Source organism: Macrosteles quadrilineatus, unplaced genomic scaffold (assembly GCF_028750875.1).
Source record: "Macrosteles quadrilineatus isolate MER2022 unplaced genomic scaffold, UCM_ALF_1.0 Scaffold_2__2_contigs__length_208266976, whole genome shotgun sequence".
NCBI classification, from domain to species: Eukaryota; Metazoa; Arthropoda; class Insecta; order Hemiptera; family Cicadellidae; genus Macrosteles; species Macrosteles quadrilineatus.
The window spans coordinates 189,413,930-189,522,896 of record NW_026542595.1 but is presented as its reverse complement, the minus strand read 5'-3'; the positions used below and the strand labels follow the sequence as shown (position 1 = coordinate 189,522,896).

Below are 108,967 nucleotides of genomic sequence, written 5' to 3'. Positions count from 1 at the left end.
AAAACTAATATTGCATTTAAAATAATCAAAACTTAGTGGATTATGTATCTAAAACTAAACACCATTCAAACTAAGTATTGGCTAGTTACCAGTAACACGCTGACTTGCTCTGTCTTTGATCTGAACCAGTCCAAAGTAGAAGGATATCATGGCTCTCATCACCTAATAAGAAGTACAAAGGCAGTTTAAAAATCGCAAAAATATATTTCAATCCTTAAGGCCGATATGTTGACCATTGAGAGTAAAATGACCTAATAACTTTGAATTACAACTGTCAAATTAACACTACAACCAAACCAAACAACTAAACCAAAATGGATTATGGCTAGCCTGAAATGTGGTGCTGCCTGGGAGTCAAATGTATTACTTCTTTGGGGGTTTTTGTTGATTAGTATTGTTTTGTTAGTGTTTGTAAACCAGGACTGATCAATGGCTTAGTAGTGTAAGGTGTTTTATCCCCAGCCAGCAAACAACACCTCAGATGACTCAGTGACATTGACAAGCCTGGCATTTGGGTTTCTTGTATTTTCTAAGTATATACATCAATGTATGGTATTCACCATGCTCAAATCGCCTTTTGTTGATGTCATGTATCCACTCCCTATTTTTGGGATCGATGTCTTCAGCTACAGCAAACAATAGCAACATTTATTCCTTATCATCTGATTTAATAGTAGTCCTGAAAATTTTAGTATTGTATTCGTTACTAGTCCTGAAAATAAAGGTGTTTACCGGATGAGTGTGGTTGTTCCCAGGATTACTATACGAGTCCGGTAACACATTTTGGACGAGTGACGTACGATATTTTACGCCATACTACTAAATCCGTACAGATCCTTATACTAAGAGAGGTTATTTTTGTTTATAAACTAACCATTCTCATTCATTGCCAAATACAGTATTTAATCAGCTTGTTGGTGTCTGGAAAAACTCATTACCGTACAGCAGTACGTGATGAAACCCCATTTGATTAAGCAGACGGCAAACAGCTGTTTTCTGGACTAAATCCTTGCATGGGAAGTTTGTCAAAACAGTGTAGTGTGGCGTAACATAGCTAACAATACACCACTCTTGTTGACTGCACACTCATAAATGAGGACGAAAAATTACTATAAACTGCTGGCACCGCTCATAGTTAAAAGCTAGGGCATACTCTAGGTGTAAGAGCTTCATTTCAGCTCTATTCTAGACTTGTCTACTTCACTATTGTCTATTTCAGTATCAAAAAACAATAATTGGTTTAAGAATATAAAGCAAATATTTTCCATTTGAATTTTAGCATGTTAACACGTAGTAAATGCTTTTGCTCACCCATATGAAGTTGTGAAGTGACATATTGAAGTAGCGAGAGTTGAAGGCTGCGAAACACATTGGACGCTTGGCTGCTTCACAGATAACTGCAAGAGATGACTTAACCCGTCGACTGCAAGTGTACCAAGGTGCGTGGAACACATCTTCGAATGTGCGCACACTCTACAAGACCAAAAGGTAGTTTTAGCCATCCTAATGGCATTTTTTCAACCAGAACTTATTTCTCTTTTTTCAGAATCAAACTCCCCTATTATTTACCTCGGCAGGTTTATTTAGATAGATAAGGTAAACTAATGTTAAGAAATGTTTCATTGCGTTTTTAAGTTTTTTCGTATCTAAGGAAGTGTAATCTTTGAAATAGTTATATTTTAGGTAAGTCCAAACGTTGGTCAGGTTAGGTAGCATCTTTAAAATAGCCGGTCTTTTTGTACTCGTACTTTATGGCAACCAATTACATCAGTCATATAGCCTGAGTAATACATTGACTATAAATCTCTATTGTTAGAGAATCTTATAAGTAGGAGTGTAACAAGTAAAAACTTATTTTCGTTATACTACAATTAATTAGTAATATCTTCCAAATACACCAAAAACTATACTATACCTCAAAAGTTAGGTAGGACCCTGCTATGGAGAGAATAAACAAATTGAAAATAATTCCAGCAAAGTACAACCCGAGGAGGATTTCTTCTACTAAGCCATAGTAGTGATGGTTCTGAAATTGAACAACATTTTTCCATTAGACAGTGAAAACAAAAGTAGATAAAATCCAAAAATGCTATTTATGAGCCATTTACCTTTATGCTTGGATTTTTTGATTACAATTTAAAGATTATGAATATTAGCTCAAGCTGCAATCTTACTAAAACAAATTTAATAGAAAATCTACTACAAACTAATCTGTTTATTTTCATGAATAATTAATACATATTTTTAGAGCTGAATTTTGATAAAGGAATAGAACGCAAAACTATGTTTTACACATATTTTTTTATTTATTAGTTGGGACATTTAAGTTTGAATTGTGACAAGTTTAAGCCAAAGTTACCTGAGTAATTGAGAATACGCCGCTGATGAGCACAAAAAACATCACAAGAAAGTAGCTTATCAATAAAGGACTGTAGATATCCACAAACTCCTGGCATAATCTGCAAACATACATGTACAGGGTAAATAAATAATCAAGACCCCCATCTAATGTGTTTCTAAGTAAGTAAATATACAGTGATGTCTCTTTGGTGGTCGTGCAATTACACCTCTTTTTGAAGTGTTTACAAAAACTTGAAGAATGGTGAAAGCCAGAGCCTGCTATCTCTTTTATAATTTTCAAAATTATAAAATAAAACTTCCTGCTAAGATTGCACGGCCACCAAAAGGATATCTCTGTATATTTACTTAGAAAAGTATTAGTTTATGGAGAGGTCTTGACTTTTTATCCCCCCTGTATAACATATGTTCATTAACAATGTGTGTCTATTTTAATTGGTATTATTTTATTATTTAAAAAGTTTAGAATATTCTGGTATTTTGGGTTTATTTTACACCCATTTTATCAGAATCATCTTTTAAGTTGGAGACAAAGCTTGATGAAACTTAATTGAAATATGTACCAAAAAATAGGTCCTATGGTGGTCAGAAGCAAACAGGTTAAAACTGTATTGTCAAAAGTGTACCATGCGAATGCCATCATGTGACATGGTACATGCCATCGTGTGACATGGTACATGCCATCGTGTGACATGGTACATGCCATCGTGTGACATGGTACATGCCATCATGTGACATGGTACATGCCATCATGTGACATGGTACTGTCCCTCAGCGAGAGAGCAGATAGTGTTGTGCTCAACAGGAGAGTTTGACTTTGTGTGACAAGTCAAAGACTCTCGGCATTGTTCTTGATAGCGATCTCCGATATATTGATTATATCATGAGTTCTTGTGATTGTAGAACAGACCAAAAACAATTGCTTCAGTTGGAATACCCATGGTAGTGAGAGGTACTGAGCTTATTAACCAAGAATTACTACAATAGTGATAAGAAATTTCACCATCTAAGCTGAACTGTATGCCTAAAGCAACACTGAACAAAAATTAAATTTCTAAATATCATTTTTTCTACCGGTACTCACTTTATTAGTTGTACGTGCATTTGAACCCAATTCTTAACTTCCTCTTCTGCACTCTTCTTTAAATGCCAAGCTCCAGTTTTCAAACAATTTTGTTTTTGATACAGAGGCTGTAAAAGCTGTAGTCTGGAGGGATGTCCCAATTGTTGCTTAGTCTCAAGAGAGTGAGCGAATTTTGTCTTAAGATGACGGAAACAAAGCGTTTGCAGAATCATCATTGTCATCAGATAGTAGTGGTTGGCTTGCTGTATCACTGTCATCAAAGCTGTGGAGACTATTTGGAAAATGAGAGTTGGCCAGAAACTTGCATTGTTTATTTCCCAAGGTAGGACATAAATCAAAGTGCTACCTTCAGTGGTCAGGTTGACCAGCTTTATGTACGATAGTCCTTTGACAAGTCCCTCAACCACCAGCAGAACGTACACACTTGTCATGTAATTGTGAATAAACCGATCCACAAGCCTAGCGTACTTGTTTACTTCATTTACAAACTCACTCGACAAAGGATCTTCCAAGATCATTTCCACAAAGGTTGCCATCTCATCATAATTCTTTGATATTTTACCCTCATAAGCAGAGTAGAAAACAATAAGCAAAATATTGTTGACCATAATGACAATGACACAAAAAACACCAGATCCATCGTCTTTGCTCAGTCGAAATATTAGAGTTATCGCTAGACATACGATCTGGAAAAAGAACATAGCAAATAATGTGCTTAAATAGATATTAGTGATGATTTTTGAAAAGTTTGTTAGTTTGACGTGGCCAATCGCATGAAGCCCAGCAAAGTGACTCAGTTTCAAAATGGATTTAAAAATTGTCTCTGAAACAAACATTTTGAACTATAACCTATCAAAGTATTGTCCGCACCATACAAAGTATAAAGACAAATTGAGGACAACATGTATACTTATTATAATGAAGGGTTACAACTTCTTTTTTTACTAATGAGCAGATCATTAGTAGGAAATTACATCACATATGATGACTTGTAAATGTTTGCAATCAGCAATAATGACTATTCTCAATGGTAGTTGGTGACATTAATAATCCTGTATGCACATTCCTTACTAGGGCAATTTTAATGAGATTTTATAAATTAGTCGTGAAGTGAAACAATTAAGATACCTATGAAAAAATGTCGTAAAATAAACTGTTCATTCGTTTGAATAAAGTATGTTGATTTGACAATTGACTTGTCGAAATAAATTAATTTATTTAACCGATGTAATTAAATGTGTGGAGTAAAAAATAAAATACACATCTGAGCTCTGTGCTTTAACAGAGTAAATTTAATTATATGATTTCAAGAATATTTTTCGCTCTCAGTTTTTCATAACTCAAATCTGTTTGATTTCAAACATAAATGCAAAGAAACTTTTATAACTATAGATAATTATCTTACTTCCTTTTTCAAGACCTTTTTGCAAGTGTATTAGAAATAAATAACAAATCCATTTGTAGTCTTCATTCAATTGTATTACCGGTACATGTGCACAATTTTAAACTTGTTAGTAAACTAAATTGTATTCATTTTTATGGTATAGCCTCTGGATCACTGATTTTTACAACCAAAGGTTTAAATTACCTGTATCCGTCAAGCGATCCTCGATTGTAGTTGTTTGACTACCTATTGTTGTAAATTATATTGTACTACAACACTACAACAAACAAGTACTTTAGAGTCCGCTGTCAAACTTTAAGTTATTTAATTTGATTTAAACACATGTATAATTTTTTTCGAAATTCCGAATTGGTGTCTTGACTCATATACAACAAAATACAGCAAATATTGCAGTTTTTTTCATTCAACTAAATGGTATTTATTATAGAGTGGTTAGAGCAGTCGGGACTTCAGTCTAAGAGGTCCCAGGTTCAAATCCAGCCAAATCGCCAATAGATTTTTAATCCAAGTGATATTGCCGCAACCCCTTGGTCTAGCCTGAAGAAATGTAAAAAACAATCCCAGTCTCGTTTGGGCCTAGTGTCCTACCTAGGACAAAAAAAAAATCTTTTTCCAGTTCATTTGTACCTGTTCATCTGTACTTCTTGTAAATTATAATTTTTCTACAGATTGTCCTGGACGTAAAGTTTTAGAGGTTATAATTATAGCAGCAATAAGACTGGTTAAGGAATTTATAATTCTCAAGAATGGGAGAAAATTACAGTTGATTACAGTTTACCCAGGCAGGTAGTTTTTAATACAATCGTTCCAGGTACTTCTTAACAAAACGGTCAGTTATCGTTTCTTGAAGAATAAATTGTATAAAATTATTCTAATCTCCATCAAAAACTTTTCAGTCGAGTGAGTCTTTCTGACAAGAGAAATCAGAATGCAGTCTGAGTCTATATTTCAGTCCATTTCAACTGTAACCAAATTCTCTGGAATCATGTGTATAAGTATAAACCGTGTTTCCAACACCATCTATACTCTAGGAAACATGTATTTGATAGCATCAATCATCATTTTCACCTTGAATTCAATCATGATTTCTTCTGTATTTTGGCAGTTCAACCAAGGAGGAGGCTCTAGCTGTACAGTAAGTGTCATGGATATTTACGGCAGCATTCTTGCTGCATACTACATCCTCAGAGGGGAGGAAATTTTCAAAAACTTTCAGGACTTCTTGGATATTAAAAATGTCTTCTCTCAGGACACACAAGAAGATTTGCTCTTGTACGACAAAGTGTTTGAGAAACAGATCCGAAAAATAAATCGTTTCATCAAGTACTACTTCTACATCGTTATCATGTTGACACCGATCAATTCTCTACAGAAGATAGTGGCTTATGAGTCTGAATTCTTGAAACCGTATTTGTCAAAAAACAATCTCGTGCTCTACCCAGTATATTACTTCAATGTAGCGAGTAGCCCCACCATTTTCTGGACCACACTGTCCTTCGAAACAATGGTGCTTCAAATGATGATAGTTCTACACACTGTCAATGATCTTTACATCCTAAACGTTACGTTATCACTGATTCTCTCATTCAGATACCTTAGACTGAAACTGAAAGCTATAATGGAATCTGATCCTCAGAAATCAACATTACAACTGGAGAAAAATGTCCCAATAGCATTGCCAGCTGAAAACTCTCAGAGCCGAAAAAGTTTCAAAACAGTTGAGGAGCAAGTAAAAATTTGGATTGGGCATCATAATCATGTTTTAAGGTAAACCCATTGTGCTGTAAAATTGAAATACAATAAATCTCAATAAAAATTACACGAAATTGAACTATTTACTACCTTATATTCAAATCTAACTTGGTTGGCCTAAAAAACAGCTGATTTAAAACAGCTGTTATGATTTACTGATCACAACTATGCTAAAACAGTACTAACAAATTTGATTTATTTTCCTATCCAGGCTGAGCCGAGAATTTACAGAACTCTATACTCCAGTGTTGGTGGCATTCTTTCTCTTTATTTTCACAATCGGTTCCATGGGGATGTTTTACATTACCAAGGTAAAATTTTAAACATTTCGTTTTTGTTATGCATGGATTTAAATTTAAGAGAATATCTAATTAATGTATTTTTGTAATTTAGGGACAAGCAGAAGTCTTCAGTGTGACAGAAAAGATCATGATCAACGGTTACTTTGTGGGAGATGTGTTCCTCTTTATGCTAATTTGTATGGCAGGCACGTACTTACAGGCTGAGGTAAGTAAACACCTACGTACTATGAGAATTTAGTGACATCCATAGAAGATCAAATAAAATAAACTAATTATATTTTACATTTTTGCACGTTTTTTTTTCGTACATTCATACATTTTCATTACATTGTACTAGTACTACTAGTAGAAACCTTTTGATTATAGTTGTGTGTGAAACAGTAAGCCTTATAATTGCTAACCAACAGCTGATCCAGTCGGAAATTCAGTCAATAGTGTGACTGTGTAGTGCCGACACTCATTTCAAAATTTATCAGGACAGTTTATTATTGTTCTGCAGCTTTCTTGATGCACACACACCTTAGCCCATGTGGACCCAGGTTAAATGAGACCTAAAATCGTTTTTAAAGATATTATTTTAAGTCCAGGCCTGCTGCACAAATTATAAAAAAAAATTACGTTTTGAAAAAGTTTGAATGGTTAAAACGGTTTTTACATTGGATTGGTTCTGCTTTCAAAATCTGGATATGATACGTCAGCTTGATTCAGCATTCATCGCTTATTGGGTCTGATGATTGGAGTGTCCAGTCGAAATTGATCAACACTTACCATCTTTTTTGTATATTTACCGTCTTGTGAGTAACAGTATAAGCGTAAATATATGTTTTAAGTGTTATAAGACGTTTCTTTTATTTACTTTCCGTAAATTTAATAACACGTACAATGATGTTCAAGAAGTTATTTAGCTTGATTTAGTACTTACTTTTTAAAGCATACCGATGTTTCACTTTAAAACAATTAATTTATTAATAATGACTAAACAAAAAATAAAAACTTACTCAATTATTATGGTCACTTAGCCAGTATTTTGATTTGCTCTTCAAAAAACCTCTTACTTATTCCCTGTAAATTTATTCCTTCCTTTGTCCACTGTTTTGGTTTTCCTGACCTTTTCTAGTATTTGGTGTTTGTGTTATGTTTTCCAATCTTTATTCCTGCCTAGGTGCCAAGCCTCATTCAGGGATGCTTTACGAGGTTTTCCACAATTAACTTGAATTTTGAATTAATAACTTATAGTAAGCTGTCATTTATCTTGTGTTCGTCCATAAATTGTGTTTGCCTTTTCTCACGGTGGTTTTTGATGGTTTTTGTTTTCTTGAATGGTCTTGTCCTAATGTTAATCTTTTCCAATTTTCTACTGTTCTTCAAAGATTTTTTTCATTTTTGTTCATTCAATGAGTCATAGAAAAAGTCAGTGAGACAGATGAATACTTACCTCGACAATTAGAGTAGCAAACAAAGTTTGAAGACTTTACTCAGACAATTAGGGTAGAAAACAAAGTTTTTACCCAGCAAAATACAAAACCAGGCGATCAAACCAACCAAGTAGAAGCACTAAATTATGAATAATCAGAAGTAAGGTCAAGTCGGTGCTCTCTGTATAGCTGCCAGACTTCAACTTTGTAGACCTAAGATCTGATTTCCAGACACAGTCAGAGATGAAGAATTACGTAGGCGAGCCAAAATGGACTGTGTTGAAATCTTAATAAGAAAGAAGGATGAGTTACAAAAATATTAGCCAGTAAACTTTGAACTGGAACCCAAAAGAAATAGGATAATAGGAATGCTAAAACCGATAGTAAAAAAGAACTTCAGGAAGAGGGCAAAATCAGGCGAGAAATAAAGCTGATGAACCAAAATCAATGAAGATTATTTGTTACCCCTCTAGTACCAAAGGAAATGAGTCAAGTAATCCGGTAATTTTTGTTTTCTCAATCACTAATGTTTCTGACGCTTCTACACCAAAGATTATATTGCAGATTTAATTGTACTTACTTTATCCAACCTCTAATACTGTTCAGAGCTTGTTGACTTGTCAAGATGCATTCCACGCACCATGGTACTCTCACGATCGCTCCGTCAAGACAGCCCTGGTGACCATCAGCTGTGTATGTCGTCGGCCGGTTAGACTCACACCTAAACAGAGCTACACAGCAGAACTGTCACTTCACACCTTCGTGTGGGTAGGTGAAGGACTCACTTTAGATAGCTTTGACTATGGATACACCTAAATGTTTCATTCCTATGTTAAGTTGTAGCCAGTTAGAAAAAACTGTGTTATAAAGGATCAAATCGTAAAAGAAATCACAAGAATGGGAACAGAAGTAGATTGGATGAAAGGTCGAGATGGAATGAGAGGGTTGTTTGCGAGACCAAAAACATCACGAGGTTTGAGTGACTTAAAATTGAGGTTTTGTTTTGATTTCAAAACATTACATCTTCATGAATAACAGGTATTGTTAAAAGTTAACTTTAAAGGAACACATTTCTAATGTTGTAATATTTTCAGGTGGTGAATTCAATGGCATCATTTTACATAGCATTCTCAAGAATACAAGAGATCTATAACAAGAATATTTCATCTCAATAAAGTAGATGTCTTTAATGTAGTAAATGTGAATTACAACATTGTAGTAAAAACTGTTTACACTGTCAAATGACTGTTAATTTACTTTGTAATATCCCTATAAAAGATATATTCCCTATATTTTACCCTTAAAAAATATTTTAATATTTATTTTGTTTCAATGAAAAATGTAAAGGTACAGATATGGATTTTAACGTTTACATAATCAGTTGGGTATTTCTATACATATAAGAATAAATACCCCCGCTGCAGCAAACCTGCCGACTAAGTGAATTTCCATTTGTCTGAATTACAATTTTAATTAAATCTATTTTAAAAATATTAGGTTTAATGAGTACCTAGGTTTTCTGCTACAAGGAAACTAACATTTTTTTTAACTTTCTCCCTTACCAATAACAATACAAAAACACTTTGATATACTAAATTATTTGTTTTTTAAGCTCTTTAAAACGGTTTAGAGAGGAATTGGGAAATTTTGTGTTTTGAGGGTCAAAAATGGGAAAAACCATTTTTTTACCCTATAAAACCTTCTGTAAAACCCCGTTCCCATGGTCCGATCATGCTGGTTCGCGATCTCATTTAAGTTTATCTCGCCTTGCACTTTTAAACAAAATTTCATCAAGATTGGACAAAAAATACTCAAGTTATTGCTTAAAAATACTAAGTTAGTTCACGGACGTATATATTACAAAAAATATATATCTACATGTATAAATTTGAACGAATGGTGTTTTTGGCCTCTAAGGACATCAAAATAAAAAAGTAAATCAGTCCCGGGTCTAGGTCTTACCGTGCCAACTACGGTAATAGCTACTTCCCTATACGGCCTATGACATATGACTTATTATTGACCTATAAGGAAATTTGCTAAAAAGAACAATCTTATTTTGTAATGGATTCAAGTTTGTTATTGGAGTGGCTTTATGAGATTAAAGGTTATCCGTAGAGCAAACAAAACAAGAGCATTTGGTGGAATAAAAGAAAGGAATATAAAGTTCCAAAAACTGTAGTTTAGCTTACATTGTATTTCCAAAATATCACTTTATATCACAAAAGTTGCTAAGTTACTACTAACAAAATTTACAATGCAGAATCAGTCTTACAGTTACAACAGTTGTACTCATAAATTACTATATTTCAAAGACAAGTCTTAGGTTTTCAGTCTGAAATGTTTCTTTTAACATTTACTACTATTCCTAGACACAAACACTTTACATTACAAATGGTCAAGAACTAGCAGATAACTAAGCTAATAAACACACACAAAATATTAAATAGTAACAAAACTACACTACTAACAAATTAATTGTCCTGAATTCAGGGCAGCTATCACAACTCTTGTACGACTCAGTTGGAAAACAAGTCAAGATATTTCCATATCAAATACAAAACCAAGGTAAAATCACTACAGGAACTTGTTTCAATATCTTACACAGTTAAAAACAAAGGAAATTTTTTACCAGAAATACAAAACCCAAATTTAATTACTACTTCCTAGAAATATGTTTCAAAATTCGACCAAACCTGGTTACAAAACAAGGAAGCATAAAATGACTACTTTCCAGGCACTTGTTTCAACATTGATTAAGATTCAACATAAAATACAAATTATTGACTACTTTCTAGGCACTCGTTTCAAAATTGTTGTAACAATTGCGAAAAAGCGGAAGGACATTCAACATAAAATACAAACTATTGACTACTTTCTAGGAACCCGTTTCAAAGCTTGATCAAATTCGCAACTAAGATTCTGGCCTAGATACGGATCACCTTGTATAAAAGCCCTGACAACTCTGACATAGGCTAGAGACTGGATGAGTATGTATGGCTGCAAGTTAACTTTAGAAGCTAGAGGTAAAGCAACGCTTGTCACAATCTTCGCATCTGTCTGCATAGACATCTGTGGCTGAAACCCGAGTAGTGGCCCTGGAAACAAACAAAATAAGCACACTTCATTTATTTATAACAAATGTTAAAAAAGAATACAGGAATTGTAACGTTTTGTATTAGATTCGTAGACTTTAGTGTTAATCTATTAGTCTCAATTAGCTAACCAAAACAGGCCGTGGCAAGGTCAGATCGGCAGAAAGACCTTAAGAAGTAACACTATTCAAAAGTGCAGGTACCTCAATACTGACACAAATCTTCTCAATAGGCATACAGCAAAAGGGGTTATCTCAATGTACCACTACGGTATATAGTGGAGTGATACCGCCAGGAAATGGCATTCCATTTCACAGTACTCAGAATCACAGAAGGTTAGATAATCGAGAATCCTCTGTACATCAAACATAACTTACAGTAGGTGAAGGCATATAAAATGGATTATGTGATGTGCAGTATTAAGCCTTTTTGAAACACCACCCAGTGTGTGGAAGCCAGTCTTTCAGCACATTCATATCACTAAACTTTATTTTTTTTATATTTAAATCATACAAAATTATTTTAAAATCACACCTACATTATTAAGGAACTCTTTATTCATGGTAGTTCTACAGAACAAGAAAAAAGGAGTTAGACAGATTTAAGCAATAAAGAAGTTCGAATTCAGCACATTCCATAGACAAATCGGTACTTTGGTATTATACCGACCAAAGCTAATAATTATAACCTAACCTAACCTAAGGGTGGACTATGTTTCAGGTTAGGTTAGGTTAGGAAGATTTTGTTAACCTAATTAAAATGTTATTTTGAATTTGATTTATCGTTGTGGTCGGTATAATACCAAAGTATCCTTACAAATAGGATTTTATAGAGGTACCTTGAAGCTGATACAGATTGAGAGTGGAGTGATTCTGTAGAGCCATCAGCCAGGTCTGTCCAGGCACTGACAACCACTGGAGCTGAGCGACTCTCAGGGCTGGCAACTTGTCAAACAATCGGCCGCCTTGGCGATACACCTGTTGTGAACAGCATTAGAATCAGACCTTATATAATAAATGGTTTCACATTGCTAAATAGTTACACCCAATCTAATGTTGAATATCCACACATCTTTACTTCTAGTATAGACAGATTAAATTAAGTTAACCATACCAGACAGACAATAAGTGTGATACCTTGATATAATCAGCATGCCTGGGTACTTCAGCAGGCTCGGTGGAGGCCATAGCTACAAACTGACTGGCTGGGTCAGCAGATATGCTGATCACTTGTCCACTACAGTTGCTGAACTCATACACACCAGACAGCCACTGGTAATGTACAGCACCTGCCCATGCCTTGGGTACATCTGTGAACAGAAATTACTGTCATCAATACTAACACTAACCTAGGACATTAGATAAGGAGGAGAGACAAAGCAATGGTATAACCATCAAGGAAACTCTGGAAGGAAGATCCTTTGTACACCATAAGAAGAGGAGAGAAGATCAAGTTGTCAAAGTCATGAGAATATAGACAGCTGACAGCTGATGAAGATGCACAAAATAGAAGAAACTGAGGCTGTTGGTGGGTATGATAATTGGATCCAAGTAACATAACATAACATATGCAACATTTTTGAGGGCTAAACAATTTATAAAACTAGATTTATTACTACATAAAGGTGATTGACAGATTTAATTACCTGCTGTGATATTCCAACGATGGGGAGACGAGGTAAAATATGCTTTTCCTTCTGTATTATCAAAATGCATCTCGTACTTGAACATTCCAACAGAGTTGGCAATGTAAAGTGTGTTTCCTTCTCCCTGGAAGAGATCTCCGGAGAAGAAGTTGACATTGGTAACATGCTGAAACAAGTGTTATGTAAAGAAAATACTACATAAGTCATTGTAATAAAGAATTGTTATTAATTAATTCTTTTATTTGGATAAACATCTTGTTTATTTAATAGCATCCATACATTAAGTACATATATTTAAATTGTGTAGGTAGTACAAATTCAAGAAAATCAAACAAGTGAAATGTTTATTAAATTCCATGTTGATGGCCCCTGGATTACTATAAATTAGCATAATATTGTGGTATATTATAATCAAACGTTTATTGGTAACTTTATAAATCCTTGCTCATTCCAAGGATTTAGCCCATTCAAAACAAAACTTCACAAAGTTACAACACTCACCTTAAAGTGATCTCTCATAAAGATCCAAAGGTTTAGCCCAGGGTGGTTACAGTCCGCAGAGATTTCAGAAGACTCAGTCAGGACGTAAGTTATTTGTTCATAGTTCAAGATGATAAAGCTTTTCAGCGAATGGCCAAACATTTCTCTGTTGAGAGTCACAAATGTACCGGTGTTTCTGTTCCACTTGTATATGGTTGTAGTGCAACTCTTCTCACTGACAGCGAGGTAATCCTCATCTCCACTCTAGAATTCAAGGACTAGAACAGTTTTAAAAACTTCTTGCCATTCATGTGACCTCAAAACTTAGATCTACTGGAGTTATAGTGCTACAAAAACCTCAAAATCACTTCTATTCTAAAAACATGGGAGGCAAATAGCAGGTCCTAAATGTTTACAAAAACATGTAAGCATAGTGATAAATTAAAAATGTATCAGCATTAAAATGTATTCCAAGGTAAAAACCATCGGCTATGGAACAAAAACAGACAAAAGAAAACAATATGAAATGATATCAAATAAAACATCCACATCATTTGGGTTTATTGCTAGCCTAGTGGATACCATCTCAGAGACAAACTGGTTTGATTTTGAGCATGCCACCACAGAGAAGTAAGGCACAAAGCAAACATGCTTAAGGGACTGTGCGGTTTCAGCTACAGTACGGTTTGCGGGAAATATACTTGTGACGAGCAGGGAAGAGCCCGAGCGGTGAGCACTGTGCAGTTGTGGCCTTTGACACAGGCCACAGGGTCTTTCTCCCCTGTTAGCGTTAGTACACGATGTCGAGGGGGTGGTGTTGGACTTGCCCTAGATACCAGCGACTAGTGCTAGACACCACTTAAGTGTACCAATGAATGTTCCCTCTGTACCTTACTGCTCTATGATGCAATTGACGTAGACACTAACAAAATAATGGATGAAATTAAATTGAAAATATCCATATTTAAATGCAATAGTAAGAGTAACAGTACTAACTGTGCAGCCATACCTACCTTAAAGTGAGTGACTAGGGAAGGGCCAGAGGGCACTGAGAAGGTCTGAGTGGTGTCCAGATAAAGAAGCTTGCAATGCTGACCCCTGGCAGAGGCTAGCTGAGCATTAGCCTCATCACAGGCCCCAGTGAGGTTACTCTAACAATATAGTAACTTGATTAATAAACTCTGGCTCCGTATAAAACCAATGTATTCAGTTAATATACTGGGTAGGATTAAGTTTAATTTGTTCTGGAATTGGGTTTCTATTGATAAAAAAGAATTAATCATGATCCGAAAACTAAGGATTTTTTTATATTAATATATAAAATGGAATATTAAGGATGGTTCTTTTGACAGGATTTTTGGGTATGCCAACTGATCGCTCCCAGTATCTGCTGATCGCTCACAACATCTGACAATCGCTCCTAAGCTCTATGAAACAATGGTAGGGAAATATTAATCCTGTCCTGAACTGAAATTTCAGTCTTGAAAATCTTTAATTAATTTATATCTTCCAGGCTACATTACCCTTGATTTCTACTATTTTTTAAATTAATGTCTAAAATTTAGGTACCGGTAAAGGATAACGTTTGAGAGAGTTTTAAGTCCAATTCTTGGACCACGTAACTGGGTAAATGTCAAGAGAACAACGGATGTCTTACCTTCATCTCAGCATGAATGTCCAGTAGGCTAGAAGTGATGTTGTCAGTAAGTTGTTGCAAGTCTACATCAGCCAGTCTGCCTCTACCTGATACTGGACCCTTTAGTTCTACAGGTCCTTGTACACTCCACACACCCGAGATGTTCTGCTGCCTGTTGATCATAAATGTGCAAAACAGGCATCAACAGCACATTAAAAATATATAATATATATTATCAGAGAGAATAGAAACAAAGTGCAACCTGGAGGAATGTGATTTGTAAGACTATCAACGTTAGAGGATAGGAGTTCTGAAGAGGAATGGTTTCAGATAGCTTAAGACAACAGTTAAAATCAAGCCTATGACGATCTAGATATGTGCAGCGAGATAATTCTTAAGAAAATGGTGTTGATAGTGATATAAGAAAGGAAACCGAGAGGAAGACCTAGGTTGAAGGTGGATACATGAGGTGGAGGTGTGGAGAAGAGAGGAGTAAGATGGCAGATATTGAAAGCAAAGGAATTGTAGAAGGACTAGGCCCAGGAGTAACTGGAGTGGAAGCATGAGAACATCTGTGCATTTATAATAGGTACGTTGAAAAAGTTGAATTACTACTACTTAAATCTCTTCTTAACTTTTTGATATTTCTTTTGGGGACAGTAATGAGATGGATATTCCGTAAATAAATTTTAAAGTAATCCTACTATTTTCCTACCACACAATTCTAATTTCTACGATTGTCTTGAGATTTCTACTAATAAGCTAGAGACAGTGGACCAAGGATTTATATTTTGCACATATAGATGATGTCCTTTCCCTAAACATAGTATTCATACCTTCCACTTTTCAAAACTCCATTTTGTGTCCAGGAGGTCAGGTTTATTCCAGAAATAATTTCTGATGAACTAACATTCCCTTGGACCTCCATGCAATCAAACTCATATTTTCCTGTAAAAAACAAAACAACATTTTTGAATATAGGTGAAATATTTAACTCATAAAACATTACTGGTATACGTTACAGTTTATTCTTACTACAGTAAATCATAACTCAACGCACACATGTCTACAAAAACCTACCACTACATAGTTTTAGCTTTTGGAGACAAACAGTGTGTCCTTGTCAAAAGATAATTCAGTGTTTATGCTTCAGTGTACTTACCGCTACGGTTCACGGTACCCCAGATGTTACCTTACCTCAAATCCCCAAACATCACTCATAAGGGTTTTGTAATTTAAAAAATTTATCATTATGTGAAAAAAAACTCTCCTAATACTATTTGAATAAAACCAATATAAACAAATAATTGCATTTACAATTTATTTATTTACTTTTGCTGGATATTCCAAGCCTTAAGACTACATTACTAACTGAACAGCGAGACAAAAACTGTTGCTCACCATAAAGTGTTTGATCGGAGGTTAGAGTAATTGCATCTCTGAGTTGATGTTCATCTACCAGAGCCTCCGTCTCTACATCTCCCTCCACTATTAGGTCTCCTACTATCAGATCTGACTGTACCACTTGGTCCCCTGATGTCTGTCAAACAAACTTAATCACTACTTAAGGAACTTGTAATACCAGGGTGATAATAAGAAGTTGCATTATACTGTAACTATATTAGCGCTGGTTGACATTAGTAGAGTGAAGGGATTACGTTACATGGTGAAGTCGGTGTAGGTGGCGGGCAACTGAGAGCGAAGAGAAGGATCATACCGAATAGGTGGGGGATTGGACGCTATCGGTGATTGGTCTAATGCTCAACCAACGGTATTAGCTTATTTAACTGAATTATCCGTTGTATCACTTTTGCCAATACAAATATAAAATGTTATAAATTAAATTAATATGCATATATTACACTTTTAAACTTTTTTTGTCAGATAAGTCAATCTAAAAAGACAGCTTATTGTAACTAAAGAATCTAGAATTTCACATCAAGTATCACAGTAAGGGTGGAAATGGAAATAGTTTTCAGGCAATATCACACTCTGCAAGTGTGTCAATTAAATATGTTCTTTAACAAAAATTGTTGCAGTTAGTTAGGATATAAAGGGGCTGTAACCAAAAGTTAATACTATGACATAATATTTTTACACAATCTTCAACAATGTACAAACCAGCATTACCTTAAGAGTGTTCCGTTCCACTTCCACTAGATATTTCCCATTGACCTTGTCCATGACCTCCAATTCTCCCAGGACTGTGACAGACCGAGCTCTGAGGTAGGGCAGATTAGACGCAGAGTGGAGGTGGATCACATCATGTTCTAGACTCAACCCTCCATACATCTCTACTGACATGTTACCTGCGCTGACTGCTGTCTCCAACACTATCTCTCCTGGCAGAGGGTGTGAAAATTACAATCTACATGGATCTCTCACAATTGAGAAATATTAAGTGGTTCATGTATATCAAGTAGTTTTGAGATTCACATAAGTTTTAATTTTATGAGAAGGATTGGACTTTCAATACTAACAATAACAATTAGATCTGCAAACCTCACTTTATTAGACTTAATAAAATTACATTACCTAGTTTGTAAATGTTGTGCTCTTTATTTCTTGTTAAACAAAATCTCAAAAATTCCAGTCTCAGGGGTGACAGTCATGCATATTACACTAGATATGAGTACATGATTCATACAGATTTAGATAGAGTAACCAAGACTCAAAAAAGCTTCCTAGCCTGAAGTATAAGACTTTTTAAGTGTCCTTAACTGGAAATCCAAGGAAAATTTTAAGATGACCCATCAAACCACGCTTCTCACTAAATAAATAAATAAATAAATAAATATTTCTTTATTGTCACATAACATTTTTTTACATAGCATAGCTAAAAAACAGGTGACATTGTCAAATTATGTAATAATAACATTAAATAGTAAATATAAATATGAATAGCTAGAATTAAAGATTAATCTAATAATTACAAACCATCCAAAATGTCTTAGAATAGAAATAAAATTACAATAAAAGGGGATTAAGTGGAAAGTTAAAGATTAAAATAATTACAGAATCGAGCTGTCCATTAAAAATTCATTAATGCTGTAATAAGTTTTACCTAGTAAAAAGTTGGCAAGGCTGCTTTTAAAAGAATTAGTATTTATTAATATTTTTAATTTTGGGTCTAATTTATTAAACAATTTTTTCCCCATGTAGGAAGGTGTTTTTTCAACAAGTTTGAGATTGTGTCTAGGATACTGAAAATTATTTTTGAATCTCGTATTATACGAATGCTCAAAGTTTCCGCTGCAAAATTGAGGGTAGTTGGATTGTACAGTTAGCAAGGTTTTATAAATAATCAAATTTGGAACCGTCATTATATTTAACTGTTTATAAATTGGTTTACATGAAGCTTTCCATGGTGAAAAAGTTATGATTCGCAAAAACCTTTTTTGGACTTTGAAAATTCTATTTATATCTGTTGAGTAGCCCCAAAATTCAATACCATATTGAAGTATGGAGTAAAAATAAGCGTAATACATCATCACTGAAGTTTTTAAGTCTATTGTATCCCTTAAACATAAAATTTGGAAACAAGCTGAGTTGAGTTTGCCCAAAACATATTCAACACACCTATCCCACGCCAAATGCTTGTCAATGTACAGGCCTAAAAATTTAACATTTTCATCAATTGAAAGCTGTGTGAAAGCATTTACATTTTGTCTATTCTGGGGTGTAAAAAATCTAACCAATTGAGTTTTATCTTGATTCATTTTCAATCCATTTTTATCAAACCAGTTCCCTAGCTCATCAAGACACTCAGTAACTTTGACAACTAATTCCTCATAATTTTTTGATTTGACAACTGCAGTAGTGTCATCTGCGTATAGAATAAGACTATTGGAAACATTTTTAGGTAAATCATTTATGTATATAAGAAACAGAAGTGGCCCCAGAATGGATCCTTGAGGCACCCCGACTTTAATTTCCTCCCAATTAGATTTTATTTCTTGTTTATTTTTAGTTATTTTTGTCCTTTGGAAGCGAGCATTTAAGTAGGATCCAAGCCAAGATATCGATTTAGTAGAAAATTTATATAATGCTAATTTCTTCAGAAGAAGATTGTGGTTAACACAATCAAATGCCTTGGACAAGTCACAGAACACACCCATTGTGCTCTGCGACCCATCCAAGGCCCATGTCACCTCATCGATGAACTCAGCTAAAGCATTCGTTGTGCCAAGGCCTTTTCGAAAACCGAACTGTTTTTCTGAAAATATATTAAAAGCTTCCATAAAATTTGTGATTTGGTTACAAGCAATCTTTTCAAACACCTTGGAGAATGTAGGCAGGAGTGAAATTGGTCTGTAATTGTCTGGGTTATGTTTTTCTCCCTTTTTAAAAAGAGGTTTAAGCTCTGCAAATTTTAAATGATTTGGGAAAATATTGGTTTGAAAAGATTGGTTTATGATTATTGAAAGAGGTTCAGCTATAGAATTGGAAACAGTTTTTATAATGTCAAGAGGAATTTCATCCCAGCCTGCTGATCTTTTATTACTGAAAGATTTAATAACTTTAATTACATCTGTCTTATTTATTGTTTGAAAATCAAACTTTTGATATTGAGAATCTGCAATCGAATTTTGTGTAAGCCTTAATGCCTCACATTCAGAAGGAGATAACCCGATTTCTTTTGAGATATTAACAAATTTTGTATTGAAAAATTCTGCAATATCGTTAGCATTGCTGAGTGTTTTATTGTTTACCTTAATGTCAGGGAAATCATAATCTGCCTTAACCAGACCCAGTTCAGATTTGATTACGGACCAAGCAGCCTTACTCTTGTTTTCAGATTCTCTAATGAATTTAGCACTACACAATTTTTTTGATCTATTACATATTTGCTTGAAAATGACCTTATACTTTTTAACATAATTAATAAAATCAACATCATTAGATGTTTTAGCTAGTTGACTCAACTCTCGTTTCCTTAAGCTAGATATTCTAATACCTTTAGTAACCCATGGCTTTTTTTTATGTCGAACTTTGTTATTGTAAAACTTGAGAGGGAAAGCCTCCTCAAATATGTTTTGAAAATTTTGGAAAAAATTTACACAGTTTTCATCAAAGCAGTTTTTGGCATTTACATTCCATGTGGTCACTCTCAATTTACCTACAAACTTGTTAATATTGTTTTTAGAGAATAGCCGTTTTTTACTTTTGAATTTTTTGTTTTGTTTGTTATCGTTATCAGAAATACTACAAATATTTATAAATATTGCCCTATGGTCAGAAAGACCTAACTCCATATTCATTGTTAAAACTGAGTTTTGTGACTTCATTTTATGTGTTAAGACATTGTCAATGCAAGACTTAGTAGATTTGGTGATTCTTGTGGGAGAAGTAAAGTTGAGTATGAAACCGTACTGTTTTAACAAGGACATAAAGTCTAACCTTTGTTTGGGAAGGCTACAATCTTCTAACACATCTACATTAAAATCGCCTGCTATAAATATATTTTTGGTTTTTGAAGATTTACACAACATTTTAAGTAAACTTTCCATCTTATATAAAAAAGATTTGAAATTTTCAAAATATGGAGTCCTATAAATTGAGATTACTACCACTTCAATATTACTTCTCTGAGATAGCAGACAAAACTCTAAAGGAAACCCGAACAAATTTCCCACACAGAATACCACCTTGTTTAAGTCAAATACTGTATACAGTATGCATTTGAACGGTCCGTTTAAACAAGTTTTTGAAGACATCGGTTTAACCGGAAAACCCATTATCCGGACTGGCCTCAGTCCCGAGAAGCCCGGATAAGAGGGAGTCTACTGTACTTAACAAACTATCCCTACTATAGTCGAATAGATTACAGAATGGGACTGGCCTTTGAAGAGGTAGGGGATGCGACGTTGCCACGTCGTTTCAGAGCTGAGCCTTATCCAAAATTTAAAAAGATGGAAGTGACTGATGCAACAATACTTTTACCTTGTTCAGGAGGATTTTTTATGCCAATGTGGACTCATCGGTATTCTGAACAATAGGTTTTCATAATCTGACTTTTGAGCATGCGTATATCTCTAGTTTAAGTTAGACCTAGTCAACTGCAACATTAACATTGTAAGTTGTGTAAAGACAATAAACATTTCTAAATTCAGAGAGTGAAACTCACTTTCCAAAGACTGTGACTCGTTGATGTAGATGGCGTCAGTCCTCCACTGTGAGATATCGACACTGTTGACAGTATCGGTTGACATTTGGTAGTCCACAGACAGTGTGCCGAGTGTCAGCGAGTCAGAGAAGGTGACATCCCTGTCAACCTGCTCCACGTCAACTGCACTCACAGCGTCCAACAGAAAATTGTCCCAGTTCTCTCCGTTCAACTGATCTACATCTCTTAGACTTTCCATGTGCACCTGGAAAAACCATTACAAGATCAAGCATGGACTATTTGGAAAAACATTGTGAAATTGTTCATCTCAGAACTAATAAAAGGTAGATCCCGACTATTCTCGGTCATCCACTATAGAGTGTCATTTGACCCAGTGGACAATCGAGATCCATGGAATTGTGAACAATTCCTGTGTTACAATTGTATACCCTAGTAGGTACAAGACAGCTTTTGCCACCCTGGTCTGTACTTGGAAGATACACCAGGCTTTAGGCACATACATTTTTTCAAATGTGTGAAATAGGAAATAGGCACCTAAATGTATTTTTGATTGTTCTAGCATGCTACTACCATATAGGTCTTTAACTCCTCGGACCTGCATAGTGCATACCCATCTACCTAACCTTACATCTTAACAGGCAGTGCAAAAACAAAAACGGAGACTTGAAGCTGTTTGGATGAGTATCACTTTATCTTCTATTTTTATTATTTTTCAATGACAGCGACAGTAGTAGTGTTTTAACTTTAAACGGTTTTTATACAGTTTGTGGTGGTGGTTAAAAGCAGAAAAATACTGGTTTTTAATATAAAGCAAACATATACTTTCATTAGACCTGATATTGAAGAAGCATGTTTATTGTTTTCAATATATTTACAACAGTTTTTCTTTATTGCCTGTTTACTTTATGTTATCTGACCTTTTTGCTTATTCAACCTTACTGATGCTAATTTAGGTCAGATAATCAAAACTTTACTGTATCAGAAATTGACACATTCAACCTTCCACCTCCCCTTAAGTTAAAAGATAATGCTAGCTTTAAATTTTGTTACAAATTCCATACAAAAAGCCATAAACTATTTCAAATTAAGAAAACTTTCTATTCTATTGTCATTGACTTTAGACCACCATAGTAGTATCCACGAATACTTGAAAAGAACCGGTATGGATCATAAACCTAAACAAATGACATTTTTGGCCCGAAAATAAACAGTATTTAGCATTGCGTAAATGGAACTGGCAAAACATCTGTTAATGCCATTATATTAGTATAGGATTAGGGCCAACATCGTCATTTGTTTGTTTATAATTATAATCCATACCGGGTTTTATTATAGTATTTGTGGTAGTATCTATTCTCGCTCTATACATATTCATAAATTAAATACAAAAAACAACCCTATAAAAAACAATCGTTGACACAGATACACAAAACAAATTTTAAATACAAAACATTTCTTTAAAACTAAAAACTAGGGATGGACGGGTCCCGAAATTTCGGGAATTTTTCGGGAAAAAAATATTCCCGATTATCGGGACGGGATTACATTTGACTCGGGAATTTTTCGGGACGGGATTTGGTCCGATCGTCGGCGATTTTTCCGCTTCGCGAGTGCCGATAACGCCGTTATTGCGAGCGATAGGTCCGCGAACGCAAGAGACGAAGTCGTTTCGACGATAACGCCGTGACCGCGATTATTGGACCGACGATCGCACCGTGACCGCGAGTCATAACGACGATCGGGCTGTGACCGCGGAGTCATACCGACAGTCACGCCGTGACCACGGAGTCATAACGACGATCGCACCGTGACCGCGAAGTCCTACCGACGATCGCGCTGTGACCACGAGTCAAACCGACGATCACGCCGTGACCGCGAGTCATACCGACGATCGCGCCGTGACCGTGGAGTCCTACTGACGATCGCGCCTTGACCGCGAGTCATACCGACGATCGCGCCGTGACCGCGAGTCATACCGACGATCGCGCCGTGACCGCGGAGTCCTACCGACGATCGCGCCGTGACCGCGGAGTCCTACCGTAGATCGCGCCTTGACCGCGAGTCATACCGACGATCGCGCCGTGACCGCGAGTCATACCGACGATCGCGCTGTGACCGCGAGTCATACCGACGATCGCGCTGTGACCACGAGTCATACCGACGATCACGCCGTGACCGCGAGTCATACCGACGATCGCGCCGTGACCGCGGAGTCCTACCGACGATGGCGCCTTGACCGCGAGTCATACTGACGATCGCGCCGTGACCGCGGAGTCCTACCGACGATCGCACCGTTACCGCGGAGTCCTACCGACGATCGCGCCTTGACCGCGAGTCATACCGACGATCGCGCTGTGACCACGAGTCATACCGACGATCACGCCGTGACCGCGAGTCCTACCGACGATCGCGCCTTGACCGCGGAGTCCTACCGACGATCGCGCCGTGACCGCGGAGTCCTACCGACGATGGCGCCTTGACCGCGAGTCATACCGACGATCGCGCCGTGACCGCGGAGTCCAACCGACGATCGCGCCGTTGCCGCAGAGTCCTACCGACGATCGCGCCTTGACCGCGGAGTCCTACCGACGATCGCACCGTTACCGCGGAGTCCTACCGACGATCGCGCCTTGACCGCGAGTCATACCGACGATCGCGCTGTGACCACGAGTCATACCGACGATCACGCCGTGACCGCGAGTCATACCGACGATCGCGCCGTGACCGTGGAGTCCTACCGACGATCGCGCCTTGACCGCGGAGTCCTACCGACGATCGCGCCGTGACCGCGGAGTCCTACCGACGATGGCGCCTTGACCGCGAGTCATACCGACGATCGCGCCGTGACCGCGGAGTCCAACCGACGATCGCGCCGTTGCCGCAGAGTCCTACCGACGATCGCGCCTTGACCGCGAGTCATACCGACGATCGCGCCGTGACCGTGGAGTCCTACCGACGATCGCGCCTTGACCGCGGAGTCCTACCGACGATCGCGCCGTGACCGCGAGTCATGACGACGATCGCGCCGTGACCGTGAGTCATACAGACGATCACCCCGTGACCCGCGAGTCACAAGTTTCTATAGGTACCTGTAAATTGTTACCCATTTTTTGGTTTTTATAGATCAGTGCCACAAATGGTAAAAATTGATTTCGTATGTCTTTTTTGGTAACTGCAATACAGTACAGTTCGTGCGTTTCCTGGTGAAGCCTGGAGGGTGGGTGGTTAGAGTGGCTCTAAACCGGTTTTGTATGGGCTTCAACCCTACCCCCAGGCTTCATCAGGAAACGCACGAACTCTACTTTCTTTTTATGAACAGAAAAAAATCCCGTCCCGTCCCGTCCCGAAAATCGGGAAGGAAATAAAAATCCCGTCCCGTCCCGTCCCGAACTAAAAATTCAATCCCGTCCATCCCTACTAAAAACATTTATTTAAAGCTGTCTCATTTTTAACAGTCTCAACCAACCTTAATGTAAAAATAGCTCAAACAGACAAAAGCCTGCACATGCAAAATTAGAAAAGATGTCAATGTTTTCCTTCAACATAACCTTCTCATTGCTTATATTCCTCAACAGAAACAGAATGAGTCTCGATAAATTCCAAAATTGTTACTTGTTTGTAGTTTGTACTGAGGAAACTGATATTTCAACTTATTTGATAAAGTCAACACATATCTTAAGAATCAAACATGTTTTCAAACACACTTACGTTTCCGACAAATTTCTTTAGACCTGCGACATGTTGGGGACTGTCAGTTCTAACGACAGTCTTTAAGAAAGTTGGAAAGTTGACACCCTTTATCTTGCCTGAAGTTCTTAAATGTTCAACCTCCACCGATTCCTTGAACTCAGCATTTCCTACAAGAATAGTAAGATATGCCAATTATTTCTTCATACCTCTCTTAGCAATTTGTGTCAATATAAAGAATCTTACCTACTCTTACTCCCAGGATAATATAAACCCAAGAAGATATTCCTCCTTACCAAGTAACTGCATTTTCAACCCTATTCTTCATCATTAGCCCTCATCATTTTTATGTCTTTGGCTATTTCATCTTCCCACCTCTTCTTTGAGCATCCAGTGGTCTTCTTTCATCAGGGTTTTCTTTTGTATTTGTTTTATCATAGCATTAGAAAATCTTAAAGCCTAAGACATACAATTCTCATTCCGATTTCAATTACTTATAAATAAAAAAGATTCCAGAGTAGTGATAAAACAAACCTTTACATGTAATGGTGTTTTCAGAAACTGAACATCGGTGACCAAACTCTGTTATATTTTGGTTATTCAGCTGTCCAAGAATTGTAGAGTCCTCTTCAATCCTAACATCTCCCCCAATGACCAAATCTCCTGAAAAATATAATAAAGGTGAACAATAAGTATCTTTATCTTATCTAGAGGCGGACTAAGGTTCTTAACTTTTTGCATACAGTTACAATTAGTTGATGTCGAGAGAGAGTTTTTAGGTTCAGGAGTCTGATGAATGTTTATCCACCAATCAGCTGCCCAAACAGATGACTCCATCATGGCAAATCATTTAATGTTGTCCTGCTGTCCTCATTAAAACCTCACAGTTGGATCTGATGCACTTTACTACACAATGGGTTGTTGTCATACTTGAACAATCCAACATAGAGCACCACAGCTTCAGCTTAGGGCGTAAGGATTGTTGTTGCATATAGGCTTATCTGAATGAGATGAGTTAAAGAGATTTTAAGGAGCTTCCCAACTCAAATCTTTGTAGGTTAAAAATATTGTCATTGACAGTAAAATATTCTAGTTTATGTGTAGGCCTATAGTGGGAAATTGAGATTATTTTGCTAAGATGGACTCTTTCTGGTTGTAGTAGGCTTGCTAACTAAAGAAATTCTTAAATAGGCCTATAATAATATCTTACAATATTAGTTAGTAGATTGGAGTCATTGTTTTTTGATCGCCGCAATACTCAAAATGTCATGTTTTGAACATTTTTCAGACCATTTTATTGTCAACAGCTAAATATAATACAAATTAGTTACATGAAACATTTTACCTGATATCTTTTGTGCTGTAGTCTTTGTAAGAACATTTTCAAATTTATGGTCATTAATTGTTTCAACTTCAAGGTCTTCAGAGATATTCATAACTTGTGTAAACTTTTTGTTCCCTGAAAACAAAATTGATTGTTTTTTTAAGTAAAATTGGGCACTATAGTATAGAAGTCAGAGGTATTTAGAGCAATTCAAAACATCAAACCCTTTTTAGCTTATTCCTGCATAGAGAATAAGTTATTTATTTGTATGGAATGTCAAAAATCATTGTTCAGAAAGCTACTTTAAAATCTTTTTTTTTACTTTTATGTTGATGGTTAAAGTAATAAAACAATAAACTAAATTATTCAAAACTTTTTCCTGCCATAGTTTGTAATGAAACGACAAATTTGTTATCCACGTTTGAGTTTTTTTATATCTTGGTGTAAAGTATTATGATGAATTATTTTTGTTTATTAATTAAATGCCAATTTCATTAAAAGCTAGGAACACTAAATAGGTTGAACAGGCATCTAATATAAAATTACAACATTACAATCTCCCGCATTTATTTTATTTGCATTTACTAAAGGACTACAACTGTGTCCGTCAACTGTTTGGCCAATATATGCAATTCAAATGTATTTTATTCAAATATTCTTTGATAATTCCATAAAATGTCTTGAATATCTATTTAACTAGTAGATTTTGTGTTGTTTTAACACAGAAAACGTTTAATTCAGTTACCTGTGAAAGTAACAGAGTCGTTGTGTTTATAAACCACATCATCAATGCGTAGCCAATCTTCACACACCATGTCATTGCACATTCCTTGGCCTTCCAGGATTTTAAATTCGACTCCATCCTGGAAATCGTAATTTCAGAGTTAATAAACAATTTATCTTCTTTAAATTGGGGTTGATTTAATTTAACTTTTAGTTATTTTGCTTTCACATCTGCCCCTTTAGATAACCAGGTTAAACTATTTTACATGGCAAGTTGTTGTCAAAAACATTTGCAGTGAAATCACTTTATCTTTATACCTTTTAATTTACAAATAACCTGAGTGTTTCACCAAAATACCTTTATAAAAATTGCTAATAACACATTCCTATGATATTCAAACTTATTTCCAATTTACTATGATAGAATTACACATTATAATTTTGGTATGGATTGGGTTAAACATCCAATATTTGAATATTTCACTTAGTTCTAGTGAACAAAATCTCACCTTGAAAATGAGAGGACCTTCGATTTCATTATTATCCTCGAGCCACACAGCGTTTGCGGCTACCTCTGATAGATTGAAGCCGTTAACACCTTCATCTGTTATAATGTCTCCATTCACATGCAGCTCTACGAAAAAAATAGAGACTTAGATATCAGTTGCCATCAGACTGTCTAAGAATGGTGATATCTAAGAAAAGGCTGGGTTTGGACTGTTCTCATGAAAATATGTTAAAAGCATACAAAGTTTTAAGCAAATTTCTTGTATGAAAATGGTCATATAGAAATCAAAGTCACCCATTAGTAGTCTCAAACTCGACGGATCAATATTGATTGAAACATGTTAGCATTTTGTACAAAAAACTTGAAAAATTTTGCAGACTAAACAAAAAAGATAAAAATAAATGTTGAAAAAACATTGGTTCCAGTTCAAAAGCTTATCATGACCAGCATGTTTTCCTTATTTGATAGTTTTATACAACAACTGAGTGCCTAGATATGTGTGGGATTCAGTTACACAAAACTTTGAAATAAGTACTGTTAAGGTTGACTAACAAACATATTTTGTTTGAATTTTAATTAGATATAAATATACATTCAATCATATTCAATAAGATTTTAAAACTAATCAATAGGAAAAAGTACTACTGCAGAATTTTACTGTCATAACCAGTACAACAATATACATGAATGATTGTTAAATAACTCCTGTAACTCTTACCTGAAAAGTGCAATCCATCCACAATTTCCGACTCAACATCCTCGGTAAGCAAAGGATTTCCCATAAGACTGAGATTTTCAGCTCGAAAGTCAGCAGTAACTTTGGCTTCTGCTATTACAACATTTCCTGTAATATTCTGTTCTCTTGATAAGCTCAGCCGTCTTTCATTAAAATCATCTAAGCTTACTCCACAAACCTGAAAGATGGAAAATAGAAATTGAATAGGTACATGCTAAATCACACATAGTACATGAATTAGGGGTGTGCGAATATTCAAATAGTTGAACAAATACTTTAGTATTCGATTCCGGTTCGATCTTAATGAGTATATTCGAACATTTGAATAGTAAATAAACCTAGATACCTAGTAATAATCTGTAACTTCAATCAAATAAATCATGGTATTTTGTTGTTTTATTTCATCCCAACATTTCATGCATCTGTATTATAAATCACTACGGTTGCATTTATTGAAAATATTATGAAGTATTCAATTCAAAATCAGAAAAAATCTATTTGCACACCCCTAACATGAATGGGGTACAAAATGTAGCATTCAGTAACTTACTAATACTAATTATTTGGTATGGTATAGAACATAATTCAAGTAATTCAGTGTTGCTATTCAATAGTTATGGAATAAAGCCGACTGGCGGAGTGTAACGTTCCTATTCAAAACCCACCAACCAGTAAGAGCAAGTGTATCCAAATCAATTAAATCAAATACATTTATTGTTGTACACATTTTACAATCGTCACAAAATACATAACACTGTTAATAATACAGCAAATGAATACTTACATCTAATCAATCAAAATAATAAGATCTACAATAAAAATAAAAAAAAACACGACCAAAACAATTATCTCGCTTACTGGGTCGAGAAAATCCCCTTGTGTCAAATATTACACTCGGAATAGAATGAAAAAATTCATGGCAGATAAATTGGGATTTTTAATTATACAAAAGCGTTCCGCTTTTCATCATGTTTTAAAAGTTGTTAAGTTTAAACATTGCTATTATATTTTTCCATCCCTTGAATAAAAAAAGACGTCAGAGCCGACAATTTTGTTTTATCCTGCAACCCGTTTTAATTCCGCTCATGGTCTAAAATCCCTGTTTTCGGGATAATAATCCCTTCGTGATAGTAAACTAAATGGAATCTAAATATAGACGTGAAAGAAACAAAACCTTTTAGTTAATTTTCATTCACATAATGTGCGGGATATGAATATTTTTGAGATTTTTTTGGGTCGGAAACTTAATATACAAATATATTAAGGAAATTGACAGGAAAACAGGCTTACCTTTAAATAAGTCCATAGACACATAAAATATACAACACAAAAGTAGAAACTTTCTTCAACCAGAAGAAGTGAAAAAGTGGTCAGTGACCACAACAATTTATACTTTTATGTTTTACATTTGATGTGTCTCTATGGACTTATTTATAGGTAAGCCTTCTTTCCTGTCAATTTCCTTAATAATTCCTGGCAAATGCACTATCTTTTTATCAGATAAACTTAAAATATACAAATATAATTACATAAGGAAATTGATTGTGCATGTCACCATGACTCTAAGACACGATCTAAAGTGAAAATCTAAAATGTTACCATAATCTTTCGTTTTAGATCTAAACTAAAATGTTAACATAACATTGTGGGAGATGGTGATGACATTGCCACAGCTACAAACTGTTGTTATGATATCAAATGGTTCTTAGTTAATAGTGTTTTCTTAATATGGCAGCATACATTTTCTCACTTATACTTTACCTTTCCACCAACAACAATGTTCTCAGTAACCATCAGCTGCTCGACACTACCACTTTTTATCATGGCAACACCATCATCTCCAGTGAAGACAAAATCAGACACTGGGACTTGGTTGATGGTTTCTAATACATTGATGGTATCAGCTGCTGTTATAAAACCCTCAGATTTGTCTTTCTCAAGGTCAGATAAGGTCTTTCCGTTCCATAGACCAGTCAAAGTGAGGTTGTCAACTGTTATGTCTCCTTGTAATGTTGTAGGGCCTGTAAAATAGCAAGAAGCAAAGCAATCATTCAATACCAATAACCAATAAATTCATTCTTTAATTGCTTATACTCTTTACTGACCATTTATACTAAAATATTTGTATTTTTGTAGCCTGAGTTATGAAGTAATCAAAGTTAAGAATAATTGTATGGATTGAATATCCATTTCCAATCCATGCAATTATTCTTCAAGTACATAGTTGATGTATTTGAAGTAAAATTGCATGAACTGAAGTTACGTAATCCTCACCAACTACAGTATCTGTCTCCACTTCTTCCTATCCTGAGTGTCTTCTTCATTGGCTTCCATTGGTCTTCCTCTTTACACTTCTTCATAAAATGTCCAGAGAGTCTTATTCTATCAGAGTTTCCCTTCCTTTCTCAAATAAATATCGATAATACCTCAAATTATGTGACTTAAGAAACCTCCCATTACTTAAAATGTAACAACTCAAAAGGATATGTTTTATAAATCTTGAAAATTAAAAATTCCAAAACTACTTCTCTCCTATGCCCTTGAAGTAGTTTTGGTCAGGAAAAATGTTAATAGAGCGTTTAGATTTTGTAAATTTTACACAAAATACCAACCTGTAAGCACCTGCTTGGTATCTTTTGTGAACAGGTGTGACAACACGACACCACCGACAGTGCCTTCCACCTCTGCGTTGTTGGTAACATTGACAGCACCAGTGAAAGTCTTAGCCCCCTCTATCACAATAGGGTTGGCATCACTGAGCACCACGTCAGCTGCTTGTACACCCCACTCACTCTCCACCACTGTTACACTTCCGGTCACTTCTAGTTCTGACACAATCAGAGTGGAGCCTGACGCCAGTTCATCTAAAATCTGGAAAAATTTGTTGATAATAAAAGTAGAAACTTTTGGAACATTTTAAACCTAAGGAGAATCATAATAACACCCAGGTTATCAAAGAAACAAAAGGCGTTCACTTCAAAGGACTGGGCTAGCCCTTCTATGTTTGTAGTCCTGGGTCACAGTACTGTCCAATCTTGGTCTTTGAATGATGTTGAATTGGAAAAAATAGTAACTTACGTTTCGGATGTGTTACAGCAATCAATTTCTCAGCAGACCACAATTCAACTGAATTGAGTTGTAGTCTGCCCCATACATGGATTGATGAAACGACAAGGTTATCTAACAAAAAAAGATTCAACAGAAGAAAAAATGTTCAAGCACACACTATAACTATTTGCACTATGTCACAAAATGGTTCAAGAACTATTTTAAAATGAACAATAAGGTAGAACTTTAGTTCTAAGGAAAGCGATGCTAGTCTGATAATCTCAAATAGAAAATTACCCATGTGCAACTGTAGGAGCAAGTGCTATTTCAGTTGTCACAGCCACAACAAATCTATAATACAATTTTTGTCCTTGTAACAAAACATGTAAAATTTAACCATAGACAAAACTAGTACGGTAAAATATTTTATCTACCAACCTATTAAGCCTTGAAGGCTGATACGTTGGCTATCAAGAGATACTAACACGTCAACTTACAACATATAACTTAATTTTTACCATTTGACAGGTGAAATGGAGAATGGTTGAAATGGATTAAATTAAAGTATTTTACCTTTTCTTCGTCAGAAGCAGATGGTGCAGGAGCTCCTACAATGGGAGAAGACCTGGAGGGGTCAGAGGCTCTAGACTGAGACAGAGACTGGAACCTGTCAGACCATACTGCAGGGTCTGATGTCACCCTCTGGAATATCAACCAATGTCAGATATAATATTGAGTCAAGACGATCTACGAGTTAGCAAACATTGGCACTTGATTTCCAGCATATAGTCTTTAGCTTAATCCTATCCTTTGAGTACTATTGATAGGGATGGACGAGTTACGAAACTTCAGGAAATATGAATTCCCTATCATCGGGTGGATTTAGATTTAATCCAGGTTTTTTTGGGACGTGATTTGTTCCAACTATTGGCAATTAAGAGTGATGACGATGATGTTTCCATGACCACGGGAGATATTCTTAATTTAGTAGGAATGGCGGATGACGATGATGTTGCCTCCACAATGACATTAAGGATTTATTTTTAAGATAGCAGGCTTATCCAAAATGGAAAAGAGTAGACGAAAGCATAAGTAACACACAGTAAAAGTGTTACGTTAGGTTAGACACAAAATTTTGAATATTCCAATGACACTAACAGCATTTAGGCTACAACCAAGGTTTGTGTTGGGAAGAGAGATGTCTTCAGATCCAATCGTGGCAAGGATGTTGTTGTTGACAGTGTTGCTAGTATTTACACATTTTACCGTTTGAAGACATATCTTTTCCGTTTTTCTGAACTTAAAACTTACTGCAGTTCAAAATTCTATATGTTAAATTGACAGTGAAATATCCTAAAAGTTTGTTGAGATTTTTGTGTCGTAGTCGACTCTTTCCGATTTAGAAGAGCCTGCTATTCTAACAAAAATCCTGAAAAGGATGTGATAGTTTGAAAATAATAAGGATAAAATAAAATCCAACGGCCACTTACCCCTTTAACATCAACAGTTCCGTTTATATGTTGATATTTATCCTTGTAGACAACATTATCCGTGAGTGTTTTCCAGTCTACTCCATTGATTTTGACTACCGTTAGGTTTTTGCCCGCTAGGGTTTTGCTCCACACATGATCACTTATACTGTCAGCTGGACCTTTGTCAATATTGTTGTTCAAATCCCCATTTCTCACTTCTTCTTCATCCAGGTACACCATTGGAAAGACTAAAAACATAATTTATCCAAGTTTTTTATCCAATTTTTCCACAAATAAATCAATTTAGGCTAGGCCTACTTTGATTTTAAGAAATCAAAAGGAGGGCAAAATATATTAAAGTAGGAGTACCAAAACTGGTAAATCAATTTAGGAAATAAAATTTGATAACATTAAGTTAAAACTTTACCCAAGCACTTGGCTGTTTACCTGTGCATTTTTCTTGTCCTTTACACAACTCCTCTGACAGATCAACTCCGTTAACTTTTCCCCCCTCTTCTAACTCCACCTCCCCTCTCACAGTCAGTGGCTTGCTTAGTGTAACATTGCCTCTTATCACCACAGGTCCGTCGGCGAACTTGAGGTCCTCTCTGGTCAAGTTGTTTATTCTATTGATGAAAATATCTTCTGTCTTGAGTGATTCCACAATCACCTGATGCTGTATTGGACTCGGTTTGTCTTTCCTGCATAAGAAAATTAAATACTGTAATGGTTTTTGAGAAAAAATAGAAAATTTGACTGCGTTTTTTAATCATTGACTCTTGAACTTATTTGATAGCTTAACTACTTGACTACTTGAGGGCTTATTTGATAGCTTGACACACTTATCTTTCATTCATATTTGGGTTGAATAACCTCTAGTTGCATCCCCATAAAGTGATATGACAATCCAGGAAAATCCAAAGCTAACGTGTAGTAGATTTAAGCTTGACTGCAAGGCCGCAGCAAAAGTTAGGTAGGTACAGCTTTAAACTGTTTTATGGTTACCTTGAGCTACATATAGTTGTAATTGAAGGTATGGTTATATTCCTTGCTTCAGACAATAAATCACCATTTACGGACCTAAATTGTTAAAGTACTTACTTACTTTAATACTTTACTACTTTAATACTTTATTATGAAGTAAATGAAATAATGTAAATTTATCTAGTGATTATATATAGGTTTACCTGAACGTATTGTGTAGTAGTTGATCCATATGTTCGCCATTGAGATGAGTAATGGTAAGATTGTTGATACTCAACTTCCCCTTGAAGTTCACCTTTCCCTTGAAACCACTAAGACCCCAAGCTTGATTCTCTCTTTCTTCTACAGCTTGGATCACTTCACTTCCCTATTGGGTCACGACATAATAATGAGTTGTTAGATCATAATATTTAACTTACCCGAGAAAATTCAAGTCCAATATCAGTCAGTATTATGTTGTGTGATATTTTACAGTATAGGCCTACTTAAGCCATTCACTTACACTTTCATTTTCTAAGGATTTATATGCACTTTATTACTGAATTTCGTTAATCCAAAACAGGATTCAATACCGATTAGTTTGGTTTGGAAGGACCCTATTTAAAACGGCAAATTAATTTGTATAACAAATTATCAACTAAGCATGAATTTATATTTTACCTCAGTGATTAAGTTTTTCACAGAGTTCTCCAGTGTTCCCAATTGTAGCAGTCCCTCAGTTTCTGTTGTCTCTTGGGACATTTCGGTCTCATTTTGTGGTTTGATCATTGAGTTATACTTTACACTTGGACTCTCCAGTCTGCCCACAGTCCATTTTCCAGTTATCACGTTGACTCCTTTCTTTTTCACAACAAAATGCAAGGTTTCCTCAACCTCCTCAATCTTTGATTTTATTTGTCGCCATTCATGCTGTAGAAAATATTAAACATTCGTTAAGTTTAGAAGAGTCAGACTAATATTTTCACTACTAAAATTTATTAATCCATACCAACTATTGTCCTTTGCCAGCTTTACCACACAGGATAGCTAAACTCCACAACCCAGGTGAATCAGCAAACTTTGGCTTAGTAAACGCTTGGTAAATTAGAATTGGTACAAACGACTGTTCTCATGGGAAAGATTCGAGACCAGCTTGTCTAAATACAATGCTCTCCTATATTTAAGTCAAATACTATATACAGTATGCATTTAAACGGTCCGTTTTAACGAGTTATTGGGGACGTCGGGTTAACCGGAAAAACTGTTATCTGGACTGGCTTAGTTCCCGAGGAGTCCGGATAAGAGGGTGTCTACTGTAGTGTCTCAGACTTAGATGCGGAAGGGACGGATTTAAATCCCGGCAAAACAAAGGGCACAACTACAAAAAAAACGTAAAAACTTTATCCTCACGTTGAACCCCTTGTAAAATGCCACTGGCGTAGAAAAAAATTAGAACACTGTGAACCAACTCTTCAGGCGGTAGCAGTGACGGGACGCCGACGGCAACGTTAGTTGAGTAGTGTACTTTGTGTAGGTTAACTGTTGCTTGTTGGGCAGGTATAATGCAGTAGTGTTGGGTGCAAGTTCTTAAACACTTATAAAATAAGTTCGCTGGTTCAAAATATTGATCTGATTTTGGACAATTTCTGTTACAAATTCTTTACATGTTCTAGTGAAATCCAAACAGTCAGGTTATTGGGTGCTGAATTTTTGGGACTTTATGTAGATTAGATGGTAATACCTGAATTTTATTCATCTTGTTGACCGTTGCTCTCAATTTATCCATGATGGGATTGTTGCTGATCAGCGATGTCCCTACAGCCACAAGATTAGAGAAGTTTTCAACGCGAGGTATCAGAAGACAGTTCTGCCGCTGAAATGGAACTGAAACAGCTCCAGACCAATCTCCTTCCAGACACCCGTCACCTGTGGTTTACAATGAAACAAATATTCAAACTGAACAAACATATTAAAGGAAGAAATAATGTATACACAATCAATTCACCCAAGAAAAGAGTTCCAGAATTTGACAACACAAACACAATTCACTACAACATTTTATATTTTGCCCCTACATGGAGGCTTCTTCAGAAAGACATTTCCTACTACTTAGATTTTGGTGACGGGAAAAGACGTTCATGATTTTTCCGAGACTGTGGAAGATGTTCGTTCTCAATTTTACGTTAACTTACTTGCGATGAAATTGGAAGATGAATCACGATTTTGCCATGACCGTAAAAGATGTACAAGATTTCACTGTGGCCGCACTAGATTTTTCTGTGCTCGCAGAAGATGTTCTCGAATTTGCTTGAGTGCGGTTTCTAATCATGTTTTCCTATAGTTACCGGTTTTTCTCTGTCTGTGGCCACCCAGCACGATTTCCTAAACTAAATCCTTCTGGGACAAAATATCCAATGAATAATGCTGTGAATTTTGTGTGTTGTCAACCACCTGAAATTCTTTTCTAGGATAAATTAGGGATAATGTATTCCTACGCCAAGCACTCTTTCTCCTAAAAACTAACCTCAAATTTATTTGGCTAAGTACAGTTTTGTTCAAGAGGTTGGCAGCCTCTTTAAACCTTGTTTTTACCTACACACATGGGCCTCATAGGCCTGAGTATGGAACAAATAAATCAAGGACTTCATATAACACAACATGGATCTTATAAAGGAGTTGAGCTACTTCAGTAAAATAATTTAAATTTACAATAACCTACTATTTTGTTAATAATTGTGTTTGTGTGTTTAGTGCTGCTGGCAATTTTATGATATCTTTATCCAAGCAGCATTTCTCATGTTTGAAGCCTTGCACTGTAACCACACTGCTGCCTAGAAAATTAATATACTAGAATTGAAATTTCAAAATAATATCTTTTTTACATGAAAAATATTAACTGGAAAGAATTGAAAAGTTGAACCTAAACTATGCTCAAAACAAAGACGTATGAAGCACGATTAAAAAAATAATGTCAATATGATAATTACAGTTAGGTATCGAGACAGTGTTGAATCCCCTGTTAGCGCCTGCCCAGACGTAAGCTGTGGTTATGTTGGCAGACTTGCTCAAGAGTAAAACATCACTGCGGTACGAAGACACCGGCAAAACCAGCCATTCACTCACAAAACCTAGGCATGATTATTGATATTGATTATACCTCTTATCAGAACTGATTAAATGGAAATAGCAAAGATGGCACAAAGACAAAACATAATACAAATTAACAGTTTCATGGACTATACAAGGCTAATTATTTATTTATACACATTCCTTAAATTAATACAATATTGGTAGGAACAATACATTGCAGGTTTTCAAAGTAAAAAAATGACTGTAAACAATAAATATATCTAATCTGATAAAGGACGTAGATTTTTTAAGAGAAATTGAAAAAGACACCCCACATTGACTTATGGAAAAATCATATTGATCCATAAAACGAGTCTAAAACGTTATTTAAGGTCCTGCTAACAGTTTCCACCTTGAGTAATTCTTGAGTAAAAATAGTTTCATGACGTTTTACCTTTGAAAATATCCACACTGATTCCCTAAGTAGCAAATAGCATTAACTTATAATATTTTGAATTTACAGCTACCACAGAATGTAAACAATATAAATAATGTAAACCTCTATTTGAAAGCATGAAGTTGAAAAGATACCATCAGGGAGGCTTGGTTTTTTAAGACCATTGTAATGAGCTACAGTAAGATTTTTCATATTCTCAAATCCATCCTCGATGTGTAATAATTACAGTAAACTCCCTCTTATCCGGTGTACCCAAAACTCGTTAAAACGGACCGTTTGTTTAAATGCATACTGTATACAGTATTTGACTTAAATTTAGGAGAGCATTGTATTTAGACACGTGATCACTGGTCTCAAATTTTTCCCACGAAAACAGTTTCAGTATCGCCCACTTCCTGCCGATCTAGTCCAGTTAAACCGACTGTGCTAATGAAAATTGTCTGGTTAAAGAAATGTAATTTCCGCCGAGAGTAATCCGGTTAAACCGATGTCCAGTTAAAAGGTGTCCGGATAAGAGGGAGTCTACTGGGAGAAGAAAAGTTAAAAGAGTTTTTTGGAGTCTAAAACCAGTTTGTTCAGCGGGTAGCTGGTATTGAAAACAAGAAGGATTTAATTTTAGGTTAACCTGCAACTGCTTAAAAAATAAAATTTAACTCCATAATTCATTTTGTTTGGTTCTAAATAATCTGATCACTTCTCTAAGCAATGGAAATCTCACCAGGCATCAATTCCGAGATGAACTCTCCCCTTTCGGTTATCCTGATCACATGGGGTGTCTCTCCATTGATTGCTAAGTATGTCTGTAGTGCAACATTGAAACATACCACCTGCAGAAGAGGGTAGTATTACAAAGTTAATAGGCATCATAATGGAAAACATAAATATCCAGTAAACATTTTAGACATTTAGATACTGTGGGCCAGTGACTTGATTATTAGCCAAAATAGTTGCAAGAAAATTAGTATATAAGTATTCAGTATTTTATAACAAGAAACCAACAGCTGCAGGTATTAAGTTTTTTTACCATCTACCAAAAGAAATATTTGATATAAAAAAACATTAGGTCTTTAAAAAAAAAAACTTAAATTGTTACTAATTGATAAGAGCATTTTACTCATTTGAAGAGTTTTACAACATGTAATTACATTAATTAAATTTTCCTGTTTTATTTAGTTAACCAAGTATTTTTAATTAGTAATAAGCTGTTTTGACGCCATTCTGTATTTATGCATATATTTCATGTAGGTATATAATGTATAAATCTTGAATAAAGCTTTTCTGATTCTGATTCTGATTATATATCACTGTAGTGTTTAAGTAATCTTAGAGTCACAGCTCATATTCTAGAGGTGTAGCTCATATTCTCCATTAACATATAGGGCTGTTCTTATCTCAAAAATCTTTTTGGGCTCCACTCCAGTGACTCTGGAGTTTCCCATGTTTACCTTATGGGTATTCATGTTTAAAAAGCTGTTTCAACTTAACAAATATGTTGGGTTCGATGATGTGCAATAGCATTAAAAAGTTACATGGGTTTACTAAATATAACAGCACTATATTTTTTTGGTTTTACATTGACATGCCTTAGTAAACAAGCATTTTCTCTTACACGTCATATTTCAAATTTTATATTTTTTTGTAAAAGAGGTGCAAGGAATACCTACTCAGGCTTGTCTGTGCTGCACATTCCCGATCACAGGTAGACTGTGTATAATAAATCATTTGTCGTAACCGCATGCCACCAATGGAACTCCATACCTTATCCTATTAAATCCATAGTAAACCGAGGCCGACTGATGGTGGCGCTGAAGGAATATTATGTTAACCGGATGTCCGTGGCTTGGCGGGATAGCATGCATTAGGTCTTTGGGTACAGCATATGATGTACAGTATGTGCGTTTGACTATGTATGTTAGGGAAAAGAAATTCATATTATGATATTTATTTTATGCTAAGTTATTTGTTTATTATACACTTTGTTGTATTTACTTTTGTTAATTTTATGTTATTGTTAGTTTTAAGAAAGGACCATGATGTCCGCCTCAATAAAGAAGAGTGTTCATTTCATCATATCACTGTAGCAAAGCACAGTTATAGCGGCTAGTTACACTGTAATGTTTAGTGTTTGGTAATTTATGATAATGTATCCATTTCCCTCAGGGTGAATTTGAAGTAGAGGTATGCGACAGCCAAACTGAGCCTAGCCTACAAACTCAAGGATCTAGCACTAGGTGAAAAAATTGTTGAGCTTGAGCGGTTAGCTTATGATTGCAATCATTATGGTAACCCAATGAAACCCAATGAACCCAATGAACCCAATGAACCCAATGAAACCCAATGAATGGTGTTGGTAAATAAATAGTAAGCTGCACTACTCCTGCTCTCAGGCCACCTTCACCGAAAGTGTGACAAAAGCGTAGAGACTAGAGATCCATGCAGGTTCTAAGACTTGACAAACTATATGGTATGCAGGGTGCCAAAACTACAAGCACAGTCAATTACAAGAGCCCATTGCATTAAGGAAGATCTTTATCTTCCCAGGGTAGAAAGGCCACATAGGCAACAAATGGGTTATTCTACAACCGCTACGGAATGTGAATTTTTCCATCACGAAACCTTTGCAGACACGCTCTACGATCACAAAAGTATAAGTTCAGCTGGAATTAGCGATAGAAAATCAAGTATCCAAATTTTTTAATGTAGGGATGTGGTGGGGTCTCCATTGATTTGTATAGGCCTAGTTGGGGTTCTACTGTACTTAATCGTCTGCAGGGAGGGTCAAATAACACAGAAGGTCGGATAAGTAAAGTTAGAATAATCGAGACTCATCAGTTACTTAATCAAATTTTATGTAAGCCAAAAACTAAACTCTGCACTAACCTGTGATACTCTCAGAAGAGACAGCTCAGTGTGTAGCTGGTAGTGTCCGGACACCAGACGATACACAGCAACATGATGACTTAGTGGCAGAACTAGGAAGTGTTGACGACCCACCCTACATACAGTGACCGATCTACAGTCTCCTGACACTGAGAAACTCTGCACTAACCTGTTGTAGACAGATTTCAAAATAATAGGCAACAGTGAAATAAAACAATGTTACCTAATAATACGGTACAATATGACTAACCCTTTGAACCCCATCAAGTAACACTAGGTGTAAAATGCAGTTGTTGGCTTGTAATATCCTGCGGAGCGAGCATACAATACTATTCCAAAGTCATAACCATTACCAATTGAGATGGGAACGCCCCTAGGTGTGTATTTTAACCCAAATATGAGTGAAGGTTGATTGTAGAATGATGTGTGATGATCTATGTAGCTTTGTTACAAAATGTTACATACATCTGGTTCACATAAATGGGATGTCTACTAACAGTATCCAAAGTCAAAGATATACAGTATTTGGTTCACTTAAATGCAAATGATTATTCATTTTGTTGTAAATTAGGCTCAACAGAATTGATCCGATTGTTTTCCCTTTTGGTCTGTTTTTAATGTGCTAGTTAAGATGATTTGTTGGTAAAAATACAGTAATTTTGTTTAAATTTTTAATGACGACCAATTTACCCGTAAGGCATGTTAAATTTATGAAAGTTTAAATTCACGTAGGAAAAAAGCCCTGTAGTCCGATTTGTACCATTTAAGATTCATACCTTTCCTTCCCATAGTTGATTATTATGCTTGAGCTCAATGTCGAGAGGACATTCAGGAGGAGTATTTGTAAAACAAAAGCAAGAGTGTAGTAAAAGAGCTTTGCTCGCTCCGCTCAATTACCCAACCTTCACGACTTTTGATGGCAGTAGACAAAAAATAGACATCACATCAGTTACGTAGCCAGTTTCAGAATGAAGATTAGGGTAAAGTGGTTGAATTGAGCCATGGACAGCGTGCAATCACTGATGTCCATAACTGATTTCTGTTGCGTAAGCACACTTTTTAACGAGGAAAAAATATGTGCAAATTTAAGTAAAAGAGAAAGCCAAATTTTTACAGCCAGCACTCTGTGAAAAGTTTACTCAATTATGTTCTATTTTGGTAAGAAGAGTTTACAGTTAGATCATATAAATGGACTGGCTACTTCATAATCAGAAAGTATATGGTACAACTTAACAATAACAGCTAAAAGTATCTGACATTAACTGCAACTTGAGTCAACTTGAGCAAGTTTTTTGCCACTACTTTTGCTTGATATTTTTGCTGTCCAGTGGTGATAGTACACTAGAAGTATGATGAATGGCCAAGCAGGTTAACGTGTTGTTTTACTTGCCAAAAGACAGCATCGTAGATTCAGGGTTAGGCCGCGTACGTCTGGCAAAGCTTGATGGATGCAAGTAGACAAGATAGGTACGTATTCTTTACCAGATACACTTAGTTAGTTTTAAGTTAGTCAAACAAGTACAGAATTCATATACAACATGAATATACAATGGAAAATTACGTATATAGGCAAAATAGTTAATATTCTTAGACATTTCTCATCATATTTCACTTACCTAAAGTCTAATTTGCCACTACCCGTTACAAACAGGATCTCAAACACATCAATGGAGGCAGGAGAACCTTTATCAATCACTATCAGCTGATTTTTTCCATGCATGCTAACAGCTGATATACAGCTTACTGTTTTATAGCGGGACCATTGTGTTACATATTCCTGTAAAAGAATTTAAATGTTAATGCAAAGAAGTAATTTTAACTCTTTGAAACCGAACAGACTGAAAAATGTTATAACTAAAAGTCTTGTTATGGTTTTAGCCTACTTTTATGGGCCAGGCGTTTTTTAATAGTGTAAAATGTGACATTGCTTTTCTAATTTAAATTAGGGTATGTACAGTGTCACATCAAAATTGCATCATGTACACAGGTAAACTAAAGTTGACATGGTAATAAATAGCGCACAGCAGTAATTTTCACTAAAAAGTCACTTTGGAGTTACTTAGACTATTCCTTTGTATCTGTAATTTTTATGCGCTCCTTTAATGATAGCTGAGCACAGGAGTCCAAATCCTATGATTTTTTATTAAGCATTCTGACATTGTCCTTGCTCACACCCTGATACAAATTTGGTATTTTTGGGAAACTAAAACGTGAAAACTGCTAAAATAGGCTGATTTTCTTAAATTAAAAAAGATCCTATCACTGCAACACTTGATATAAATGTTACCAATTTTGCATCCATGATCCGGTAGAATAAAATACCAGCCGTAGATGTGTCTAATGCCACTACAACTACCACTTCCGGCTGGGAAGATTCTGGGTTCCATCTTGTGAATAGTGATGTACTTGTCACATTGGCTGTAAAACCTACAAAAAATCACAAAAAGGTTAATAATGTCAATTCTTAATTTAAAGTTCAACATTATTGAGTTGTTGTTTTTTTTTTTGTTATTTTTGCATTGTGATGGAAAATGTCCGCAATAAACCTTTGAACAACAAATGTCGATTGTTGTCAGATAGACGAACTGCAGTATATTTTACAAAAGATCTATTGGAGGATTTTTTACGTTCAGAGAACAAATGCTGTGAAAGCTTATAGATTACGGACTGCGTTAGAGTCGGCTGACATAATTCCAACGCTTCTAGTAGACATCTAAATATATTATTAACATGGACTGATTTAAGTGTCCAAAGCTTTTATTTTAACGTCCGTCCACTCCACCCTCTACTCAAGCTGTTTCACTTTACAATTTAGATTTTATTTTAATTTCCTCCATTTACATCCTAGGACTATAGGCTCTAGCGTGGACCTGTTTGACACATTACTTCATGTTAGAACTAGAGAGTTACGGCACTATCACGTGTTAAAGCAATTAGTGATTGGCAGGATTTGAACTTGGAACCTTGGAGACCGAAGCCCTGCAATATACAACTAGACCAGCTCACTCATCTAACAGGACAGGACAGTAGGGTGGCATCAATTTAATGCCAGCAACAGCTGCTTTGGCGTCTTTCCTCAGTCACAAAACCCACAATTCCTCCTAACCCCTGGATACCTACCACCCATACCAGGAGGAAATACAACTCGTGTTTTACAAATACAACTATTTAACCTTTTGCTAAGTAGATAGACCTTCTTACTTAAGGAATGCTGTTGAAATTGAAGTGATCTGTTGGCAGACAGTTGAGTTGGCGCTGTTACCAACGTGATCGAGGAATGTTTCCGGCCCAGGAGATGAACCTGGCCACGGTTTGTCTTAGCCTGCCAACCAATAACAGCTTCTCCAGCAGCAAGCAATGGGTCTTGTCTCATCCACTCAACTGACAGCTCTGGAAAAATTACAATAATAACCAAATTCAACCATACTCTTCTGGATACATCACATTTAGAAATAGTACTCCTGACAAAAAGTATTATTTGTATCTGAGTTTTTTTAATATAGTAGTGCATTAGGTGTAGACAGGTTATAAATCTTAAATCTGTGATACAATAAAGTTGTTGAGCTCAAATTAAATTAATTTGTTCAGTGTGATTGCGAGATTGCTGGCTGCGGCCGGTGGCGGGAACAGCTAATGTGCTGCGTGGTTGAGTCCGCAAAAACGTTTAAATTTAGTTTCATCCAAATGAGAGGCATATTATAGCATATGGGGTATATGGGGTTTGAAGATCCCAACAGTTAGCAGCACTAAACAAAACTGCTAGCAGGCCCTCAGTATTGCCAAATGGAGGAAAAAAGCAGGGGCAAAAACCCCGTATACACCATGAAAAAATATCGCAAAAAAGCTGTCAAGCACAATTTTGAGGTGAGGTTCCTTCCACAATGCTTCACTACAATAGTTATTATCATTATTCTATTCCGTTCCACTAAATCCTAGCCAAAACCCCAAACTACACTAAATTTGGAACAGTCCCCTCCATTGATAAAATAGCCGAATCTGAAAACTAATCTTAGATTGAAGTATAAAACTGGCACAATAAGTGGCAATCGGACACAATGTTCCTCGTGTGAGGCTGTGTTCACACTGAAGCAAGGTTGTTGGCTATAGGTCGTCCAGTGGTCAAAAACTCAACCAAAAATATGTAATGTGCAGACTTCTATATGTTTACCCCACGCTGTAAATAAAACATGTGATTGGAATTTCTTCCATTTGTTTTGATTGGTATCTGTTTATATTTTGTTGTTATGTTGTCACCAGCATGGTAACCCATAAGGCCCATGTTAATTTTTTTTTTAGATGAAATTTACTTTTTTGTTCTTATTTTTAAGCCTATTTTAATTTATAAAGGGATTCTGCATATATAAGGGAAAATATCTTTCTAACAGTATGCTTAGATTTTCCCTGTGATGGACACGAGCTGAGAAAAAAAGGTTTTTTAGAAACATGCTTACCTATTATTAATATATGCCTATTAATATATAGATATATTCCAGACTGCCAAAGATATAATGCTAAATATTCAGAAGGAAAGAATTCTTGTAAAAACTATTGTATAAAGATGTAATGTATAAAAATAACTTTGTTTTGTGATAATTACAGTATTTTAAAGAAGACAAATATTTACAATAGTTTTAATAGGTATACATTTACGATTTTAAAACTGTTAGCATTTAAACGTTGTCTCTGATACTGTATAGCCTAATTTTTGTAATGTAGGCTATCAAACCTTGACTTTGTCTATTGCATGATTGTAATGCTGAAGGACAATAAAAACATTCTGATTCTGTAATTTAGTATTACAGTACTTTAAAAATAATGAGGTGTAAACATATTTTCTTATAACCTAAAAAACTTGCCATAGAAGAGAAGTTAGTGAAATATTATCTTAACTTGATTATAAATCAACTAAAAAGTTAGCAATTTATGGAAATTTAGCTACTGATATATACTTACTTTCCCTATTTCCAACTCCAGAGTTAAAGACATACGAGTGGTAAAAAGGGTCTTTGTTCACCAACAAGTCCTGGGTAATCTTATCGAGCTCTCTCCTTAATTCAATCTAAAAAAATAATATTAAATTGAGGCTGATGTGAATAGTTCTTTTAAATTGGAACATTTGCTGGCATTAATATTTACTGCCTTTTATTGGTAACCTAAAAAATTTCACCTAAATGACGTCAAAAGACAATTTAATCACAGCAATATCAGAAACTAGGGTTGTTTAGTAAAACACCAAGTTATGTTTGGTCACAGAAAACATATTACTATAACCACAGAAAACATACTACTATAACCCAGAATGCCAACCGCATGGTAAAAAGCATTAAATGTTTTGAGAGAGCTTTGCCTGTCAATCGTAGGCAGCGCCACCAGCGTTGCCATGCACTCAGCATAGCAACGCTGGTGGCGCTGCCTACGATTTTTTGTCAGTCCCAGGCCCAGGTCTTACCGTGCTACATAAGGTAAGTTAATAGCTACTTCCCTATAGGGAAATTTGTTAAAAAATTAAAAAAGTATATTTATGGAAGCCATAACTCATAAAATAATTGAGAAAATATGAGTATGCACAACAAGTTAGCACTTTTCTTGCTCTTTAAAATGATAGGGTAAGCGGGGGGAATTGGGTGGGCGGGGTAATTGGGTGGTAAAATCGTTAACAATTTTTATATTTTTTAATTATTGATATTTTAACATTTAAATGACATGTATGGACAGCCAATCTCTTCAAGAATAAGCCATAACCTTTTCAGATTTGTACCTTTAAACATTTAAAGGAGGGAAATAGTTTTAGGGACCCTTGTCATTTCGCGATTCTAAAAGTGGTATGCAAACTTTTTCAATCTTTCATATAAAATGCATTAAAATTTTCATACATGTGAAATTACATTATTTTTCACCATAAAATGAATAAAAATATACCAAAGAACATGCCCAATACTTATTTTCATAATAAAACTACTTCTAATTTATTTATTTTTTTTCAAAAATGTTACCACCCAATTACCCCCTTACGGGAAATTGGGTGGTAAATTTTAAAACTGAGCTAATACTGTTTCCTTGGCTTAATTTAATTAAAAAAGGCAATAATAATAATATTTTGTGAATATAATTCACACTAGAGTTTTTGTTTTGGTATTTCACCACTACCACCCAATTACCCCTATACCAATACCATTAACCCTATACCACTTAATACCCGTGAGTTCACTTCACATTGGACTGAACCCAGAAGACCTAAAAAAGTCACAAAATTGTATTATAGTTACTTAAATAGGCATAAAGACTGCAGTAGCGACTGAGCTGATGTAGTAAACTAGTGCATTAGGCCTACAGTACATTAGTTTATACAGCCTCCCTTGTTTTATATCGTGCGAAGGACTGGAAAATCGTGCCTCATTTTGTAAAGTTTCGAGACCATATTACATAATTTAAACCTTATTAGAGAAACATTTGTCCCTATTTTCCTGTTAATATTATTAATGTACTCTTTATATTATGAATTTAAAAACTGTAGGCCATAATATTTAATTGTGGTTAAAGATTTTTATTTATGTGCGTAGTTTAGGAAAAATATGTTTGTCACCACAAAATTTATGGTAAATTTTGTTTGTTTTTTACTAAGCCTAGTTAAAAATGTTGCTTTTAGTTTCCTTTATAACACCCAATTTCCCAACTTTAATTAGCATTTAGTGTTTATGGATTGTTGACCTACCACCCAATTACCCCCATGGGGGTAATTGGGTGGTAAAACACATTTAAATTTTTTTAATTTTTTGGGGGAATTGCGGGAAAAAAATAAAACATGAAAAAGATAGCTTTTTGTATTATAAAATTAATTAAGTAGGCATTTAACAACAAAAATAGGAAAAGTGGCCTAACCAGATACATTTGTAAAACATACCTCCCAATTCCCCCCGCTTACCCTATATCAAACAATAAAATTGTTTCAGTAGTTAAAATTTTATAAGAGATTTTACAAACCTATATTTTCCTGAAAAAAGCTCAAAAAACTCCAAAAAGTAAAGTAGGTAAAATATAGACCAACTATGAAATGTTAAAAATAATAAAATAATATTCCACATGAAAACTTACCTTATCTCTTTCTTTGAAAGATTTCAGCCCAGTAACCATTTGATCCATGGTTAAGGAAATTAACAATAAGATGTGAAAACGAATAAAATACTCCATGTCTTCTCCTTGAGGTTATAAGTTAATCTGGAAACAGTTACACAGGCTTATAGTAAATTATGTTTATTGCAATTAACAGATATTTAATAGGTAGCATGAATTTAAACATAAATCTACATAAGCTAGATAATATAGACCTCCATAAGTTACATGTGTGTGATGTAGTCTGTTCAAGTTTGTTCAATTTATTTCCATCACTCAGAACTTGTATTCAAATCAAATATGCTTTATTCAAAAAGTAAAGTACAGTTTTGTAGGTACATTGAATGGCGTTAACCTATATTAAATTAATAATTTATAATTAAATGTATTTAAGTTTGTCTTCTGGGATCAAATGAACGAATTTCGGATCCAACCCAAAGATGCAAGTTAATTTAGGTTATAAAAACCTCATATCACATAAGTAATTTGGACGAAATAATAATAAAATAGTTTGATAACTGTTTACGCATAATAAGAATAACCCATTTACCACTCTATGAACGTGGAAATATATTAATAAAATTAGAGCAAGGGATAGGTCAAATAAAATTTTACTAACTTACATTGCAAAGATTTTTACATTAGGTTAGAAACCAACAAGCAGGAAATAGGTACTTAGTTGGTCAAATCATAAATAATACTACGGTACCGTATTTTACAAAATTGTATTCATAACAAAATTTTTAACCCACGTGGAAAACACAGTTCACTATAAAAAGTTCAGTTATAAAATCATTACCGGTACGAGTCTTCACTGTCTTGTAAGTTAATGATAAAATTCCTTTGAGTTTTAAGTTTTATCTTTAACATTAAAATATTTGTCTCCCACATCAATGGTTCATTGAAAAGGTGCCTTAGAAAATATCCTCACAAAAACCAACATTCTCATCCCACCTCTCAACACTCGACGATGGACTATCAATCCTAGCCTACTTTAATTATTAGGATAAATTACTTTCCTGTTAGGGCCTATAAAGAGAACATTCATTAGAACTTTATCAATGATTTTTTTACATATCAATAAATATTTTTTTTACAATCCATATTACTTCTGTTTTAATATATTCAAACACATTTAAATTACAAATTGACAACTGATCTTGTTTAGGCAAAAATAATTTATGGAATAAGAAATGAAACTGTTCTAAACTAACCTAAAATAACTTGCCAAACTTGCTTTAACATTTCAAAATTCTGTTTGATAACAGAAAAGGCATGTGGGGGATAAATTTTACAGCATTAGTTTGGTTAGCTAGGTTAGTTTAGAACACGTTTCATTTCAATATAATATTTTTTTAATTGTTTGTTGATACTGAACAATATTTATTTATCATAGGTGTCAGCTGATATGGTATGTTTCAACCACGATTACTAGAAAAATACCGGCATGGATCATAAACATAAACAAATAAGTTTTTGGCCCGAAAATAAACATTATTTAACATTGCTTAAATGGAACTGCCAAAACATAATGTTCAATGCTATTAGTATAGGATTCGGACCAACAATGTCATTTGTTTATGTTTATGATCCACACCAGTATTTTTCTAGTATTCGTGGTTTCAACTCGTTAGTGGTAGGCCTATATCGGATCAAAAAATAAAATATCAATAAAGGCTATCAAAAAAATTATCAAAAATAAGGAATGTTCCCTTTAACAGGAAAGTGCCCTCATTAGATTCCATGTCTATCCACTGAGAGACTTCTCTATAGCCCAGCGCCCAGCACATAATTTAGTGGCAATACTAATGAATACAACTTTAGCCAATTAACAATTAAACAAATAATAACCCATTAATTTACAAACCAAAAGGAGATGCACACTGTCTTATTGACCGGTAATTCTAAAACACAAGGAGACGCACAGAGTGGAATCAACCAGTGTGGACATGACAAAAAGCTGTCGCAAGACTGAAACGAGGTGGAGAATGGCAAAAAGTTTGTCACAGTGTCCCTGTAATGTGGTGTGTTATGCACAAAAAATAAGTAGGCCTAAATGCTGACAATACCGACATAAAAAAACATTTTTTTTTGCAAAAAGTATAAACCCGGTCAGTTATGCGACCTTTTGCAGATGAAGGGTAATAAGTTATAATATTTTCCCTCTTAGGCCATTTATAAATATTGATAGGCCTATATTGATCTGGGATACCAGGATTGAGTTCCCTCTTTACAAACTTAACGCTAAGCTATCCGTAGGTCAGTCAGCATAGGCCTTGATAATTTCTAATGGGCTATCTTATTAGGCTAGGCCTAGGTACAGTAAAATTATGCTAACTTAATTGGCTACGGTATAGAAAATCAAAAATGTAGGCCTAACAACACATCTAGAAAACCCCATCTTTTCTATTTAGGCCTAGGCTTATTCTCGATTTTTATCTTTTTTTTATAAATACTTCAGCTAAGTTAACGTAACTTAGTTGTAGTCATTCCAAGACAATGTCTGAGTTCAAGATTTAACGTAGAGTCAAAATAGCCTAGAAAGGGTAAAACTCAAAAACATCATTTGTAGGCTATGGATTCGTAACAAACTTTATAAAAGCAGAAAATTGTTCAAGAAAACACATGATAATTACAACATATTATTGAAAACATGAATTTCCTACTCTTAAGGCCTATACTTACTATAGCTCAGTGCATCACTATATGCGGCACTCATCCTACTCATCTCCATTCCATTCATAGCCTACTTTATATGGTCGCCATTTCAATGAACAGTACATACTTATTAACAGATAATGGATTTCAACAACAAAGCAACTCTCCGGGCCTACCTTTATCTCTAGGTTAACTTAAATAATTTTGGCCAAACTTCTACAGCAATAGGCCCTACCTGTAATACTATAAAGACAACTTCAGATTGACATCAGTTATATCACTTCGCAGCTTGCCTTTGAAGAAGAACTTGAAATTACGACTTTATACACTAAAATACTCCTATGACCGGAGTATCAATATCAAAAATCAATCATGAACATGAATTTTATCAGGTTGCTGAAACTTGAAACAAGTTGAAACTTGAAACTGAAAGAAATATTATTCTAAATTTGAAAGAAGGCAGAAGGGAAAGAAGATGAACTAAATTAAGAAGAAGTAAGACAACACCAAAACAGTGTGACCACACCTTTTGCTAGAAAAGAAATACAGCTGGACTGGAGCATAGATGTTAGCATAGATAAAACCATAGATAATAGGAGTACTGACACAGACACCCCACGCATTGTCAATATGTGTTAACAATTTTTCGCCCAAAAACAGACTAGATCCTAGGCGGCGCTAGTCTCGAAACCGACTAAGTGCGGTTGCCATGTCGTAAAACTCAGTCGGTCGACCGGCCAACTCAACTCAGCCGGCTGGGAGAGATTCCCTCGCCTCGCACCCGCAACGTACATATACAGTGCACGAGCACTTCACTCTGCGTCCTAGAGCTTAAATGAAATGAGTTTTATCCTCATAGCTAAATAGCTATATATGTGTTATAAAACACGCGCGGTTGAAAAACTTAAAACTATATCTTATATTCTATAAACACTGTCTTGAGTAGGTTAATTTTATTTTAATAAGACACTGTCACTGATACCTAATATGTATTTTGATTTTTCCCTGTAACACTTATGGTTCATCCCTTCACTGGCTATATCCACTCTTACATACTAAGATTTTATATTTACAAATCGTTTAACGGTATGAATTCCATAATTAATTATTTCACTTTATTTGTTTGATTGAGTAGTTTTTTATCAAATTCACAAATTCAGCACTAAATTGTGGACATATTTTTGTAATTTGTGCTCATTATGGTGGGGCTAGCTTCACGCGGGTAGTCAAATGCCTTAGTAAAGTCAAGATAAACTATTGTTGGTTTACGCTCATCAACAACTATCTCGCTGTGTCTTTCAACTGCTAGTTCAGTATTTTTACCTTTCATGAACCCAAACTACTCCTTTTATGTCTACTCATGTATATACTCCTTTTATCTATGATAAAACTAAGGAGTATATAGGTACGTTTTAGGCAGTGGCTATTCGCACGCCAGACGTGCGCCACTGGCCGCTACCATGCACGTCTGCTCCAAATGACGTCACATTACGTTCCTAATCTAGTAACTGTTATAGCTGAAGAGAAGTAGAGAAGTTGTAGAAAGTTCGAGTGAAATTGTACAAAAAGCTGTTGGGTGTGTTGCTTTTGCTAATAAACCACTGGTCTCCGATTTAAACTCCTCGGCGTTACATCGGAAAAACCCTATTTGAACAAGGTAGCTAGTTTTCCAAAAAAAATAACTAATACTATTCAATCCACCTCAAAAAATAACTTACCTTTCACTGTTTTTCATCAAAATATTGAAAATTTAATAAGTCGCATTGAACCTTTGCAAATTATATTAGATGAAATAAATCCTAGAATCATAATTCTCACCGAACATAATATCAAAGAAGATGAATTAAAATACCTTAAAATTAATAATTATGTTGTAAGTGCTTGTTATAATAGAAAATCTACGGTAAAGGGGGGTGTAATGATTCTCTCCGAGGAGGGTATCTCTGGTAGGCCGGTGGTCTTGCCAACATCTGATACATGTTTGGGTGAAGATAAAATTTTTGAATTCTGTGCTGTTAGTTATAAGTTAAATGGTTGTAAAATTATTGTAGTTGGTCTGTATCGCTCACCCTCATCAGATCCATTTGAATTTTTGAAACGCCTAAATGCATTAATTAACATTTTGATTAAAAGATGTAAATTTATTATAATTGGTGGGGACATAAATATCAATGTTTTGGTGGATTCAAGGGAGCACTTAGAACTTAATAATGTATTAAAGAGTTATGGTATGAAGTATCTTGTAAAATTTCCAACTAGAGTAACTTCTACAACTGCCACTTGTATTGATAATTTTATGTCAAATATTCCCACAAATGTAATAAAAACTGAAGGTTTAATTTCTAGTTTATCTGATCATGATGCACAAATGATTGAAGTAAATTTAGCAAATTCTTTTAGAAATGATAATGAGTATATAACGATGCATAAAAGAAGTTTTACAGAACAAAATATAGCAAAGTTTTCAAACATGTTGTCTGTAGAAAATTGGTTAAATGTATATTGTGCCCCAGTTGAAATTAAGTTTGATGTATTTCTAGATATTTTTTTATATTATTTTAATATATGTTTTCCAAAAGTAAAATGTAGGAAACCCTGTAAAAATAAGAACAAATGGATAAATTATGATTTGTATGAGTTGCAATCAGAGCTAAAAAATTTAACTGAACTAAGCAGGTCATCTCATGATCCTAATTTAGGTAGGAGTGTCAAGGAGAAGAAAAAGGAGTATAAAAAAAAGATTTTTGACAGTAAAGTTAAACATTACGAAAAACAAATTAGAGAATCTTCAAATGTTAGTAAAACTACTTGGAAAATTATTGGAGAAGAAATTAATATTAAAAATAAGCACATTGAAACAAATATAGCACTGAACTCTGGTGGATCAGAAATAAAAGATCCTTGTTTAGTTAGCAATATGTTTAATGATCATTATATTAATCTAGTTGAGACAAATGTAATTCCTAAGTTGAATCAAGTTGCAGCTTCTTCCAACATTTCTTTGCCTAATTATACTGATAAAGTTTTTGTTCCAACTAGTATAGAGCCTCATCAGCTGGAAAAAGTAATCATGTCCTTCAATAATAAGTTTTCAACCGGTTATGATGATATTCCTATAACAATCATAAAACATGCCAGAACCTATCTGTTACTACCGTTGTGTCATTTAATAAATTCATCTTTTATATCAGGTATTTTTCCGGACAAGTTAAAAATTTCTAAAGTAAAACCTCTTTTTAAGGCAGATGACTGTAAAGAAGTTTCAAATTATCGCCCACTGTCATTACTTCCTGTTTTTTCCAAAATTTATGAACGAGTTATGGCTATTCAGTTAACAGAATTTTTAGAGTGTAACAAACTGTTAGACAAAGAACAGCATGGTTTTAGGGCCGGGAAATCAGTAATAACTGCCAGCATTGATTTTATTGAGTCAGCTTTAAATTCTTTGGATAAGGGTAATAAAACAATTGGTATTTTTATGGATCTTAGTAAAGCTTTTGACAGTGTATCACATTCAAGCCTACTTGTAATTCTTCAAAAACTGGGAATAAAAAATAGGGCTTTTTCATGGTTTGACTCTTATTTAAAAAACAGAAAACAGTTTGTTGAAATTAAACATATTAATCATTTCAATCAGTTAATACACCGTAATTCGAATATTAAAGATATTAAGTTCGGAGTCCCTCAAGGCTCTATTCTGGGTCCATTACTTTTTCTATGCTATCTTAAGGGTTTACCTAGCATCACACCTTTTGATAATATCACAATGTATGCAGATGATATAAATTTGCTGATATCACGTAAAACTCTTGATGAAATCGAAGTTTCCGCTTTTAACCAGATTTCAACCTTAGAACAGGCTCTTAACGAAAAATGCTTGCTACTGAATCCTAATAAAACTAAGTTCATCACTTTTACAGCTTGCTCTAGAATTAGACCTGCACCTGAGTTGACAATATTTCTTAATGATCATGTGTTGGAAGAGGTGGATAATTCTAGATTCTTGGGCCTAATAATTGACAAAAACTTAAATTGGAATAATCATGTTTTATCAATTTCTAAAAAGTTAGCTTCTGGTTTATTTGCATTAAGGAAGGTTTCTAAATTTAGCACTTTGGTTACAATGAAAACCCTTTATCATGCCCTTGTACAGTCTCATATCGCTTTTGGTATTGTTTTATATGGTAATACCTCAAATGAAAATTTAGATGAACTTCTTATCCTTCAAAAACAAGCAATAAGAATAATTTTAAAGCTAAATTGGGATGATTCTGTTAAACACCTATTTACTGAATTGGAATTTTTGACTGTATATAGTCTATACATTTTTGAACTTATTTTGTTTATAAAAAAGAATTCTCATAGAATAGAAACGTTAGGACAAAACCATAGTTATAATACTAGAAACAATAGAGTATTTGCTTATACAAGCCACAATCTTAAATTATATGAAAAGAAACCTTCCTATGCAGGTATTAGATTCTATAATGCTCTTCCGGTGGATTTAAAATCCACAGAAGATTTTAATGTTTTTAAGAAAAAACTGAAAAATGTAATGCTATCCAAACCGTTGTACTCTCTAGATGAGTTTTTTTTATTAATGTAATGATATAAACTCATCTCTAGGTCTATTTCATGTATATTGCAGTGAAATCATTAACATCTAATATTTTTGTATAATGTAGTAAGTTAGAAAAATGTTTAAATTGACGCTATTCTATGTACACATGTATGAAAAATGAATAAAGTTATTTTGAATCTTGAATCTTGAATCTTGATTGAGTATAATTTTTTAGTTTCCCCCAAAATCCTCCATTTTGGGTTTGCGAACCAAGTAGTAAATAGACTCAAAAAGTACTTCATAACATGCCTTCTGAGAATTTCAATTGACTACAGTACCATTTTTTACTGGGTTGAGATAGAAATAAACCCCTAGTTTGCGTTGTTGGTTTTCTTTTATTAGGACCTTCATTCGATGGGTCTTACTGTTTGAAAATTTTGAGTTTCCACCGAAATCCCCCATTTTGGGGATGTACACGAAATGGCGGTTTATGCCCAAAAAGTACTTCATAACATGCCATAAATGTGTGCAGAGTTTAGTTTTTATAGTATGGGCCCATGGTGGAAGGAAAAAACACCTTTTTCCTTCCACCATGGTATGGGCCATTAAAAGTCTCCAGACTTTTATACTATACTTGTATACTATACCTTGTATACTATACTATATCTCTGTAATACTTCAGCATACCGTAAATATTAAGAACAGAATCCTCTCAATCCTTATATTTTACCTTGTATGTATTTTCCTTCCACCATGATCATACATAGGAATAATTTTTCACAATTTTCACTTTATACACCTTTGTGATAGGGGAAAAAATTATACATATTTACAAGGCTTTGGTCGGGCTAGGACTTTTCGAGAAACCGTAAACCTATCTTTCCACGACGTGAAATACCTGTGACTGTGGGGATTTCACTTTATTTGAGATGGCTGTTGCTAAACCAGAAGAAATAGAGGTAATTATTATAGTAGTAGTGAGAAATGAACATACACATTTTTATTCTTTAAGGGTGTACCAATTTATTCACCAATAATACAATTTATGTCTATAAAATCACTAATACTAAAAGTGCTAGGCCTATTGTGGAATTGGGACCATGACATATGTCTTCTGCTTTACTTGATAATAGTTTTCTCTCATAAAAATGAAACTATTCTAGTTTAATCCATAGACGAATAAATGGTCTTACTTCCTCTTAGCCTATAACTTGACCACAATTTTTGTCTTGATTTTTGGTCCAGAGACTAGGCCTAGGTCAGGGGCCTCAAAACTTTTCCTTGAGAGCCACATTGTAAATTTTTGGAGGAAAGGCGAGCCAGTCATATTTTAGTACAGAAAGTTTAGTCCCTCCTCCTAAATACTTAAAAAGTCACCTAAGTTACTGTAATTGCAATTGGTAAGTTAAGTTTGTTAGTTCTGATACCTAATTAAGTTAGGCTAAGTATATGATTGGCTGCACTGTTTGTGTCCCACATTTACTAAATCAATTATTTTATTCAATTGTAAATATTCAATCCATATTCCTCCTGTATAAAGTAGTATCTTTAAACGCATTTAAATTACGGTAGGCTTCACTTACATTTGTTGGCACAAACAACCGAATGAAAATATCGAAATCAGAAACTTTTTATTGCCGTAATTTGCAAGGTACATGCATATGACAAAGTCGACAACAAATGAGGTTCAAGTTCAACCAAGAAAATAAAACTAGATACCGGTAAAACATAAATAGTCAAAACATTTGTCTGGGCAGTCATAATAGATCAAAAAATAAAAATGTAGCTATGCAAGCATCGAGCTTATCAGAAACAAGACGGTAAAAGGTCAACAATTGTTCATACAGATCATATGGTCATATGGTCAATACTCAACATGCAAATAAATAAGAGAATTACAGGCATTGAGTAATTGTTGGCATGTCAAAATAACATGCTACTAAAATCTTCCTGAAAATAACTCTCTAGGCTATAAAAGGGCCTTTGTGCAAGCCACTCATGCAAAACATGCTTAAACCTACTCATGCTAACATTACGTGCTGTGCTAGGAAGTTTATTAAACATTGATAGGTATTCCTACATTACTAAACCACTTTTTTGATTTGGATAGTCTCACAAAAGGTAAATCTAGCAGATTACTGTTTCTGGTCACATGCAAGTGCACCGAGCTTCTACACGTGTAACTCTCTAGTTTTGTTTTAACTCGTACCAAGCAGACAAATATATACATATTTACAATAGTCAGTATTTGTTCAGACTGAAACAGAGGCCTGCAATGTGCATCCAAGGGCGCACCACTTACAATCCTCCACTTACAAGATCGATATATCGATTAAGTTATTCGATATATCGTTTGGTCAGTTAGGTAAGGTTAACCTAAATTAATAATTTTTTGACATAACTCTCGCGATTGTTGAGGCATTTGTCATAGCGTGGTACAAGTTTGAGTGTTCTCCTTGTAGAATGTTGCCACTGTGTAGTTAACCATGAGGTAACACGTTCTTTCAGCTCGAACCCGCTGACTGCCAAGAAAAGACTTCAGATTGCAAAATAAATGAAAATCGCTTGGAGCGAGGTTAGGGCTGTACGAAGGATGGTCAAAAACGTCCCAGCCAAAGCCCTGAAGAGGTGTCCTCGTAACATTTGCTGTGTTTGGTCGAGCATTGTCATGAATGAGAACCACTCCTTTTGTGAGCATTCCTCGGCACTTATTCTTCAATTGCGCGGGGCGGTATCCTAAGTGTCTCGCAGTAAAAATATTTATTGATTGTTTGGCCTCGTGCGCGGCAAAAAATGAATAAGCAACATACCTTTTCTGTCCCAGAAAACTGTGCACATGACCTTTTGAGGTCAAGATTTGCTTTGGTTTGATTTTTGCCCAGGACGTATTGTGCCTCCATTCCATTGATTGATGCTTGGTTTCAGGGATATCATAACCAATCAAATTTTCGTCTCCCGTGACTATCTGCAATACAAATGTATTGCCATTCTAGTCATAACGAGTCAAGAAATCAAGTGAACTGCTCATTTGGCGGTATAGTCCTGTTCTGAAAGGGTTTTATGCACCCAAGGTCCGCAAAGTTTACGAAAGTCTTTAAAGTTTTTCAGTAACGATCTCATAAATTGCAATCGTGGAAGAGCATTTATTGTTAACTTAGGCTACGACGGTTTTCTTTAATCTTTTCATTGATTGCACTAATCAGTTCATCGTTTACCACAGATAGACGTCCACTTTGTTCCTCATCATGCAGTGTATCTCGCCCTTCTTTGAACTGTCGAACCCATCTTCTCACCATTGAATCGGAACTCATTAAATTTTCCCCATAAACTTCACAGACTCGGTGAATGTCAATTACTTTTAACGTATTTTGCATTAAGAAAACGAATCACCGATCAAATTTTTTCACAAACGCTGTGATGGGATTTTTAATTAACACAGCCATTACGAACAAGCGCTATGAAGTGTACAACAACAATAGCGAGTTCAAAATGGTGTCATTTCCTTCCGGTTGACACAGAGTAATGTGACTGTGCATGCGCTAAACTGCGATCGCAGCGCTACCACAGATAGTAGAGGATACGGAACTTACTTTCCGAACGTAGGCCTACCTTGTAATAAATTTTGGTCATTAAATTTAAGTTAAAACCCAAATCTCAAATGTAAACATCACTCACTATAGACATACCAAGAACAAAACAACCTGCGCAGAAACGAAAAGATCACGTGGTTCGCGCCGGTAGGTGTGGCGTACCATTCAAACCTGCGCGGCTCGAAACGGCCCTGGGTTCTTTTGTTTCTGGTATTACTATAACAACCATGTGGGAGCTTTTAGTTTAGCAATATTCACTCACACTTGAAGCTAAATGGCACAAAAAATGGCTGATACAGATGTGATCATTAATATTGCCGACTACTAAAATAATAACCCATTTATAATCGCCTTAATGTTTATTTTTGTATAGGCCTACCTAGGTAATAAACAATGTTTATTAATTTGTTTTTTGGATGGATATAACTCATCTGTCTTTTACAAAGAAATTTCTTGGGACGAAGAAGCTATATCCGTTTTCCGCCCTTATTGTAAACGGGGATTGTCAGATATATCTGCCTATAGTCCAGGAAGGATTAATATACAGTATAATGTAAATCAGTACTGTCGTTCTGTTGCAGTTTTGTTTGTTTTGAGTAGCTGTTTGCTCCCCACAAACCTGTCCTCCCTTTAAGTGTTAGTCGCACACCAAACCACCGTTCATGCTTTTAAATGAACCTTAAAATTGTAGTCTTTGATTTTGTTTTCGGACACAAATTATTCATTCTGACAAAAACTGGTTGCATTTTCGGATTCAGCTGAAAGTAGACATAAAAAAATTGTGAAAGTTGGCTATATGAAAACTTAGGGTTGACACCTACAGGGTATGCCGTCAATAGTGATGCACTCGACCTCAGTCTTAGGTATTTTCAGACAAGTGGCGTGAAACTCGCGGCTTCAGTCATTGCAGCACATCTTCAACTGTTAGGATGTTATCGATTTTATCTAAAAACCATAGCTTAAATGCTTGATATCTTAACGTCAAAAGATAGGCCTAACTGAGAAATCAAATAAGTGAAATCTAAAAACTTGCAAACCATTAGGCGACTCCCTACTGTTCTCCCTGGTGCTGACTCTTGACTGATTGAAGTAGAGATTGATTCCAGCACAATAGGCTTGGACCACTTTCCCTCAAAGAGTTTAAATACTTTCTCGTGCAATTTTTTCTGTAAAAACCCACCGGAGTAGAAAAAAAAACAGTGAATCATGTTCAAATTATCTCCATTTGCCTAGGCATTTGTTAGGCTTTTAACGTTGCAATTATATCATTTGCAATTTTTTTAAAAAGATTATCCCCAACACAGGGAGGAATCAGTCAACCTCTTACTCAAACTTAAGTGCATCGTTGCAATAACAAAATGTTCTTTTAACAAGTTACCTGAGGTAGGTTGTATCGTTGTATTCTAGAATCAAGGTGTCAGCTAGGCATAGGATTAGGATCAGGTTCAATGATCTAGGGCCTATGCAACTAACCTTACGCCATTAACTTGTTAGGTTGGACTAGGTATTCTTATTAAAATTCACTAAAATTTCAACCAAAACTTAGTTTTGGTTAAGTATTTGTCTTTGCACAATTTTTTACTTTTTGTAGTAAGTTAGTAGGCTAATGCTTTTTTATAGCCAAATTCAGCCCAACAATGGTATTATTTTCTTATTATTAAGACACACATCATATCACATTAGCTACCTACAAAAATAGTTGTCAACCTTGTGTATTTTGACCTCATTGACCTGGGATACATTCGTCCTATATTTCTCTAATAATAAGCTTTTGTTTTACAGAGCCAGACTGCTGACAAAGCTGAAGCACTAGAAGACATTTCACCAGAACTTCTATACAAACATCCATTAAATCATGTGTGGACCCTATGGTACTTTGAAAACGACAAAAAAAAGTCCTGGGAAGAAAGTCAACGTGAAATTATTAGTTTTGACACAGTTGAAGACTTTTGGAGGTATTAAAAAGTTATATTAACAAATTACAAAGGGCTACAGTTTTATTAACTTCAATGTTTTATGCCTGTATCATTTTCAATACAAAAGCTTTAAAATTAACCTTTGCTATTTACTGTGGTTCTACTGAAGATGGTAGCCTGTAATTTAAACTTGGAACTCGCTTTACACGAAATTGTAAATCCTGTTAGTACTGAGAACAAAATCATCGTCATCAATATCATTATCAATTGAGATGTGAACGCCACCAATGAGCAGGGACAGCTGGGTCTAGTTTCGAAACCATTAAAATGCTTTTCACTTTTCTCAGGGTCGCATGGGTGACCTATTGATTACTAGGCGAGCACTGGTATGTAACATCTGGTATTCGTCAGTAACAAAGCTACACAGATCATGACACTCCAGTCACTCATATTTGGGTTAAAATTTGCACCTAGGTACCTCCCCATCTAAATCGATAATTAATTAATAAGACCAACTGTTTCACTAGTACAACCAGTAACCAGTTACTGTTTCAACCAGTAACCTTCCAAAAAATGTTATGCCTTCCCACTACTGTAACCCACCAGCCGCCACTTTTGTGATATTCTGTGTTAATCTGCTCTGCTTTGTGCTTAGTATTTTATTTTCTATAAGTATTCTTAACAATCTATCTATTGTTACAGTTTGTACAACCACATAAGACTAGCCAGTGAGCTGAGGCAAGGCACAGACTACTCGTTATTTAAGAAAGGGATTCGTCCAATGTGGGAAGACCCTAGAAATGTCAGAGGTGGTCGTTGGTTGATCAACCTGGAGCGTAAACAGAGAGACATTGAATTAGATAACTTCTGGTTAGAAATTGTAAGTTTGACATAATTTTATATTTGTTTACTAATGAGTTAATTACAGATTCATATTGATTCTACAATTCTATTGATTTTCTTCCGGTAACTAGCATCAAATATCTGTTATCCTAATATGTTGTAAATTTAATATTGGTATCACGTACGCTCGGTTGATGATTATTTTACAGTTGGTAGTTTTACTATACTACTCAGTTTCGAAAACTGGAGTGAAGTGAGTGTTCGTTTTCAGTTTCGATAACTGGAGTGGAGTGATTGATTACATTATCTTTGAGTTGACTGTTTTAAGTCATCGGAAATTATGACTGCTATTCGTTTTAAAATAACGCCTCTGTACCTAATACTTTGCAATTGCTCGAATTCGAGCAACAGGTGCACTAGTTAGCTTCTAATTGATTAGCTTTTATGAGAAAATAAAATTATGGCTGTGCAGGTCTAGTTATGTAATGAAGCTGATTTGAAATATATATAGCCTAATTACAATAATTTTGGTAATAAATTGTATCACAATAATATTGTATTAATCACACACATTACCAATATAGGAATAATAATCAGCTTACTGTTGAAATTCAACTTGGTGTATTTTTTTTATAAGAAAGTTCTATTTCCAAGAGTAAATGTGCTGTAGGCCTACCGCATTATGGAAAATGCAGCTTGTTTTCTACAGCTCACTGAGTTGGTTCAGTTATGATACCAACACAATAACGTTGCATATTTTCACTATTATTTGGGCATTTTCTATAAGAAAACTGTGGAATTAAGCATTGATGTATGCAGTTAAGTTTTTCTTTCATGTAATAACTCATATTATTTAATCCGACCTTTTAGGTTATCGAACTTTTAAACCATTTTGGTGAGGGTCAGGTACAGTATGAAGCATAAAGTGAAATTCCAAACACATTATATGGTTTGTTTCAGCTGCTGTGTATGATAGGAGAAGCATTTGACGAGTGGGGTGACGAGATATGTGGTGCTGTTGTCAACATTCGAGGCAAGGCAGACAAGATCGCTCTGTGGACTGCTGATGCTTCAAAAGCCAAGTCCGAAGCAGTAATAGCCATCGGGTAAATATTTGGGGTTTTTACTTAGTCTAGCATCTCTCAGACTTCAGTGAGAAAGGGGCGGTTTTGATTCCCGGGATATCCACAAAACATTACATTGGTTTGGACCACTTTCCCTTAAAAGCTTAATTCTATTCTTTCAAAATGCCAATATTCCAACACTTCTGTGCTACCCGTAATTGAGCATTTCATATTTTATTAACTATGATATTTTATGGGGAAAATAAAAATAGCAATCACCTTTTACAGCATTGGGGGTCTGTACAATTTTTTTAGTGTTGAAATTACCATAACATACTAAATTTAAATCAAAATCGTTCAAGCTGTTTTCCTAAAAATTAAATTCTTCTTTAATTTTATGTATTTTTACTAAAAAATTGCCATTAAAAATCAAAATTTGAAAAAAACACCTGGAGATATAATGGATTACCCACATACCTACTAAATTTCATAAAAATATGGACCACAGGGTAGTCTGTAGTGTGTACACATCCACACACATACACATCACTTCGAAAATCTCTTTTTCGTGTTCAAGCAAGACAACACTAAATAAACAAGCTATAATTCTCCTCTGGCATGACGTCATCATAGGCGACGGCAATGACGTAACGTTTGCCGTTTGTGATCAGCTGCTTGTTTTAATCTTTTCTTGGAAAACAAAAATTTAACTAAAAAAATATCATTACGTAATTGACGTTGGCTATGATGACATCATGCCAGATGAGCATTACGGCCTGTTTATTTAGTGTTGCCTTGGTTCAAAGGGGCTCAAAATGGATATTACCACAGAAAACTCAAACTTTAAAATCTTGACAAAAACAATACTTTGTCCAAAAATGTTGGGTAATGCTTCTTTTAATTTTTTAATTTGCCCATTCACGTTGGATTCAAAGGCATGTACATAGAACCTGTCAAGGAAAAACAGGTCTTTGTTAGACTTGGTCGTCTGTCAACCCTTAAGTCTAACCCAAATTAATTTGCCAAAACATAACAATAACTTGTCTCTTTTGAATTTCAGAAAGAAACTTAAGGACCGATTGAAAATTGGACCCAAGATGCAGATCGGCTATCAGATTCACAAGGACACAATGGAAAAATCTGGCTCCGTCGCAAGAAATACGTACACCGTTTAACGTTATGATATCAAGCTAGTTTGTTTTATTTAAAGACTCAACACTCCCTTTGTTTTATTTTCTGTTGTCTTTTACGTCAAAGTTTTTTATACCTCGGATAGTGTTATTGTGTAGTAAAGTTCTAACAGTGATGTTAAGTTCTCCACTTAAAAAGTAGAGATCAGCGTGCAGTGACCAGAATAAGCTGCTGAGGTATAGAAATGTGCTTATCGTTCAGAAGTTTTATTTTTTTTACTTTACTATTTTTGCAATCTTAAATGTTCTTTAAATTGCTACTTTGTCACTAGGAAAATCTTAGTACTGTTTCTACAATACAAGTTATACTATATACTGGATGTACCAGTTAAAGAAAGACTGAAACTTAAATACAATTGATTCATGTACCAAGAAAATATACTAGTGACTAGAGTAATATTCGAGGGAAGTCGTCATTTTGAAAATTTAAACTGAAAGAACTTGTATGAATTGTGCTGTTAAGATTTATTAGTCATTTGATTCAAATGTTATACTAGTTTTTGTTTAACAGTGTGATTTTTCTTTTTTAAGCTTTAATTAGGAATCTTGAAAATCGTCCTCAGATTATTGTAAATAATGAAATGATAAATTAAAATAATCTTCCAGCGGTTCTAATAAAGGTTTTCTGCAAGACTTATACTAGTTTACTTTATCCTCTATAAGTTTAGTTTATATTATAAGCAATCAACATAATACTATTTACAGGGTATCCAGCATGATTGATGATTGCTCATAATCACAGCCACATTGGTGATCACATCTTGTAATTATAGCAACATCCATAACTATCTCCTGTGATCATGTCAACACCTCTGATTATTTCCCGCGATGATTTCTTGCCATGTTGGAAACATCAACTATCATATCGGTCCCACAAATGCAGCGATGTGATAATTACGACCATGGCAAAGCCCAGCAGCTTCGTTGTAAGCGTCTCATACAATCAATGATTTACATACATTTTCGTCTTTGAATTTTTCCAACCAACCTTTATGAAACTAGTAAGTTGTTAGTGGCATAGCCAGGTTTGGAGCACCCTGAAGCGGAAATTGCTTATCCACCCCCTCTCCCAAACATCACCACACTCATATTATATATAATATAGTATATTTATATCCTTCCGGTTTTGCCATGGATAAAACATACTCTCTTAGTAGATTTCACCCTTATGAAACAGCTGAAGCCAATTTTATTGTTAGTTCTGTCCGGTGCACTCTTAGAGGTTGTGTTTTGTTTATAATTTGTTTCTTGTTATTTTAGTAGTTTACAACCTTGTTTAACCGAATAAAACAATCTTATCATAAACAATAACTCGTCCCCTAGCTGCAATCAACTCGTCGCAAAAACTTTGTCGACACTAGCGACTAGTTTCACAGGATATGAACTAGACACAAAAAACGAGCTTCAAATTTTAAAATGAGATGAGAAGTCTACTTAACTAGTTGTTTTAGTGGTTTTGCGGACGTTTTGTTGTTAAGCACTTATAACGAGCGCAAAAAACCCATCAGTGGCAACAGGACCGCCCTACAGAATCAAGCACTTATAACAACACAACTATGTCAATTTTCAATTAAAAATAAATTAGGTATATAATAGTATAACTAGGCCTAGTAGTTAATATATTTCGGCACTCTATGGTGCCATCTTCAGACTGACTCTAAAGATACGGCATTATGATTGAGTGCCAAATATATTATTACTAGCTGTACCCGTGGGCTTTGCCCCGTTTAACTTCATAAGTGAGCTCGTTCGCATGGCTCAATCACGTCCTGGTTGAAGTTCGTTTGCTACGCTCACTCACCTTTAGGTTGGAGCTTGTTTGCTGCGCTCACTAACCTTCAGGTTAGCTCGTTCGCTACGCTAACTCGCCTCCAGGTTGAAGTTCGTTCGCTACGCTCAACTCACCTTTTGGTTGCAAAATAGTGCTGCACCCTGTTGCTAATCCTTGTAACTTTAATGCTATTGAACATCATAGAACAGAACCAACTTGTTTAATTGAAACAGCTGTTAAGATTCATTAATTCCATTTAAATATGAGTACTCATAAGGTTAACATGGGAAACTCCAGAGCCACTGGGGCGGAGCCCGAGAGTCTGATAGAACTAAATTATACTATATAGTGGTATAGTGGAATAGTGGTATGATATGCAGTGTGTTAAAAAAGTCCTGGAACAGCTTAATATTTTGTTAACCAACATAGATACAGCAATACTTATTTGTATCTAGATATTAATCATGAAAACCAACCTTTAAAGCAATTATCAATATCCTTCTCTTCCAGGGGGACGGCCTACAAGGAGTTGGAAGAAAATCTTTAATGTAAGCATAGGTTGTGATATGCACTTCAAATAAAAGGTCTTTACTAGTAAAAAAATGGAGCCCTGAGTACTTGAAACCACAAGACATTTTGGTGGTGTTACATTATTAATCTTAATCTTTGTCTTTGTATGGTTTGTATGGATATCGTCATCTTCCTTAAAATCATACCTCTTCTCTTATTTCTATTCCGTGTGGGTTTCGGCACCATGTCATTAGATTAATTATTAAATAATTGTACTGAACTCAAGAAAGGTTGTGTATTTCTAATTTAACAAAAACTCAACCAAAATATAAAACAATAACACAAAACATATGTAGTACTACACTGTCAGTAACGAGTGAAAGACTAACAATGATAACAACGGTAAGGGATAAATGCGTCACGACTGGATGGATTCAGTGTCTAGGCTTTCTAGATAATGATAATGATAATTTATTTGCACATAACATACAAATTTGTGAAAATCACATGTACAGGTGCTTCGTCTTGATCTCTTAAAAATTGATTCTCAGTCCTTAATTATTCTAAAACATAAATTGGTTCCTAAGATGTTGATCACAGTCTTAAATTTAGTGCTACAATACAACATGAACATATTCAAACATAACAAGGTATGAAGAAGTGATTACCTGACCCCTTAAGGCCTGATGTGGTTCAGATGAACCTAAATTACTTGCCAAAACAACAACAAAGAATTACTACATGCAGGTACAAGTATCTATATATTAATTTGAAACTGTTTTTCCTTGTCATAGCTGAATTGAGAGAACGGCTGGGCGTAGAAACTCAGTAGAGGTGTCTAAAGAAAGGTCTTGGTCTGTAGATGAGCCATCGAAAGAGAAACATGGTACAGTCCACCACTCTTGGTAATTCAAACTCTTGATAATTCAAAACTTTCGATAATTCAAAATGAAGGCTCAGTCCCTAGAGAATCTCTCAGTATTTCAAATTTTTACCATGCATTTAGATACACTCGGTATTTCAAAGTCCAAATAGAGGGCAGGTAAATTTGTAACACGCAGTAATTCGAAGTTTTGTCGGAAAAACACTCTATAATTCGAAGTAACTCAGTAATTCGAAGTTTCGTCGGTTAACACTCTATAATTCGAAGTTTCGTCGAAAAAACTCTCTATAAATCAAAGTCATGCAGTAATTCGAAGTTTAGTCGGCAAAACACTCTATAATTCGAAGTGATCTCTTCCTGTTATAACAGGAAACTATACTGTACAGTACATCGTTCCCATGGTAGGCTAGTGTTGGACGTTTTGATGTTTGTTTAGTTAGAGCAGTAGTCTGAGTTAGTTCGCTGACTTGTTTTTCTAAGTTGGCAATCCGATCTCTAGATTGCACGACATCTCCTTGAGCACAAACGTAGTTGTCGACAGCTGATAGTGTAGCTATTGGCGAAATATATAGCGCTAAATAACAGATTTCTTTGCAACTACAGTAACTGAAAAATAAGCCGTTGATTGTTTAAAAGTGTACTAAAATACGGTATGATGTTTGATTGTAACGTGCTGTACCTTTGTATGTATTAAACAAATGAACTCTCAGTAATTCGAATGGTTTATTTTTCTCCCGATAAATCAAACTCTTGATAATTCAAAACTCTTGATAATTCAAATTTATATGCTTGGCCCACCAATTTCGAATTATCAAGAGTCTACTGTAATTTGAATTATTGAATTTGTCAAAATGAAGTAAAGTATTTGCAATGGATTTTTCTGATTTTAAAATTGATTTTCCTCTGCATCGTATAATTTTTTACAATATAATGTTCTATTACCAAATCAATGGAAAATCCTAATATCACAGTATCTTTTAAAATGATTTTTTATGGAGTTAACTTATATCTACTGTATGGGTTGGTTTCTGCCTTTTTACCACTTCTTGGAGATTGTACGTAGGTGATATTCTTTGGCATATTGCATCTGTAGACGAAACTTGGGTTGGTGTGATTATTACGGATTACTATGGAAAAGAGCGAGAAATCCTGGACAATTTGATATAGGCTAAAAATAAAACTGAACTGAACACTGTGCTACATTTCTTGAACAATCATTGAAATAACCGATTTGCAAACAATGGAAACATAGAAAAAGTCATAGAACACAACCAAGTAAAAGAAATAGAAATAATGTTTTTTTACCCTAAAAAAAACAAGATCAGCTTTTTGAAAAAAGATAAGATATTTACAAAAGATTGTTGTGTAGATCGTGAGTATTTCCATAATCTTTGAGTCGCCTGTAATGCTTCGCAATTGCTCGAATTCGAGCAACAGGTACACTAGTAATTCAGTAATCCGGAGGCTAAACAACTCTTTGAAATATAAGTTGCGAAATTTTGGCACTTGCCTAAAGTTGTAAAAACATTCTACACTTATAATTCAAAGATTTTAGCAAAAATTATACCCAGTAATTATTGTTTTTGAACACTAAAAAGTATTAATTATTTCCTAAAATATAAATAAAAGGATTCTAACATAGATAAAACTGAGTGATGTTTTTGTATTGTTTATTTACATTAAAATACATTAATACAATTATTTACAGAGGAACAACAGTCTTGTTTTCCAGTCTTGCATACATGGCTTGGTACAAATGAAGAAATATTAGTGACAACTTTACCTTTCCTGGACAAGTAAGTGATATATTTGTTTAAGGCCCAGGATAAATGGATGAGTCGACTAGGCACTTAAGCAACGCTACACGTCAATGGGAGACGTTCGGTTCAACTCTTGTGGGGTTCGCGACTAGATGTCATCCCAAGTGATATGGTCCCTTTGGTGATATGTTGCGGATTGAGAACGGAAAGCGGATATTTTTGTCAATTCTGCGAAATGACTTTGGTATTTGTACAAGAACCATCTGGTTTGTGCTACTATGATGCCCCTTTTTCAAGCTTTAAGGAGTTGCTTTATCATTGTACATGACATACCCCATACATTATAATTTACATGAAATATTTTTATGTGAACACCTCTCTAGGGCAAAAGTCTTGCTCAAATTTACCATAGGTCTACAATATTTTAAAAGATAATCCCTTTCTTAAATTATAAAGACAGCAGCAGATACATTTGCCATGTTTCTTAATATTTCGGTGGGAGATACTTTAGCCCAATTTTCTTATTGTTGTACAAACAAAATATAAACAGTCATAAGTAATTTTTTTTAGTAGCATTGTCTAAAAATAGTAAGAAAATCAAATATTTTGTCTTCGTATCACACATTTTTGCCTGTCTTAAGCCACATGACCCATCTGTGCTGATGGGCTAAGGTCATCTATCCACAAATAGTCTATTCTTAATTACCATCAAGTCAACCTTTTAACTCATTGTCAAAGCCTTAATACAGTACCAAGTACAGTAGACCCCCTTTTAACCACCTTGCATCAACCAATTATCCGCCATTGCTTGTAAAATATTACAGTTTGTTTAAACCTTTTTTGAGAGCAGTTCGGTTTAACCGCTGCATTCTAGGAATCTCGGCATTTCTGCTCCCTTGGCGATGGGAACAATACGCTAAACTCTAAGGATGTTACTAAGAATAAGCTAATTTGTACTGAGCTAATTTGTTCATGATTGTATCATTGATAAGCTAATTTGTATTTATCCTTTCTGTAACTCAAGCCTACAAAATGGTTGCTTGTCTCTTTAATTTTGACAATAAGTTCTGTACAGAATTACAATAAATATGGAAAACATAAATTACTAAAGGGATTATAGAATTGTTATCGACTCTATCTATGAGTATAATTTATTCCACTGAAAGTATTTTACTTTACCGTGTTTTTGAGTTTATTTGTGACTTTTCTATGGTCCAGACTTCAGAATAATGGTTATATAATTCCAAATGAATAGCATTTCATTTTTTTTAGTTTTTAGGGATTACTCGTTTCAACCAAACTTTTGAGTTATCCGACCTAGGTCAGGTCCCGTTATGTTAATGAGGGGGTCTCTAATGTACTGAGGTACAGTATCAGGTATACAGTAGATATAAAGTCAATGACAGTAACAAACAATTCTCTAAGGAAACTTGAGCACAGTGGAATAGCAAAAAAATATAACAAATTTAAATAACAAAACAAGTTGAATAAATATTTTGAAGACATTGAAATTTTGTTAGCTAACTGAGTTACAATGTTCCTTTCTTTTAAACATTGGTAAATGTTACTTGTATCGCTTAAAGAAGTATGAATCTCCACTTCAATAAAATACTTATATCCTTTATTTGCAAGACGAATTAGCTTTATAATACAGTACTTTAAAGTTGCGGCAGTCCCTTTGTAGTAAAGATTCTTACCTAACCATAATATAAAGTGGTATATTGTTAGTCCTATAATTTCCCAATTATGAACTTGTGGATTTTCCACAATTTCGTCATTTTTAAACCAGGATAAAATTACATGAGGAGTTTTCTTAAGACAGTTTAGCAAGAACCATTTTACACCCTTAGACTGAATTGTTTTGATGAGCAATAAAATGTCATAGAAAGTTAGTAGCATACCGTCGAATAAAACAGCAATCGCGAACAATCCACAATATATCAGTACACCACTGATAAAAGTGACATTAAAATTTACAAAAAATTCATGGATGTTGTAAATTACCAAGGTCACAACTAAAAATATAATTACAAACAATGTGATAGATATAACACCTTTTTGAACAATAGGCAAAATAGGCCTAATTGGTGTTTTATCCATTTGGTCTCCACTAGATAGGGAATTTCTTCTTTTCGACATGTTGCCATCAGTTTCACACATCCAACCTGCCAAAAAAAGAGCATTACTTTGAAAATGTTTAATCTGCCGTCAAACTGACTAGGGACAAGTTAGTTGAAGAGGATTCAAACACCCACATAACTATATGGAAAACTAATAAAAATAAGGTGAATTGAGGCTATAATGGTATATACTTGAGTCCCAGGAGTTTTCAATAAATTTATTAGACCTATTTCATCATTTTATAAAAATGAAAATTCAAATTCTTATGAAATAATTCTTAATGAACACACACACAACACAATGAGTACCAGTAAAAATAAACGGTATCAGCAATCTGACACATACTTTCTCCCATAAGCTTGCCAAGAACCTTTATCATGGGTAAGCGGTGGGAGTAACTATGATAATTTTGTAGGAAAAACCACAAAATTAGCAATAAATTTTGAACCGTAATTGTTTCAGTAATGGGGGTTGCATTATTTTGTTTCAAGGACCATAACACATTAATTTAAATCAAAACCGGGTCTTTTTCTAAAATCAGATTTTTAATTTTATGGGAAAATAACATAAAACTTACAATAGCTTTTGAACCGTAATTTTTAAAGTAATGGGATTTGTAAATTTTTTTCAGAATCTAAAGGATTAAATTTTTTATCAAAATTGTTCAGGCCATTTTTTAGAAAATTAGATTTTTTCCGTTATTTTATGGGAAATCCCCATTAAAAATCAAAACTAAAAAAAAACTAAAAAAATAAAACGCCTGGAGAAATTCATTAAATTGGACTACAGGTGTGTTCTGTAGCTCTGTACGCACCCACCCACACACATACATCACTTCGAAAACCACTTTTTTGGGTTCAGGGGGATCCAAAATGGATATATCCATCTAAAACTCAAAACTCGAAATTTTTGATGAAAACAATACTTTCTCCATGTACTATGTATAGGAGGAGAAAGTAAAACTGAGAGCCAGATTTGAGGAGCCAATCACAAATAAATAATCCATACATCCGTCATGGGGTCAGTGTAACATATGTGCTTCATAGTTTTGAGTCGTCAAAGTAATATCATGGTCACATTGGAACACGTCTGAGATCATTAGGTTTAAGCTGCTTATAGACTGTGGAAGTAAATTCTGCACTACTCATACTTACCAAGGAAAGAGCCCCTATGGACAACGTTAACTATGTGATTGTTTAGTGCTACTGACAAGTACCTGCAGCCACCAACTATTCTCTTCTTTCCATATCCATAAGCTGCTTAAACATTAATAAGGAGGCAGGCTCCATTTTGTATTGGATGTGACTGAGCTATATCCCAGAGTGTCAAATTTGTAGGCAAGCCAAATAAAAAAATAAAAAAAAACTTATTACTTTGAATAGTTTGTTAAAATAGTAATGTGGGGAATTTATGTTAATTTGAAAGCAATGTGGACTGTATTATAGTTATTTTGAATTGGTTACACTAACCTTTTGTTATTAAACTGATGCGTAGACTGGGGGCCCCCTTTGATGAATCCTGAAATGCTATAATGTTGATAAGTTCACTTTTTCACACTATATGATGTTAAAAAACACTTCAATTGTCTTTATAATAAGTTATAAGCCAGCGGTAAATATTTATGTTGGTAAAGAGGTTTATGGTATTTGAAAATGTAGGAGAAAAGGCATGTTAAGTCCTCATAGCAACAGGACTTGCCCAAGAGTCCCACTGCTCTACTGAAGGAAGGAGTTGGTCATGTGATACATATCAATGACCAATCAGAGAGCTAGTCTTGAAACCATGGGATTTGAAGATACTGATGCACTCTATGAGGAAAACATTTAACTATTTGAAATGGTATTTAAATGGAGATTGTGGTGAAATCAGTTACATATTATGTACATATTATTAGAGTGCATTAAAATTAAAAATTAATATAAGAATACTTAGAACAAAACAGTGTATATATTTGACATACCGGCCCCCTTGAACCGATCCGGTTCAACAGAAAAACAAGAACCATGCATGATTGAAATATGAGGAATAAAAATAAGGAAGGGGGTTGGTAGCCAGAGTTATGTTAGGTTAGTTTATAGGAAGGCGGGAAACCTTAACTACAGGTCGTGTTAAGGTTTTTGTAGATGTCTTGATTTGAACGACTCTTACAGTGCCATCTTGACCAGGAGAGGCTGAGATGATTCGACCAAGCATCCAAGCGAGAGGTGGAGTATTGTCTTCATGAATGATTACTAAGTCTCCGATCTTGAGGTTTTCTTCTCGAGTAATCCACTTAGATCGTTCTTGGAGGGTCTGCAGATACTCTCTATGCCATCTGTTCCATATGTGTTGAGCAAATGCGTGCACAAGTTTCCACCGTTTCAGGCGATTTACAGAGATATCCGTGAGATGAGGTTCTATTAGAGACGTCAGAGGTCCTCCTGTCAGGAAGTGTCCTGGAGTTAATGCTTCAAGGTCAGATGGGTCTGCAGAGAGTGGTGTAATAGGCCTTGAATTTAACATTGACTCAACACGAGCAATCAGAGTTAGAAACTCTTCATAGGTTAGGATTTGTGTACCTATGACTCTCTTCAAGTGGTATTTGGCACTTTTTATTGCCCGCTCCCACAAGCCTCCTTGGTGTGGAGCTCGAGGTGGTATGAAATGGAAAGTTATTTTGTTGTTCTGGGCAAACCGTTGTGTTTCAGGTTTTATCATTAGGTCTTGGAAGCATTTTTTAAGCGTTGAGGCTGTTCCAATGAAATTGGTGGCACAATCTGAATATAAATCTGATATAGTGCCTCGTCTGGCAGTAAACCTAGTTAAGGAAGCAATGAATGCATCTGCTGAAAGATCTGTGACCATCTCCAAATGTACAGCCTTTGTGGCAAAGCATATAAATAAACAGAGATAGACTTTAATTGGCTGCAGTCGACGTAAGATGTGAACCTTTACTGTAAAAGGTCCAGCATAATCCATAGCGGAAACATTGAAACAACGAGTAGCCGTAACACGTCCAGCAGGTAAGTCGCCCATTAAAGGTGCTGTCATTTTAGGCTTAGCTTTGAAACATCGAATACATTTAAATATTCTGGAGCGTATAACACTTCTCTGAGACAATATCCAGTAGTTTTGCATTAACATTGCTTGAAGGAGTTGTGGTCCTGCATGTAGATATATTTTATGAAAGAAATCAATCAGCAGGTGGACTACAAAATGGTTCTTGGGAAGCAAAATGGGATGTTTTGCACTGTACTTAAGTGGTGAATTTTTCAGTCTTCCACCAACTCGTATGATTCCTTCTTCATCTAAGAAAGGTGCAAGCCGTTGTATTTGGGTAGAACATGTTTTCTTAGCTTGAAGCGATTTGATCTCATTTGCAAAGCATTCCTTTTGCACACACCAACATATGCGAATTGTTGCACTTTCAAATTCCTGTTTGGTTAAATGAGTGGTTATTTTTGCCTTTAGCTTTAGACATTTAATAAAACGAAGAACATAAGCCATAACGTTTACAAGTTTAGACCATGAGGAATATTTACTTAAAAAATGTAGTTTAGAGTCATCGGTTGATGTTATGAGGTTGAATGTCTCTGATTTCAGTTCATTAAGAGATTCTTCAGGATCTGGGGAAAGTTTAGTTTGTGGCCATGTAATTGAGTCCCATTTAAGCCACTTAGGTCCTGACCACCAGAGCTCATGATTCATTAAAGCGGATGGTGTTAGGCCACGAGAGGCGCAATCAGCGGGGTTCTCTGCTGAGGAAACGTGTCTCCATATGCATGAAGGAGTAAGCTCTTGTATCTGAGCTACTCTATTTGCCACAAATAGTTTTAGCTTGTAAGATGGGGTGTGGATCCATGACAGCGCAATCATAGAATCTGACCACGCATTGATAGCTGTAATATGGTATTGTTTATCAAACTTATTGATGCAATAGTGAAGCAACTTGGCAAGTAAATGAGCACCGCATAGTTCAAGCCTAGGTATTGTAGTGCGTTTAAGCGGAGCTACCTTTGATTTTGCAATCAACAAATGAGTTGAAACATTGTGATCAGAATCTTCTAACCTTAAAAAGACACATGAAGCATAGCCTGATTCACTAGCGTCTGAAAAGCCGTGTAATTGTATATTACTGGCGTTTACCATGGGAAGGTAGCGAGGTATTTTTAGATTGTCAATTTCTGAGAGCTCACTGATAAATTGAGACCATTTCTCAGAAAGTGTCTCAGGAAGCTGAGTATCCCATTCTAACCCTAAACACCAAATGTGCTGCATTAATGCCTTTGCCCAAAAAACCAGCGGACAAATTAGACCCATGGGGTCATAAATCTGAGCAATGAAAGAAAGAAGTGCTCTCTTTGTATGTACTCCTAAGGGTTTGGGTATAGCATAAGAAAATTTGTCTGTTTGTGGTACCCATTTTAAGCCAAGGACACTGTGACAAGGTTGATCAGTGCTTCGAAGCATGAGGGGGGTTTCACGATGATCCAGCGGAACATTTTCAAGAAGTTTCTCATTATTAGAAGACCATTTTCGAAGCTGAAATCCTCCTTTGAGTAGTAAATCGATAACATCTTGCTGTAAGTCAAGGGCTTCATTTAAAGTGTCACAACCTAACAAAGCGTCATCAACATAGATTTGATCTTGCAGAGCTTTGGCTGCTAGCGGATGGTTATCACCTTCATCGGCCATTAGCTGTTGGATAACACGATTGGCTAAATATGGACTTGAACTCATGCCGTATGTAACCGTGGTTAACTGATACACTTTGATCGGATGAGAGGGCTCTTTTCTCCAGTAAATCAATTGAAATTTTCTATCATCTTCATGAATTAATATCTGCCTAAACATTTGTTTTATGTCACATGTGAAGACATATTTATGTTGTCGAAAGCGAAAAATTATATCAGTGGGATCGTTATGCAGTTTTGGGCCTTGGTGTTGTAAGCTGTTAAGCGAGATTCCAGTAGAAGTCGGGACTGAACTGTTAAAAACCACTCTTAGCTTGTCTCCTTTAAAAACACCATGATGAGGTAGGAAGAAGTGAGGTTTGTCTGAGGGCGGAATTGATTCACAAATTTCCATATGACCAGAAGTCTCATAATCTTGCATGAATTCAACATATTTCATCTTGAAGTCTGGTTGAGCAGCAAATTTATTTTCAAGTGAGTTAAACATACGTTTAGCTACAGGTGCTGAAAGACCCAATTTCTGAGGGGATTCCTTAAACGGTAAACGACAGATATATCTACCGGTATTGTCACGTGAGTGTGAGTTTAGGAAATGTTTTTCACACTCTGCATCAGTTGGCGAAATTTTCAAAGTTTGAGGCGGTTCTTCAATTGACCAGAATCGTTGAAGAGTAGCATGAAGATCTAAGTCGTTAGTTGAGAGAAGAGTGGATATTCCACTAAATTGAAGCGGTTGATTGGAGGGAGCAATAGGTGCGGCACCAAGCACAACAAAGCCAAAAATTGTTCTCATAATGAAGGGTAAATTTTCTCCCATACTTACAGGCGGCTCAAGTAAGGTTTGAGGGAATAGATCCGCTCCTATCAATAAATCAATGGGACCTGGCAAGTCAAAGGTTGGATCGGCTAGCATGTATTTTTTCAGTTGAGCTTTGATGAAGGGTGAGAGTTGAACTCGAGGCAGGATACTTGTAATCTGATCAAGAATAAGAACAGGATGAGAAGAGGCCAAATTTGACCCACTGAGGGAAGAGATATTCAGATGTGTGAAACCTTTAGGCTTTATGTTAGTCACAGAAATTCCTTTGATATCAGGGACGCCAACAGCAGAGCGTTTTACATTTAATATATTTGCACAACTTTCTGAAATAAGTGTGGTTTGTGAGGCGCTATCCAAAACAGCACGCAAAACGAGACCGTTTCCTTTGTGAGTAGAAACTTTCACTAAAGCGGTTGCAAGCAATACAGTATTATTCTGAGTACGAGCCAAACCCATAAGAGTATTCGATTGATTGACATGATCAGGGGACTTAACATTACTTGTACAGGGATCAGTGTTTGCTTCATTCAATCTTGTTTGAGCCTGGTCAAAATGCAGGAGAGTATGATGTCGTTTTGAGCAAGTAAGACAAGTCTGTTTAGATTTACACATTTTAGGTTTGTGCATACCAAAACAGTTTACACATAAGTCTTTACTCTTAATGAAGTCAAACCTGTCTTTAGTATTAATGCCCCCAAATTTAGGACATTTGAATACTATGTGAGTAGTAGCGGAGCAATAAATACATTTAAGCATTCGATCTTTGTCGTTAGACGACAACAATACAACATTAGCCCTATTAGTTTTAGCCTTATTTGCAAAATTAGATTTGATTGGGTGGTTGCTCTTATTTTCATTTGGTGAAAATGTTTTGTTCGAAACAGAAGCTAACTCCGCAGCCTCCTCTTGTGTACATTTATTTTCCAAGAAATGAATTAATTCATTGATAGTAGGGACCTTTTTTGAGTCATTACGTGAGTGCTCAAACTTAGTGCGGAGAGCAGAATCAAATTTACGCAAAATATGCGTTGTCAAAAGCAAACTTTCATTAGCAATATCATGACCAAGAGTTTTTAAGGCCTGGTAGTTTTCATTGTAAACTGAGAGAAATTTCCGCAATTGTTTGACAGTAGGCCTAGTAAGTTGAGGTAAATCTAAGATATTGTTAGTATGAAGAGTGATTAGCAACCTTGTATTGTGGTATCTATCTATCAGAGATTGCCATGCTATAGCATAGTTCGCAGCGTTAAGAGGCAAAGATTTCACCAAACTCAATGGCTCATCTGAGAGACAGGATAGCAAATATGTAAATTTTTCTATGTTACTGAGTGACTCATTAGTATGAACTGCATTTTCAAATATGCTATGAAACGACATCCACTGGTCTGGTTGACCAGAGAATTTACCTAAATCCAATGAAGGCAATTTTATTGTCGGAGGTACAGCCACAGCTTGTGCTGTTGAACTAGCGGTGGACTGATTCAATTGCTCAGATACTGCAGGTGTAGGTATCAATGTGCTACATAAGCTACTAATATTTATGTACAGGTCAGATATTTTATCTTGAAGTTCGGTTACCTTTTCATCTACGATGTCTTCAGGTAGGGGAGTTGTAGAGAACAACTTATTAACAATTTTTTCAAATTCTGCATGTTTTTGAGAAGCTGCAGTTGAAAGTAACTTTATTCTATTTATTTGTTGATCATTTAAAGATTCAAGGGCTTGAACAGTACTTAATGTTGTAACTTGCTTGTCGATACTACTAAGTCTTTGTTCAATAAGTTGACTTTGCTTGACAAAAGATAAAAATCTCATTTTGGAATAGAATAGTCAAACACACAATAAAACTCAAAAGGTCTGTATAAACTCCACCTTGGAATTTATAAATTAAAGTTATTTCTTCACTAGAAATTTCAATAACTTATTTTGCAAAGTATTTGCAATATAAAATCACACTAAATTATTTACATTTTAATTTTCTTTCCAGAAGTTCCAGAAGTATCATTTAATACAATAATGATCAATCGACAATATTACTGTACAAAGCAATCAGCTGTTTTCGTGATAGATGAGAATCAATAACATTTGTAGATAATCAGAACAAGGAAAGGAAGGATAATTATTTCTGGCTACACAATGAATATCCTGGAATGCAAACAGAATGCTGAGAGGGGAAGGGGGGTATGTCTGCTAGAGATAAGGCTCATGAAATGGCTGAGATATAATCATGAATATTTAAAATTGGACATGAAACTAGACTTTCACTTTTGTGCATGTTTGGAAATGAAATATGAAAAATCATCAAACTTAAATATGTTTGATTTTGAAAATATATAGTACAATGTCCTATGATTTAAAAAAATCAATAAAACAACACTGGCTTATTTAATAAATGTTCACAAATTATAAAAATATGTTTGTGATAAAATAAAAAATGTATTTCACAATGAAATTAAATCTTAACAATTCTTTAAATATTTCCAACGCACTGAGTTTATCCGTCCGGCTCGAAGTACCAAAAATTGGGGGAATTTATGTTAATTTGAAAGCAATGTGGACTGTATTATAGTTATTTTGAATTGGTTACACTAACCTTTTGTTATTAAACTGATGCGTAGACTGGGGGCCCCCTTTGATGAATCCTGAAATGCTATAATGTTGATAAGTTCACTTTTTCACACTATATGATGTTAAAAAACACTTCAATTGTCTTTATAATAAGTTATAAGCCAGCGGTAAATATTTATGTTGGTAAAGAGGTTTATGGTATTTGAAAATGTAGGAGAAAAGGCATGTTAAGTCCTCATAGCAACAGGACTTGCCCAAGAGTCCCACTGCTCTACTGAAGGAAGGAGTTGGTCATGTGATACATATCAATGACCAATCAGAGAGCTAGTCTTGAAACCATGGGATTTGAAGATACTGATGCACTCTATGAGGAAAACATTTAACTATTTGAAATGGTATTTAAATGGAGATTGTGGTGAAATCAGTTACATATTATGTACATATTATTAGAGTGCATTAAAATTAAAAATTAATATAAGAATACTTAGAACAAAACAGTGTATATATTTGACAAGTAATAAAACCACACATACTTCAATGTGTATTATAATCTTCAAAAAGCGTTAAACTCGTATTCAGCTACAAAAACATATTTCCAACAGGGTGAAAATCGTGGCAAATACCTACTCCTTGGACTTGGAGCCTTTTAAGAAAACTTTTTTATAGGAATTTTTATGTTGCTCAAAATCAAGCAATTGTCAAGTTCCGGTGTTAAACGAGTTTTTTTTAACTAACAACAGTCATAATTTTTATGAGTTTAAAAGACTCATCTAAAAGCTTATGTTACTAAATGGAAATATAGATACTCACGCTGATGCTGATGGAAATATATCAAACTGCCCAGGGTTTCTCTCCTTTTCCGTTATAATATGCACGCAAATCCAGATTCAAATGAGTAAATATTTAATTTAAACTATGTCAGTGAATGTGTGTAGCACGCATTTCCTTGAATTGCAGCTTAAAATGTTTACGACAATTATATTATCCAGCTGATCATAATGTAAATTGTAAACAAATAACGGTAACGAAAACTTTAAAAACCACTGGGTGAGAGCCCAAGGGGCTTTTTCAACCAGTAAGACCGTTTAAAACATCTACTCAATGAAATCTTTCCAATGAGCCATAAACTAACAAAATCGGTTGTGGAATCATGGAGGAGTTTTGCCGACAAAAATCGTGCTTGCCTATTTTATATATATATACTCTTAGTGCCTGGGGACCGAACCATAGACTTTCACTACAGGGCTTCTCTAATGTGGAATGTGAAACTTGAAAACAATGAAACTTGAAAAAAAACTGGACCATATGAAAATAGCACTGTGTACAAATTTTAATGAGGGTTGATTCAAGGCAAGCCAATTTTTTTCCTTTTTAAATGGTAAAGTATTTAAAAGTCTGAATCCGTTTTTAGTCTAAAAAGATGGCAGTTCTCAATGGCACTGGCACATTTATTTTACAAAATATCTTGCAATGATAAACAGTGAAAGTGTAATCCAAACAACCAATTAATACATGTAGTATTGGTCTGGATTGGTGATTGATTAATTTGATTTTATTTTTGATTGATTAATTAATTTATTAAGTTTGATTAATTTAGTCAATTAGCAGCAAAATAAATACATTGTAAAAAACCTATAAATCAACTAGTATTTTGAGTAGGTCGAGTCAAATTAATCAATGGTTTTGGTAACCTAATTTGAATAACCATACATATTTTTAGACACCTAAGCAAATCAATTCTCTGGTTCTTCGTGCTGCATTCTTTGGACATATATGTCTTTTATGAGATTTCATGTCTTTAGCTTGCCTGAGAGTGTGTAATGAAAGTGTAAAATGTCACAAATAAGTCTTGAATAAATTACCAAAAGAGTCTAATCCAAAAACTACCTTCCCACAAAAACTACCTTCCCACTTTAATGTTTATCACAAAATGCTAAAAAGGGCTCACACTTATTTGTGAAAGCAACAACAGTAGTGGGTAGTTAAATTAGTGTAAGCTTAAAATGAGTATGGCAGTAGAAGATGTACAAACCTTTGTAAAGTTGGTTAACAATCTCATTAAATAAGTCAGGAATAGAGATGGCCATCAGATCTTCATCACCAAAATGATCAAGAAAGTTTAGAGGCTTTACTGGGGGTCTGGACACCTTCTCACCATCTAAATAAAATCAAACCAAATTTTTTATTAAGCCAGATTAACAATAACACAGACATTGCATTAGCTACACTAATACAAAGCAAACATTTTTTATATTTAGTTAAACAGAGATAGTACTAAAAAAAAAAACCCCCGCCGCAGCAAACCCGCCGACTAAGCGAATTTCCATTTGTCTGAATTGATTTTCAATTAAATCTATTTAAATAACATAAATTTTAGTGAGTACCTAGGGTTGCTGCTACAAGGAAATTAATAAAGTGTGTTTTTTTGGTAAAATATTAATAGCTTTTGGTATAAAATAAATAAATTTGCCAAGTTTGATCAAAATATATCCATAAACAAGCAAACTACAACATTTTACAATATTCTCCATAAGAATAACATGGGAATTTTAAATTTACAATCTTTTGAATTTTCTCCGTTACCAATAACTGTACAAAAACACTTTGATATACTAAATTATTTGTTTTTTTTTAGCTCTTTAAAAAGGGCTAGAGAGAAATCGGGAAATTTTGTGTTTTGAGGGCCAAAAATGAGAAAAAGGACTTGCACCTTTAAACCAAATTTTATCAAAATCGGACAAAAATTACTCAAGTTATCGCGTTCACGGACACATATATATATATAAATCTTTAAATATATATATACATATATAAAAATTTGAACGAATGGTGTTTTTGGCCTCTGGGTATATCAAAATGAAAAAGTAAACCGGTCCCAGGCCTAGGTCTTACCATGCCACATACGGTAATAGCTACTATAGGGAAATTCGCTAAAACAAAATAGAACCCATTGTGGATTTGCTAACTGTAATATTTGGATTTGAAAAGTGTTTTGTCTGAGTAAAAATATATTTTATTTTTTATACGAGTATAATCTTAAAATTAAATTGATTTAATCCAGTCATCAACTATATAATTATATATCTATATTAACCCAGTAACCTAACGCATTTTACCTTGCATGAAATGGGGTAGTAGGTTGCTAAATCCAAATTTTCCACCTCGGCGACCTTCCGGATCACCTCCAAAAAGTTTAAAAATCGGTGGAATTTTGCACTATTTTTACGTTTGTCCGATTTTGACCCTGAAGCATAACTTGTTCATAAAGAACAACTATAACCATTTGTAAAGTACATTAAATTACCTATCATTTAAGACAAAAATGGTTATTACAGGCCTAATAGTTTTCAAGATATGACTTTGCAAACAACGGCAAAAATGTCAAAGTTTTGAATTTTTTTTAAGTTTGGCAAACGTAAGCCGTTGCGTTAACCCTAAAGCATAACCTTCTAACTATTTTTCATTGAAACAACCATAATTACTTTAAAACTACATTAAATTACTCATAATTTAAGACCAAAATGGTGATTATAGGCCTAACACATTGAGAGATGGCCTCTTCAAGGTTCATAAAATCTTCCCTAAATGCTTGTATTTTAAGTTTCAAGCTATTAAGTTTTATAAAAGAACCACAATAAGAAATAAACTATTTTATTTCATCTCAAGAACAGATTGTGTTATAACATTTTTTTATGGAAATAAATCTATTGTATCCATCTACATAAACACACACGTACATTGTTACAATAAATGGTTCTCGGGGATAGAACACAGGCTTGTGACGAACGGTATTTATTTAATTGTATCGCCACGGGAGCAGGTTGGAGATCGGGGATATCCCAACCCCGCGCAGTGGTCAATTCATACTATAAAATCAAAATGGGGAAAGTTACAATACTTAAGTCAAAAACATTAAAAGGTTAGAACATTTTAACAAAAAGATTATTCTCTGCAGGATTGACATTTTGGCAGAGAGAACATCGATTCACAGCCTTCTTTATAAATTAAAAATACATTTTGACTGCTAGGTATCAAATCCCCAAACTGTATTGTTATATGCTAAACAGGTATAAAAGAGCCTATCAAAATAAGTCAAAATCACTACGGATTTGTATTGTTTTTCAGGATGTGTCAGAAAAAATGTCCGCACTAAGTCCCCGCAAATTAAAATTAAATACAGTTGAACTCCGCTAATCCAATCTCGACTAATCCGACTTGTCGCATAATCCAACCGTGTCATCGCCTATCAGTGATGATGATGATGTCATTGTTTATTTCACTAATATTTTGACCACGTAGCTTAGTTCCACAGTCTGAGCAAAGTTGATCCACGTCTTTGGCGATCACGGGAAAATATGTAACATCTTGCAAACTTGATGTGACATCATTGCCATTGCATCAAACTCCTGAATGACTTCTGTGGTAACTAAAACATATTTTGAAGAAAGAAGATAAAATATTTGTTTGAAGGTTAAGTAATTTTAGGTAGACACCCTGAACTAGCACTAACTTCATTCTGTCACTACCCTCACCTATTCGGGAAATATCACTGCATGTCTTCGCGCATCTTTCATTAAAATAATTCAGATTATACAACACTGTTTAAATTTTTATTACTATGGGGGGGGGGGGGGAGCTGGCTCACTCCCTTACTTTTGTCCGTGTTGAATATCTCACAGTCACGGGAATGTTATAGTCTTCCGCAATCGGTGCTAAATCCTAAACAAAATCCGCAGTCTTGGGAAAAATCACCCTCAGGTAATTTGTTCTTTTTACTGTTCTGACCATGGTCTCGGCCCCGTAGGTGACAGACTAGCAGAGTTGTACTGTAAAATGAATAACTTGTTCAACAATCTGTGAAACATCTTGAGAGATTTTGAATAATTGTGAAAGGAGGATTGGATATCCTAGAGATCTTATTAGAGGAGCCAGTGTACATCCTTGTTTAGTTTCAAACCATAAATATCTGGTAGGAGAGTTTTACCCGGTTTGAAGCTGCAGGATCACCTAATTTGTGGGAAAGCAGTTTTATAAAACAACTCGGTTATCTTTACAATTGCAGTTTATTCCTCAACCTATTTAAGTAACATTTTAGTTAAACAACAATATTCACACTGACACATTACACTCTATTAAATTAAAATAATAGTTTTGCATGTCAAATTCAAATTTCTCTAAGGAAAAGTTTTTGCACGATATCATGAATGTCCATCCGCCTTGTCAACTTCAGTGCTTTCATCAGGTTGACCTTCAACTCTTCAGGTAAAGCTTGATTCTCATATTCTTGAAGCATCTGAAACAGTAGATATTCATCTGATAAGTAGTCAATATTAAGACAAGTGGAAAACTTTATATTTGTTTAAAACAATGATACATCTTGTAGCCTGTAAAATATCTGTAACTTCATTTTCTGTCTACTTGATTTTGAAGTCAATAATCTTAGTTTAGTTATTAATGACATGATTAAATTTTACAAACTTTATTCCTCTGAGAATGTTTAAATATTTTGGCTCTAACTACAGAGTGTTTTTTTTACACACAACCCAAATTAAAAGTACTGTGAGACACATTTTAATGACACACAACCACAAATTTTGGTACCAGGTATCCCTTTTTTTTCTTTACTTAATTTCTTAATTAAAAAGGTTATTGGGAATTTATTGTAAATAAGACACAACATGGCGTTTTCAAAATTTCCAAGAGTTAGAATAATATGTTGAAAGAAAATCGTTGGTTTTCAAGAATGGATTGAAATTAAGTTTCCCGGTGTGATTCCAGTACCTAATAAATCACCAATTATTGACATATACAAATTTAAGGAAAATTAATCCGGATTTGAGGATAACTTAAATCTCTAGATTTAAGTGAAAATAAAATCAGGCAAATGGAAATTGGCTTAGTCTGCAGGTTTGCTGCAACGGGCATAATTTTGTTTAATATGGATTCGGTTTTCTTAAATTTGTACAATATTTTATATTTATATTTCTGTAATTTTGTCAATTTCATTACTTCCCTTCCTTCAATTATGTGAACCAACATTATTGGTTTGACTTAACAGTAAATTTTCACAAATTAGGAAACTCTTACTCTATGTTCAGCAAGATAGGTAAATGACATTTTTAAACAATTGGAGATTCTAACCACAAGGTTAATGAAAAATCCAAAACTAGTAATTATCAACAAACAGTAGATATATTGTTTAAATAGCATTGAAAAATTGGGATTGTTTTCAGACCTATTTCGGAACACACAACTCTATGTTTAGTTATTATCTATTCAAAGTCAAATCTAAAACAAAGAAATAGGCTAATCAAAAACCAAAATAAGAGCCTGTTCATTAAAGGTAATTTGTTCTACGTTTTTAACAAACTTTCTTTTCCAAATAAAAATGAATTCAAAAATACTCACCGCTTTTGCTTTAGCTTTCTCGTCAGCAAATCTTGGATCCTGTGATATTTCGTGAATTATGCATTCTTGCACCTTTAAATAACGAGCAAAATCTTGCCAACTACTCCCTATTCTTGAGGAAATTTCAGTTACAACTAGAACATAAATGTGTAGGAAAAATAATTACAGTTGTTGCACAAAATAGTTTAAATCTAATGCCTGGTTCATCCAAGGGACAAATCTACGAACTAGGAAGTCATTAGGTTTTCACTACAATTGTCGCAGCTCAGCGACACACAAGTTTTCACGTTTGATAATTCCAGTGACTAGATTGCAGGCGTGACGTAGATTTTGATAATTATTTTTGAAACATTGATGTTCAATGTTTTTACATCGAGGTAGGTGACCATTGATTGACAATTATCAATGTTTTTCTGTTAATAAATTAGCTTTAGAATAATGAAAATTAGGTAACAATCAGAATCAATTAAACATTATTGTTAGGCGGTTTCATAGGGAAATTTCAAATTATTTGTAGATACCACTCAGTTGTTTATTAACTGATGTTATGTTTTTGGTATTTTTGGACTTGAATACAATTTACCAAAAAATTCTATTTAGTTTTATAATATTCATGTTTTATAACAATATTTTAAAATTAACAACTACTGAAGGAAATTTAATAACATTTTTTATTCAAACCCAAATTCTATTAATTTTATCATTTTAACCATGATGGTTATTTAAATTAGTTCTGAATTTATAGCACTTCATACAAGCAGCAATTGCGCCGAGATATAGTAATTTTGATGCAGCTGGCATTTGTATTTAATTTTTCGTTAAGTCTGAGAACAAAACACAACAGGCATCCACCCACACATTTCCCTTCTTAATTTTGTGGTATTCTGCAAGAAAAGTGTTCCAAAGGCATAACCGAGTCTTCACTCATTCGACAAAAATATGGATAACAAAACTATATGAGAGCTGCAGCAGCAGCACGACAACCAACTGCACATGTGAATGCTCTCATATGGCCACATGTACTGCTACGTCGCAGACCTAGTGATTACCTAGAGGTCGTCTGCGGTAACATGCTTGACACAGCCAGTCCAGGGTTGCCACCATAGTGGAATGAAATAATTCATGCCAGTGGCAACCCTGTGTATGGTTGTATAAACCTATCGTTTGTAGGGATCTTTGTATGTACGCTCACTTGATTCTGTGGTCTGCTACATAGAGGTTTTAGTTTTTAGATGTTACTTTTGGTCTCTAGGGACCTCAAAACAAAAAAGTAAATCGGTAACGGGATCACGTCTTACCATGAGACCTGCAGTAATTAGCGTATTCCATAGCCCATATGGAAAACTTGCTAAAAGGTAACAACTAATATAGGCCTAAAATTCATGATCATGAACCATGGGACGACCCAAAGCATCCTTTTTATAATATTATGAGGTAATACTAGCAACCAGTGTTACTTTGTGACTTAAAAATCTGTGATATTTGATATAGAGTCGATAAAGATAAAAATGAATAATTCTCATCATATCCCTATTATTTGCATTGTGAGCCCTATTATTTTCATTATGTGCGCGATCTCTTTGAGGTATCTTAGAAAAATTACAAATACTAATGAAACATACTATGAAACACAAAATCTAACGTGTCATTTTCTTCTTCAGGCTACATTTTAAACAAATAACTTTACAATATTTTACTTCAATTCCCTAAAATATCAATAAAACATACTATGAAAACACTCAGAAAGGGCCATGTGGCCCTATCTTTGCCTGAAAAAATAAACGATTATTCATTTAAAAAAATCCTCTCTCTCACAACACAAAATGTAACGTTACGTCATTTTCCACTTTACATTTTATGCAAACAACATTACAACATTTTATTTGAATTCACTGAAACATCACCAGCCACAGATAACCACATTTTCGCATGGATGTAAACAAAATCATATCATAGCCATCTGTTTTGATGTAAAAAAAATGTAAACTTGAAAAAGTTGAAATGATTGACTACAAAATTCAGCAAAAACTTTCACAGGATATTATCCAAACCATAGACTAGGCAACATAAGTAGACTCCTCATCCCATTGTAAATTTTGAAGCTTGTTTTTCGTGTCTAGTTCATGTACGTCCACACTGATCGCTGGGGTAGACAAGATTTGTTTCTGTTATTTTAGGGTTATTTTCATGATTTGTGCTTTACTATATGGTTATATAACTAGGAGACTAGTTATTGCTTATGATTACATCGTTTTATTTGGTTAAATGAGGTTTTAAATGACTGAAATAACAAGAAACAAATTGTAAACAAAACATAACCTCTAGAGTTGGACGTACAGAACTAACAATAAAATTGGCTTCAGCTGTTCCATAGGGATGACAAATCTACTAAGGGAGTATGATTTATCTATGTCCAAACTAAGGCCACACTAAAAAAAACAGGCCGTAATGCTCGTCAAGCATGACGTCACGATAGAAGATGGCAATGACGTAGTTTACCGTTTGTGATCAGCTGCTTGTTTTAATTTTCCCTTGGAAAATAAAAGAAGAAATACCCTTTGTCACAAAAATATTAAACATTACGTCATTGCCGTCTTCTATCGTGACGTCATGCTTGACGAGCATTATGGCCTGTTTTTTTAGTGTGGCCTTGGTCCAAACCCACAAAAGGCACATATAGAGGAAGAGCTTTAAATTGATACCCATTATGCATATAAAAATAATTATTTAGGGATCGATTTGCTGCTTTATGATTGCTTTGAGCCCCTGAGTAAATTATGGCGTACATGATACCACACAAAATAAAATTAGGTGTAAGTTAACTTACCTCTTGTGTTTAATCTTTGCTGATCTAGGCTGCCATTTCCAATAACACCAGAGGAACTTTGTCTTGGAGGGGAGTAATGAAATGTAGGCACTGTGTTACTGTTGGTATCCTGAAGTGGGACATCTCCTACAGAAAAAGACATTCCAATCAATATAGTCGAGTAAATCCATACGACAAGCCTAAAAATGGCTTTAAATTATTTTATTTGTTATTTTGACTGAATTATGTGCATTTACCAGGAAAAAGTCTAAAGAAATCGGAGTTTCGGAAGTCCAAAATTCAAGATGGCATCCAAGATTTTGGTCAAATATTTGTATAGGCCTACCGTAATGTCCTTTCTTACGATTTTAACACTAATACCGGAACCCCGGTATGACAGACCCACGGGAATTTAAAAAAATGAATGTTGGCAACACTGTTTATTTGGGAGATTCTATTCCCCCAATACCTTCCCCCCTTTTCCTCCCCTAACTATTGATATATTGTTTGTTCATTTTGCATGGGTGCCGTGACCTTGACAGGTTGTCTGTTCATAACATGCCCGTCTCAGAACCCCATTGTTAGTGTATTTTAAAGCGGGGTCTCACAGGCCGAGGGTTTCAGTTTGTGTGTTTCTAAGCGGGGTCCGTTATTTTTCAAATGGGGTCTCACAGACCGGGGGTTTCGGTTAACGTCAGCCTAGGTAGGGTTTCGGTATTAGTGTTTAAAAAATGTATGTGTACTTTTTGCTTGAAACAATCATTAATAGGTCTTAAAATAAAAGAACGCAACCAGTTTGGTCTAAATTGGATCATTTTCAGAAGAAAATTTTACAGGAAAAATAGTACAAGGTTTTAGTATTTTTTCAAATTTCTGGACACCATATTGGAAAAAAAAACAATTTCCGACCCTCCAATTTGATTAGACTTCTAGTATATTATTTAACACTTATTGGAAATATAAACCATAAAAACCTTTTAGAGCAATCTTTTTAAGGTTAGGTATGCTTATGTAGTTTTTATTTCATATCTTGACTAATAAGTCATTTATCCATTAAATATATGATTTAAATATTGATCAATGCGTAAGCTAAACAACATGTCTTCCATCAAAACGAAAAAAGTTAATTGGCCATGGGTTCAGGTCTTACCGTGAGACCTTTGGTAATAGCTTTAGCTCCTAGCCCATATGGAACACTTTTACAAAAAGATAATAACTTAGGGATTACCGCCTAACTAATATAAAATATGACCATGAACCATGGGACAACCAAAAAGCATCCTTCAATTAAATTAATTTATTCACGACGTAAACCAGTTTACAAAATGATAACATAATTCAGTACATGCATTTTACAATTAACAAAATGACAAGCTAAAAGCAGGCTTAATGTAACTTAAAAAAACAAACAAACAAATTAATTATCTATATAATTATACCTTCCGCAAAGATTCGTGGCGACTAAAGGTTCAGGACGGTCGGGTGGTGTCCCAGCCCCTAAATTTTACAACTAAAACATTTTACCAACTATGCATTAAGCCCAGTGGGTGACTCATGGTCAAAACCCAGAGCAGTCGAGCAAGGGCTAATTTAGGGACTGGGACACCACCCGACCGGCCTAATCCCTCAGCCGCCACAAATCTTTGCGGAAGGTATAATACGCTACATGAAACTTTGTCAGTTGAACTCCTCCGCCATTTCTTAACCTATTTTATCCATTGACGTCTCATTGGAAAAAGCGTGTTGTGTAGGTGGCAAACTGGCTTTACATTTTTGAAAAAGTCCCTTGGGACCCCAGTGGCTGTTAAAGTTCCCATGTCATCCTTATGAAGAACATAATTGTTTACATTTTGATCAGCTGTATAATTTAATTGCTTATTGTTGTTATTTATTTTTCAATTCAAAGTTTTTAAACTCATCGGAAATTATGATGAATTTTATTTGTTTTTAAATAACTACTTTACTTCTTTGCAATTGCTCGATTTCGAGCAACGTGTTTACTAGTTAACAATTAATACAAGACACACTGAAGAAAATATATAATCGACAATTTTAAAAGAAGTAGGATACTATCCTTTATAATATTATAGGGTAATTTTCTTCTTTATGATTGCTCCAAGCCCCTAGGTACAATAGTCGCATTTAGTATGGACACGCTAGGGCTCAGGCTCAAGGTGAAGGGGGGAGTGGTTTATTACTCATTTCCAAAAACATCTGGCCCACACGGCTCTGGGGTTGTTCAGCTGTCTTTGTGGCTAGGTGTGGTGGAGGGGGTGGGTGAAATGTATACAGGACGGCTAGTAGAGACGAAACCGCACGCCCAGACTGCTTGTGCTTACTGTAAATTATGTACTACGTATCATAAAAAATCAAATCAAGTGTTTAAGTTACCTCTTTTGTTTAATCTTTGCTGATCTAGGCTGCCATTTCCAATAACACCAGAGGAACTTTGTCTTGGATTTGAGTAATGAAATGTAGGCACTGTGTTACTGTTGGTAGCCTGAAGTGGGACATCTCCTACAGAAAGACATTTTATTCAATAAGTTATTCATCCTTCAACTTTAAATATATGATGTAAATATTTAACAATGCCTAGGCTAAACGACCTGTCTTCCAAAGATAAATAACTCTTTTCCTTTCATGAAGGATATGATAAGAATACAACAACTTATTTGTACACAGTTATGAAGGTTGGTTTCATGAAGGCCTATGCTATGACATGTACTGAGACCCAAGAGACATTATTATATGATTGTATAATTTCATTTATCAATTATATAGGCCTAATGGTCTTTTTGTTGGAATGAATATAAAATAAAAAAAATAAACCAGTTTAAACTACAATAAACAATCCCTTCAAACAACATTAATCCATAGTAAGCCTTACACTACATAGGCATTTAAGGTTATTAGAATTGCTATGTGTGTTTGACCCATTGTTTGACCATCAAGTCAGATTATTATTATTATTATTATTATTTATTTGTCATGAGAGCCGAAGCCCCCTGACTGCATACCCGGTACCTATCCGTTAGGACATACCCGGGCCCCATGATGTAGGCCGAAGCTTACGCATCAACCTTTAGCACATCATGGGCGGATGACTTAAGGTCATCAGGCTCGCCGGCTGCCGAAGCAGACCCTTCGGAAGGAGGGTTGCCCCTCAATCCTAACCAGGGATTCCGGCTGCTTGTTTAAGCGTCACTCCACCTGGGTTCCACTAGGTCAGGACCTAGAGGTCCATGGTAGAGCGCCCTGACGCATTTAGTACAAGCAACACTCGGGACCTATCTAATCCCTGACAGGCAGAACCCGCCATCGATAGCCAGGAGGAAGGGGACCAACCTCCCATTTACACCACTACCCGATCGAGGCCTTACCCATTGCTGGGAAACCAGAGATAACCAGAGCGATAGATCCCCAGATACCCCTGGCGGGCTCGGACCCAGCACCCGATCTACTTCGTTTGCCCGTCAGACCCAACATCACTGCCAGGCCATCAGGGTTTCCCAAAAGGAGGCAGGTATAGAAGTGGGACCCACCCGGATGAACCTATCCACCAGAGGTGGCGACACCCTTGAATCAATTGAGGTTCCGGGAAGAACCCCCCACACTCAAGATAACCATACCGTCCGTGCTCAGATACCAGATACCGGTAAATGCCTAATCTATAGTCCTCGCCACCCTAAGTTGAGGCAGCCCAAGGCCGCACGGCGTATATCTAGTGCGGCCTTTGGCTGCCTCAACTTAGGGTGGCGAGGACTATAGGATGTGTTGTTTCCCCGGGCATGAGAGATGAGATAGCTGAGGATCAAGGATTCATAGTGTCATCTCAGTTGTTGCTTCTGATGCACATTGAACAACTCAATAGAAGTCTACACCTTATATAGACAAGCTGGTAGGATAGGCTCACAGAAAATAAAAGGTGAAGGATGGAAATGATGGAATCAGTTGATTCTCTTAGTGGTGCCTCTGTCATTAGGAATTTTCGGAAAAAAAATAGACTTAACTTAGCCTAACCAAAACATTGGAAGTAAGCCAACAATACCTAGGCTATTAACCTACAACCCATACCTAGCACAGAAAACACACTACTATTACCCAGAATTCTCACCGCGTGTTTAACAGTGTTAAGTACTCGGAGAGGGCTAGGCCTGTCAATTCGTGGGCAGCGCCACCAGCATACAATGCACCAATGCTGGTGGCGCTGCCTACGAATTGACAGGCAAAGCTCTCTCCGAGTACTTAACACTGTTTACTACGTGGTTAGCATTCTGGGTAATAGTAGCCCAGTATGTTTTCTGTGCCCATAGGCTCCACTTCTCAATCATCTCCATTCATACCGGTACATACTTTGCTTTAAATACCTAGCTTCGTATGGTCACCATTTCATTAAAAAGTATTAAAGTAGGATACATAGAGGCTCCCAATATAAGTGTAGACTAGGTAGCCTATCTTAATCGTTTGGGTTAGGCCTGGTCCTTGATCATTTATCTTAAAATCTTTTATAACAAGGAGTGTTTAAACAAATAAGCTAGGCTAGTTTAGATAAGTTAGTAACTTAGTTAGCCAGTAGGCCTATTTGTTGAACATCCTTACACTACTCAAAGAGAATGTCCATCTGTTTGACAAAAGAGAGCTTTACCACCGATATGGCACTCGGCAAGCCCTACACCTCGATTTGCCACAATGTCATCTCACACGCACCTAAAGAGCTGTCCCTGCAATGCCAAAGGCTTTTTCACACCCTACCAGAGAAGGTGCAGGAGACGAGCACAAAATCTTTTGAAACGGCTATTCGTATATCTCGCTAGAGGGGCTGAGTAATGAGCTCCTAGAAGTTGCGTGAGAGACCCGCCCACACATTGTATTATGCCACAGCTCTCTTTTGTATGTATAATATGTAAATAGTAGGGAGTGTTTTAATGTATATTCGACTCAATCTATCTAACATTGTCGGTCACCGATTAACACTAATACCGAAACCCCGGTCTGACAAGCCCACGGGAATAATCACAAACGCATTACAGTATGGCAACACTGTTTACTTGGGAGATTCCATTCCCCCAATACCTTCCCCCCTTTTCCTCCCCTACCTATTGATATATCGTTTGTTCATTTCGCATGGGTGCCATGACCTTGACAGGATGTCTGTTCATAACATGCCCGTCTCAGACGCCCAGCGTTAGTGTATTTTAAAGTGGGGTTTCACAGGCTGAGGGTTTCGGTTTGTGTGTATCTAAGCGGGGTCCATTATTTTTCAAATGGGGTCTCACAGACCGGGGGTTTCAGTTAACGTCAGCCTAGGTGGGGTTTCGGTATTAGTGTTAAGGAATCAAGTAATTTCAGGTTAGGTTTTACTATGGTGTACTGTTAGTAGGCCCTAAGTTTAATCGTTATCCAGGATAGCAATATTAAAGTCAGGTTTACACTGGAGGTTTGGAACACCTGTAAGTTACATAAGTTACAACAAATGTTCCTAACAAATTAAGAAACACATGCGGTACTTTTTGGAAAGAAACATTTTATGTTCGGAACAGTTTTTTTGGTGTTTAGACCTAGGCCTACATCATTGTTTCCAGCCAGAAGTCGGTAAAGATCAATGGTTGTTCCATCCATTTAGAACCCAAGTTTTATTATTTCGACGTTGTTTACATCAGTTCCTTTCTACCCGCCGCGCCCTCCACACGCGTCATTAATTCCGTTCTCAAAAAAATTACAGTTAGCCTGGACATGACTTTCTTAAAAAGTAGGCAAACTGGATATCCTCAAAAAGTTGTTTAACTCCCGCCCGTCTGCAGTTCTCCTGATAAGGAGGTTGATATCATTCCTATTTATATCATCCAGCAGGTTAGTTCCACTGTATTTTGATCTAAATTGCAATGACAGTCTCACCAAGTAGGCTACTGTCTCGGTCTCCGGTTTAGATAAGGTCGCACAGGTTGCCGCGGCCAGTTAAAAACATTCTCTCATGTCCTATATCCTGTTTTGTATAGGCCTATCTGTGAATAAATTATCTTTGAATTGCATTGTATTAATCTAACTTAACTTAGTGACCTCGTGTCCTTGGGAACAGTGAATTTTATGTTTCAAACCAAATCAAAGAAGCTGCACTATCTACCTTATAGCATAGACTAACCAACACAAGTAGACTTCTCATCCCATTGTAAATTTTGAAGCACGTTTTTCGTGTCTAGTTCATGTACGTGACACATGGGCGTTAGTGTCGACGAAACTTTGTTTCTATTATTTTAGGGTTAATTTCTTGATTTGTGCTTTAATGTTTGGTTATATAACTAGGGGACAAGTTATTGTTTATGATTAGATCGTATTATTTGGTTAAACAAGGTTTTAAATGGCTGTAATAACGGGAAACAAATTGTAAACAAAACACGACCTCTTACATAAACCGTACAGAACTAACAATAAAATTGTCTTCAGCTGTTCCATAAGGATGAGAAATCTACTAAGGGAGTAGGGCCTATGTTTTATCTATGCTTATAGTAACTTATTTTAAGGGTAATTCTGAGCAATTAGGCTACTTGGTCAACCCCAAACTTTTTCATACTTTACTGTGGTCATAAGGATGTTCTCAGAAAATAAGAAACATATAATTCAAGCCCCGCAAGGCCATCGTACAGGTTGCCGAGCGATAAGAAGGTTCAAAGTCCACGCGATAACAGTGGCTTGCGGGAGACGCGCGGAAGGTCAGTTGTGACAGTACCGTTATGTTATGTTAGGTTAGGTTAATTGATAACCTGAATCGGGGTTATGATATGTACATGTTATATCTAGGTTTGGCTTCCGAGCGTCATAACCTAACCCAACCTAACCTAACCTTGCGGGGCTTGAATTATATGTTTCTTATTTTCTGAGAACATCCTTATGACCGTAAGTTAGTAAATATGAAAAAGTTTGGGGTTGACCAAGTAGGCCTAATTGCCCAGAATTACCATTTTAAGCTTTTGTTAACTTACAAACGAATTAAGAAACACATCTTAAGTACCGTACTTAGTAAGTTAACAATAAGTCTTAAAAAAAAATTTTGTTCCAAACTCCAGTGTAAGGAAACGCCGGTAAATACTGACAAGGATCCTCAATAAGCATAGATTAACTTAAGTTTATGATAAATTTTGGTTAAAGGTAAATTATAGTTCACTTAACATAAGTTATGCCTATTCAATGCGAATTAGGAATTACCTACCTCTGGAATGGACGTTGTGAGTACTCTTGCCTGTATCATGAAGTATTGTTTTATGATAATCCAAATTGTGTGTCTTTATGTTAAGAACACTATAAATATATTCTAAGACATGAATGTCCGTTGGTTGTAGCTCACACCTTTTTTCTAAAACTTTCAAAAGAGTATGAAGATCATTGATATACTCAAAAGTTCTAGGGGAATTTATCACACCCTCATATTTTCTTTTGATAGTTGTAAGAATATTCTGGTTTTCACATCTCTCGCTTGCGGACTGGTATGTTGATAAGGCCAAAAGCTTACAACTTTCATAACTAGCAAGTTGTGATTCCTCGGTGTTTTCCATGACTTTAAAAAAGCTTTAACTCATATCAGTTGGTCCTGGTTGTAACCTATCAGGCCTTGTTTATGCTCGGCCCTCTCATATACTTGCTAATTTGCATAAACTTAGAGTTGCCTTACTTCAGGTTTTGTTTAAATTATTAATACAGTAACTGAGTTTAATTGATAAGAACAAGAATAACATTTAATCTGCATCAAACCTTGGTCCAAGATAGGGTACAATAGCCTAATCTTTTAAAACTGACTCAAATATCACTGATTTATTACAAACTATATAAAACAATTTATTAACGAATAACAATGCATTAAGTTGAATCATATTCAACTACAGTTTGGCTAAAATAAAATTGACCGTAAAGAATAGATACGGAACATTAAAAAATAACACAATTTTAAAACATAAATAAAACAAAACAATGCACTTGGCGTGTCTGTGTGACTTGTCTGTCTGTTGACTCGTTGACTGTTGACTCTGACTGTTGTCATTGTCAAGTCAAGTCGTCTTCTTGTTGTTGTGACGTGTACGTACAAAAATATTTACTTTTTTTGCGATCACTGATCACGTGGTTCCCTTTTTCGGTTCTCATTGCCTATAAGGTGGTCTGGGAATTTTTATCCATGAAACTACGATGTCTTTATGGTTGTCCATTTGCTTTTATTCTCCTCAGTCTTTATCCTTTTAGCAAAATTTCCATGTAGGGAATAACGTGGGTCTATAGCCGGATTAAAGCTACGCGCGCACTACGGCGGCACGGCACGGACGGGCGGTACGGCACGGACGGCATTTTTAAGAGGGGGTGCGCGCACTAGGGCGGCACGGCACGGACGGACGGGACGGGACATCCGCACATCCGCAATTTAGGACAGTTGACAGTCTGTGAGCTAAAAATTGTGAGTAAAGATGTATGTAGATCATCCATGAATTCCGAAAGTGGTGATAATAGGTTTTAATTTTAGCAGAGGAAGAGGTGACAAGAAGGTGCAAGCAAAGATTTTAGATACACCACATAAACAGGAAAAGACTAAGTTTTGGAGAGTTCCACACCTTGTTTCCTGATCTTGTAGAAGGATTATGTGTAACCTAACCTAACCTAAGGTGTGATTGTAGAAGGATTATCATAATAGATCATATTTCTGTCCATATATTGTAACGCCGGACGTTATTACAATATTCCGGATGTCGCATGTTGTACAGTTTGGGGTTTTTCTCAACGAGAAAAATCAACTTACTAACATCTATGTTTACAACACATGAAAACACTGCTACTTTGACAGAGATCAGTTGAGAATGGTGGATGTCCGGTGCCGCCCGCCCGGTCGGTGTGCAGTGCTCCCGGTCGGTACGGGCGGTACGGGCGTCACGGCAGCTCGGAAATGTCCTGGAGTTTTGTCACCCGGACTTTTTAACAAACGGCGAAAGTTGCCGAACGTCCGTTGCCGGCCGTACCGCTGTAGTGGGCGCACTCATATGACATTCAATGTTATTAACTTTTAAAAATTGCCGTGCCGCCCGCCCGTCCGTGCCGTTCCGCCGTAGTGCGCGCGCAGCTTTAACAATGCCATTGAAAATGACTATTTTTTTGACGGAGCCTTGCTGGAAAGATACAGTTACAAGAAGGACCTTGGTGTCACTATTGACTTCTCCTTTGAGTTTGGCCAGCACTTCAGCAACATATGTGTCGAACCATGTGTCGAACAGTAAATGATGGGCTAGACTCCGTAGCAACAACCATCTTGTACAAGTCCCTTGTCCTTTTAGACCAGCTAGAGTCAGTCCAGAGACGATTCATCAGGTTCCTGGACCGCCAAGATTGGTTCAATTACTTAGAAGTCCCTATCGATATTGTTTCAGAATCCTACGGGTTGCAGGTTGCAGCCATTAGCATGCAGAAGACAAGTGACAAGTGGCAGATGTGTCCTCCATCTTCAAGCTCTTCAACAGCAAGGTAGTCTGCCCGTACCTCCTGAAGAAGATCAATATCAGGGTGCCCACTAGGACTAGGGAGCACTCGGAACAGCGTTTTTGTGAGCTGGAACATGCAGAAAGAAGCTACCTCCAGCACAGTACTATTGCTGTTGCAGGCTCATACGATCCGGCAATCAGTAGTCCTTAAACCTCTTCTGTGACAGCCTTGCAGCCATCAGACGCTCGGCCACCGGGTCCTATAGCCCCCTGCCCCCGAAGCCTAGAGTGCCACTTATTGTTATTTGTTAATTTTCATACCTTAATTTTTGTATTTTTGTTAATTTTGCTATGGTTGAGTTACTTTGTTAATGTTATCTTCGGATATTTCCATTGTTGTTGTTTTCATAGATGTCATGTTTCATCGCTGTATTGTTTCTCTAGTCATGTTCAGATTTAATTTTCCTGTCACTGATGTTGTTTTTGAAATGTTGAATCAATTTAGATTTAAGTTTTTTGGTAGCATTGTTATTACATGGTCATTATATATATATCCATTTGTAAATTAATAATCTTGCCGTTGGAACAAATATAAATAAACTAGGTAATAAATGCAATGGTCATATTATGCATATCAACATTGTAAATTGGTGATTTATGCTGTTGGATTAAATAAATAAAAATAAATAAATAAGATGTTACCGTTACCGTAGGTCTCATTGACCTGGACCTGGGACGGATTTACTTTTTGTTTTGAGGTCCCTAGAGGCCAAAAACACCATCAGTTCAAATTCTTCTATATATTCATGTGTCTGTTAGCACGAAAATTCGAGCAAAAATGATCCGATATTGATGAGGTTTGGTATAAAAGTGTAAACCTAAATTTATTCGAACGAGTTCGCGAACCAGCATGTTCGGGCTATTTAGGAACGAGGGTTTATATGGTAAAAATGGGTTTTTACAGTTTTTGACCCTAAACATATACAGGGTGGAACGAAGTTAGTGTTAAAAATTTGTATGTGTTAAAACTACTTAGTATTGGTGACAAAATGGCACTAATTTAGATTTCCACACCCTTCCAGGTAGGGAATAACAGACAAATTAAGATTTTTTCAAAATATTTGTATTTTCTTACATAAAACGGCCATAAGTACACAACATTTTTTTTAGATTTTATTGTAATTTTCAGAATCCTCCAATAGTAATAGTACAGAGTCACTGAGATGAAACATCTATTTAAAACGGAAGTTTAAATTTGGTGATATTTGAGAAAATTGCAAAAAAACCTGTACATACGTTTTTGACCAACCACCATTTTATGAGTGTTTTAGAATGGAAGTGCGATTAATAGACGTTTTTATTTTTGACATTAAAAAAAAAGAGACTAGTTTAGGCAGGAGTTGCAGCGTTTTACGCCTCAGAAAAAATGGCTTGTGGTATACATTTTGAATTCTGTAGCTCATAAAAGAGTAAGTTTAGATAGAAAATGCAAAGTATAAATAAGTTTGCTAGGTTAGTTTTTGGAAGGAATTAATTGTTTTGTTTAGGCTTCTTAAAATATTATCATTATATGATTGCAAGAAAATCATCTTGAGGAAGGATATGTCTCAAAATTAGCATTTTATATATTGACCCTTATAATTTCTTCTCATTCTCATGATTTGATTATAATAATTTGAAAGTCTAAAATATTATAGCTTTGATAGCCACATATGCCATCACTTTTAAATTGGTACATTTTTAATATACGCTCTTTATTTACTGCTTCATTGAACAGTTTTGGTTTTCAATATAGTCTTTGCACCATATTTCCATTATGCTGCATTTTTTTTGTAAATTTTCCTAGAAAATAACATTGGATTTTCAATGCTTGTGATCTCAAACAATACGTTATACCAGTCCCTCCTACGGTTGGTTAAATATGGCCAGTGGGGCTGGTCCTTACCACTGAATAAGTAACACGGGCAGGTTTGAAGCTGCGGAGGAGGCTGGAGACGAGCCTGGGCCCTGAGGAAGGTGCGGACCTCTTCATAAGCACCAGGTAACTTACCCCAAAGGAAGAACGGGAATCCGGCAGCAAGGAGGCAGGGAAGAGGAGGTTTCTGAAAGTGGCATAAGCCATAACTTAGGTATTATTTTTCTTTCCTATTAATTAACGAAGTCAAAGTCAACAAACAGAAAATATACAAGAAAGCCAAATTCACAAGTTTGGGGGGAGGGATGAATTTACCTTATTTTTTTAATTTGTGAAGTTATAAAAAAGTTTTTAACTTTAGTTACTTATGAAGTTGCATTTAAAAATTGCAACTTTTACAATTTATTAAGTAATTCAAATTTCGTACAAACACGAAAGCCAATAACATAATTAAATAATGCAAAAAGTAGGCGTATCGGTAGTTTATATACTTTAATACTTTATGGTGGCTTAAAACTAGTTTAAAAATAATTAAGGCAAACCTTGAAGCAGTTTTCCGTAGGCCTATACAGTATAGACTCATCGCTTTCACTAACTCAGCAGTTCGAAACATTCGACCGACTTTTGCAGAGTTGAAAGCAAAATGTCATTAAGTCCAAAGCCTGTCAGGATCATACGATGAAAAACAGACATTGGTAACATTTTTACGAAAAATATTCTGTATTTGTTCTTGTTCTTATTGCTTTAACTCTATTAATTTTCTTTATTTAGAATTCCAAAAGAAAATCCAGACCAAGCATACAAATTAAGAAAATATAATAACGTTTTCAAAGCATAACTTTTTTGTTGGCAATATGGCTACCAGCCTAGAACTTTTAAAGTGGAACTCAGCTATTATGTATACCATAATGTGGAAAATATACCGGGACATTTTGGGAAAGGGGCATGCGCTCAATAAAAGAAAAAACATTGTCTTGTATTACAGCGTATCAAGAAATTTACAAACCAAATTTAAATTGGTGAGTTATTGGATAAAAACACAACTTAACATTATGACAAAATCCTTAGAATATAAAGGAATCAACGAAAGTAACAAAATTAAATATAATGAATATTTAAGCTGCGAAACAACTCAGGTGTCAAAGAAAAAGCCGGGTTAGCTCAGCGAAGTTGAACGTTGAACGAAGAGTTGTGGATGGCGGAGGTAAAGGCTTTAGCAGGCTTCCGCTTGGTTGAAGCTCATACATTAAACATGTGTCGAGCTCTCCTGGTAGAGTTAGGAATCTTTCAACCTGAACTCTGCTGAAGCTAAAACGTAGCGCAATTTATCTAGAACTAGCTGTAACCCGCGGGCTTTGCCCCGTTTCACTTCTTAATTTTCAAGATGATCTCGTTCGCATGGCTCAATCATGTCCTGGTTGAAGTTCGTTCGCTACGCTCACTCACCTTTAGGTTGGAGCTCGTTCGCTACGCTCACTCATCTTTAGGTTGGAGCTCGTTCGCTGCGCTCACTTGCCTTCAGGTTAGCTCGTTCGCTACGCTCACTCGCCTTGAGGTTGAAGTTCGTTCGCTACGCTCACTCACCTTTTGGTTACAAATTAGCTGTTGTCATAAATGTAAAAGAAATAATGGTGCTGCACCCTGTTGGTAATCCTTGTAACTTTAATGCTATTGAACATCATAGAACAGAACCAACTTGTTTAATTGAAACAGCTGTTAAGATTCATTAATTCCATTTAAATATAAGTACTCATAAGATTAACATGGGAAATTCCAGAGCCACTGGGGCGGAGCCCGAGAGTCCGATCAGGATAAAAACCACTTAGTATTCCTATTTAATGCCTAAAGAATCAGTGTACCAAATTTCAGCCTCCTAGGTAAATGGGAAGTGGGAGAATTAGTGATGAGTGAGTGAGTGAGTGAGTGAGTCAGTCAGTGAGGGCTTTGCCTTTTATATATATAGATTATCTCCTTGAGAAAAATGTTTCAATGTTTAAGGTGTGTGCCCTACTCTAAACACATGTTAATTGTTCAAAAATGTTAAAATGATTCAAGTAAATGTGAACTTTATAATTTCACTATTTTTACACCAAACTCTTTCAATACAATTATTCACATTAGCAAAATTTTAAATAATTAATTAGGGTTAGATACAGCATCAGATATACAATCTCACTAATTTCATAAAATAAATAATCAATGAACCATCAAATATAAGAATAAATAAACATGATTGTAGAGAATATTATATGCCTCCTATTTATAAACCAGCTGTGGCATTGTGAATTAATGTGGTTTGACAGTTCAGCTTGTTTACATTTGGGTGGCATAGCAAATTGTAAACATTGTGTTTGTTCTCATGGCAGCCATGGAGACCAATCAATATTTACTTTTAAAATCCTCAACTCAGAACTTTTAAAGCCAAAGGGGCAAAGCCCACGGTCAGTATCGAAGTGTGAATAGTCCTATTATGGTCCTTGGTATGGTAGCTATATTTCTGTAAAATTTAAGCCCAGTCAGTTCAGTAGTTTATGCGCCTATTAGTAATACACATACAGACACCACAAGATTTTTATATAATAGTATAGATTGTTTAACTTTCGGATGACTGTTTCGTACGTAGAATGGTTTAATAACTACATCAAGTAATCATTTGTTGCTGTAATGACAACTAATTTCCGTTATAATGTTTGTCGTCTCAGTTTCAAGAACTTGAATTATATTAGATTTACCTTTGTTTTCGTTGCCTGAGTTCCTGCAGGTAAGATATTGTTGTCATCCTAGGATATATTGCGTTAGTGATAAGAATCCTCTGATGATTCCACACAAGATGGAGAAATGCCTAGTTTGACACAAAAATCTTACCTACAAGAACGCCGGCAACAACAACTTAGAAACAGAGGCTAATAAGTACTAATAGGCACCTTCCGTTTTTAAATTGCACAACAATCTTTACCTCTTACACAAAGGGTCACGTAGTTTAGTAACTAGCCTTTTAGAATTATTTACTAAAAAAATATAGGTATATGGACTGTGCGTAGAACCAGCAAATCAAAGTGTCAGCAGATTTAATACAAGAGTGAACTGTGCTGATAAAATTTAGTGTTTGGAATTAAGACTAGAAGCCATGAGCATCGTTACCATGGCTTAGCAGGTGGCGGCCTCCGCGCTACGTACCAAATTTGCAACCCAAAAACTCCCCAAATACCCAATACCAAATACTCAACAATATTATTATTATACTTCACTAAAGCCATACTAAACCACCTACATAAGTAAACAATTAAAATATATTTCAGTTGGTCAAACATTCGCAATCTATATTATGTGATTGTTCCCTATTTAATTACTGGTACTTGAGGTTCCACAGACCACTAAACCCAACGAAGATGTAATCACCACTGAGCTATAATTCTAACTGGAGGTAGCACTGAATGTCAAAGATGCGTGTCGCCAGCCGCCATGTTTGCGTGAGGTGGGTGTCCATAAGAAGCCATATTATTGCTATAACTATTATTATACTTGGCTTAAAATACCTACTTTGTATTGTCACCATTTCAAAGAAAATTATTAAAGTATTAAAAGTATTCAAGTATGACAAAAATACTCACTGCTATACCAACCTAGTTATAAGAAGCCATGTTATTGCTATGGTAAGAAAACTTACTGCTATACCAACCTAACAAAATCAGCGACTCGCTTTTGACAGACTTCTGCCATGGCAGTGCTACCTCCAGTTATAATTTTAGCTCAGTGGTAATCACTCAACGAGGGAAAGAAGGGAGATCAGCTGACTGAGTCAACAATCAATTCAGCAGCTGACGACATTAGCAACAATATGGCCGCTAGGGCTGCATTACTTGATTAGCTCTTGGGTTTACCCTTAGAGGACCACTTCTACTACACTCACAATCATCAACAACAGACGAGTTAAAACATAAACTTGAAGGATTGTTTTAATATGTGTTTGAAAATGTTTAAACTATATGTCAAGGGCGTGAAGTTTAAATATTGTTGTTGTTACAGTAATTAGAAATGTAAATATACGTAATAACGATAAATTAATCGTTTTACATACATTTCGCATGAAAACAAATCTGTACTTTACCGTTACTTCATACTATCATACACAACACAATAAGCTGTGATTGATATATTTGGACCTTGATTCTGCCCCGTCCCAACATATCCGAACATACCATTACCTACATATTATAACCTAACCTAGCCTAATCTACCTTAACCAAAGCTAATCACTTACATTATCTTTAAATACACAGTACAAAGTTTAATCGTGGTGACATTCTTCGTGAAAATACCTCACTTTTAAATGTAGGTTGTTCACTCAGAAATAAAATACAAAATGGACGTAAATTAACTGATTTCTGTCGATTATGCCATCTTTTAAGCCAAGCCAAACTGAATGGAACATTGATTTGATAGTAAATTATAACATATTTTATCCTAACACACAAATAAATATCACGAGCGAAAATAATTTTTGACAACAGCACAGTCAGTGAGTGGCTTACATTAGTTGAAGAAAATTGTTAAAGCGGGTTCATAAATATAGGATGTTTACTTTAGTATCCAAAAGTCAATAAAATAGCTCAAGACAGTAGCACTACACTTGTACCACAGTCCAAATCTACATCTCCAATGTGTCAGAAATGAACAAAAGGCCTTCTACTCAAGCAGACTACAAAATGATAATAAAGCCATGCATTTCTACAGAAAAGGAGAGAAGAAGAAGAAGCAATATCTTGGGCCCAATTCGCTCATCTGATAAAGACGTTCGGCGCCTTACTGCGCTCGAGGGAGCTAACCGCACATTTATATTCAATTTTCACGGACAAAAGTGGCCAAAAAGGCGGGCTCGAGCGGTAACTGACCATTTCATGAAGCCATCCCATCGCCTGGGCTTTATAGGGATACTTCGCTCCGGTGTGAAATAATGAAATTTATTTAGGCGCCCGAAGTTATCGAGGGCCCCTTCCCCCGTCTCAACAGTGTTTTGGGAGCTTTTTGGGGAGTTTGGAGTTTTACTTGGATATAGAAATAAATAGTTGAACGTTTTCTAAATTTTGAATCAATCCCGTTTTCTTTAAGTGTCTAAACACTGGTTTCGTTACTATTGAATCCCAACCTTTAGCACAATTAATCAGGCCAATGGAGGTTTAGAATTTAATGCGAATTTAATCGAAACAGCAGCGTTTGTATTTGAATGTGATCACTATAACCAATCGGCTAATAAAACAACTAACTGTTATAATTACATTATATTTTGTTATACCAATAATTATATTGAATAATTAGTTTCGTACGACGCTGAAACACCAAGGTGCCAGGTTTTGAATGAATCTGAGGTAAGGTTGAGTGTTATATTAAATTATGGTACTGCCACTAACTGAAATAATTATCCATAACCAGGACAATTTATAACAAGCCAATGATGAAGGACAACTGGGTCTAGTTTCGAACCATCAAACATGTACTGGCTTTTCATAGGACCAAACCAACTACTTTTGATTACTAGTCGAGCACTATTCCACTATTCTAGCTGTTGGATAGCAAATAAAGTGATTTATTTTAACTTATCTACAAGCTATGCCTAAAGAGACTAGATTTTTCATATATGTTGAAGGGTTTTGTATTTTATATTCAAGAGGTCCCCAACAAAATAATATGGACCTTTGCTATTCTCTATTTTCTCAGTGGCAAGCATTAATTTTAAGTATTTATTTGCACGTACTTGTGTCAGCATACTCTACAAGAACTAAGGCTACCACAAAAATATTAACTTAAAAGTAAATATGAAACCTGTTTTGGAACTGTAAATCCCACCCAAACATAAATTCCTCTCCCCTAACCCCAAAGAAGACATTTCCCCAAATATAGTGGTTCATATCTCTACAATAAGTTTGGTTACGAAATACTTTATAACCTCCCATCCAAGTTATGCTACACGACGAATACATTTTTTTTATGCGAAAGACCAACACAAGTAAACTAATGCTATTTTCTTGTATTGCTCGTAGCTTTAAAATAGATTGTATCACAATGATGATATTTAGCAATACAGTTTGTCTTTCTATTACTGTGAAGAAATTGTAAACAGTGGTGGAAAAATTTAGGTGATAATAGTTCATTTAGCTTAGTAAAACCACCAACCACCATAAAACTCCAATCGCAATGTATTTGAACAGACCGACGGAGTCCGATGTACGGTTTGTTAACACGGACTGATTGCTCACGTTATTTAATTTATCGGTGATTAGTTCAAATAAAGTACCAATTACAAACGTGTTTTTGTTTCAACTTTACTGTCGAGCTGGATAATAACTTTTTCAGCTAAAAATACAATAATGTAAAATCCTGACATTGTAAAATATGTTTGTTGGGTACAAGAAACAAATTGAAAAACAGTGCAATGTTTTTGGACAACCTGTAGATAACACAAATAAGTTATGCTACTCCTTTAATCTATGCGGCTGTACGTAGCGGATAGTACGCGAGTCTTTTTATGTCTTGCCAATTTTGTAGTACTGTAAATTTCTCATATGTAAACAATACATAAATAGACTCTATCCTTATTACTTTTTTCAATAAAGACTTTTTGGATGTTTTACCTTGCAATTACACATTAAGAGCAATTTGGAACAAAAACAAACCCCGACAACTAACTCAGCTGTTACATCGTCGCAGTGGAGTATCAGTGTAGGGCTCATGTTATAATTGTGAGCCTGCCTGATACATATTCATCAACTCCAAGCCGCTCTTAACTCCTCCAAAATATTGTCATTACGCGACAAACCGTCAAAGCTCGATCATTAGGACGTCGAGAGCCTCTTACGGCTCGTGAAAATATGATTTGAAGAATAGCGTTCATAAAATGTGGAATTTATAATGATTTCGTCAACGCAAATAAAAAAAACCCCAAGGGTAAAGCCTCAGGATTATTAAATTGCTATGAAGAACGGGGACGCTCCCATTTAAACATTGACTTAACACGTACATAATTGAGGCTAATATTGACCTTAATATACTGAAGTAAATATCCCATTCATATGAACCAGATGTAGTAGATGTAGCAGATGTAGCATTTTTTCTATGTTGTTCTTTTTTGTATGTTTGTAGAAAACATACAGTTGAGAGACCCATCCACAGAGTATGCTACAGTCTACAATTATATTTTAACCCTTCGTATTTGTTACTGTGACAGTGTTCGTGATATAAAATATGCTATATTACAATTAGCTGGCCTTTCACTTTCATTATTTTCAGTAATTTAACCGTAAACATTAATTACAGTACAATAAATATCTAGAATAACTCAATGCTGAAAAATAAACAAGACACATTTATCCACCAATTTACACTCAGCAATTTTAACGTATCCAGTCAGACAAACCAAATTGAAATAATTTAAATGTTTACCCAACCGCCATGTGAATATGTGTTTGTTTGCCTTTAAGCTACGATAAGTCTAGCGGAAAAACAACAACGACACGAGCGGTGCCTGGCGGCAACAAAACAAAACACAAACAGTAGGGTCATACGCTCTAGTGACGTCATTAGTACAGCTGATCAACGGTCCGATCAGATGATCAACGTTCATCACTCCAATGATCATATGAAAATCATGTGGTTTGATTATTTTCAGTTTTAGGAGGTGAAGGCCAACATCTGATAATGCTGCTCAAACTATTGCAAAATATAAATACTTTACGGGCGTTGTTAACGCTTAGAGGATGCTGATGTCGACTAAATGTTTACTTTTTATGTTAGGGTAGAACCACGATTACTAGAAAAATACCGGTATGGATCATAAACCTAAACAAATGACGTTTTTGGCCCGAAAATAAACATTATTTAACATTGCTTAAATGGAACTGCCAAAACATATGTTCAATGATATTAGTATAGGATTCGGGCCAACAACGTCATTTGTTTATGTTTATGACCCATACCGGTATTTTCCTAGTAATCGTGGGTAGAACCTTTGACTATTAATAATAGTCAATAGTAGGACTAACCACTTTTGCTTTACTGTTTGGTTGAAATACAAGGGAACAAGTAATAGTTTAATTATTGGTTGTTATGTTCATTAAAGTAGTGTTTAATTTGTCGGAATAATAAGGAACAAACAGTAAATAAAAACCTTAATAAACACAAATAAATAAACGGAAGTAACATTCAATCTGCCTAGATGTGCCGTAAAGGGGATATTATGATATAATGAATTATTTTTTCAATCACTAGTTTGAACCATAGAGTAAACATCGTCCCTCATATACTTATTATACTAATGGATCAGCTAAAGACAATTTTAAGGTTGGGTCAATCCGGCTATTGAAGGGGAGTACATTCTTAATTTCACGTTCTTAATTTAATTTGTTTGATTCCTAAATCATCTAAATAAAAATAAGTTTGTGTACAGTTGAATTTGGTTTTAACAGATAATGTTAGATGTGTAATTGCTAATTGTTATTCGACAGTATTTAATGTGTGAATCTGGATCCTTGCACCATTAGAAGCAACCATGCTTTGCATTCGCAATAGTTCTCTAATTTGCTCTGTAAAAGCTGGTGATGCTGGTGTGTTTCAGCATTTTAATTTAAACTCGAGCAAACAAATCTGTGAAATAAACCCGAGGGAACCGAGTCCTCTGAAGATGATCCAACATGCAGATTGGGCGGTCGGGTTTAATCATTTTCAAAGCCACCGTTGGAAGGGTTCTTCAAAAGCCCTCAGAATCGCATACAAATTCTTACCTCGAATTAACAGCCGGCCCCTTTTATCCAGCCGAGTACAAAGTTTACTTTGCTTCCAGAAAAGTTGGGCTTTTAAATCTAGCTTCATACATTTTTATCTCGCAATTACCATATTCGATCTGGTTGTTTTCAGAGGTGCGACACTTTTATTGTAAAAGCTTTCTTTTAAGGTTGTGTTCACCGGATTTGCCAGTTCCTCCCCGAGCCACCCTTATTTGCCTTCGAAAGTGCGGCGCTCAGTCTTATTGGCGGGGCTTTGTTTAAACCGACTTTATTAAATTGGGTTGTACAAGTCGGCATCGTGGTTGGAGTTTTCAACTGTATTTACACGTGTGCTTGCTGACGGAATTGTATGGGTAATGGTGGAAAAATGTTTCGACCACTTTCGTCACACAAATGACGAAATAATGACGTTTAATAAGAAGCGAAATGAATGATATATGACTTTACCAGATTGTTTGAACCCCTGAGGACCGGTTTCACTTATTTTTAACCTAATCCATGAAATATGTTTTGCCTTAAAACTATTTCCCTGTTCTTGGGTAAAGTCTTTGACTGTGACGAGAGTATACGTTATATCCTAGCAGAGTGACAGAATGATAGATTTGTGACTGTAGCTCTCTTTGTAGGTGCCTTGTTTAACTATTTTTTTCTATTGAATGAAAAATTAGCTTCGTTCTAAAGATGGGATGTCTACTCTTGAACGCAATACGTAATTCATGGAATATTATTTAAACTAAGATATATATTCTTTCCAAACATGATTGTACTTCAATGCGAATGGCACGAAATTCAACGAGGCTGAAAAATTATCTAAAGACGTCTCTTTCGACCCAAAGGACTATGTAGATTAGTTATTAGCATAGCTTAAGGCAGTCAAGGTATCTTATGCTTTGGACGACCTGTTGGGGGGGGGAGGGGTGTTCCTTAGAGGGTAGCACCGTGGGAACTACAACATGTCTTGAGAGAATATACGGATGACTGATTCCTACTTCTTGGACTTGCTCTTACCCCGGGCAAAACATTACCATACCAGGACACGCGGCTGATGAGGTCTAGAGTAAAGAAACTTGATGGAAAATATTTACTTGTCCAGATAGTGCATGTACTTGGAAAGAATACCATAGTATTCGCTAACCCTCTGTTTTCACATTGCAATGTGAAAACAGAGGGTTAGCGAATACTATGGTACAGTACTGACTACTGACTTGTGATTAGCTCTTGTCCATCAGTTTAGTTAAAGTTTGACAAAGCACCTTATACATACACATTACACTAAATCACTTATTTCTTTAGGTTGAAAAGTAGGTCCAAACAAATTTTGTTAATGCACACAATGTTAAAGAAATCTCTACAAAAAAATCACTCCTGTTACAAAATGAGTGAGTATTATGTTTCCGGTATAGGAATGATC

At 35.4% G+C, this 108,967-nt stretch overlaps 4 protein-coding genes across 8 annotated transcripts; 1 reads left to right on the top strand and 3 right to left on the bottom strand.

Moving 5' to 3' along the window:
• Window positions 1-4,037: 4,037 nt before the first annotated feature.
• Window positions 4,038-16,109, bottom strand: LOC128987064 (uncharacterized). Its single transcript, XM_054407743.1, has 10 exons — window positions 16,009-16,109; window positions 15,194-15,344; window positions 14,550-14,687; window positions 13,558-13,800; window positions 13,057-13,222; window positions 12,548-12,720; window positions 12,250-12,388; window positions 11,259-11,414; window positions 8,897-9,047; window positions 4,038-4,128 (listed from the first exon to the last, which is right to left on the bottom strand). The coding sequence occupies exons 1-10, from the start codon at window positions 16,098-16,100 to the stop codon at window positions 4,116-4,118; spliced, it is 1,422 nt and encodes a 473-aa protein (XP_054263718.1). The 5' UTR covers window positions 16,101-16,109; the 3' UTR covers window positions 4,038-4,115.
• A 387-nt stretch (window positions 16,110-16,496) lies between these two features.
• LOC128985227 (uncharacterized) lies at window positions 16,497-50,272 on the bottom strand. The gene is made up of 26 exons (XM_054404616.1): window positions 50,170-50,272; window positions 47,259-47,381; window positions 45,120-45,225; window positions 43,368-43,556; window positions 42,454-42,593; window positions 41,783-41,943; window positions 40,167-40,335; window positions 38,005-38,113; window positions 36,748-36,888; window positions 35,502-35,686; window positions 34,442-34,690; window positions 33,985-34,148; window positions 33,245-33,498; window positions 32,816-33,045; window positions 31,899-32,027; window positions 30,890-31,148; window positions 30,039-30,298; window positions 28,260-28,455; window positions 27,543-27,667; window positions 27,056-27,173; window positions 26,332-26,445; window positions 25,521-25,649; window positions 25,008-25,156; window positions 21,300-21,543; window positions 17,303-17,514; window positions 16,497-16,712 (listed from the first exon to the last, which is right to left on the bottom strand). The coding sequence occupies exons 2-26, from the start codon at window positions 47,352-47,354 to the stop codon at window positions 16,497-16,499; spliced, it is 4,344 nt and encodes a 1,447-aa protein (XP_054260591.1). The 5' UTR covers window positions 47,355-47,381; window positions 50,170-50,272.
• Window positions 50,273-55,337: 5,065 nt separating this feature from the next.
• On the top strand, window positions 55,338-63,731 carry LOC128985884 (eukaryotic translation initiation factor 4E-1A-like). Its single transcript, XM_054405848.1, has 5 exons — window positions 55,338-55,454; window positions 59,868-60,040; window positions 60,704-60,881; window positions 61,805-61,950; window positions 62,969-63,731. The coding sequence occupies exons 1-5, from the start codon at window positions 55,425-55,427 to the stop codon at window positions 63,081-63,083; spliced, it is 642 nt and encodes a 213-aa protein (XP_054261823.1). The 5' UTR covers window positions 55,338-55,424; the 3' UTR covers window positions 63,084-63,731.
• A 5,430-nt stretch (window positions 63,732-69,161) lies between these two features.
• LOC128987061 (uncharacterized) lies at window positions 69,162-95,400 on the bottom strand. 5 transcript variants are annotated; one of them, XM_054407733.1, is made up of 5 exons: window positions 94,623-95,400; window positions 89,810-89,935; window positions 87,440-87,565; window positions 80,237-80,362; window positions 69,162-70,187 (listed from the first exon to the last, which is right to left on the bottom strand). In XM_054407733.1, the coding sequence occupies exons 1-5, from the start codon at window positions 94,963-94,965 to the stop codon at window positions 69,355-69,357; spliced, it is 1,554 nt and encodes a 517-aa protein (XP_054263708.1). In that variant the 5' UTR covers window positions 94,966-95,400; the 3' UTR covers window positions 69,162-69,354. The 5 variants fall into 5 exon arrangements, with proteins under 5 accessions (XP_054263708.1, XP_054263709.1, XP_054263710.1 ...); XM_054407736.1 differs by lacking the exons at window positions 69,162-70,187; window positions 80,237-80,362 and adding exons at window positions 83,249-83,497; window positions 84,613-84,746; XM_054407734.1 differs by lacking the exon at window positions 87,440-87,565.
• Between the last annotated feature and the right edge of the window lie 13,567 nt (window positions 95,401-108,967).

Excerpts from the sequence above, each read along its gene's own strand:
- LOC128987064 (XM_054407743.1), bottom strand. The coding sequence starts at position 16,100 with ATGGAGGTCCAAGGGAATGTTAGTTCATCAGAAATTATTTCTGGAATA. Across the intron at positions 14,688-15,193 it reads ACATTCATGCTGAGATGAAG|AGTAACCTCACTGGGGCCTG; the intron begins GTAAGACATCCG and ends CTATATTGTTAG. Across the intron at positions 13,223-13,557 it reads TTATGAGAGATCACTTTAAG|CATGTTACCAATGTCAACTT; the intron begins GTGAGTGTTGTA and ends CACTTGTTTCAG.
- LOC128987061 (XM_054407733.1), bottom strand. The coding sequence starts at position 94,965 with ATGGAAAACACCGAGGAATCACAACTTGCTAGTTATGAAAGTTGTAAG. Across the intron at positions 87,566-89,809 it reads GCAAAGATTAAACAAAAGAG|GAGATGTCCCACTTCAGGAT; the intron begins GTAACTTAAACA and ends CTTTTTCTGTAG. Across the intron at positions 70,188-80,236 it reads TGTTAACCAACTTTACAAAG|GTTGGATGTGTGAAACTGAT; the intron begins GTTTGTACATCT and ends TTTTTTTGGCAG.
- LOC128985227 (XM_054404616.1), bottom strand. The coding sequence starts at position 47,354 with ATGGAGTATTTTATTCGTTTTCACATCTTATTGTTAATTTCCTTAACC. Across the intron at positions 33,499-33,984 it reads CTACTACACAATACGTTCAG|GAAAGACAAACCGAGTCCAA; the intron begins GTAAACCTATAT and ends TTTCTTATGCAG. Across the intron at positions 27,668-28,259 it reads GGATGGATTGCACTTTTCAG|AGCTGCATGTGAATGGAGAC; the intron begins GTAAGAGTTACA and ends TTTTTTTCGTAG.
- LOC128985884 (XM_054405848.1), top strand. The coding sequence starts at position 55,425 with ATGGCTGTTGCTAAACCAGAAGAAATAGAG. Across the intron at positions 55,455-59,867 it reads CTAAACCAGAAGAAATAGAG|AGCCAGACTGCTGACAAAGC; the intron begins GTAATTATTATA and ends TTTGTTTTACAG. Across the intron at positions 60,041-60,703 it reads ACAGTTGAAGACTTTTGGAG|TTTGTACAACCACATAAGAC; the intron begins GTATTAAAAAGT and ends CTATTGTTACAG.